This window comes from Podarcis liolepis, assembly GCF_965112155.1.
Source record: "Podarcis liolepis genome assembly, chromosome: 12".
In the NCBI taxonomy this organism is placed as follows: Eukaryota; Metazoa; Chordata; class Lepidosauria; order Squamata; family Lacertidae; genus Podarcis; species Podarcis liolepis.
Genome location: NC_139563.1, coordinates 44,539,810 through 44,642,382, shown reverse-complemented (window position 1 = coordinate 44,642,382; position 102,573 = coordinate 44,539,810). Strand labels below are relative to the sequence as shown.

At 44.3% G+C, this 102,573-nt stretch overlaps 1 protein-coding gene across 5 annotated transcripts; it reads left to right on the top strand.

Annotated features, from left to right (window-relative positions):
* Window positions 1–22,863: 22,863 nt before the first annotated feature.
* Window positions 22,864–97,159, top strand: OSBPL10 (oxysterol binding protein like 10). Of its 5 annotated transcripts, none has more exons than XR_014517661.1 (13): window positions 22,864–23,466; window positions 43,764–43,939; window positions 46,043–46,122; window positions 53,183–53,377; window positions 57,787–57,997; window positions 60,869–61,020; window positions 68,111–68,203; window positions 77,789–77,935; window positions 86,173–86,640; window positions 91,051–91,237; window positions 92,381–92,563; window positions 94,459–94,612; window positions 97,050–97,159. XR_014517661.1 is itself a non-coding variant. In XM_083468101.1 (13 exons), the coding sequence occupies exons 1-13, from the start codon at window positions 23,123–23,125 to the stop codon at window positions 97,092–97,094; spliced, it is 2,406 nt and encodes an 801-aa protein (XP_083324227.1). In that variant the 5' UTR covers window positions 23,108–23,122; the 3' UTR covers window positions 97,095–97,159. The 5 variants fall into 5 exon arrangements, 4 of the variants coding, with proteins under 4 accessions (XP_083324227.1, XP_083324226.1, XP_083324228.1 ...); XM_083468101.1 differs by having other exon boundaries at window positions 23,108–23,466; window positions 68,111–68,164; window positions 86,173–86,650; XM_083468100.1 differs by having other exon boundaries at window positions 23,108–23,466; window positions 86,173–86,650.
* Window positions 97,160–102,573: the final 5,414 nt, after the last annotated feature.

Below are 102,573 nucleotides of genomic sequence, written 5' to 3'. Positions count from 1 at the left end.
TTATTTCCTCTCTAACGCAGGATTAAACAAGGGCATCTTAAGGTTTTTACTGTAGCAGCAACTGTATATATTGTAGCAGAATAAATATAACATCCATACATACATGTGTGTGTGTTTTATCCTGAATAATCTACATACTTTTCCCAATATTTTTTGTGCATTGGAGACAAAGCCTAGCTAGCAGAACACCACTGGGGAACATGTGCAAGAGGCGTCATGTGACGGCAGAAAGTAGAGTTTTCAGAAACACAAATCACGTGCCATCTGATGCAAGGTCTGCATGTGCAGGAGTCATAGACTGATAGAACGGTGGAGACCCCAAGGATTATCTGTTCCAACCCCCTGGAATGCAGGAATATGCAGTTGTCCCATGTGGGGATCAAACCTGCAACCTTGGCATTACCAGCACCATGATGTAACCAACTGAGCCTCAAAATGCCAATGGGGTTTAATCACAAATAAGTATGCAAATGATTGCAGCTGTGCAATGCAGCTCACCCCTAAGTAAGTCCTAAAGGTAAAGGGACCCCTGACCATTAGGTCCAGTTGTGGCCGACTCTGGGGTTGCGGCGCTCATCTCACTTTATTGGCCAAGGGAGCCGGCGTACAGCTTCCGGGTCATGTGGCCAGCATGACTAAGCCGCTTCTGGCGAACCAGAGAAGCACACAGAAACGCTGTTTACCTTCCCGCCGGAGCGGTACTTATTTATCTACTTGCACTTTGACGTGCTTTCGAGCTGCTAGGTTGACAGGAGCAGGGACTGAGCAACGGGAGCTCACCCCGTCGCGGGGATTCAAACCGCCGACCTTCTGATCGGCAAGTCCTAGGCTCTGTGGTTTAACCCACAGCGCCACCCGCATCCTATTGAAGTCAATTGTGCCTTAATTCCTAAGTAAGGGTGCATAGTCTTGCAGAGAGAAGAGGAGAGCAGGCAAGGGCAATGTTGTTTAAGGGATGCTCGATTTAGCCTTTCCCAAACTAGGGGCCTAACTGATCGTTGTCACATTCGTTTCTCTGAGCGACACCGTTATTCTCTTTCACATTTGGATGGTTGACATTAATTCAGGGTGTGGCCTTTAGTAATATGGTGCCTTGAGCGAGAGCAAAATTTGGTGCCCCCGCTAAACATTTCTTATTTTCACAATAATTCCTTTTTTTATTTAGCCAACACACACAAATGTGCCTTTTTATTTATTATTAATTTGTGCAGGGAAACTTCCCATCCCACCTTAAATCCCAGCCCCCCCTTCTCCCTCTTTCCTTTTTTTTGCAAACTGTCATAAGTAAAATCAGATCAGATTGGAACCATCAATTCCTTTGTGAGGACAATGCAACGCTAGAAAAATACAGCCATACATGGAAGGTGGGAGATGCATGGATCATTGAAGGCTTAATGGAGTATGTCAAGAAGAGTAAGATATATTGGCTTGAAGGATTTACTCTCAAAGCATGAGAAAGTGCATTTAGAAGAATACAAGCCTTTTTGACCATAACAAGCTGTGGATGAGACAGGATTTTAAACATTGCAGCTGACAGCTTGACGTCACGTGGGCATAAAAAGGTAAAGGTAAAGGTACCCCTGCCCGTACGGGCCAGTCTTGACAGACTCTAGGGTTGTGCGCCCATCTCACTCAAGAGGCCGGGAGCCAGCGCTGTCCGCAGACACTTCCGGGTCACGTGGCCAGCGTGACGAAGCTGCTCTGGCGAGCCAGCGCAGCACACGGAAACGCTGTTTACCTTCCCGCCAGTAAGCGGTACCTATTTATCTACTTGCACTTTGACGTGCTTTCGAACTGCTAGGTTGGCAGGCGCTGGGACCGAACAACGGGAGCGCACCCTGCCGTGGGGATTCGAACCGCTGACCTTTCGATCGGCAAGTCCTAGGCGCTAAGGCTTTTACCCACAGCGCCACCCACGTCCGGCATGTGGGCATACTGATATTTTAATTTCTGTAATGGGGGTGGGAAAGCATTTCATTTGTCAGAGTCCTCCCTTGCTAGTTAATGTGTGGCATTAAGGTTGGTGCCTTAAAACCTTTGTCCGAAAGTTGCACTGGTGCGGTAGCAATGGGGCAATATTATTGCTCCACTCGCAGCCGGTGTCCCTCTTGCTGCATTGCCTCACAAAGGCGTCCTGAGAGATAGAAACAGGCAGAGAAAGGGATGTGGTTAATCCTTGGGTAAAACTCAAGGCCTCTTGGACAGAGCCAGTTAAATTGGCGGAAAAGGGGAAATTACATGTGTACGGCACACACAGACTTCTAGCCATGTGGAAGACTAGCCTCGTACAGCTATATAAAGCTGGAATAAGAGATTATGAAGCCCCAAACCATGCCCCTATTACAGTAGTAAGCTAAAGGTAAAGGTGACTCCTGACCATTAGGTCTAGTCGTGACTGACTCGGGGGTTGCGGCGCTCATCTCGCTTTGTTGGCCGAGGGAGCCGGTGTATAGCTTCCGGGTCATGTGGCCAGCATGACTAAGCCGCTTCTGGCGAACCAGAGCAGTGCACAGAAACGTGTTTACCTTCCTGCCGGAGTGGTACCTATTTATCTACTTGCACTTTGACGCGCTTTCAAACTGCTAGGTTGGCAGGAGCAGGGACCGAGCAATGGGAGCTCACCCCGTCGTGGGGATTCGAACTGCTGACCTTCTGATCGGCAAGTCCTAGGCTCTGTGGTTTAACCCAGAGTGCCACCCGCGTCCCTCATTACAGTGGTACTTCGGGTTAAGAACTTAATTCATTCCGGAGGTCCGTTCTTAACCTGAAACTGTTCTTAACCTGAGGTACCACTTTAGCTAATGGGGCCTCCTCCTCCTGCTGCGCCAACGGAGCACGATTTCTGTTCTCATCCTGAAGCAAAGTTCTTAACCCGAGGTACTGCTTCCGGGTTAGCGGAGTCTGTAACCTGAAGCGTCTGTAACCTGAAGCATCTGTAACCCGAGGAACCACTGTATTCCAACAGAAAGGACAATGAAAACATAAATGGTTTGACGCTACGGTGTGAACAGTTAGGGTGGGGAAGAGTTGTGAAACACACTGGGCGGGGGGGGGGGGAATACACAACTTTACTGACACTAAGGCGGTAATGTGAACACCCAGAGTGTGTTGCAAGGCCAGAAGAAATACCCCATTTCCACCATCAAATCTACTATGTTATCCTGCCTCTGCTCATAAAGCCGTGCAGCTCTGAAAAGCTTCTATGGGCTGCTGTCAGAGACTCGTCAGAGAAGGAATGATGGAGACCGTCTCCCCAGCCTGACCCTCCCAGAGAAGAAGATAGTTAAGAATTACAACAGGGATCTGAGGGAGGTCACAGCTCAGAGGCAGATGAGGGGGATGGCTGGGAAATAATGGGAGAGGAGGAAGTTAAGTACCAAGAGGGCAACAGCTGATGGACACAGTCTCTTTAGAAAGTATTGCAGACACGCCCCCTTCCCAGAACCCAGCAAGCCTTGAAAGTAGGAGAGCAAATACCACCAGGTAAATGATATACTGAATGAGGACAAGAGGAAAGTTGGGTTTGAGGATAAAAAATAAATCAAGATTTCAAATAGAATTGATAGAAGGCAGAGGTAACACACTATCCAGGATGTATGATTTGTTGTTAGAATGGTTTACAAAAGATGAGGAACTGAAAGAAGCGAGAATAAAATGGGCTATAGATTTTGGGCATTACATTGAATTGGATGCATGGATAAAATTATGGAATGAAAGTATGAAATTTACGACATGTACGGCTCTGAAAGAAGATTTATAGGTGGCATTTAACACCGACAAAATTGGCAAAAAATGTATAGGATGAGGGATAAAAAATGTTGGAAGTGCAAAGAGGTGGGTGGTGAATATTATCACATGTGGTGGACTTGTGATAAAGTAAAGACATTTTGGGAGTCGATTTACAACGAACTTAAGAAAATCAGTCAGTCAGTTTAACAATATAGTATGAACTAATGTTTTTTATGTGGTCTATTTGTGTTTATGTACTTTGCTCCTTTTTTCTTTTTTTCTTTTTCTTTTTTCTTTTCCTTTCTGGAATGTCTGTGGTTTTTGGTGTATTTTATGCTGGAAATAAAATTTAAAAAAAAGAAAAGAAAATATTAAAATATACTTTTCCTAAAAAGCCAGAGGCTTTTTTGCCTGGCCTGAAGGGAAAGGAGATTAAGACAAAAGATCAAAGATTATTCATGTATGCCACAGCTGCCGCAAGGACTTTGTTGGCCCAAAACTGGAAATCACAAGAAGTTTCTACCATTGTGGAGTGGCAAACAAAAATGATGGACTATGTGGAGTTAGCCAAACTGACTGGCAGAATTCAAGATCAGGATGATCAAAGATTCCAGGAAAATTGGAGTGAATTTATTGTGTATTTAAAGGACAACTGTAAAAACTTAAAGACACTAGCAGGATTGAAGTAACTCCTACAATGCAAGCAAGGTGATTTAGGTGTAAAAAGTTAAAATACGCGACAGGATGTGATAAGGGATACCAACTGAAGGGAGGGAAGGAAGACGCAAGCTCGGCAGAGCATAAGGTTTATAGGTTGATTAATGTACGGTAAGAATGAATGTGTAAAGAAAATAATAAAAATTTATTGGGGGGCGGGAGAAAGTAGGAAAGCAAAGGGCCCTCAGCGCTACCTGTAGAGGATGACGAATGAGGAAGTGGGAGAAAAAGCATTGGAGAGTCACTTGGGAAAACACCACTATTCCAAGAGGCTGCTTTCCCAAGCCTCTCTGTGAATAAAAAGCAGGTGGTAATGATTTTTCCCTGTCTTATCCGTTCCTGGCAACCTGCCGTGGGGATTGGTTCCTCTGCTGCCTGACAGCTGCATACACACCATAGATTTCAAGTACAGTGGTACCTCAGGTTACATACGCTTCAGGTGACATACGCTTCAGGTTACAGACTCCGCTCACCCAGAAATAGTACCTCGGGTTAAGAACTTTGCTTCAGGATGAGAACAGAAATCGTGCTCCGGCGGTGTGGCAGCAGCAGGAGGCCCCATTAGCTAAAGTGGTGCTTCAGGTTAAGAACAGTTTCAGGTTAAGAACGGACCTCCGGAACGAATTAAGTACTTAACCCGAGGTACCACTGTACATGCTTTCCCTCAAAGAATCCTGGAAACTGTAGTTTATGCATCGCAGAACTACAGTTCCCAGCACACTTAACAAACTACTATTCCCAGGGGTTTTTTTAGGGGCTGGGAGCCATTTTCTTTAAACATATAGTGTATACACAGCCATCGTCTCTAACCCTGAGGCCCAAATATTTTTAGTCTCAAAGGGCAGCACTCTTAGACAAATCTGCAATATCCAAATCACTAATTTTTTTTTATTTTATTTAAAAGAAGTTCTCTTTCTATTGGGGTAGGAGAGCTTGGGGGGAATCATGTCTGGCAACCAATGCATTGTTTTGGTTTCAGATAGTACATGGGTAGAGGAGTCTAAAAAGCCCAGGACACAAATTTTCACATCCCTCTAGTGGCAATGGTGGCTCATGCAGCAGAAGTAACATATTTAGCATTAACTCTGGAAGTGTATCTGGGACGCGGGTGGCGCTGTGGGTTAAACCACAGAGCCTAGGACTTGCCGATCAGAAGGTCGGCGGTTTGAATCCCCGCAACGGGATGAGGTCCTGTTGCTCGGTCCCTGCTCCTGCCAACCTAGCAGTTCGAAAACACAAAGTGCAAGTAGATAAATAGGTACCACTCCAGCGGGAAGGTAAACTGCATGTGCTGCTCTGGTTCGCCAGATGCGGCTTAGTCATGCTGGCCACATGACCCGGAAGCTGTACACTGGCTCCCTCAGCCAATAAAGCGAGATGAGCGCCGCAACCCCAGAGTTGGCCACGACTGGACCGAATGGTCAGGGGTCCCTTTACCTTACCCATGTACTATCTGAAAACAAAAGGGCACACTGGTTGCCAGGTGTGAAATATATTGGCATTGTTTTCAGCTCTCCTGCCCCACTATTCACTGCTTTACTTCAAACAGTTCCATATTACATGGTCAGCTGTTTCTTCCAGCCAACAAAGGCTGGTGCCTTGGAACAAGATAGACTGGAAGGTTAACTTTGAGGTTCTGCTCAAGCTCTAGGAGCAGAATGCGACCAGTTAAAGGGACCTACAGCCATTGGATTTTTCAAGGCAATTGGTTTTCAGGCTTCTAGCAGTCTTGTTTACTGCCTCCTGCTCCATTGAGCCTAATGAGAGCCACGGAGAGCTATAAACCATTTTCCAGATGGTCCATATTTACTGATCATGTAAGAGGACATCAGTTGCCCCTATTTGCATGCACAACTGACATTAGTGAGACCCAGCAGTCTTTAGACTTCAGCTCTGCACTTTAGAATTTAAAAGATTTAAAGAGTTCGAAATAAAAGGCATTGAAGGCGATATGATGCAAAACTACTCAGAATTCATTACAAGTGATCCAGCATTCTTAGACATACTAAATCACATTTAAGTTGATAACGGGGAATGTAGTAATTAACTCAGCACATGACATTATACTAGCCCTTATAATCTTTTAATGGCTCTGAACTCCTTTGGGATTCTATGCCTAATTGGATTAAATAACCCCAGCATACGTTTAACTTTTCTTTCAGAATTGAAACGCTAATTTATCGTGTCTCCTGGTGTCATGATGTAGTAGACGTTCAGGAAATGGCACCCTGACTTTGAAGCATCTTTTGTTTACATTTACGAAACCCATCTTGATACTGAGATGATTGACAAGAGGGCCCTGCACCCAAATATCGCAGTGGGGGCTGCTGCTGCTCACCCCCTGCCTGCTGCTCCTAACAAAGTCAGTCTGCGTTCTGTGGCCGCTGTACTATAAGACGATAAAACCCACACCAGCTGTTGGTACAAAAGGGATCCCCTTTAGAGCTCCTCACCCTTGGGGGAAAAAAAGTTTGCATTTCTGTAAATCCTGGCATTTCCCTGAGTAGGAGATAGGGAAGGGAACTACAGTGGTACCTCGGGTTACATATGCTTCAGGTTACACACTCCGCTAACCTAGAAATAGTGCTTCAGGTTAAGAACTTTGCTTCAGGATAAGAACAGAAATCGGGCTCTGGCGGCGCGGCGGCAGCAGGAGGCCCCATTAGCTAAAATGGTGCTTCAGGTTAAGAACAGTTTCAGGTTAAGTACGGACCTCCAGAGCGAACTAAGTACTTAACCCGAGGTACCACTGTAGTTGCAATTAGAGAAGATCAAAGGCAGATTGAACAGAAGCCGGTGAAAAACTAGGAGCCCTGTTTAGGGAAGTTTTTAATGTTTAAAGTTTTCTTCTCTTTTTAGTCCTCTGCTGGGAGCCGCCCAGAGTGTCTGGGGAGGCCCAGCCAGTTGGGTGGCATATAAATAATAAAATTATTAGTAGTAAAAGGTAAAGGGACCCCTGACTGTTAGGTCCAGTCGCAGACGACTCTGGGGTTGCGGCGCTCATCTTTGCTTTATTGGCCGAGGGAGCAGCTCCCGGGTCATGTGGCCAGCATGACTAAGCCCCTTCTGGCGAACCAGAGCAGCGCACGGAAACGCCGTTTACCTTCCCGCCGGAGCAGTACCTGTTTATCTACTTGCACTTTGACGTGCTTTCGAACTGCTAGATTGGCAGGAGCAGGAACCGAACAATGGGTTCTCACCCCGTCGTGGGGATTCGAACCGCCAACCTTCTGGTCGGCAAACCCTAGGGTAATAGCAAAATAAAATAGTGCCACCTACAGACCACAATGGCAACAACGCAGTCCAGTTGTGAGTAGCAGGTCCAGTTGTGTTGTTTGCTCAACAAGCTGGCTGGTACTCTTATGTTACCATGGGGCAGGGGCTCTGAATCTCCTGACTTCCCCCCATCCCTTCCATGGGTCCTTTTGATTGTATTTTCAGCTGCGTAGCAATACTTTTCATCTTCCTAAGTTATCTATACATTCTGTTACATTACAGGTGCATTTAAAATCCTGCTAATGTTTTGACCTGTTTGTATATACCGTACATTATAAAGAGCATAAATTGGTACTTGGGCTCCTCCTGACTCCTGATGTCATGCGCACGTTGACGTCATGCGTGACGCCATGCGCGTGACATTGTCCTGTCCCCCCGCGCCAATTGCCCTTACAAGCTGGTGCCTCTAGTGGGGTATTTCAAGTGGTTGCAACAGCATATGCTTGTCCCCAGAGCCGTCGTAAAATAAAATTATTAAAAAGTTTCCTGCTGCGCACTTTATCTTGGGCAGCCGCTAATACCAGTAGCACTTGGAAAAGCAGAAGCTCATTTCATGCGGGGAAGCAGAGATATTATATGAGGCAGAATTAAGTATGCTAGGAGGAACAAACAATAGTTGTGTTGTTAGAGAACAAACAGATTGTGCAGCGCTAACCTGTAACTTCCATAATGCGCTTCCTTGGTTTGCATATCAAGACTGAACGCTTGCTCTGTATGCAGTCTGTGTAGAGCCTTCATGGACGGAGCCTACAAATCTCATTTCTGGATCAGTATGTGACACCATGAAATCATCTTTGTAATATTGCTTTGTTCTCTCATGACGTTTCGCTTGATTAAGCCCCTTCAACAGAACAGCTTTCCCTCCGATCAACGAGGATCCAAAAATATGCAACAGTGTAATAGTGTTGGGTTATCTGGGGTTTTTATCTTTGTGTTTTATATGGTTTTTTTTCTTTTAACAACAACAACAAAAAAGAACCATTTATTTTCTTTGTACAAAGGTGCTCAAATCACAGTACAGTGGTGCCCCACAAGACGAAAAGAATCCGTTCTGTGATTCTCTTCGTCTAGCGGTTTTTTCGTCTTGCGAAGCAAGCCCATTGACGGATTAGCGGATTAGCGCTATTAGCACTATTAGCGGCTTTTATCGGCTTATCAGCTTATCGGCTTATCGGATCAGCTGATAAGCGGCTTAGCGGCTTAGAAAAAGGGGGGGAAAGGGGAAAAAACCCGCAGGAACTCGCAAGACATTTTCGTCTTGCAAAGCAAGCCCATAGGAAATTTGTTTTGCGAAGCACCTCCAAAACAGAAAACTCTTTCGTCTAGCGAGTTTTCCGTCTTGCGAGGCATTCGTCTTGTGGGGCACCACTGTATTTTCCGCCCCATAAGACGCACCAGACCATAAGATGCACCTAGTTTTTGGAGGAGGAAAACAAGAACAAAAATATTCTGAATCCCAGAAGCCAGAACAGCAAGAGGGATCTGGCTTCTGGGATAGCCTCTTGCTGTTCTGGCTTCTGGGATAGCCACCCAAGCCTCTTCAGGGCAGCAGGATGAAGGCTCCCCCTGCCCTGAAGAGGCTGCGCACGGCTAAGCCAGAAGCCAGGACAGCAAGCGGGATTGCTTCTGGGATAGCCACGTGAAGCCTCTTCCGGGCAGCGGGATAAAGGCTCCCCCAAGAGCCGCGCTCCCTTTAAAGAGTGTGCAGAGCGTGTGTACAGAATCTTGGGGGCTTTTCCCCAAGGAGGGAGAAGGGCAGCCCTTCTCTCTCCTCGGGGAAAAGCCCCCAAGAGCCACACACACGCTCCACACGGCTTTTTAAAGGGAGCGCTGAGCAGAGCCTCCCGCCTGCATTCACCCCATAAGACGCATTTTCCCTTACTTTTTAGGAGGGGAAAAGTGCATTTTATAGAGCGAAAAATACGGTAATGTTTCCCACAACATCAGCCTGGAAATCCACCCCAGTGCCAAGCATCCAGTGAGAGTGAATGCTTTTCTTGCCACGTAGTCTCATCAAATCTGCTACTTTTTACCAGATTCCTTAATCCCACCTCCAGTAAGTGGGCCCTTGCTAGCTGCTTTTGCCTTCTATTCACCAAGTTTCTTCTGCTCCTCCTTCTGTTTTTGCTTTAATGCTTTGTCTTCCTTCGCTTGTTTCTTGGGCTGTTTCAAAGGTTTCTTCTTGCCACCATAGGGATGTCCTGTTTAATAAAAATAAAATAATAAAAATAATAAAATATTTATACTCTGCCCATCTGACTGGGCTGCCCCAGCCACTATGGGCAGATTCAAACATATATAAAAACAGATTAAAACATTAAACATTTTTTTAAAACTTCCCTATACCTTCAGATGCCTTCAGATGGCTCAGGGGTCGCATAACTCCATACCCTCCAACATTTCTCTGATGAAAGAAGGGACGTCCTAAGGAAAAGAGGGACATTTCGGGATCAAGTCAGAAACTAGGGACGGCTTCTGTAAATCTGGGACTGTCTCTGGAAAATAGGGACACTCAGAGGGTCTGTAGAAGGTCACAACAGTTTAAAACACAAACAAGCTCCAATCACAATAAGAGGGTGGGTCCTAAATATATACACCTCAAGTGTCAAAGGGCAGGGGGAAGATAGAGGTGTGTATTAGAAATCTAAACAAGCAACCCTAGAGCAAATGCAATTAACATTTATGTAGATTTGGCTCCTTTTCTAGGGGTGGGGTGCAAGAGGAAGATATTTCCTATTTGCATATTTACAGGTATGCCCTGTAAGCTACCACCAAGGCTAAAGCTCTTACAAGACAACCTATATTTTGAGTAGGTTTATAAATGGCCATGTTGTAATCTTATTGCTATATATCCATATTCCTCAACATGGTGCCACCCAGATGTTTTGGCCTGAAACGCCCATCTGCTCGGCCCAGCATGGCCAATGGCCTGGGATGTTGCAAGGTGTAGCCCAGAACATCTGGAGAACATCTGGGCAAGCCTGCTCTATATGAATGTTTCCCATCATTAGTACCCTGAGCATTTGCATATTTGCTCACTGAATGCAATGGGACTTACTCTCAAGTAAGTGTGCATTAGAGAGCAAGTTTCATTAGTCTAGTATTGACTCGTTGCTAGACTCAATATGTTCTAAGGATGTGATTCATTCAGCCTGAGTTCAGTGCTGTTTCGTTTATTTTAAAAGTTGTTGTTGTTGTTTAGTGGTTTAGTTGTGTCCGACTCTTCGTGACCCCATGGACCAGAGCACACCAGGCACTCCAGTCTTCCGCTGCCTCCCGGAGTTTGGTCAAACTCATGCTGGTAGCTTCGAGAACACTATCCAACCATCTCGTCCTCTGTCGTCCCCTTCTCCTTGTGCCCTCCATCTTTCCCAACACCAGGGTCTTTTCCAGGGAGTCTTCTCTTCTCATGAGGTGGCCAAAGTATTGGAGCCTTAGCTTCAGGATCTGTCCTTCCAGTGAGCATTTTAAAAGTTAGTCATGTTGTTAAACTACTCTCATGTAAATCAGTGGTACTTAGCTGCACTCTTAAGCACTCACCCGAGAGTAAGTTTCCTTTGTAATAATAAAAAAAACCTGTGTGTTTCCCCCCTGTCATCTTTAACATTTAGACTCATTTGTTCACTCAGCTCTGACAGTACAAATTATCTGGTGGTTGTTATAGAGATGTTATTTACCTTTCTACATTCACCCAGAGTGCAGAGGAAATTAAACAGATGACATGACATGCCTGGGAAAGTGCAAGCAGACACTTTTATGGGCCTGTCTTACAGTTCTCTACTTTATTTTATTTGAGCAGTAGATGCATTTGCCTGGAGAACTGTAGCCCGTGACCTTTTTGGTCTTTAGAGTTTAGAGAGAGAGTTTGGATTTGATATCCCGCTTTATCACTACCCGAAGGAGTCTCAAAGCGGCTAACAATCTCCTTTCCCTTCCTCCCCCACAACAAACACTCTGTGAGGTGAGTGAAGCTGAGAGACTTCAGAGAAGTGTGACTATCCCAAGGTCACCCAGCAGCTGCATGTGGAGGAATAGGGATGCGAACCTGGTTCACCAGATTACGAGTCCACTGCTCTTAACCACTACACCACACACACTTTCTCTCTACTGAAACAAAGAAAGCACTAATGATAAGAGAGAGAGGGAGAAGTGGAATTATTGTTAGGGAGAGATACATGGAAAGAAAGCAGGGACGGTAGCTGACATTGGCCTCCTCCCAGAAGCCAGAAGAAGTCTTGGGAGAGGTTCTTGATGGAAGAAGACTCCTGGGGTGGAGGATGACTGAAACTGCAGAGAGCTTTTGTCAGTCATGAGCTGCCCTAGACCAATGGCCTGATTCAGTGTGAGGCAGTTTCCAACATTCAGCCTTAAAGCACTGGGGACGCTCTGCGTCACACTCTCATCTCAGTTCACTCAGGTTGATACTCAGGTATCATGAGCTAAATGTGCCCTGTAGCACATGCCTCTGAGCTCAGATCTCCAGTCGGAGCAGAAGGAGGGCTGAGTCTCTGAAAGAAGTCACTGAAGAAGGACTTAAAATGTGAGAAAGGACTTGCCTGGGCAAAATATCTGATGTTAACCTGAAAAGATGTTCCAACCCTAAGCCGTGAACATAAAAAGTGAGGAATACAGTGGCAGATCCCAAGGGAAATGTCTCTTTGACCTCCTCTTGACCTTGTAGTCTAGGCTGTATGTTTGCCGTTATTCATTGGGATGGGGATTTATACAATATAGAGGATCCTTTCAAGACCTTCTTCCCCTCTCACACTACTGCTTTTTCAAAGGGTGGAGGAAGTTGAGGTCAGGGGCTACCCCTTCATTCACCCCATATCAAAGAGGACTTGTTAGCAGTGGTGTAGCGTGGGGGGTGCAGGGGGGCCGGCTGCAACATCTGGGGGGGGCACGCTTGCACTCGCAGCTCTCTGCCCCTACCTGGCTCACTCACTCTAGGGGGTGCAAATTACTTGCCTTGCCCCGGGTGCTGACAACCCACGCTACGCCTCTGCTTGTTAGGAGCTTCTGTATTTTTCCACAATCAGAAATAGTTTAACAAACCAAATACACACCCTGACGCACACTTTGTGTAGTCCGACCCTAATGCACACCAGTGTAATCTGTCCCAAATGACGTAATCACATAGCTGCTGCCACTCTGCTGGAGTGGAGGCCACACCCTGGAGGAAATCTTTTATGAGAATCCCATCCCCAGCCTTCAAACAATGACAACCCAGTTCTGCAGAAAATCAGAAAGAGCTCTGCCCCCACTCCCAGCGTCAGGATAGAACTGCCTGAAGGGGAAGGAGATTCTGCAAGAAGACTCTGTATATCAAATGCTTGTACATTACATTTCCAAGTTTCCTAGTACGTTAGTGTGTTGGACTCAACATTAACTATGGTGGGCAAATGTTGAAAGGAAATGGACCAGAAACATATGGGTTGGAAAATAAACTTATTTGCAATGCTTCTTTAGGGTGGAGTTTCCTGAATTGTGGACAGCTATGTTCTTGTGAAAAGTATGACTCAAATTTTTTTTTTAAAAAAAGGGAAACGTAACAAGGAAAATGAGTAGGAAGAATTCCCTGCTCTGTGTAATGCATTTCTCTATAAACAGAAAACAAGTCACAGGTGTGTTTTGTACGCATTTGAAATGCAGGTATAGCTGGTTAAGAGCAGTTCCAGATTTACGTATAAGCTAACCAAGCTATTGCTTAGGGCCCCACTCTCTTGGGGGCCCCCAAAAAATTTAAAGGAAAAAAAACCTGGATGTACATTTCCAAAATATAAGATAAAAAACAAATAAAAATAAAACCTACATACATACAGCAACAGTGTTTTGTGTTGTTTAGGCTCCTATGATGTAAGTAATGCTAGCCTGCTCCCTCAAATATCACTGGTTTACTCATTTCAATATATAGGGTGCCTACATTCTGCATGTGCAAATGGCTTTAGATACCTATTAGGTCCATAAATTACCATATAGCATATATTCAACACAAAAAAGTGACAGTTTGTTGTTGACAAAGGACAGCTGGACATATAAAGGGCCCCATTACCTTCAGTAGCCGAGGGCCTCTCAAACCTAAATCCAGCCCTGTTAAGAGTCAGAGAATGGGTGGCATGCAGAGCACCAAGAGAAGATTCATTCTCTCAGCAGTATCCCTCATGGCAGTGCTTTTCAATCTTGGGTTCCCAGATATTGCTGGACTAGAGCTTCTGTGCTCCTTGAGCTGTCTAGTGCTGATGGGAGGTTGTAGTCTTGGGAAGACAGGCGAACTAATGCCAGTGTACTGGAAGAAGCAAAGATCACCAGTGTTGAAGCAATGATTCTACAACAACAACTTTGTTGGACTCGTCATGTTGTCCGGATGCCTGATGATCGTCTTCCAAAGCAACTACTCTACTCCGAACTGAAAAATGGAAAGCGTAATGCTGGTGGTCAACAAAAGAGGTTTAAAGACTGTCTCATGACATATCTAAAAAAATGTAGTATAAACACTGACAACTGGGAAAAACTGGGCTGTGAGCGCTCCATTTGGAGAACAGCCTTTACCAAAGGTGTCATGAGCTTTGAAGACACTCGAACTCAGGACGCAAGGGAGAAACGTGCTAAGAGGAAGGCACGCTTGGCAAATCCACACCGTGATCAACTCCTCCCCGGAAACCAATGCCCCCGCTGTGGAAGGACGTGTGGGTCCATAACTGGCCTCCACAGTCACTTACAGACTCATTGTTAAAACCATGTTTATGGAAGACAATCTTACTCGGCTACGAGTGATCAACAAAGAAGAAGAAGTCTGGCAACATAGCAAGCCTTAAGGCTGGAGAACAAAGCAGGAGTGTTTCAAATGGCTGGAGTTTTTCAAACGTTCAACCCACAGGAAACCTTCCCTACATCAGGATATCTGCCACAGAAGCTCTGTATGGTTCCCGGGATTACTAGTATTCAGAAGGATGCTGCCTCAGAACTGTGGAAGCAGAGCAGAGCCATCATGGCTGGCAGCCATTGATACCCTGCTCCTCTGTGAATTTGTCCACTCCTCTGTTGAAGTTGGTGGCCATTGCTGCCCCTGTAGGAGCAAGTTCCACACTGGCTGTCACCAGTGTTGAAGTGAGATTCAACTGCCAGTCCTGCTAGCCTCTGTACATGGAATGGAGGACAGAGGGTTGGAGCTTGTCAGCTTTTTATTTGCCTCAGGCAGTAGAACACCTACCTGTCCAAACATCTAGGCTACTTTTGGAAGATCTGTTGCCTCTGCTTTTCCAGGTAAGGCAGGTGATGACTGGGGAAAGAGTATTTTCATTTGTTGTCATACCCCAACTCTGGAACACTCTCCTCTAGAAGGCTTGCCTGGTTTTGTCTACCAGGCAATGTTGTTGTTGTTGTTGTTGTTGTTGTTGTTGTTGTTGTTGTTGTTGTTGTTGTTGTAGTAGTAGTAGTAGTTATGGCACTCATCTGACTGGGTTGCCCCAGCCACTCTGGACAGCTTCCCACAAATTACAGTGGTACCTCAGGTTACATACACTTCAGGTTACATACGCTTCAGGTTACACACTCCGCTAACCCAGAAATAGTGCTTCAGGTTAAGAACTTTGCTTCAGCATGAGAACAGAAATCATGCTCCGGTGGCACAGCGGCAGCAGGAGGCCCCATTAGCTAAAGTGGTGCTTCAGGTTAAGAACAGTTTCAGGTTAAGAACGGACCTCCGGAACGAATTACGTAAGTACTTAACCCAAGGTACCATTGTAAACACATTAAGCACAGTAAAACATCAAACACAAAAACTTCCCTATACAGGGAATTGATATATTTCCAGGTGTTTGTTGTCCCACTTCATACTGCTCTGTTTTATTTTCAGATTTACAGTGTTTTGTTGTTACTTTGTTAGCTTCCTCAAAATGTAGGTTAATGATGGGCAGGGCATAAATATGTTGAAGAAATAAAGAGCACAAAGATGTAGGAAAGAAGAGGATCGTAAAAGTTCTGAAACTTGCAGACAATGTGGCTGTAGATTCCCCCCCCCCCAAGTCTCTGCCTTTGCCACAGTAGCTATAGTGAGGGATAGGACTGAGTTTCCCAGAAACACTTTGTTATGCACACTTAGCGTGGAGTATAGGATTGCACTGGTAAGGTCTCTACGCATATGCTCTTGAAAGTACTTGCTTCCATGTAAACCTGCCTAGGACCGTGGCCAAACAACATTGTAAGCTTGTGTTGGGGGAGAGAGAGAAAATCCAATTGTCACCTTCTGGGTCTTTGTATAGGAGGAAAGAGCAAAGACCAAATCTGTGGTGCTAAGTTTCATTTTATATTGAATTGGACAGAATGGATTCCTCTTGCAAGTTTGAACAGGAATTCACTTGGAAGTGTGCACCAGTTCATCTGAGTTCCAAACTGTTAGGCATGGGCGGCTGGGCTTCTGAACCCAAGTCCACATTTTCTGGCATTGTTTTCTCTGTGTCTGTAATCCTACAATAACAGATACATCAAACGATCCAGCGAACCATTTTGGCTTATTTTCTTGGTGCATTTCAGTATTGTTTTTTTCTTCATCTTTGAAGGCTTTTATCATTGCATTGACTTACATTTTGGACAGCTTCCAATATTTGTATGGCAGCTATTAGCTTTAAGAGGTGAGAAGTTTCTAAATATAAAAAAACGAATCACAAAAGCTGAGTAATCCATTTAACATGTTCCTAAATCATAAAGGAGACGCGGGTGGTGCTGTGGTCTAAACCACAGAGCCTAGGGCTTGCCGATCGGAAGGTTGTCAGTTCGAATCCCTGCGACGGATTGAGCTCCCGTTGTTCAGTCCCTGCTTCTGCCCACCTAGCAGTTCGAAAGCATGTCAAATGCAAGCAGATAAATAGGTACCGCTCTGGTGGGAAGGTAAACGGCGTTTCCTTGTGCCGCTCTGGCTTAGTCATGCTGACCACATGACCCGGAAGCTGTCTGCGGACAAACACCGGCTCCCTCGGCCTTTAGAGCAAGATGAGCACACAACCACAGAGTCGTCTGCGACTGGACCTAACAGTCAGGGGTACCTTTACCTTTACAGGTGGTCTTGGAAAAGAAATAGATAGGTCCTGCATTGTGCTCTTTATGTACCTTGGCAGAATGGCACCTTTATCCTCAGGGCCGTCTTAAACATATCTAACGTCGTGGTGCAAAGATCCTTCCGCCCCCCCCCCCAGCAACTCCAAACCAATGGAGGAGGCAGTGGAAAATGTCCTCTGCCATCCCCACCGCCCCGATCCCTGGCGTGGTGGTGGCGATCAAGCAGGAAAACGTGCTGGCGGACATGCTGTCCGGAGTTGGGGTGCCCGAGAAAGGAGCCCACGAAGGCTGCACGCCGCCTTTTGCCAGGAAGCAGGAGGAGGACAACGAACAGGAACAGGGCAGATGCAGAGGCTTGGGAGGGAAGCTGCGTGCCCGCCAGCCATATAGTTGGCGGGGCGCAGCTGGCGGGCTTGCAGGGAAAGGGGAGGCTGCCGGCAAAGCCGCGCAGCTCCCCCACTCGCTAGGGCGCCCCTGAGAGGCTGGCGCCTTGGCGCAACGAACCACTGACACCAATGGGAAAGATGGCTCTGTTTATCCTAAATATTTGTATTAGCAGATATTGAGTTGCTGTGAAACTGCAAATCTCCCACATCTCATTTGATTGGATCGAGCTACATCATGAGAGATAAGGGGGAGACCAGAACTGCAGACAAAACGAAGGAGAAATCCTGACATGAAGCTCTGTGTGCTTTAATGGGGTCAGGCTTTTACCTCTGCTTCAATTAATACACTTATGGATCGATCCATTAAGTGTTTAAGTGCAATGCAACATCAGTAAGAAGGCACTGCAAGCAGAAACTCTAATACTTGGAACCAGGCTGCCAGCAAGCACATTATAGCAACCTGCATAGCAGGAACATTTATATACTTCGGTATGAACAATACAAGGGTGTTGGTATTTATTTTAGAAAAAAATGCTACAGGGTTCTAACACTTTTTTTTTTTTAATGAGCACTAAAACATTACTAAATACAGACCAATAACTCCTTTACTCACTCTCACGTTTATCTACGTGGTATTGATTCACACATATGACTGTGTGGAGGACAGCACCACGGTTGCAATTATTCTGAAAAACTCTTTTTTTTATTTTATTTTTATAAATTAAATTTTCCATTTTAACAATCCAATCAAATCACATTAAATATTCCAAATTATACAAATACATATCATATAGCCCCAATATTCTGCCAAATTATAAATTGTTGGGACTTCCCATGCGTCAAGTTTGGGGAGGGCTCTGATCATCTTATATCTCCACTGCCTTGGGTTTCCAATAGTTCCTTTAAATCTTCCTGTTGTTAACCTTCCTTCTTTCATGGCCTCTGAGTTGCTTCCACAGGCGAGTTGAAGTAAGCAATGATGTGCTTCTGTGTGAATTTTGTATGCTTGACTCTCCTATTGTTGCAGCTTGTAAGCCTATTGTTGCAGTATCTCCTCACACGCTGGTGTTTATGCCGAATCAATCCAAAATTCATTTCGCTGCTGGTAGGCGCCATCTTCTCTCAGTTCCGATGAAATCAAATCTAGGCATTTGCTCGTTAATAGTTATTCTGAAAAACTCATCGCAGTGGACTATTTGCCTAGCTCATTCCTTGCTGAGGTAGCTTTCTATTTGCAGGGAGTTTTTTTGTGCAAGCCTGCACTCAACAAACGCTGTGTGCTATAGGCAGCCTGAAGACCCGGGCCTGATTGGGATTTACACCAAGTAGACAAGCACAGGAATGGGCTGCACAAATAGTCACAGGGTTGCATTATTCTAACGCTTTCAAAAGCCTACGCTCAAGAAGTGGTTGCGGTTTGGTTTTAATCCATGCCATCGAATGTTATTTATTACCCTCTGTATCCCACCAGACCCATTCAGTTCCCAGTTCAAATTATGTAGGGTGGTGGCAGTGCATTTTGCGATTCATAAACCCAGAGCCCCTGTTCATCTGTTTTAATTCAAGTCATGCCTCCCACCAGCACCGTAGCTTCATGCCCCATGGGGAACACACCCCACACGTCCAGAGCTCATGGTTACTTCGGATTTAGGCCTCCTAGTGGTGCAACATAACTGCTAGCGCATGGGCAAAGCGAAGCAGGGTCCGGTTTCAACTTGAGAGGACCAAGTGTTGAGATTCCTGCATCTCAATGGGTTGAACTAGATGACCCTCAGGGCCCCCTTCCAACTCTTGTATTCTGCGAAATTAGCTCCCAGCAACCGGCCACACCTTTCAGGTGAATGTGGGCTTTGCTTTTGGCAAGGTGAGGAGGAAGGCTGCTTTTAAAGCATCCCCTGAAGCAGGGGTGCCAACCTGAATAAATTATTGGGCAGGGGAGGAGACCCAGGTAAGCCCCGCCCCACATAATCGATCACATGATGGGGTGCACCCACATTATTTGAATGACAATGCCCATTAACTTGGGGGCGGGGAGGGTGATCCATAGGTGTAGGGGGGGACAGCTGCCTCCCAAATCAATACAAATCTGAGGTTCTCCCCCTCCCCCAAAAATCCTGGCTACGGCCTTCCTCACATATTTTATTGGGGGGGGGAGTTGGCTCCTATGCCCTGAAGCAACCCCAGAGTGCTTTTTTTCCTGGGGAGACGCAAGGGGTATGCATACCCCTAAACATTTTGTGAATCTTTGTACTTTTGTCCATTTACTGTATTTATTTTCCCCCAATTTGAACTATAAAGTGGTAGTTTCCTTGAGTGAAAATGAGAGTACCCCTAAACATTTTTATGGGGGAAAAACACACTGGATAGTTGGAGCGCTTTTCCCTGGGGGTACACATACCTGTGGGTTAAACCACAGAGCCTAGGACTTGCCGATCAGAAGGTCGGCGGTTTGAATCCCTGCGACGGGGTGAGCTCCCGTTGTTCAGTCCCAGCTCCTGCCAACCTAGCAGTTCGAAAGCACATCAAAGTGCAAGTAGATAAATAGCAGGAAGGTAAATGGTGTTTCCGTGCGCTGCTCTGGTTCGCCAGAAGCGGCTTAGTCATGCTGGCCACATGACCCGGAAGCTGTACGCCAGCTCCCTCAGCCAATAAAGCAAGATGAGCGCCGCAACCCCAGAGTCGGGCATGACTGGACCTGATGGTCAGGGGTCCCTTTACCTTTACGCATACCCCTAACCATTTTGTGAATCTAAGTTTGGCCTCATTGAGGGCAGTGGCGTAGCGTGGGGGGTGCCAGGGGTGCCAGCCGCACCGGGCGCAACATCTGCGGGGGGCGCGAGTCCAGAGGGAAGGGACAAGTTCCTTCCTCCGCCGGGCTCCCCGCCGCCACCGCCAGCCTTGCGCCCTAGCGCGCGCGCCCCCCGCTGCGGCTGCGCTCCACTCACTGCTCGCAGGAGGAGCAGCCGCTGCAGCAGCGCTGACACCGACGCCGGGCACGGGCAGCCTCCGCACCCTGACGCCATCCCCTTCCCCCTTTTTTTCCAGAGCTGGGGAGGGGGAGGTTTTAAAAGGGGGTCTTGCATTGGCAATCCTGCAGCATTTTGGGCCGCACGACGCGAGCGCGCAGCACGGATCAGCCACGACCCCACCCCGTGCATTTCCCGGGGAAAAGTGCTCCGCGTGGGAGGCGCGTTTCCCCTTCATTCCCTCTCATGCAAATCCTCCTTGGGTTCCCTCCCCCGTCTTTCCTCTCCCTACCTCACAAAAGCCTCACCTCGTCGCCTCCTCGCTGCCTCTCGCCTCCGCAGGAGCGTTTCCCTCCGCGGAAGAAGGAGCAGGGTGCTTCTGCAACTTTGGATTGCAACTTCTTGCTGCTTCCCTGGGAAACAGAGCCCGGCCGGATCAGTTGTCCAGCGGAGGGCCAGTTCCCCCCTCCCTCCTTCCCTCCCTCCCTCTCTCTCTCTCTCTCTCTCTGCAACCCTTGAGCCCCCCCCCCCCACGTACTACTTGCAATGCAACTTCCGAGCTCCATGCTCTTTCATAGAATCTGTCGAGCTGGAAGGGAGCCGAGGGTCATCTAGTCCCACCCGCTGCAATGCAGTAATACGCCGCTGCCCCCCTACAAGGGATCGAACCTGCAACCTTGGCCTTATCAGCGCCGTGCTCTTAAACTGAGCCATCCGGGCTCCCCTTTCCCCCACCTTCTTGCGTGCCTGAACCTGTCCGCGTTTTGCATTCTAACACTTGCAAGCTCCATCCTCCAGCAGTTCCCTGACGCCGGCTGCGCTTCCTTTCAGGCCAATACTTGGCAGCCATAAACTCGCACCGTGTCCAATATCCTATAAAAAGCATTAATCGGAATACCTTGCAACATTTCATCAAAGAAAATTGAGACGCCCTATTCCATAATAATAATAATAATAGTAATAATTTTATTATTTATACCCTTCCCATCTGACTGGGCTGCCCCAGTCACCTTGGATAAAAATATAATAAAACATGAAACATTTAAAAAAAACTTCCCTTCAGATGACTTCTGAAGTTGTAGAGTTACTTATCTCCTTGGCTTGGGGGGTGTCTAATAAAAATAAAAATAAATTATTTATACCCTGCCCATCTGGCTGGGCTTCCCCAGCCACTCTGGGCGGCTTCCAAAAAAATATTAATACGTCAAACATTAAAAGCTTCCCTAAACAGCTGCCTTCGGATGTCTTCTAAAAGTCTGGTAGTTGTTCTTCTCTTTGACATCTGGTGGGAGGGCGTTCCACAGGGCAGGTGCCACTACTGAGAAGGCCCTCTGCCTGCTTCCCTGTAACCTCACTTCTTGCAGGGAGGGAACTGCCAGAAGGCCCTCGGAGCTGGACCTCAGTGTCCGGGCAGAATGATGGGGGTAGAGACGCTCCTTCAGGTATACTGGACCGAGGCCGTTTAGGGCTTTAAAGGTCAACACCAACACTTTGAATTGTGCTCAGAAACGTACAGGGAGCCAATGTAGGTCTTTCAATGTAACGTCATACGTTGTTGTTGTTGTTGTTGTTGTTGTTGTTGTTGTTGTTGTTTAGTCATTTAGTCGTGTCTGACTCTTCATGACCCCCTGGACCAGAGCACGCCAGGCACTCCTGTCTTCCACTGCTTCCCGCAGTTTGGTCAGACTCATGTTTGTGGCTTCCCCTCCCCATCCAGCTTGGTTTCCCTAGCCACTCGGAAACCCGAACCCTATGGAAATAGGGATGTCAAGGTTGCAGGTTCGATCCCCGCACGGGACAGCTGCGTGGCCCTGCATCTTTCCTCAGGGCCTGCAAGACAGAGCTGTTCCACCTGGCCTTTAGTTTGGACTCAGTGGGACCCTTATGTCTTCCCTCCCCTTACAGTTTTGATTTGTGGGCTACTTTTAAAATGAGGCTGCTTTTCAAATTGCATTTTAACCTGTATTTTAAATTGGTCCCTCCCCCCATTATGTTTCTATTGTAATTTTACCGGTGTTAACCGCCCTGAGCCCGGCTCTGGCTGGGGAGGGCGGGGTATAAATAAAATGTATCATCATCATCATCACCACAGGGGGTTGGACTAGATGACCATCGGGTCCCTTCCGACTCTACGATTCTATGATTCTATAAAGTCAAGTGTTACTGGAAAAATCCGAGGGCGTGCTCGCACTCGAGTGCTAAAATCCACGGGTTAGGGGGCGCAAATTACTTGCCTTGCCCCGGGTGCTGACAACCCACGCTACGCCACTGATTGAGGGGCAGTCTTTCAATATGAGTAGGAAAATGAGAGTACCCCTAAACTTTTTTTAAAAAAGATAAAAAGCACTGGTGGTGACGCCTGTAAGCCATTGCCTCGAGAAGGCTCGGACTAGACGGCCCTCGCGGGGTGTGTGTGTGGGGGGGGGATCGCTTCCAACTCGACGCTTCTGAGAGACGCGTCGCCGGCGACCATGCTCCCTTTCCGCACATCCCCGCGCAATTAAGCGCGGCGCTTTCCCCCCCGCGCGCGCACCGGGGCGTAGGAGGGCCGCGACGCGGGGCAGCAGCAGCAGCAGCAGCCCTTTCCTCCTCCCTCGCCCGTCTGGAGGGCGCGAAGGGTGTTTCTCCGTCCCCGCCTCCTCCTCCCCGCATCGCCCATCTGTGGTGGGAGTCTCCTCGCGCTCGCTCCCTGAGCGAGGCAGCGCTTCATGGCCGCGCGCCTGGGCTGAGGGGCCGGGCTTGAAGCGAGAACATCGAGGGACGGGGCGGATCTCTCCGCCGCCGGACACAAAGCGTCGCCGACGCCGACGCTGCTTTTCGCGAGCCCTGGAGAAGAAGGAGGAGGTGGCGGTGAAGGAGACGGCGACGGCTGCCCCTGGGGTCTCTCTCCGGCCCTTCCTCTCTCTCTCTCTCCCTCCTTGCGTATGAGTCAGGTATTTCCCAGCCCGCCGTCGGCAGCCGAGGCCGCCTCTCCGCGCTCTCCCCGCGCGCTCCATGGAGAAGGCAGCGGCGCAGGGCGGAGGCGACTCCGGAGCAGCCCCGTCCAGCGGCGGCAGTAACAGCAGCAGCCGCAGCAGCAGCCGCCCCACCTCGGCGGGCTCCTCGCCGTCCTCCTCCGCCAGCCGGGGAGGGCTCTCCGGCCGCCAAGGAGCAGCGGCGGCGGCTACACCAGCGGGGAGGCCGGAGGGAGGCGGCGGCGGAGGCAGCAGCAGCAGCCCCAGCTCCGCCGCGGCCAGCCCGGGAGGGAGCGGGGGTCTGGCGGCCGGCAGGACGACGGAGGCGGTGCTCGAGGGCTCTCTCAGCAAGTACACCAACCTTATCCAGGGCTGGCAAAGCAGGTAAATGTGGGAATAACCTCCTCTCTCAGTCTCATTATTTTGGGGGGGGGGTCAGTGGGTCGACCTACTTCCTTCCCCCCTGTCTCCCCCCCCCTATTCCTCAGCCCCACAGGATTTGACCCCTCTTCCCGCCCGCCCTTCTTTCGGCGTCGGCCTCTCCCACGCCCGCCCTCTTTGACTCAGAGGTAACTGTGGAAGTTTCCCCCTGTCCTGCGACGGCTTCCCCGTGGGATTCCCCACGGCCGCTTCCCACAGGGCAGCTGTCTATGTCTCCCCCTGCTGGTTGCTCAGGAGATGTCCAGCGCTGTTCCAAGTGTTCCTCAACACCATTTCCCCCACCCCTAATTTACCTGATAGGGACGCGGGTGGCGCTGTGGGTTAAACCACAGAGCCTGGAACTTGCCGATCACAAGGTCGGCGGTTCGAATCCCCGTGACGGGGTGAGCTCCCATTGCTCGGTCCCTGCTCCTGCCAACCTAGCAGTTCGAAAGCACGTCAAAGTACAAGTAGATAAATAGTTACCACTCCGGCGGTAAGGTAAATGGCATTTCCATGCACTGCTCTGGTTTGCCAGAAGCGGCTTAGTCATGCTGGCCACATGATCCGGAAGCTGTACGCCGGCTCATTCGGCCAATAAAGCAAGATGAGCACCGCAACCCCAGAGTCGGACATGACTAGACCTAATGGTCAGGGGTCCCTTTACTTTTAATTTACCTCATTTTTCTTTCTTTTAGAGGTTGCTCTTCCAGCACGTATTCATATGCCAAATTTGCACTCTCTGGACCTGTTCCATATGCAGGGGATAGCTCAGCCGGTAGAGCACGACACCCTTAATCTCATGGGTCGCGGGTTTGAGCCCCATGTTGGGGAAAAGATTTCCCCCTAAGGGGCCCCTTCTGACTCTACAGTTCTGTGATTCCAGTGGCAATGGAATAATAACAAGACAAGAGCTTGAGAAGCCATGTGTTTGGTAGCACCCGGCTCTTGGGAAATTGGCTGTGTAGGCAGCCCAGTGCTGTGTGCCAAAGTTGCAGGTTCGATCCCCGTGTGGGACAGCTGCATATTTCTACATTGCAATGGGTTGAATTAGATCAGGAATAGGCAAACTTGGCCCTCCAGATGTTTTGGGGCTATGACCTCCATCATCCCTAGTTAACAGGACCAGTGGTCAGGAATGATGGGAGTTGTAGTTCCAAAAACATCTGGAGGGCCGAGATTGCCTGTGCCTGAATTCAGTTATTCTCAGGATCCCTTCCAACGCCACAGTTCTATGCTGCTAGTATGCGGGACTCTGCTTTTTGAAGCTTTCTAGTGCATGCTGAGAATTTAATTTTGCATGTGGCAGTGGTGCATGTGAGCAAGCTTTTTCCAAGGCTACCATGTACCTGGAATATCTAAACTGGCCATGTAAATAGTCTGAAGTACCTGGAATGATTAGGAGCATGTCCTGAAGACTTAATATTGATCTGTTTTCCTTCTTGGTATGCTTTATTCACCATGTCATGTTTGTATTTTTGACTGCATGCTTACTAGTGAAATGGAGGTCAGGAAACATTAATTCTGAATTATTCAATGCATCGTTGTGATATTCTTTACTTTTTAGTTAAGATTAGACTGCATTAACTGCTTGTTTCACACTCAGGTTGACTAGGGAAAAGAGTAGTGGGTTCTTAACCCTGTCTATACAAGTTTATAGAAGAAAAGGAACTCTTGTTTTTCACGGTTTCCCCAATTTGCAGTTTGAAAGCAGAGATTGCGCAGTTGTGTATGCAGCAGAAAACATTTCGGGTTTTTGGTTCCTGTGTTTAATTATCCCATCTCTTCTGGGATAATACACTGTCAAAACGTTTGTCCTGTCACTTTTTCTTTAGAGTTGAAAGCTGCAGTCCTAACCCCAGTTTACCTGGAAGTAGGTAATTGCAATCCTAACCCCAATTTACCTGCAATCGGATTTACTTCTTAGTAGACAAGGTTAGGATTGTGCTATCAACTGTATTTTTATTTTTACTCTTCTAGACTTTCGCATGGTCGTGGTTGGATGCTGGCAACTTAAATTTTTTGTTTGAATTTTTTTTTTGGTCATTTTGCCTGACAATAAGCGTTGGACTTGTTCGTATGGTGGTAAGATCAATGGCATTTGTTTAGCGCAAAATGGCGCAATTTCCGCTACAAATGACATATTAGTGGAAAGATGGAAGAAAATATTCAACGTTCCGCAGCACAATCCTATACATACCACTTCTCAGACCTAGTTCAATAGGGCTTACTCCCAGGTAACTGTGTACAGTCTTGCAACACAATATTCTTCTGCCCATTCGCTCCCCACTCCCGGGGGAAAAACCAAAGCTTGTTCCGTTTAATACTCACTGGGTGAAGAGAAAAAAACCTTGTATTTCATGTGCATAAACAGCAAGGGATTGACAATATTGATTCTTTTGGTTTGCATAACTTCCTGGTGCATTATTAAGAGCAATCTTCCCCTTATAAAGTCACTCTGACCTTTGTGGGCATGCGGGTGGAGACAGCCACTGTGAAGGGGGAAAATGTGTGCCATGTTTTTGCAGCCATCTGTAGGAGAATGTAATGCTGATTGCTGCTTTTTTCTTAATTTATCAGAGCTGAGGTTTCTGTTTTCCTAAGATAATCCATATATATATGTGTGTGTGTATGTATGTATATATGTATGTTTCTTCCTTTGTTTCAATAGCAAATAACTTTAATAACTGCTGAAAACAGTAAATTTGCAGAAATGTTTACTCGTTTCAGTACAAAACGTATACCCTTGGCTAGCCACTCATTTTGCTAGAGAGGCAACATGAGAAAAGGGGTTATGGTGGCCAAGACTCTGACCCCTGCTCCCTGTCTGACCTGCTAGCAAGGCTGGCTGTCATGTATACTCCATGTCTCTTTGATTTTTGAAATGGCAACTTGGGAAAGGGAGGCAGGCAACTCCTTCTAGGAGGCTGGATTTGGACCAGGAACTACTGGCTGCTGATCTTTATAGTCATTCTTTTCCTTACTGGGAACTGGGATTTTCTAAGTCAGTGTTTAAATTTCAGATGGGGAACATAGATTCTACACAATGGTCTTAAATATAATTCTTTTGGAAAAGCTTGCGAGAACCAATGGTCTTCGATGCGCCTTTTCTGTTTCTTTGCAATTTCCTTTCTGATACAGACTGGAAGCACTATTTCTAGCACAGTATGGGCATGCTGTTATCTTATGATAACCTGCTCTTCTGCTGTTTGAATCCATTTCCCTGTTAACTTTCATAAATTTACATGGATATCATTCTTTCGGTTTCCTTCCTACCTTGATTCTTTGATCTGTTTGTTTGGTAGATAACAGGTTTGTTTGTTTTTGTAATAGTTAAGTTGTGTCTATCTAAAGTTAAGATAACATCATCCCAGTGTGTATTACTTTAGAGCACTGTTTCCCAATGTTGGGTCTCCACCGGTTTTTTGACTACAGCTCCCATCATCCCTAGCTAGCAAGACCAGTGGTCAGGGATGATGGGGATTGTAGTCCGAAAACAGCTGGAGACTCAAGGTTGGGAAACACTGCTTTAGAGTTATCTGCTGATTTTTTGAGTTTGAAGAAATTAGTGGAGTTGCTCACCCTTGAATATTCACCATCCTGTATAATTGGGTGATATCTACACACCTGGCTGCCTCACTGTCTACTGCTGACTCAACATAAACCCACCTGTTCTGGTTTGAATGTAGATCCTAGCAGTGTGTACTGTTTGTGGACACTGACATTTTGTTCCTACACACACGCTGTTTCTTAAACAGTTAAGGATTTAATGTTGTTGTTATTATTTTTATGACTATTACCGTATTTTTCGCTCTATAAGACGCACCAGACCATAAGACGCACCTAGGTTTTGGAGGAGGAAAACAAGAAAAAAATATTCTGAATCCCAGAAGCCAGAACAGCAAGAGGGATCGCTGCGCAGTGAAAGCAGCGATCCCTCTTGATGTTCTGGCTTCTGAGATAGCTGCGCAGCCTGCATTCGCTCCATAAGACGCACACACATTTCCCCTTACTTTTTAGGAGGGAAAAGGTGAGTCTTATAGAGCAAAAAATATGGTAAGTCCTGTTGGAACCTGTTGTGTTGAGCTGTGTTAAAAGGTCCCCCCCATCCAAAATAAAAAATTCAAGTTGAAAATGTTCCCTATTAAATGCATAGGGACATCCCTGAATAACATGGAACTCTTCTGTTGCTGCTATTCATTAGATTTCTTATCTGCCCTTCATCACAAGGTCCCAGGGAGGGTTACAGCAATCTAAAAATATAATATTAAGAACAGTTGAAACAGATTACAACCAAGAGAACTGAGTAGGTCCTAACCTATATATCTGAGGTGTCAAACCACAGAGTAAATATGTGCATACAATAAAAACTACATTAAGTAGGTGACAGATGCGCACCTCCGGGGATGCCACGAAGAGGCCTCTCCTGGGCTCTCTGCTGTTCTTAACACCGAAGAAGGGAAGGAGGCAAGATTTCAGATATTTGGGTCTGATGTATTGAATACAGTAGTTCAGATTAATGTTTTGTAACCTCCATTTCACTAGTAAGCATGCAGTTAAAACAGCCCAGAATACAAACATAGGGTGATTAAAACATACCAAGAAGGAAAACAGATCAATATTAAGTCTTCAGGATATGCTCCTAATCATTCCAGGTATTTCAGACTATTTACATGGCCATTTTAGATATCCCAAGGTACATGGTGGCCAATTTGAGCACCTTGAACTGGGCCTGGGAATGAACCCAAAACCAGGGCAGCTATTTTAAAATGGGGGTTATACCAGTTCTAAATGGAACCCCCGCCATTGATCTGGCTGCTGCATTTTGGACCCGTTTAAGCTTTCAAGCCAACCTCAAAGGCATCCACAAGTAGAATGTGCTTTAATAACCCAATCTGGAAGTTACCAGAACATGGAGCACAGCGGTCAAATCACTTCTGCCTGAAAGGGACTGTAGCTGGCGAACCAGCCATAGCTGGAAATAGGCCTGTTGGATCCAGGAATTCCACTTTATAATGTAATCCTAACTACATTTGCTTAGAGGTAAGTCCTGATGAATTCAATGGAGCTTACGCTCAGGTCATTGGGATTAGGACTGCAGCCTGAGTTAGACAAGGCTTCCCCTTACAAAAGCCATGCTGGTTCTTTTTGGTAAGGCTTGTTCTACACTCAAGCACATGTTTGTTTCGCCCTTCTATCCCCTTGCTGATCATTCATTGACCAGGTCAGAAGAAGTTGCAGTTTTGCAATTTCTTGGTCTCTTTAACCACTTTCTAATCTCGTTGTATGGTAAAGAGGCTGATTTGAGAGAATACTTTTCTTCTTTTGCCCCACTCGCCAGAGGGGGTATCCAGATTCAGCTGTTCCTGGTCTGAATATCATGTAGATTACTCACAGCTGCATATATCTTTTGTGAGGGCTCCCACATGCTTGTTAGAATTTGGTGTGGGGAGGAGAGAAGTTGCAGTTTGTAGTCCCACGCCCTATTGCATCCTCCCCTGTCCTGTCTGCTGCTGACCTCCAAGCTGGTGACACATGTCCTTCCTCAAGAGTTGTGCTTCTATAACTAGGAAAATTAAAGACCTCCCTTGTATGAATTCTAACCTGTACTAGCTGAACTCCTACAGCTGAGTCTTAAGTATATCCACTTGGGCTGGGTGATATATCAATATATTGTCCAAAACCAGTTTGAAGTCCATATTGTGGATACCGGTTTCATAATGTTTGACCTGGCAATATATCGTGAATCATGATGTGTATTAGAGCTGGGCGATACATCATCCAAAACCAGTTTGAAGTCTATATTGTGATATCTGTTTCATAATTTTTGACCTGGCAATATATTGTGACTCATTGTGTGTGTGTGCACTTATGCAAAAATCACAGTGTAGGAAAAGCTGTGAAGCCAGCCTGTGCTTCTACATGGCGCCATCCTTATTTCAGACATTGTGGTACATTGATGTATCGCGATGCTTAGCTGGTGATATTCAGTGTTAGAAACTGAGATATGAAAGCTGGGAGCTAAATGGCACCTTAAACCTAGGTTATAGGTGCGGTGCAACAATGGAACGTCTAGGTGCACTTTTTTATAACAAGAATACAAAGCTGAAAATGAATGAACTGCAGCTAAAATCTTAACATTCATTTTTCACATGGTCTAGACTCTAGTCCTCCTCTGAAGACTGCAAAAAACAAAGCCATACTTTCCCTGACCACCCCTCTAAGGGGGTCTCTTCTCCAGTCTTCAGAGAGTGGCTGTAAGTGGGGAGGCAGACAAAGGTCATTTCCTTCCACTTTGCTGTTTTAATCTGAAATCTTAGGTGCAGCAATTCTCCCAGACCTCAGAAACTGCTCGCACTAGTGAAATTCCTTGTCGCAAAACACTCCTAGAACAATGGGAGTTTCGAACACTGGTGATATATCTCAATGTTGAAAAACAGATATTGCTCAGCCCTGATATCCACTGAGCCATTGTGTTTCTCAGTTGCTGCACATACATTGGGGTTCCTGACTTTTCCCAATAGGCTTGGCTGAAAAAGCCGCATTTGAAACTTGGGGAAATGTTGAATGTTGGTTATGAGGCAGAGGGGTGGTGGCGGTTGTTAGGTCTCCTGAAGGAGATGTTTAGCTCCATTGGCATACAGCTTGGTGGGAAGTGATGTGTAAAATAGCACCCGCTATAGCCACATTTGCTTCCTTCAAGATCTGTGATATTTTCGAAAACGTGATTCTTCTGCAGTAGAATAGAGCGCATCGTAATCATTTTTTAAAAGTAAACCTGGTAGGTCCACAATTTGTGGCACAATCCACCCTGGGCTTCTTTGGTAGGAAGAGACAGATATAAATTGGATAAACAAAATAATAAATAAATCATCTAGTCAAAGACGGGCACTTTTAGGTCTCGTTAATTTCAGTGTGAGATGTTTGAAGCACGTGACCATTGTTTATTGGCTGTATTCAGTTGTCATCCCCTCAGTTTCTAATGTATTCAGAATTTGCTTCTTGCTACAAGTCTGGTTATAAATTATCAGTTAAGTTTTAAAAATGAGCACTTCCCTAGGGCACATGCTCTATACAAATTAACCACTGTTGTTGTGATGCATTAACTGTTTGCCACACTGCAGGAATTAAAAGGTCTGTGTAGAATATCAGTCCACTTTTTTTGAGTCTGTGAGCCAGCTAAGCAGAAATGGAATGAATGGAATATACCATTTTAAGTAGAACCCTTTCAGAACATGATCAATCAATCAATCAATCAATCAATCAATCTTTATTACGGTCCAGAGACCCAACAAATCATTACAAATCAATACACAATTCATACAGCCTACCTCCAGGTTAATCAAGCATTTTGTTTAGAATATAGGGCTCATTTGTTCTTGCAACCACCGATAAAAACTTTGCCACTGCTAACGTTCTGGCTTTTGTCCGGTCTTCCAGTAGGAACCTGACATAGTGAGCCTCTGATTTTCCCGGGAAAGGTACCAGCAAGGGTAGTATCAGTTCAGCCCTGGCCTGCTCATATTTTGCACAATGCAACAAAATATGATTTATGGAGTCGATGTCTTTAGCACACGAGCAAAGTCTGTCTTGAGCACACGAGCAAAGTCTGTCCTAACATCTTACATCAAAAACCTGACAGTACCTAACTACCGAAGGCTTTTCACCAAAGCCAGACTAAATGTCTTCCCTCTGTAGTGTTGGATGGTAGGTTGAGAGGAGTTCCCTACCAGAACATGATTGCTCTAATCCAGGATTTCCCAACCTTGGGTCTCCAGCTGTTTTTAGACTACAGTTCCCATTGTCCCTGACCACTGGTCCTGCTAGCTAGGGATGATGGGAGTTGTAGTCCAAAAACAGCTGGAGACACAAGTTTGGAAAACCCTGCTTCCGATCCCTAAAACTTCTGTTATGAGAAGCTGTTTTCAATACCACACAAATCGCCATGGTGTGTGTGATACATTCAAATACTAGACAGCTAGTAAAATTATTAGCATTAGCATTTTAATCGCCGCTTTTGATGTTCAGTCGTTTTATTTGTATACCACTTTTCTAAAGTTAAAACCATGCTCAAGGGTGTTTACGACCTATATAAAAGAATTACATAACTACAAACATAACAAAAAGCAGCCATAAACAATAAACAAAGCATCAAAAAGTATGCAACCAAATCAAACAATTTCCACATAAATCATAAGATCCAAAGGCATTCTTAGTTTATGATTTAATCCCCACTCCCAGTCTGTTAATAATGGAACAAAAATAATCAGCAAGAGGTTAAAAAAAAATCTGTTCTGTTTGTATCAATAACGATATGGAACAGCTTGATGTATTCTGGCTTTACACTTTAGGTGAAGGCTGTCAGCTAATTAAAATGCTCTACACCTCCTCATATCTGTGTTGCATAATATGAGCTGGTACAATAGTTCTGTGTCAAATATACTCTTCATGTCCCTGGGTGTTTGTATTCCATAGGCACTGTGGAGATTTAATATATTATCTCACACAGAGCTTGCTTTAATTCAGTTAATGTAGAATGAAGTATATTAATGCTTGTCGTTTTACATTTGTCCTTGACTTAGTAAAATGTCTTGGACTTCTACTATCTCAGATCATTTCTGTCATAGATAAGTTATATTAAAATACGTGTGGAGTAGTAATTCCTGTTTTGTTACTCTTTCAAAGAATCAACTTTTCAAGATTTATATTTCTGATTTATAGTTCTTTGATTACAAAGAACTCATAAATTTTTTTCCTGGTATATAAAGCCAACTGTGAACTGAGAGATTTTGGAACCGGGATTGAAACTGCAGTCCTATATACACTGACCTCAGAGTAAGTAACCATTAAATTCCCTAGGGCTCATTCCTGAACCCAATATGCATAGGATTCACTGTGAATCAATTCAATGAGCAAACTAATATAATGCGAATGTTGCCTGATATTAGAAAGTACATAGTGCTGCGCCTGGCCTGAAACATCTGTGTGCTCCATCTTCAAGCAGAGGTCTTTGCCAGATTGTTTCAGGATTGAAATTCTTCCACCTTTTGCATCTCTCTGTCCATTTCTTAACTGCAGTCTGTGACAACAACAAAAGTAATTCCAGAACAAATCCCTCATTTCTCTTCGAAAAGCGGTTTTAACTTCACAATACCTTGGAAGTCGAACGGAATCTATTCTGCAAGTGTGTTCGACTTCCAAAACGTTCAGAAACAAAAGCACAGCTTCTGATTGGCTGCAGGAAGCTGCCGCAGCCAATCGGAAGCCCCGTTGGATGTTCGGGTTCCAAAGAACATTCGCAAACCGGAACAGTCACTTCTGAGTTTGCGGCGTTCGGGAGCCAAAGCGTCCAGGTACCAAGACGTTTGGGATCCAAGGTGCGACTGTATGTGCAGGAAGCTCCTGCAGCCAATCAGAAGCCACACCTTGTTTTTCAAACAGTTCCGGGAGTCAAACGGACTCCCAGAACGGATTAAGTTCAACAACCAAGGTACCACTGTATGTCGGGACGCGGGTGGCGCTGTGGGTTAAACCACAGAGCCTAGGACTTGCCGATCAGAACGTCGGCGGTTCAAATCCCTGCGATGGGGTGAGCTCCCGTTGCTTGGTCCCTGCTCCTGCCAACCTAGCAGTTCGAAAGCACGTCAAAGTGCAACTAGATAAATAAGGTACCGCTCCGGCGGGAAGGTAAACGGCGTTTCTGTGTGCTGCTCTGGTTTGCCAGAACCGGCTTAGTCATGCTGGCCACATGACTCGGAAGCTGTACAGGGCCAATAAAGCGAGATGAGCGCCGCAACCCAGAGTCGGCCACAACTGGACCTAATGGTCAGGGGTCCCTTTACATTTACCTTTACCACTGTATATCGCCCAGGCCTGGTAGGTAGGCAATCTTAAGTGGCCTGATGGTCTCAAAGAAAGCCGAAAAATGAGAGTAATTTAACAATCTGATTTCAGATGTCTCCTCCCTAGTTCCTGGTTGCTTGGATGTGATCCTTTCTTGCTGCAGGAGACCACATAAATGGTAGTTTGCAAGCCTCCTTGAGGAGTAACCAGATTTGAAGTAACTGCATCAAATTGGATGATCCTGTATCTACAGTGAGGCTGGAGATATTTTTTTGGGTAGGCAAATGAAAGCTTAGCAAACGGATGAAGAAATATGTACATTTTTATTCTTAATATAAGAGTTTCCCACATATCAGCGAGAGGCTGAGGAATTGGTTTAGAAACCTATCAGCTCCTTTTCTCTCTCTGTGTTTTATTCCAGAGGCTGTTGATGCGCAGCCTCAGCTCTTTGCAGCTTGTTTCCCATTCTCTAAAGAGAACAATGGCACATGTTATGAGATTAAACCCAACAGATATGAGGTGCTTGGATATTAAAAGATGTTGAATCTTGTCACTAATGCTAACTTGAACCAAGCTCATCCGCTCTGCCTGCTACAGGTCAAAGAAGCAGCACTTAGCCTTTGTCAGCAAAACGGTAACAGTGGTTTTTTTTGGAAGGTGAATGAATAATTAAACGAAATAAGGATTCCTGAATTTAAGGCGGATTCATTTTTATCAAACGGGAGTGGTACAAAGAGGCAGCAGTGCTGATTTGAAAGATATGAGCTCTAGAGTTCTCTATGCCTTATAGTCCCTTATTTATTCAGTTGCATATGCACAACCGCATTGGTGTGCATGGTCTGATAGATGAGCTTGCCCAATGAGCTTGCCATCTAAGATGGACAATGGGAAAACCGACAGGGGAAGGAGTTCTAAAACTTGGGTAACTTGCTGTTAATTATCTCTACAAGTTGCACCCCCCCGATCAACAGTCTCCCTACCTGAGCTAGCAAAGGGGGTCCCAGGGATGGTTTTAGTGTCCCCCCCGGCTTAGTTGTTCAGGGGGACTTCAGCATCCATTCCAAGGCCCCCTTGTCTGCCGTGGCTCAGGATTTCATAACCCATATGACAACTGTTGTCTTGTCTCTGTTAATATCTGCTTCCGTCCATGTGGCAGGATGTACTCTGGGTTTATTTTTCTGCAAAGGATGATGGTGATTGGGATGTTGGGGGGCGGGGTTTGAAATATCTGTTACCTTGGACAGTTAGTTTCCTGAAAGGATTTAGGACATTTATTAATGTACATGGTTGGAGGACCAGTTAGGTGCAGTGGTTAAGAGTGGTGGACTCGTAATCTGGTGAACCAGGTTTGATTCCCCGCTCCTCCACATGCAGCTGCTGGGTGACCTTGGGCTAGTCACACTTCTCTGAAGTCTCTTAGCCTCACTCACCTCACAGAGTGTTTGTTGTAGGGGAGGAAGGGAAAGGAGAATGTTAGCCGCTTTGAGACTCCTTTGGGTAGTGATAAAGCGGGATATCAAATCCAAACTCCTCCTCCTCCTCCTCTTCTTCTTTTGATAGACTTAACCACAGTGTCCTTCTGTAACTAACTAACTGGGGCCTCTTATCAGGAATGGGACTTGGAGGTACTGTTCTGTGGCAGTTCTGGACTTACCTGGTGGGCAGGTATCAGAGGGTATTGCTGGGGGATTGTTGCTCAACACACCATGGCCCTTCTGCTTTTGGGATTTTACACCTCACCCAGGGATGCTTAACACATCCACATGAAAGTGCTGAGGGAGGTATCTTGTGGATTTGGAGTTGAGTGTCAACAATATTCAGATTCAGTTGTTGTATGCCTTTTCATGCTGCTGCTTTAGTTTTTTAATTGATTTGTTATGCTTTGCGGATTCAACTTGGAATTTGCCTTGGGGACCTGAATTTTTGTAAAATAAATATTTTGTAAAAAAGACAAAAAAAAAAAAAAAGAAAGACTTTTTGCATAGCACTTTTTAAGGGCTGCTTTCCAATAACTGTTGCAGAAGAAATAAGGAAAGTTGTTAATCTAAAACCAAGATAACCACAACACCCGCAATAAACTCTTCCCATTAAGGAAGGTTGGTATTCTTTGTACGGCATGATCCTGCTACTTGCCATATTGGATCTCCTTCCTTGATCTGTCTTCATTTAGCATCTTAATATATGGACCTGCTGGTTTTCTTGAGCACTTCCATACATGGCAGCAATGACTTGGACCAATTATGGCAATGTGGTCAACTCTACTGTCACACAGTTCAGCAACTGGTGTTAGAAAGAGCTCAGGGACTCATTAGTTTTTTTATGGTACGGTTTTATAGCAAGATAATATGGGTCTGAGTTGGCATTGGCTTTTAATTTTCCAGTTAGAAGCTGTGACTAAATCAGGCTATGACATTAGGCAAGTGTGGGAGGTGCCACAGATGGTTTCCTGCTTAAATATAAAACACTGAGCCTGGGACTGGTCCCAACTGTGTCTCGGGAGGGTGCCTTCAAAGTGAGCAGCAAAACCAGTTGGCTGAGGCTAAATATAAAGCCAGCACTGTGAAAAGCTGGTTGGGGAAGAATGCAGTTGCATTGCAGACAATGGCTTTGTTGTGCAATAGATTGGCAGTCAGGTGGTTTTTATTTAATGGGCTCCAGATCTCTCTTACCCAGAAAAATTGTCTCTTGTAGAGAGATCTCACTTTCCCAGCACAGAAATAACCATGAGTTGTTGATACTAGGGGAAAAAGTGCCACTACGGTGGATGCGCTGGTTGTGAATGTGATCCATGCGGGATGCGCACGCACGGGTTGTGATTCGGCACTTCTGCGCATGCGCAAAGTGCGATTTAGCACTTCCGTGCATGTGCGACCTCCAAAACCTGGAAGTAACCCGTTCCGGTACTTCCGGGTTTCGGAGCGTCCATAACCTGAAAAAATGCAACCTGAAGCATCTGTAACCCGAGGTATGACTGTATTCCCTTAGCTCAGGGGTTGGCAACCTAAGGCCCATGGGCCACAAGCAGCCCACGGCGGTTGTTTAACTGGCCCATGAGCTGCCCCTGAACCAAGCTGCCTGCTTGGCGAGTCCCCGTGCCCTGTGCTAAACCAGTGCGGCGCGGGGACTCGCTACTGCGGTGCCGGTGCCAAAAATAGAATCTGTGCAGACGTAGATGCCGGAAATGGCGGGCGCCTGCACTCACACACACCTGCGATCTGGCCCACGGAGGGAACTCCACTGGAGTGAACCAGCCCAGGCGAGGTCAACCTTGCCGAGCCCTGCCTTGGCTAATTCTTCCTCTCTGTTTGGGAGGCAAATGCTGCATGAAATACGGCTGAACAAAAAAATATGAGTACCCATTGGCCAGTACCTGTGTAGTCACCAATGACAAGCTGCTTTCCCACCTATATCATTAAAAAAGAAATCCACCAGTGAACACCTTATCTGCAATATATAATGCACAGGCAGTTCATTTCCACTGCAGTGTTAGAAATTAGCCAGATGCCAGTCACATTTTGCACCTGGCTTAAGACCACTTTTGACCAAGTGAAGCTTCCTGGGTGCTGGGATGGCCCCTGACATCTCCACCATCTGGAAGTGCATGCCTAGAGATCATTGGATCTGGACTGCTTTCACACACTAATGCCACATCCTGTAGAATTATATCAGTTATATTTTATCTGTAAAATTGGAATGGATTTCTGGAACCAAATTGCTTTTTCTGTGCAGCCTGATCAGGAGCAGTCACCATTAAGAAAAAGAGCTTGGAATCGGCCAATATATATGTGGACTGTCCCTGGATCAAGTGACTTTTCTTCAAGTTCTCAAAGCTCTTAACCTAGCTCAAGGTTGTCATCCGAACAAAGACAGATGTCTAATCAATCAGTTTGACATTTGAAAAACAAGACTTTAGAGCCGTCTTGTCCCCAAAATGTCAACCAGACATTCCGTTTTGGTGATTGTAACTTTGGTTTTGAGAGGGTGGCACTGTGGACTAAACTACTGAGCCTAGGGCTTGCTGATCGGAAGGTCGGCGGTTCAAATCCCTGTGATGGGGTGAGCTCCCTTTGCTCGGTCCCAGTTCCTGCCAACCTAGCAGTTCAAAAGCATGCCAGTGCAAGTAGATAAATAGGTATCACTGTGGCAGGAAGGTAAATGGTATTTCCGTGCACTGCTCTGGTTTCACCAGAAGCGGCTTAGTCATGCTGGCCGCATGACCCAGAAAAACTGTCTGCGGACAAATGTTGGCTCCCTCGGCCAGTAAAGCAAGATGAGCGCCGCAACCCCAGAGTCGTTAATGACTGGACTGTCAGGGGTCCTTTACCTTTACCTTTTAACTTGGTTTAAGGAGCCATTTGGCGCCTAGCTGATATATATGAGTTTCAGACACTGCTATAACACAATAGTAAAACTTTCCTTTTCTTTCTCCAGCTGCAGGAAATGTGAGGAATCAAATCTTTTGATGTAATCAACTGACTGGGTGTGGGTTGGCCAGCTGAAACTAATAAACCCAGTGAATTGTGAAATAATTGGTTGGTCAGGTTGAGGATTATGATTCCGTGTCAGCTTTGAAGCCGCAGGGTGCTTCTAGGTCTAAGAATGCCTTTTCAGTTTGCAGCGGTGGTTCTGAAACTACATATTTCTCACCAGCTCTACCAGATGCTAATGGCCTCGTCTATCAGGTCTTGGTTGCAACGGTCTGGCAAGAGTGTTGGTGACTCTCCAAGGTCTCATGCTTGGAGGTCTTCCCCGTCATCTTCTACCTTTATCCTTTTAATCGAACATGCCGGGGTTTAAACATGGGACCTTCTAACTACAAAGGATGCGCTCTAGCCTTCAGTAGAGCTATGATGCCTCAAACTGCAACAAATTACCCTGGGGCTGGTTTTTGAAAGAATTGAAGATCAGTGATTCCTTGCAGGATTGGGACACTGGGAACACATTATTCCCATGCACTTGGTGCCAAGTTGGCTGCACTTGGGAGATTCTGATCAGGTGTTGCCAAGTTCATTCCTGAATGAAGCAGATCCCAGTGGCACTTGCATTCAGTTCTAAATTTAAAAGACTTCAGTGAACAACTGGCAGTCCTCCTTAAGGATCCTGGCTTCTTCTTCTTTTTTGAAACTGTTTCTTTACCTGTCACACACACCTGATGTCATATGATGTCATCTGTTTGGGACAGGTGGGTGTGGCTTGTGGGAAATGGCTGGGCCTCATGTGGCCCAGAGGGTGGAGCTTTCCCACTACACCATGTTGGCTTCTCAGTGGTTTTGTTTCTGTGTTTATTGTTTGCTCAGCTGCTTTATAAAATGTTTATATGCATTTTATTGCGACACACAGCACTCTGACTTTAGCTTCTTTAAATTCAGTGGATGCGCATAAGCCTGTTCATGTATTTATTTATTGCAAATAGCCTTGGGGACCATGTGTCTATGGATATGAATGCTTTTCCTTCGTAACATTGCAGATTTGCTGGTGTCTGGCAGTGATTCTTGCTGAGGGCTGAGGGTTGCTAAAGTGAAGGGTGAACCATGAAGGTCTGGGGAGGAGGGGGGAAACCAACATGACTTTAGTATACAACTCTGCTGACTGAGGATAGTTTAAGTTAATCTATATCATATTCACAATGACAGTTGACTGTCACTGCCAATGCAAGTGCCAAAAGTTTCAGTAGTTCACTTTCCTAGCAGTTTGTGTATTAAAATCAAATTAATGGGTCTTAAGCTGTATGTGTATTTAATATGCAGTAAATCAGTTAAGGTGGTGTTTTCCGACGCGAGGCAAACTTTATATGAAGTCATCAGCACAAAGTTTTCTGCAAGCTGCTGTATTAATAAAGATTAAAGGGATAGCTCATTGAACAGCATGGGTCCTGTGGACTTCTGTCCTGGAGTATGTCTCTGTTTATGCATATCTAAAGACCAAAGTTCAGTAAGAAGGAATGTACACAGGTTGGTAGTCTGTGGTGGTTAGTAGAGAGTGCAATCTTCTGCTTCTCCTATACTGTGGATCATATGTACATGACAATGTTTGCAAACTGGTTCTGTTTGCACTAAGGGCAACTCCCTATTTATGTGGGGGTTGCATTCACGTGAGTGGGATGTGCATAAGACCATCCTGCTCCACGCTGCCCCCTTGCAGGACCGGAAACAGTGTTCGCGTGCTGATCGCATGCAAATGAGGAGTTTTATATGGGAGAACTAACCTATTTTATAGGCCCGGTTCCTTTGCAATGCTAAACTGTGGTTTAGTGCTGTACATGGACAAGCCTCAAACAGTCCAAAGAAAGTTGTTGGGCTTGCGTACTCGCTTCAACTCTTATTGCTGAATTGAATTAAACTTTAAAACAATCTCTGCCTAGCATTGTACATGAATTGGGCATCTTGCTTTAAAACAAGCTCTGGTGAGTTTCGTGCCAAGCCACACCATGCGCTATGAAGCAGGTTTATCAAACTACCCAGAGTTTGTCTTAAGCCAGGATCCCTGGTTCGTGTGGTGCACAAAGCACTTCAGCAGAAGTCCTTCTTCCGACCCCAGAGAGGAGAGGGTCATGGTGCTTTCCTCCAGCTAATTGAGGGTCATCCTCATGGTGCTAAGCATCACTTGCCAACATGATCCTTGTGCCCATAGCAGAGGCGTGTGAACTTGGCCCTGTCAGATCCAGAGCCAAATCTGTCTCCCATATACTGAGTCACACTGCCCAGGCTTATCAAATTAATGGTACTGTTCTGTTGATCTTGGAGAGTATGTTGTCTGTCTGTTTTAGGTGTGTATGGGGCCTAGTGGCTGGAGGGTACATAATCCCCATGTGGGGTTGTTTTATGGGGATTACATGCCCACCACCAACAATAATACTACTCAACTTGGTTCCTATCAGGTTTTCTAAACTAAGGGCTACCGGACTTCATTTTGCTCTCTGACTTATCAAGGGACCCATGAACTCTGATCAGAGCTACAAATCAATCCTAATGCAGTGGTACCTTGGGTTACATATGCTTCAGGTTACATACGCTTCAGGTTACAGACTCCACTAACCCAGAAATATTACCTCAGGTTAAGAACTTTGCTTCAGGATGAGAACAGAAATCGTGCTCTGGTGGCACGGCAGCAGCAGGAGGCCCCATTAGCTAAAGTGGTGCTTCAGGTTAAGAACAGTTTCAGGTTAAGAACGGACCTCCGGAACGAATTAAGTACTTAACCCAAGGTAACACTGTAGCTGTTGGTTCCTTATATTTTCACAGGGAGAACGGCAGTTTCTTCTGGGTTCCCCCTTCTACTTAACATCTATCTCGAAGAGGATTTTCAGGGAACCTGAAAACTTGCTCACTACTGTGAGTAGTGCTGAGCACTTTGCTTATTGCTGATAAAGGTGCTATATCTCCTGTTAACTTCTGTAAGCAGATACAGTCAGCTATCAATCTGTTTGGGCCAGCTGATATTCTCATAATGCCAAACATTATGATCAGTAAGTTCCAGCAAGCTTTGGACTCCCCCAAAGGAGGAGATAGAAAGCTTCCATTTTCCATTTGGTCCTATCAGGAAACTGCAGTTTATTCCAAACTTTAAAGGTGATTGCTTTCAACAGACTTGGATCAAATGCATGCTTCCAGATCCTGGTTTGTTAACTAAACCTCAGTTGGAATAAACCAAGTTTCGATGTAAGGACTGCAATTTATTAAGAACAAAAATAGGGAGCTTTGAATTTTGTGTGTGTAGGAGAATGAGAAGGAGGAGAATGCCTGAGCTCAGTGCTCATAGCGGCTCATTCTTGCAAAGCCGAGCTACGCTGCTGCGACATGCCCATTTCTTAGCAATAAGCTGCTGAAGGATTTTATTATTAAAATAAGCTCTAGGAGAGTTTTACATTACTAAGGCAGCCAGAACCAAATGCCCCATTTATTAATTTATTTACGCATTTCTGTAAACCAAGTTTATCTCTCTGGGACCGATTGCAGTATGCATGTTTCTCCACACCCCCAGCAAAGTCTGGTTTGCAAGATAATGCGCAAGCATGGAAAATGTATTTGGGCCTGCTATTTGAACTGCAATGAAGAAAGGGCACGAACCTTCTATGATAATAGTGTTCAAAATTCATGCTGGCCGCGTTTGGGGTTGGTTTGCTCTCCGGATTAAGAAGCTTAATTGAAGGGGATATGGACACTACGCGAAGATGACAGCAGTTGAATCCAGATGTGAAAATGTGGCAGAAGTGCGTGGGAAAGAGGCTGAGGAACGTTCTAATTCGGGTTGCAGTAGCTGTTTTGCTCAGCTTGGCACCTCCAGCTGACATCAAGCTAATGGGCCCCTGATCATTGTGACCATCTGCTTCTCCCTTTCGTTTGTACTCAGATTTCTCACTCAAATTGGTGATGGAGGGACCTGGGCTTGCAGTGGTGTAGCCCCACTTCATGGTTTAGAAGCCACTGTTTATTGTTTCAGTGAGTTTTGCGCTGGCTAGCCTAATTACTGAGACTTCTATAGGAATAACCTTTGAGGTTCCTGAGCGAAGATTCAAGCTGCCTCAGTAACTTCCCAGTCGAAAGGCAATCGCGTGGAGTTGTAAGCCAGCTAACTAATTCTGGGAAACTATGAAACAGCTGGTGCCACCACTAGGAAGGAGCCGTAGCCAGGGCAGCATGTTCCATTTCCACTGCCTGAGGTTTAATTTCATTGCTTATATATTTGCCACCTTTTGGGAAGAAGGGCAGGAAAGAGATTTAATAAATAAAATAATAATTGCTTTAGCTGGAATGCCAAGAGATTAAAATACCTTTAGAAGCAAGATTTCCTTAATGAGTAAGCCCATTTATGGTATCAGGATTTTCATTACAGGTCTGTATTTTTAAACTGTCAAGAAAAAGGCTGACTTGGTTTTATTTGCCAATTAATTTTGAATTTCTAACATTGAGTTCCTGGCATTTTGCCTTAGTCTACAAATGTTTGTGTACAAGCAGCCTCCTTGAAATCTGCGCTGCTTTTGGAGTTTTGGTTTGAATTGCCTGCTTCTTCACAGTTTCAAGAATAAATGACTACATTGTGTTTTCCATGGGGCTGTCTTTACTCAGGGTTTGGAAATTGAGGGGATACATAAGACCTGTTATCCACCAGTTGCACTGTCTTCTAAGTTTAACTCACCATTTTGGTTCTTTCATAGAAAGAAAGCTCTTTTATAGCCTGGCCTCAGCAAACCTTGCCCTTCTCTGTCTGAACTCATCCATCCTTCAATATCTGCCTCAGTCACATTAAGTTCTAAAGTGAAAGGCATAAAGTAACTTGAGAAGGATTTGGCTATTATTGGGGACAATATAGGGGGATAACGTAATACTTTTCAGCTGGAATACTGTGTCCAATTCTGGGCACCACAATTTAAGAAGGACGTTGACAAGCTGGAATGAGTGCATAGGAGGGCAACAAAGATATCGCATTTTTCGCTCTATAGGACGCACTTTCCCCACTCCAAAAATGAAGGGGAAATGTGTGTGCGTCCTATGGAGCGAATGCAGGCTTTCGCTGAAGCCTGGAGAGTGAGAGGAGTTCCCGCTGGGCTCCCAAGGCTTGCGGACAGCAGCCTGCAGCCCGAAACCCGGGGAGCACAGCGGAGCGCACCCCGGGCTTCGGGCAGATGTTCGCAAGCCTTGGGAGCCCGGCAGGAGTTCCCGGGCTCCCAAGGCTTGCGGATAGCAGCCTGTTCTGGGGGCTGGGGAAGCTCGGGCTTCCCCGCCTCAGCCCCGCGTCTGGGAAAAAATAATAATTTCCCCCCCTTTATTTCCCCCAAAAAACTAGGTGCGCCCTGTGGGCTGGTGTGCCCTATAGGGCGAAAAATACGGTAATCAGGGGTCTGGAAACCAAGCCTTATGAGGAGCGGTTGAAGGAGCTGGATCTGTTTAGCCTAGAACAGAAGAGACCGAGAGGAGATATGATAGCCACCTTCAAATATCTCATGGGCTGCCACATGGTAGAGGGAACAAGCTTGTTTTCTCCTGCTCTGGAGGGGAGGACTTGAACCAATGGCTTCATGTTACAAGAAAGGAGATTCTGGCGAAACACATGGAAAAACTTTTTGACAGTAAGAACTGTTTGACAGTGGAACAGTCTTCCTTGGGAGGTTGTGAACTCTCCTTCTTTGGAGGTTTTTAAGCAGAGGTTGGATGACCATCTGTCATGGAGATTCCTGCATTCCTCATGGTCTCTTCAAACCCTGTGATTCTCTGTATTGCTTGCATTCTTTTGAAAAGCCATATTCTTAGTCCACTTCTAAGTGTTACAGCAAAAATGGTAAATGCGGAACAAATGTGTACAGTAGTCCACTTCTATCTTTATATGCAGTACATAGTTGCATATTAAAAATGAAAACTTTTTCGGGCGCTGCATAGGAAATTAGATTACATGCATCTGTTTACTTCCCTCTCTGTTAACAGGTATTTCATGCTGGATTTTGAGACTGGAATCCTACAATATTTTGTGAACGAACAAAGTAAAAACCAGAAGCCACGAGGGCTGTTATCCTTAGCTGGAGCAGTAGTTTCCCTCAGCGATGAAGCCCCTCACATGTTGGTGGTATACTCTGCTAATGGAGAAATGTATAAACTCAGAGGTATGGTTATTTGTCACCACTGCTCTTTTTGGTGTGTGTGTGTGTGTGTGTGTGTGTGTGCCCAGTAAGTCCGCAGCTCACACTGGGTTTACATTCCGGGGATTTCTCTTAAAGCCAAAATCGCATATAGTCAAAGCACATTGGGTTCAGTGTTGGGTGGGATTGCCAACGTCTTTTTTCCCTGGACATCCAACCCCTTCCTAATGAAAGAAAAAACCCCTTTTGCCAATTGCGTAAAGCTGAATGCACACAAGTAAAATGTGTGTTAGTTGCGGGCTTATTCTGCTCTTTGAACTTGCCTTTCCTACAGCTGTTGCATTTCCCCAGCTTCTCTTTGTTTAATAGTGACAAGCTTTTAATTGGTTTGGAGAAGGTAATGCTTTTGTGTTCGAAACGTTGAAATGACTACCTTAAGGCAGTAGACTCAGCCAGGCAATGTGGTTCACCGAAGAGCCAGTTTATAAAAAGTGAAGCTTACTCTCTGAAATAAATAGTCTACTGATGGTTGCCTTGTTTCCCAAGGCCAAACTGAAGAAGTCCTGAATATAGCTGGGATGGAAGAATCCTCCCTCTTCTTCCTCCCCCTGCCCCCAGCATAGGAGGGTGAGCATAAAATGAGCTGTGATGGATTAGACCAAAGGCCTAGCTAATCCAACATCCTGTTTTCCACAACAAGGGTCAGCAAGATGTCTCTGGGAAACCCACAAGGAAGACCTAAGCTCTTTCCACTGTTATCCATACCCCTCTTCTTAGGAAAGAATTTCTAATTGATATTCAGTAATGGAATGTTTCAGTGCTGAAATAAAACAAGATCTGAATTCCTTTAGGATTATCTTAATGGGAACTTGCCCATATTTCTCCTTCTGTAAAAAGAGGTCCTAAGGTCAGTACAAGGTGATATGTGCTGGTTGTATGTGTGGCCGCTTTGAATGGTGCTTTGCAGAACCAAGGCAAAACTGAAAGATGTTGGTTTTATTTTCCACTTGAAACAGAATGTCCCAAAATCTCAAAAGTGCAAAGTGCGCATTTCCTTATCCAACTAAAATTTTAATAGGCACTGCATAATACCTGTTCTATGAAAAGATTGTGCTGACTTACGTTGCCTTGATTCTGAATTGGAATGCTGGCATTCAATAGATTAATCTTAGATTGCCTTATTTAAAGTGCAATTCTAAGCACCTTTACTCAGAATGTAATCCCATTGTATTCGGTTGAGCTTACCCCTTAGCAAAGTCTGTAAAGAATTGCAGGCCCCTATTAGAATAACGCAGGTGGCGCTGTGGTCTAAACCACTGAGCCTAGGGCTTGCCGATCGGAAGGTCAGCGGTTTGAATCCCTGCGACGGGGTGAGCTCCCATTGCTCAGCCCCAGCTCCTGCCCACCTAGCAGTTCAAAAGCATGTCAAAGTGCAAGTGGATAAATAGGTACCACTCCGGCGGGAAGGTAAATAGCATTTCTGTGCACAGCTCTTGTTTCGCCAGGAGCGGCTTAGTGATGCTGGCCACATGACCCGGAAAAACTGTCTGCGGACAAACGTCGGCTCCCTCGGCCAGTAAAGCAAGATGAGCGCTGCAGCCCCAGAATCGTTCGTAACTGGACTTAACTGTCAGGGGTCCTTTACCTTTACCTTTATTAGAATAAAGTCTTTCAGGACTGAGAAAAAGGGTACACCCCCCAAAAGTCTGTTGATTTTAACAAAGGGACCAGTTCAGGCGATTATCAAAATCGTGTGACATTGGTTTCCCTGAACAGCACCATTTCATTTCTCCATGGGGAACCCCCCCCCCCCACTATTCCCAGTGTATATTGGTTGATAAGTAATAGTTTAAGTCGTGGTTCATGGGAAAGTAACAAACAAACCTTAAAATATTGTGTCAGGTGTAAAATGCATCAAACCTTAAAATATTGTGTCAGGTGCTAAAATGCATCAAGTTAAAAATGAAGATAGAAAAGCCAGTTACTGTATCAATCTCAATAACTAGGTTGTTTCTATAGGGAGAGTTTGAGATGAAAGGGACCGTACATAGCAGGAAAATTGGTTGGTTTTAAAATGAGAATAAACTACACATTTATTTATTTTTCTGTATGTGTTTTCTTTTCCAGCCGGGGATGCAAAGGAGAGGCAGTACTGGGTGACTCAGCTCCGATCCTGTGCCAAGTATCACACGGAAAATAATTTGAAGGTAAATAATTATAGGGCAGGAAATTGCATTCTTGCATGTCATTTGGAGTAAGTGAAGGTCGTGCCTGGAAATATTAAACTAGTAAAAAAACCCCAGAACAGTTGGTAGAGCCCTTCCGTTATTCTCCCACTTTCAAAATCTCTATAGTTGTATCTATACAACCTGCTTGCCAGATTTTTAGCCAACAGCAAAATGTTTAGGACTGCTTACTGTTAAAACAGAAAGAAAGTGGTAGGTAGAAAGCAATTGGATGTCTCTGTGTGTTATTTTGAAGGGAATGTGTGTGTTATTTTGAGGAATACTGCTTGGGAAGTACGTATTGATTAGAATCATGATAATTGTTATTTTGAAAAGTCTGCTAAATGGATGGACAAGAAAGTTACGTTGCATCTAAAATTTACTGAAGGATGAAACCCCCCCCCCCCATGTTTTGTTTTGTTTTTGCTGCTTGTAGCTGCACTTTGATTATCAGATGTTTGAAGAAATGCTGGTCCAACAGAACATATCTGATATCTCTTTAAGTCAGAATGGAATGTGGGGAAGAGCTGTGTGGCTTAGGGAGTGGCTCAGGTGAAGATTGGTTAGGGGGAGTATAGGAGAATGATTTACTTGCCTTCCCAGCTGAAGCAGGGGGATCAAGCTATGTGAGGAAGGCTACAGGTGAGTTGGCAGTGGCTGGCAACTTTTCTGACGGTTGCTGCTGTGACTGGAGAGCGCGTGGCTAGGATTTCAGAAAGGTGCGAGAAAAGTTCCATAAGGAGTGCCGGTCATCACAATGACATGACTATTTGCAAGGAAGGAAGAGGTGTGGGTTGACTTGAGCTCCTCTAGGTGGCAAGGAAAAACACACAATAGGGAGTTAATAGAAAGCAATATTTGAAATGCAAGAGGGTGAACCCAAGAGAGAGAGAGAGATGAATAACTGAGGAGGGAGTTTACTGTTGATTTTCTGCGAGTATTAAAAAGAACTTGTTTCCTTTTCACTACATGTAAGATTATAGGAATTCTATAAACTACCTTGAGACACTGAGAGCTCAAATACCTCCGGTAGCACTTTGCCACTGGACGGGCAAGGCAGTGAGGGGTTTGGGATAGCGCTCTGATAGCCAAGCCAAAAAATGTGTTGCATCCTGAAAGAAGGACTTTGTTCCTCTAGTGACATCGTGATTTCACCCGTATGCTTGGAATCTCAAGCCATAGGTTCTGAAATAAAAGGAAGGGCACAGATGGTTCAGTGTGATGTTTGAGTGAACTCTTTATGACCGTAACCAACTGCCAATAGCTGTTTCCAAGGTCTTCTAATTGCAGGTGGTAGAAAAAGAAATGGCTTTTCTAAACCACACAAAATAACCACTGTAAAAAAATTATTGGGCTGTAAAGAAAATGCCCTAGTCTTTAGACTAGGTAGCAATTTTGCCCAGTCTCATAGCCACGGCATTCCTCGTCTTTATAGAAAACGTACTAAGTAAAGGGGTGCTAGGTCAGCGGTTATGTTTAATGTCTTATCTAACATGCAAAAAGACTATTATTAATAGAAGTGAAGTCAGTACAAACCATTTATTCAAAAGCTGCTACAGTCAGCCTGTCATTTTGACCATGAGTCAGAGTAATCACCTACTACAACTTTAATAATTCTGAGGCATGTCTGAGGCAATGTCCAAGAAATCCTTGCTTTACTCCTTGTACAAAAATAAAAACAAAAAATGGCAGTATTCCCCTCCCTCTCTTTCTATATATTTTAAGTGAAACGCTTTGTGTTCTGAACAATAGCGAGTGAATTCCACCAGGTTTTCTATCAGATTTTGTAGCTTATCCCTTTCTCGTCCAGAAAATGTTTGGACACCAGGCTTGATTATTAAGGAGCTGTATAAATGGGACGTGGGTGGCGCTGTGGGTTAAACCACAGAGCCTAGGACTTGCCGATCAGAAGGTCGGCGGTTCGAATCCCCGCGACAGGGTGAGCTCCCGTTGCTCGGTCTCTGCTCCTGCCCACCTAGCAGTTCGAAAGCACGTCAAAGTGCAAGTAGATAAATAGGTACCACGCCGGCGGGAAGGTAAACGACGTTTCCGTGTGCTGCTCTGGTTTGCCAGAAGCGGCTTAGTCATGCTGGTAACATGACCCGGAAGCTGTACGCCAGCTCCCTCGGCCACTAAAGCGAGATGAGCGCCGCAACCCCAGAGTCGGTCACAACTGGACCTAATGGTCAGGGGTCCCTTTACTTTTACCTTTATAAATGGAGGAGAAATTTTACATGTCTTAAACTCATTGTTAATATTCGCTTACCGTATTTTTCGCCCTATAGGACGCACTTTTTCCCCTCCAAAAATGAAGGGGAAATGTGTGTGCGTCCTATGGGGCGAATGCAGCCTTTCCCTGAAGCCTGGAGAGCGAGAGGGGTCGGTGCGCACCGACCCCTCTCGCTCTCCAGGCTTCAGGAAGCTATCCGCAAGCCTTGCAAGCCCAGCGGGAGGTCCCGCCAGCTCGCGAAGCTTGCGGGCAGCAGCCTGCAGCCCGCAAGCTCGGGGGATAGGGGGGAGGCAGAGCACCGCCACCCCGCTATTCCCCGACCTGATCTGAAGGCTGGCGGCGGGGGGGGGGAGAAGCAAGCTTGCTTCTCCCCATCGCCAGCCCCATAACCTCGGGGGATAGTGGGGAGGCAGAGCGCCATCACCCCACTATTCCCCGACCTGATCTGGAGGCTGGCGGGGGGGGGGGGGAGAAGCAAGCTTGCTTCTCCCCATCGCCAGCCCCATAAGCTCGGGGGACAGCGGGGCAAGCCGCTGCCCCACGGAGGCTAGAGAGGCTGTCCCTGAAGGCAGAAGAGGGAGATGGAGCGCTCCGTCTCCCTCTTCTAGCTTGGGGATGGCTGCGCAAACCTGGGGGGGAAATAAATTTTTTTCCCTTGATTTCCCCCCAAAAAAGCTAGGTGCGTCCTATGGGCCAGTGCGTCTTATAGGGCGAAAAATACGGTGCCTTTATTCCCCCGTGATTTAAAATGTAACTTATAGATGTGTGACCTTCTTTATCTTGTATGACTCCAGCATCAATCAGCTACAGTCAATATGGCCAGTGATGAGGGCTGATGGAAGTTGGAGTCAGACATCTGGAAGGCCATGAATCCCCCTCTCGGTTCTTCGTATTCTCATGTAAATGCTAAGACAATTAATATTATTTTCTTTTTGACCTCTTTCTTTCTTTCTTTCTTTCTTTCTTTCTTTCTTTTTCCCCACTGTTTTCTCATGGCTGTGTGTCTCACTGTTTTGAAGTCTTTCCCCCGGACTGAAATATACTTCCTTTTTTTGACTTTGGGTTCTTGTCTTCCCATTCTTTTTTAAACTGTTTATGCAATCACATATTCTCATCAAAGCAGAGATCTTTCTTTTTATCTTCCCAGACAGCAGCTACATATTGTCGTTTTCAGTTGTCAAGTATTGCTTACATTTCATTATTTTCTTCGTGTCTTTTATCTTGTCCCAGTGGGTTATTCTCATACTCTTTTTAGTTTGTCTTCTATATTTCCACGGTAAGCCTCTTTGGTCTATTTTGCTTCCTGCGTCTTACCTCCTCTTTGTTTGCAGATATGATAGGTTTTTTCTCCTCATGCTTATGATTTCTCTGAGCTGGTTGCCTTTTCCTCTTTCACATTCAATTTAAGGCTCTGTTTCTTCATTCTCTAGCTCCTGCTGATCTTTCATTGAAAAATATTTTCATTGAAAGATATTTTATTCATTCTCGATATTCTCCGTCTCTGCCTTTTTCTAGTTCTTTGCTGCTTGTTAAACCACATATTTCTTCCCCTCATTGTATCTTTGCACACTTTTCTCTAAATGGGCCTTTTTGTGTGAAATTCTTTTTGCAGCTGGCTGAGTTTGATTCTTTGTAAAGAAACACCTAAATCCAGCTCCAGAAAAATAATTTATTTCTCTTTAGTCTCTCTCCCACAGTTCTCCCCCCCCCCCGTTTTCCTTTTCCCTTTTGCTATTCTGTTGTTTTTGTTGAATTGGGCAGGACTTGTAGTATTTAGTGTGTGTTTTTAGGTGCTTCATACATATCATGCACATGGCCCAGAGGCTCAGTGTTCATTACAGAGTCCTTGTGTTTAGAATTGCTTATCTCTAAGGCTGCTATAGGAGTGATATGCCAGAGAGCCCACCAGTTGGATTTGCAAAGATAGATGGGCCTGGTTTATAGCCAGAGTTATCCCTGGATGGGTTCCACCTAATCTGTCTGGCCCTTATGGTGAAACAAATATATTCCCATTCTGGGTTTCCCTTCGTTGGAGGAAACCAACCCACAATTGGCTAATTGAAGTCTTGGTTATATAGTGATTATATGATTCTATTTCTGGACAGCCTTCATCTGACAATTGTAGGGTGGCGTACTGTTGGAAGTTGGGGTACAACTCAGCTTGCAGGGTTAAGACCAGGCACCCCCAACCTTCGGCCCTCCAGATGTTTTGGACTACCATTCCCATCATCCCTGACCACTGGTCCTGTTAGCTAGGGATCATGGGAGTTGTAGGCCGAAACATCTGGAGGACCGCAGGTTGGGGATGCCTGGTTAAGACTGATAAAGTAAGCTCCCTGCCCCTATTTATCTCTATGCTGACTTCTGTCTGTTTGATGTTTAGAGTGGTAAGTCTTAGGTAGCATTATGCGTACAACTACCAGCTCCTCACACACAGTCTCCAGACCTTGAGGCAAGAGGTGCTGATGCTTCTATCTTCTGAGAACAAAAGTGCTCGTGTGGCTTCTAGGTTTCTCCAGCTAGATGGGGGGGGGGGGGAAGGAGTTCTAAAGTCCTGGTTTACTGTCAACAAGATTCCTGTATTTGCAGGGGGTTAGACTAGGTCAGGGTTCCCCAAATTTGGGTCTCCAGCAGTTTTTGAGCTACAGTTCCCATCAGCCCTGACCACTGATCTTGCTAGCTAGGGATGATGGGAGTTGTAGTCCGAAAGCAGCTGGGGACCCAAGTTTGAGAAAGCCTGGACTAGGTAACTCTCACAGTCCCTTCCAACTCTATGATTCTGAGAATGTGCTTCTTTTAGTAAACATAAGCTTTTTAAAATTTTCTACCAAGTCTCAGTCTGAATACCTTTCAGCTAAAGGCGTGCTCCGAGCAAGGATTCATTTAACTAAAATTAACATCTGTTGCAGCGTACAAACCCTGTATGCCAACACACACACAATAGTATATAATATATTTAAAAGCTGTGAGGTGTGAAAGTGTGGTTTTCGGGAGGCTTGGGCAGCCCTTTTTGGGAGCCCCCAACCACAGCCAAATAAAGTGTGAGGAATGGCTTGGCCCCTTGGCCTCAACTTGCTCTAGGGATGAGATGAGGGGATGAGACCTCTTTACTGCATTTGTCTCTTCTCTTTTTCCCACCCTGTGTTTGGCTTTCTCCTTCTTGTGCACAATCCCTGCTTCCCTAGCAAACAAAGGGCATATCAAGTGTTTCCTCCATATTTCACTGTCCAGAGCCTGGTTAAATAAGTGAAATTTCTTGCACAAAATAGGTGATAGATTTGTTTGTGCTCCTGAGTTTGGCCTCGGGGTAGATGTATCTGTCCTGAATATTTCAGGTCATTCACCACTCTCCTCAGTATTTAGAAGGTCCTTTTGACAGCTGAAGGGGGGGGGAGCCTTGTTTGCTGTCACTGCTACAGGGCTGCTTACAAAGGCAATCTGTATTGCATTCAGGCTCTGTGATTTAAGTACTGCTTGAACACTAATAATCTCTCCTCCAGCTTCAGTTGTGAGAGTTCCTCATGAACAAAAGATGTGTGCTGCCAAAGTCTGTAGGAGAAAGCAAATGAGAGCATCAATATTAATAGACAAATAGCTGCACATGGTATATTTTAGTGTAGCAGCTAACCTTTGGAGTTGTGCACTGTGAGGATAAAAATCATTTGCACCAACTGCAACTTGGATGCTACTAATCGGTCTATGGATGCGGCCAGAGCCCTGTCTAGTCTATTGTTCATGGGTGAATTTTGCTTGTTGGAAGACTCAAGATGCAGGCAGTGTATTTGGGCAAGTCCGACATTATAATTTGTGTGCTCAACCTTCACCTATGAAGCAGAGAGGGTTTGACCTCCTCTGTCTAGGGTAAGGTGAACATCTCCTTGTAAAAGGGGGTAGTTCTAGCTGCCTTGCTGTTTAACATTTACATGAAAACTCTGAGTGAGAGATCATTCACAGGTATAGGGTGAGGACCAGCAATATGCAGCTGACACACAGTTCTTCTTTTCTCATACTCCTCTCCTTCATCTAATGAAGGCAAGGCAAGGGAAGTTCTGAATTGGTTCTTGGGTGTAGGCATGGTCAGGATTAGGGTCAATAAACTGAAACTGAAGGTAGGCAAGGTGGAGGTTCACTTTGGTGGGAAGTTCATCTGCTTAGGTGAGTGGTGTTCACCTTTCTCTGAATGGGGTTGCTGTCCCTTGAAGGATTGGGTTTCCAGACTGGGGCTGCTTCTTGATCCAGTTTCATCACTGAAGATGCAGGTTGCCTTGGTGTTGTGGACTGCCTTCTACCAGCTGTGTCAGCTGCAACCCAGTTTACACAGCCATAGCCTAGCATTGACTGTCCGTGCACAGGCAATCTCCAGATTATAATCTGCTGAACATCTGTTGAACAGCAGTGTTTGCACTGTCTACAAACATCTTGTCTAGTCTGGTAAAAAGGAGGCTGAGAGGAGATATGATAGGCATCTGCAAATATCTAAATGGCTGTCACATGGAAGATGAAGCAAGCTTGTTTTCTCCTGCTCAGGAGGCTAGAACCCAAACCAGTGAAATCAAGTTTCAAGAAAGGAGATTCCCAACTAAACTTTCTGACAGTAAGAGCTGTTCAACTGTGGAATGGATTCCCTTGGAAGGTGGTGGATTTTCCTTCCTTGGAAGTTTTAAAGCAGAGGTTGGATGGCCAGCTGTGATGTATGATTTAGCTGAGATTTCCTCAGGATCGCTTCTGACTCTACAATTCTATGATCTCCTCACTAATTGAGAGAGTTCCTTATGCTGCCATGTTATGCTTTTAACTTCTTGATTCTTCCAGAGTACTCCAACCTCACGAATGAAAAGCTTGTCTTTGTTGCCTCCTGGAACATCCAACTCCACATCATCTTCGAGTTCTCAGAAAAGCCTGAATCAAGTTGGGCCACCAGTTGTTACCATCACACATCACAAATCACCTGCAGCAGCCCGAAGAGCCAAGAACCAGTGTCCTGGCCAGCTCAATGAAGTCAGAGAGGTAGGGGACAGATGGAGCTTTCTTGTTGATGCAAAGCATGACACAAGTGGGGTTTCCAGTTCTAAAAATTCAGATATTTAACTTGAATAAGTTCTTGTGGTTTAAGATAAATGCTAATTTTACCTTTTATCAGTGCAACATTGTGTGTGTGTGTGTGTGTGTGTGTGTGTGTGTTTGTGTGAATAAAATAAATGGATGATTAGCCGACTCAAAATAATGTACTTTAGTTCTGCTTGGAGAATTGGCTTAAATGAATCTTAGCAGGAAACCTGTACATTCTGTCTCTTTCTCTTGTCTTCACAGAAGCAAGTCCTCTTCATTCTGTGATTAGCATGCTACCTATTTTGCAGAGAAAGTTTTCTGTACTTAGTTCAGGTTTGGAGAGCTGCTGTTGTGAATTCAGAGTTTGAGGGGAAGCTTGTGTGTGTGTGGACCAGCCAGTTCCTGGATGAAAATGGACCTGTACAGCTAGAGACTCCCTTCTCCTAGTTGGTGCAAAAATGCCTTTCTTTTGTAAAAGCATCAAGAGAAGAGGATGAAACGGGGCGTTCTCGTTTGGGTGCAGTTAGCTGCTCATACATACATTGCATGGACTCTCCCTGTCTTTGCAGTGTAAAGAGTTCACTTCAGCCATAGGAAGCTGAAGTGGTACCGTCCAAATGTTTTGGATTGCAACTCGTATCAGCCTCAACCAATATGGCTAATGGTTGGGGATGGTGGAAGTTGGAAGTCCATCAGTATCTGGAAAGCAACTGCATTGGCTTCTCTTGGCAAGCCATCTCCTGCTGCATGAAGTTCTAAGAAAAATGACTCTACTGCTTAATAGTCTTGGTCCACAAGTGGGCCACAATCCATCTTTTCAAACTGCTTCTTTGCTGCAGGTAGAAGCTGCGATATCCATGCAATCCTAAGGGTGCAACTCTACCAGGGCTTGTCTCTTGTGTGCAATCTTTCTGGATAAGAGCGCTTGCCAGGAATTGAGTTGCACAAGCAGGAGGCCATGATAACAGGGGTACAGGTGGTGTCTCCTTGCTTGCAGCAGTGGGAAGATGAAAGGACTGTGTTGGGGAGGAGGCTTCTAAGGGGTTATTTATGAGCCTGTGCATTTACAATCAAGATATTCTAGGAGGTCAAGCTTTGTGGGCAAAAGGAGCTTTCCCCTTAACGAACCTGCTGCAATCGAACTTCTACTCTTCTCGTGGCTGAAAGCTGCCGCTATCTGCTGATGGCTCTGCACTAGGGGTTTTAACAGCTTTGATCAAGACGGAGTACATAAGGAAAGTGGGAGCTTTAATAAAAGCTGTCTTCTAAATGAGGGAGATGCTAGTGCCGTAGCTTCAGATGAATAGAGATCTCTGAAAGCTTTAGTGCTTTTTACTTGGCACAGGTGCGCTACTAAGACGGAACCACTCTGTGTGTGCCCTGTTTTCTGTGATGGATTTTGTTCCATTCGCACTGATGGATAATACGAGGAGTAAGTAACAGTGGTACTACGGGGATGTGTGGAGAGAGGAATTGTATGCCAGATCTGCTTCCTCTGAGAGATAAATCTAGCAGGGTAAAATAACTAGTAATACTTGCTAATAATTTCCTGTCGTGCATGGTGGTTATTTGAATTTTATTACATGCAGTGGACATATGCTCCAGAGTTGGTTTTACGCAGGGATAAAATGTCACTAAGCTTATGGCATAGCTTTTTAAGGGGTCTTGATGAAACAATGAAAATGTTACTGCCTTTTTTTATGCTGCATAGCCAATGTGGTATCATTCAGATGTTATGGACAACAGTTCCCATAATTCCAGACCAACACCAACCAGGGGACTTCCCCTTAGCTATCACTGTTTCATAGGGATGCCAGTAAGAGAATTTAGCACCTGCTGGTATCAGTGATAATCATTTTTATGTATGTAGAGCGGGTGGTGCTGTTGTCTAAACCACTGAGCCTCTTGGATTTGCTGATTGGAAAGTTGGTGGTTTGAATCTGCACGATGGGGTGAGCTCCTGTTGCTCTGTCCTAGCTTCTGCCAACCTAGCAGTTCGAAAGCACACCAGTGCAAGTAGATAAATAGGTACCACTGTGGTGGGAAGATAAACAGCATTTCCATGCACTCTGGTTTCCGTCACGGTGTCCCGTTGTGCCAGAAGCAGTTTGGTCTTGCTGGCCACATGACCTGGAAAGCTGTCTGTGGACAAACTCTGGCTCCCTTGGCCTGAAAGCAAGATGAGTGCCGCAACCCCATAGTTGCTTTGACTGGACTTAACTGTCCAGGGGTCATTTACCTTTACCTTACCTAATAGCTTCAGATTTTCAATTTTGCACCCAGCATTTATTGGTTGTTGATTACAAAAAGATTAGGGATTTAACACCAAAATTATTAAATACATGAGGGTAGGCATGATCAGAGAAAGCTCTGAATGAATCCTTTCTGGTGGCATGTAGGGTTGAGTTATATAGGATTGGATACTTCCCAAGGTTGTGTGAGTGTGTTTGTGTGTGTGAGAGAGCGCGCTACACAATCTTTAAACTTTACATTTCAGAAGATGAATCTTTGCCCTTCTTTGCTACATGCTAAGAGAGTAAGCTTCAATATTGGGCGAAGGGCTGAACTGGAGGAACATGTAGCTCAGCCATATGCTTGCCTGTGGCAGAAAAATGTGTACATTTTAACCAAGCTGCTTCACTGACTTCTCAAACTTGTATTGGGGGAACATTGGAAGCTGGCTGCGTCAGTCCAATTCTAATCTTGTCAAGCATTTTGCCATATTCATGCTAAATGCGATCTATTTTCTGAAGGAGGGTGTGGGAGAGAACCAAAAGCTTTTTGCTAATGGAATTGTGGTAAAGAAAGTCGGAGGATTGCTATAAGAGACAGAACACTTGTGAGGTTATTGATCAATAACTTAAAATATCTTTAGAAGAGCATAAATAGAGCTTTTGAGACAAATCTGGAACAATAATGTAGCGCATTGTAGATTCAGGGTTGGTACAAAACGTACTAAAGATCAGACATTGTGGGTCTCATTTCCATAGATCCTGGCTCCTATTGTTGTTCTACCAAACAATTATTCCAACCAAAGTAATAATAACCTGCAATTGTGGAAAATATTCTAGTAAGAAGTAACTCACTTTGAACTCCCTAGGCCACAACCCTAAGTTCCCTTTAAGTGTGGAAAAACCTCAATTTGAACTGGAAAGCTTTCAGAGAAGCAAAGGGCACAATTGGCACTTGATTACATAAAGAGCTGGTCCCTGCTGTATTGAAAGAGGCAATGCTGTATCCATTCCTAAAGGAACCATCTCTAGATCTGGTGTTTTTGAACTAGATATCAACCAGTCACAAATACCGTATTCTTAGGGTGTGGAGAGGGTCAAGGTAGGGCAACTGCAAACTTTATTGAATGGTACTGATTATTTTTTAAACCCATTCCAATCTTGGTTCGGGCCTGTGATTTCCTACTTCACTGGCTCCGTGGGGTAGGTTTTGGGGCACTGTGTTACATCTGAAGATGTACAGTCAGTGTACAGTTCATTGGGGTTTTCTGTTATTTAGACTCGCTATCATATTAATAAGGGATGTGGGTGGTGCTGTGGGTTAAACCACAGAGCCTAGGGCTTGCCGATCGGAAGGTCGGCAGTTCAAATACCCGTGACGGGGTGAGCTCCCGTTGTTCGGTCCCAGCTCCTGCCCACCCAGCAGTTCGAAAGCGCATCATAGTGCAAGTAGATAAATAGGTACTGCTCTGGCGGGAAGGTAAACGGCGTTTCCGTGCGCTGCTCTGGTTCGCCAGAAGCGGCTTAGTCATGCTGGCCACATGACCCGGAAGCTGTATGCCGGCTCCCTCGGCCTGTAAAGTGAGATGAGCGCCGCAACTCCAGAGTCGTCCGCGACTGGACCTAACGGTCAGAGGTCCCTTTACCTTTACCTATCATATTAATGGCATTTGCCATTAATATGTGAACTGCCCTGAGATTTACAGGTAGAAGGTGGTATGCAAATTTTAATAATAATAATGTGATTTCTGTATTAACAGACTAGCTTTAAGCTACTGACAGACTTACTGAAAATAAAGTTTTAATTGGTGAGTGAAGATAGTGTATAGAATGATACACCCTTACGAGATACCTGAATAACATTTGGTATGCACATTCAGGACAGAATTCTACATTTCAGGTTAGAATGCTAGTTTTTGAGGGGAAAAGAAAAGGTGCTAAATATATTGTAATGCCACGTCCCTTTGGTATTCATTTGGTAGAATGAAAGTTGGTATTACATTATGGCTTGGAGCAGGACAGGATCTTTTTTCCAGCTGTACTGTGCAACAGAGAAGTCAGCAAGCAGTGATAATAGTAACCTGTTGACAAATTGGCTGCACATATGAATGTTTAAATATGTACATATACTTGCAGATCATGAGCCAGGTGGAGGGACAGCAGAAAAGCCTTGTGCAAGCCATTGAATCCCTCCCAGGGTCTGGTCCTCTTTCTGCCTTGGATCAAGACCTGCTGCTTTTAAAAGCTACCTCTGCTGCCACCCTCAGCTGCCTTGGAGAATGCCTGCATATGCTACAACACAGCATACAGCAAGCGAGCCAACACAGTAACAGGACATTGTCTTCAGGTGAGCAATGCTAACCTTCTCGACTCCTCTCTGGGAGTTACCAATAGTATCGTAATGCCCCCTTTCTTAAAAAGAAGACTTACCTCTCAACAGAACACACGAGTCATTTACCCAAAGTGTAAAATAAAGGGAGCACCTGTGAAATTTCTTCACAGTTCTGGGTTCTTACATTACTCCTAAGTCAAACCATGGCTTTGCACAAATGTGAACTCCCAGAGAGAAGATTCTAGCTGCTTCGCTTCTCCCCAACTTTGCTGAGCTAACCCATGGTTTGGTTTTTACCATGTTGACCAAATCTGGACTTGTGGTTTAGCTCTCCCGGTCAACGCATGAGTGGCAAACCATGGGGCAGGCCTTAGTTACAGCTGATGGTTAGTCTGGAGAGAGCTAAATCACGAACCCAGGTTTGGCTGTGCTGCTAAGCCAAATTATGGCACAGCGTCAAAAAGACTGGGGAGCTGCAAAGCAGCTGGGATCTCATTTCCAGAAACTTGCATGCTTGTGTGTTCTTGAAATGAGCCATTTGAGCTTTGATGTTGGGTTTCAAACTGGAATGTTTGTGGATAAGACTTGCAACACAGGCCAGTAAGCAGCCAGGAAAGTCATGCTAGTTTCTTTGCCAGTGCTTTGTGAAAGCATAGCCTTAATCTTGCATTCCAAGTACAGATACTGAAGATTAGGTTGCCACACTGCCAAATTGTCATAATCCATTGGCTGATGCAAATTTAGCTTAGCTTGTTTTGTTTATGCACTGTGACAATATAATAATGCAAACTGTAGTCACATTTTGTTTCTGTTTTTTAAAATAGGAATGCCCTTTGGTCCTATTAAGCCCATGCAGGTCATACAGAGGCATTTTAAGTTCTGAAACTGTTAGCAGTTAATTTCTAGACAGTCTTTTATTTGACCTACAGTTTCAGAACATCCTCAAAATCCACTAAATTCCACAAACTTAGCACTGCAAGTGCAAATATATAAAACAGCTAACACTTTGCATTCTTAACACTCTCGTCGTTATCATTGAATGTTGTTCAGTACCTAACCTTTTGGATCTATAAATAGCCATAAATTATCAAGTGTCAAATCTACTTGGGTGAATTCCCCCTAGGTTAAGTTAATTATGAACATCTTCTTAAGATCGACAATTATTCAGGCAAAAGTATACCAGTTTAGGCTTGATATGGCCCAGTAATAGGCTTTTGCTTGCCAGCCGTTGGTCATTTTCAAAGTGGCACATGCCTCGAACATGCTGACCCAGAGGCTTCTTTGCACCTTAGAGGATGATTTGACATCTGTAAGATAACCTGGGATTTTTGCCTTTGAGCCAAGCCCATTGGTTTTGTGGGCCATTTGCAATAAAGCAGTGGTGACCAGGAAATGATGGCTACTGAGTTATGATGCTGCCCTGGTTCCGATTTGAGTTGAAGTAAGTGTTTGCAGCTAACAAAAATCAGAACCTTTTTAAAATTACAAGCATCTTCTATATGCTGTTCTTGTGAGGAATTGCTGCCATCCGTGATTGCATGGGACAGTCTGGTCCACGGTGCCTTCAATTTATTGGCGGTGTTGCCGAGTTTTCAATGAAATATGCCTGTGGAGAGGCTGTTTGCCCAACAAGTATACCACGAACACCTTAGCTGAAGATATCACTGGGTCACAGAGTGCGCAAATTCTGGAATTCTGTCTTTGTTCCATCACAAACACCTGATGTGAGCAAAACAGGGTTGGTAGAATTCTGTGTTGTCACACAAGCCTGTCCTCCCTTTGATCATGGAGTGGAAACTGCTTCAAGTCTTAATCTTTTAAGCTAACGTCAACTTGCCTATCAATGCCTATGCACCTTTACTTCAAGCAGGTCTTGGACTGCTTCTGCCACTGCTGCTGCTGCTGTTGTCCAAAGTCTGGGGCCAGTTGCTCAAGTACATGTTTATGCTAGAGCTTTCTTCTAGCCTTGAATAACTTGAATATGGGTATTAAGATAATCTTTGGAGTAAACCTGATGTTAAGCAGCATTCACAGCTAGAGAGCTAAATACCGTATTTTTCGCCCTATAGGATGCACCAGCCCATAGGACGCACCTAGTTTTTTTTGGGGGGGGGAAATAAAGAATTTTTTTTATTCCCCCCCCCCCCCCAGCCACGGGGGAAGCCCGAGCCCCGCGCTCTGGGCAACAGGCTGCTATCCGCAGCCTAGGGAGCCCTGCGGAAACTGATAGCTTCCTGAAGCCTGGAGAGCGAGAGGGGTCGGTGCGCTCTCCAAGCTTCAGCAAAAGCCTGCATTCGCCCCATAGGACGCACACACATTTCCCCTTCATTTTTGGAGGGGAAAAAGTGTGTCCTATAGGGCGAAAAATACGGTAACACTTGAATAAAAGGGATGATATACTGCTGCCTGCCCTTGGGTGTCTATGTGCCATGGTGTCTTTGGGCATATATATAATATATGCAGTCACTGGGGAAAATGTCAGTGACTCTCACTCAGCTGTTAATATTTGACACCTAAGTACTGTCTAAAAGGTAGAAGTGAAATTGCCTGTACTTATTTCAGAGCTGAGCGAATCAAGTCAAACTCCCATTCTGTTTCGAGAGCGGTGCTCTTATTATGCTGGTGCTTGCTCAACAATGGAACCGCACTTGCTACAAATAATAATAAGACTGGTGCTGTGATAGGAGGATCTTACGAGTAGCAAGAAGGGACTCAAACAAGGTTGAAATACAAGTGACCTAATGGGAGGCGGAGGTACAAGCGGCCGAGAGAGATGTTATTTATTGAGACCTCCCTCAGGCGTTGAGAGAGATTCCCATTCCCTGAAAATGAGTATGCACTGCAGGAATGACATTGCTGGTAACTTTGGCTCTGTTTCTGTTTCAGAAAGCTTTCTGGGATGGCATGGGCCAAAGTCACATTCCACAGAGCAGCTGAAAAATGGTGCCCTTAGTTCTTTGACAGTTGCTAGTGCCAATCTCACGTGGCCAGGAGTCCCATCTAAGCCGCAGGAGGCACAAACCATATCGTCTTTGTTGGTGAGTGTGGTGCAATTAAAACACTTGGGCCAAGTATTTCTGTGTTCTAGGCGTATTGTGTATATGTGCTGTAGCTGAACAGATCACCTTTGAAAGGTCCTTTTCACTAATGCTCGTGTTTCCTCCCTAGTCTAGGAGTTCTGGTTTATATGAACTCACTTGAACGCAAGTTGCTGTGCAGGACTAGAACTTAACCTCCTTAAGATTTATTTCATACTGTGCATTTAGACCTCCCCATTAGAGCAGATATATAGGAAGCTGTTTTATACTGATACCTCCCTCTCGTGCGTGGATGCAGACATGTTTGGCTGCATATGGATCACCACATGGGCAAACATTATTAGTACATAGGTTGGGAGTTATTGGTTCTTGTAACCAGAGAGGTTTAAATAGCCCTTTTAGATATTTGGTGAAGAAAAAGGCTGGAGAATACAAAGACTGTGGGTAAATGAGTTAAGTGCTTCTGCTCAAGTGCTGTGGATGCTGTTCTTTCAGTCTTATTAGATTGTGGAGCCCTTCGATTAACAGGTTAACTGTGTGTGTGTGTGTGTGTGTGTGTGTGTGTGTGTGTGTGTGTTAAGTATATGTGTTGTGAGAGACCTCATTCCTTCCCCTTTATTTTTTCAGTTCACTGTGCAGTGAAGCAAATGCCTGCAGAAAATACCTAGCATAAGCAGAATGCTCTCTCCCTTTTGTGCTGAATTGTTTCCAAAGGCCCCCTTGAATTATGAACTGAGAATGAAATGTTGTGGCATATTTGAAGTGGCTCCTGGGTAGCTGCTGTAGTGGGAATTGGCTGCATAAATTCTGTCTGTGTTGCCTGTGGATGTGACACCTGAAGTTGGGAGCTTTTTGCTCCGTCTTCACTCTGCCAAAATAAAAACAAAAACCTTCAGAAAGCGATGAATGGCGTTTTCAACCCAGGGAGCGCATAATCCACAGGTAACCTCGCTGACAAAGGAATTGCTTTAATAAACACCGTAGCTTCCCTCCTCATAAACCTGTTAATGATTTTCATTTTCACAAGTCTCATTATCTTCATCCAAGTCAGCAGTATTGCTTTCTATGCCCTTTGCTTCATAATGTCTAGTCATTCAGACAAGATGAATATGTTTACTGCCTCCTTGGGAGCCAATCAGAGCTCATGCAGCCAGCCCTGCTCCCCATCTCCCCTTAACTCACATGGTCCACTTTATTGAGATTCCCTTTGGATGTGTGCCACTTACATCCCAGTTTATTTTCTTCCCTCTTAGGCTGCACTAAGAGATTACTTGACAAGCAGTGTAGTGTTGCCATAGATCACCACCTAGTGGTCAAATGCTGTTTCAGTGGTTACGCTTTGAAACCTTTTACTGTATAGAAAAGTCTATGGTAGAAGATTGAAGTTTTTTTCTTCAAGAATTAGAACATATTACAGGCAGATTCTAACAATACCTGGGATCACTCAAGTCATATGTGTAGTTGGTCCAAAGCTCAAGAGACAAGGATGTTCATACTTATTCATGTAAAAATATTAAAAGTAAAAATATTAATACAGTCATACCTCGAGTTGAATGTGCTTCGGGTTGAGCGCATTCGAGTTGCGCTCCGCGGCAACCCGGAAGTAACAGAGCGCGTTACTTCCGGGTTTTGCTGCTCGTGCACGCGCAGACGCTCAAAATGGCGTCACGCACATGCGCAGAAGCGGCGAAATGCGACCCGCACAGATATGCCATTGTGTCTTGCGATCCGTTCGGGATGCAAACGGGCCTCCGGAACGGATCCCGTTCGCATCCCAAGGTACCATTGTACACAATTGTACCCTGTTTTGTATAAATTGAAGTAAAAACTAATTTAATAGTTCTTGCTTGCTTTTATGTTGATTAAAAATCCTTCTGCAGGATTTTGTTTTCATAACGAAGCATTTGTAAAACTCATGTTTTCTTAATTTTAAACCAACAACAACAGGTTCAGGCTTGTATAAAGAAACAAATATAGCATGAACAAAGTAGACTTCTCTCTCTTTGTTCAAAGACATTAATATTCTTTTTTTTCTTTTTTGTAAATCTTAAGTTTCTCATTTGAAAGTAAATTTTTGAATTGCAATATCTATCTTTTTTTTTAAAAAAAGATATTTATTAAAGTTTTTAAAATATAACAATGAAAATGAAAAATAAAAAGAAACAAAATACAACATAAAAAGTTAAAAAACAAAAAAAATTTCCAGAACATATCTTCCTTACACTTATTTCCCCAGACCTCCTCATACCTCCCTTCTTTGTATTCCACTTCAATTTGTTAGTTCAGCAAATCCTTACCATTAAGCTTTTACCCATTTGTAAACTTTTCCCCCCCGTATCTCCTAACACATTACAGCTGGAAACCCCTTAGTATCTATCTATCTATCTATCTATCTATCTATCTATCTATCTATCTATCATGGTGATTTTTGCCTAACAGTGAGTAAAGCTAGAGTATATAACCATATAGATGTACCTGATTGCGGAGATTTCTGGCCAGATTTTGCCTATGAAACTTTCTTCTGTTGTGGATCATCCTTCTTCCATCATAGCACCCCAATTTATGAAACATCGAGGGCTGTATCTGGGGGTTGGGGAACCCCCAAAGCAGGTGGGATGACTTCATTGGATACAACCCAAAGATATGAAAGTTGAAAATTTGTAATGAGTAAGACATTTTAAAATTGCTCAACTTTTGTCTACTTTATACTTTGAAATGGCCATGGTTCATGGAGTATAATTTGCACTTTCAAAACAACAACAACAACAACAATAAACCTGATAAATGGAAAAATGGATAAAGGGGAAAATACAGCCAAGTGTCATTTGTGAAGCTATACACGGGAACATCAAATCGGCTCATAACGCCCTCGTTCTCACATAACACACTAAGCCATTAAATTAGTATTATCTGCACCTCTGCTCATCCTTTTGCTGTCCAAGACACACCACAAGCTGCAAAGCCATAGGACAAATCTCAGTTGCAGCTCATGGTTTGTCTGAAGAAAGCTTAACCCACAAGCCTGGGTTTGGACAGTACATGAAGCCAGATCATGGCTTGGCTCAGCTCAGCAGCAAAACAACAGAGGAGGAGGTCAGCTGCTGCCCTCTCCTCTCCTGCAGTTATTTGTTCTTGCCAAGCCATAGCTTGGCTTAGTGTTATGTGCCAGTCTTGCAGCATCACTTTTGTAGTTAATGCCTGGCTTCCAGTATCTGAATACCTGCAAGGTGCTTTGAACCACTTCAGAAAAGCAGTAACTTAGTCACCCTTAAAATAACCCTTTAAGATAGGCATCACTAGATATCTCTCTCTTGAGACAGACATCGGATACCAACAACAACTAGATATTCCAAAGAGGCAATTCCTTTCTTTTTCAAAGGACTCTGACTTTCTCTCTCTCTTCCCCCTCCATGCGCCAAAACCTGGTGAATTTCCTTTCTAGTTGTTCTTTTCGCCACCAACCCAGGCTGCTTTTAAAACTTCACTTAGGGAGTGCATTGATTTTCCTCTCCTAGGGTGGGTAAGCTAGGCTTTTCCCTGCCTTTGCTGTGAAAAGAGCAGATGTACATTCCATTGATTTTTGAGCATTGATTCACCCCTCAGGCTTGGCCCTCCTCCCGGGCTTGAAGCAGGCTCCCTGCCTCCCCCCCCCCTTTTAAAAACCCACACACACAATTTAAGGTTTGGCCTAGATATTTATAGAATTAAATGCACATTTGCCCTTCAACCCCCTCTCCCCTTTTTAAAAGAGAGACTCAGTTTTAAAATTGTGTAGTAGAACTTTTTATATCCCACCTTTTACGCTTTAGATATGCAGCCTATTGAAAATAGTTTTGATTCCTCAAAGCGCTGCCGACCGCTCAATTTTACGGCCCATGTAATTTGAAGGAGTTGAACTGGGAGAGTATTGGTGATGGTGGAGAGTATTGTTTTATATCAGGAATGCCAGCTCTGCAGAGAGAAGAGGATCAGTTGCTGGTCAGTGTCTGAAAGCAGACTGAATGAGGCAATGTTTGTTGTGTAACTGGGGTAAGGAATATCTGACTTGTGGACCAACTTTGGCCCACCAGCGGGGGACCAGTTTTGCTTGCCAGGTGTGACATCACTGATGACATCAGCTGATGGGTGGGAGGGCAGGGTTTAATCCTGTATTGGCTGTGCTACCCTGTTCCCAGCTGATGAATGGAGAGTAAAAAAAAAAAAAACCTTTGCCTTCTCCTTTAAGCAGGTGGGGAACTGGTCCTGCTGCCGCCCAAGTGCCCTCTTACAGCTGCTGAAGGAGGGAGAGGCTGTTTCAAAAGGCACTTTGCTCTTTAAGACAATCTTTCAGTGCTTTCAGTGGAGGTGTAGAGCAGGGGTTGGCAAGGTTTTCCTCGCCTGGGCTGGTTCACTCCAGCGGATGTCCCTCCATGGGCCAGATCGTGCCCACGACCGCGATTTCCAGCATCTGTGCAGACAAAATTTTTGGCGTCTGCGCAGACGCAATTTTTGGCACCACGGAAGCGAGTCCCCACGCCACGCTGTGCCGGTTTAGTGGGTTTTGCCACCTGCGCATGCGCAGAAGCGATCTACGCGCCGTGCACATGCGCAGAACAGGCACCTCCGGTTGCGGATTCCTCGGGATCCTGTGTGCAAACGGAGGTACTGCTTTATATAAATCCATTTCATTCAATCATCCCTTATGGCCACCATTTCTTCTGTCTCATAGACTAAACACTGGCGTCTCAACAGGGTTGCAGCTTGTCCTTTACGTTGTTTAATATCTACAGGAAGCTGCTCAGGGAGGGTGTCTGGATATCCTGAGTGACACATCATCAGTACGTGGTTGCACCCATCTCTCCTTCCCTTCCCCTCTTAGCCTAGTGAGACTTGAGTCGCTCATCTGGTACTTGCCATCATCAAGTTCCTTCACCTTTTCCCAATGTTCTGGTGGTTGTCATGTCTTATCCTCCACGAATAATGGCTTCTGCAGCCTGGAATAGGTAGGGAGTGGCATACCTAAAGAGCTTTAAAAACCAGTTTAGCACGTAAGCTGCTGAATGAAGTGTATAGAAATGGATAGCTCAGTTGGTTAGAGTGTGGTGCTGATGATGTCAGGGTTTCAGGTTCAGTCCCCGTATGGGACAGCAGCATATTCCTTCATTGCAGGGGGTTGGACTCTGCAGTTCTCTGATTATAAATGCCACCCCAGTCTCTGAACAGTGAGAGTCTCCAAGGTTTTCCCAGGGTTTGGTTTCCACGGAATGAAGGTCAGCGGAGACTGCGGTGTCTTTAGGATATATGGTTTTATTTGCACATGTACACAACCCGAGCATGAGATCTCAGCTTTAACACCACAACAAATTTTGCTTCCCTATCTGGTTGCAAGGGGAGCCCCAAAGTCCAGCACAGAGCTAAAAAATCCATGCCTCTCTGCTTCCTGCCCGCTTCCAGCTCAGCTGTCTCTCTCACACACTCTTTAGCCCAGCCCTCCCCACTTTGGACCTATTATTCCCCTTTCGCTTAGCTGCAGCTATTGCAACTTAGCTCATTCGTTTAGATGCTGATCAGGGCAGTCAAGTTGCCAGCTTAGGTCATTGTCTTACTAAGGAACTTGCCTGACTGGTTTGGCAACCTTCTCTACTAGAGTCTAACATTCATGGAATACAAGATCCCAAGAATTAGAAGGGATTTAGGGCATCGTCGAGACTGAACCCCCCCAACATTATATTTAAAACTGCTTCACTTTCCATACACATGTGCCACCTTGTTAGATTCTCATTGTATTTTTTCAAAGAGATAGTAGACTGTTTGAGAGGCTTTGTGGCTTCTGTCCCAAGTGCAGAATATAGCATTGATTGCAACGTTTGTTGCTTCGTGTTATCAGCATGCTTTTGACTTTGCAATATCTGGCAAGTGAGATTACATAGATCCTGAAAAGGAGGATCTCTATGGCTGGATGCTGCTTCTTCCTGGAGTGTTGGCACGGCGCTTGAGTATTTACAGGCAGATTTCGTCTAGTAATTGGCTTTCCTCTGACTTCTGTTGGGGTGTGTTGCTGTAAATTGCATCTCTCTTAATTAGAGTTCATGAACTGACTGGGAGGGGCGGGGGGGAGTTTTGGCTGACATCCAAAATATACATTGCAAGTAACTAAATAAAATGACTCGTCTCTTGAAACAGAACGAACCATTTAATGCTACCCCTGAGGAAACAGACTGACAGAGCTAGATATTACCAATAGTAAATAATAATGCTCCTTTTTGCCCCCTCATACCAGTAGTTTGGGGGACACGGGTGGCACTGTGGGTTAAACCACAGAGCCTAGGACTTGCTGATCAGAAGGTTGGCGGTTCAAATCCCCGCGACGGGGTGAGCTCCCGTTGCTCGGCCCCTGCTCCTGCCCACCTAGCAGTTTGAAAGCACGTCAAAGTGCAAGTAGATAAATAGGTACTGTTCTGGCGGGAAGGTAAACGGCGTTTCCGTGCTCTGCTCTAGTTCGCCAGAAGCGGCTTAGTCATGCTGGCCACATGACCCGGAAGCTGTACGCCAGCTCCCTCGGCCAATAAAGCAAGATGAGCGCCGCAACCCCAGAGTCGGTCACGACTGAACTGAATGGTCAGGGGTCCCTTTACACTTTACCTTACCAGTAGCTTAGGGTTTCCCAAACTTGGGTCTCCAGCTGTTTTTGGACTACAACGCCCATCATCCCTAGCTAGCAAGACCAGTAGTCAAAGATGATGGAAATGGTAGTCCGGAAACAACTGGAGACCCAGATTTGGGAAACACTGCTGTGGCTGGTAGAATCTGGGTTCTTGATGTCAAATGGGATTTCTTTTTTAAAATACTCAGTTGAGGGCTTTGATATCTATTACTTTTGTTTCATTCAGCATCTATTCTGAATTTGGGGTGTGCTAACATTCCCCACCCCTGTTTTGTGTGTATTCATACCAGAGGGAGATAGTGGGCCTGTGTGTGTGTGTGTGTGTGTGTGTGTGTGTGTGTGTATAACCAAACAAATTATATGGGTTAGCAAATTCCTAGTCTGGAATGAGATACAAGGTGGCCCACAGTTCTGCTTGCTAGGAGTGTGTGTCTTTTGCTCCTCTAGGAAGAAGGAACTCCCAGAAATCGCAGCCAGGTTCTCGCTTCCACTGCAGTTTTGGTAAGAGAAGAAATAGCAAGTGTCCAAGCCTTCACACAAGTAATGCAAGACCCCACCTCTCCCCAAGGCCTCTATGCTTGCTGGAGGGGACAAAACATTGATATGAAGGACAGAAGAAGCTTGATTAATGGAGCAATTGGACATTTGTTGCCCTGTTCTTCCAGGGGAGTGTCTGTCAGCAGAATGCATCTTTACTGAATACATTCTACTTATTCCACAGTTCTCACTCAACTCCACAACTTTCCCCCTTCCCCCTCATAAAACTGTTTAATGAATGGGTTGTTATAGGTGTAGCCCAAGGTGCAAAGCTAAGGCAGCTTGGGCAGGTGTTAGCTGAGTGGCTAACTTGTTGACTCGAGATGATACCATGTGCAGGAGTTTATTCTGAATCTAGGCAAAACTTTGCAAGGTGTGTGTGGGGAGTTCTTTTTCAGATGAGAGCCATTGGAGACTCTCTGATTCTGCTGAACGTGCTCCTTTTATTTGCTTTTAAGGTCGAAATGGGGGGGGGGGGAAATCTGTTCCACAATAACCCACACACTCCCATTTTTTATCATTGGCTTCTCAGCTGCCTATTTCGGTTGCGACTTTTGACATCCCTTTGCTTTCATTACTGCACACCTGATCAAGCCACATCCAGCCCTTGTTTCAATGCAGGGGTTGCACCAGTGCCCAGACAGCTTCCCCATGTGTGCTGCCAAATATTGCTGCTTGTCAGGGTGGGGAGTGTGATTGTGATGAAGAGGAAGGGTGCATTAGGGAGTGTTCATCCCTGTGTACCTTCCCTCCATGGAAATCACTGTTTGGAAGGATGGGGGGGGGGGAAACAAAACTCTGATGGGAGGAAGGCGTGTGGGGAGAGTCACCTCTGTACATCTCCTCTCCATGTAAATCTCCCTTGTGTGTGCATGTGTGAATGGCCTAGCTCACTTCAGGCCCCTGGTATGCAGCCTCTTGCCACCAAATGTGGTGCTAAGATGGTGGTGAGTAGATCACCCATCCCTGCATTGGTGCCCATAATTTGAATGTTAATCGAGGATCCCATTGTAAACAATGCAATATCAACAGCTGAGGGCGGATGGAGCCCATTCAGAGTGTGGGGCAGTGCTTCGTGAATAGGGGAATACTTTCGACCTCTTCAAGCAAAACCTGATAACCGCCAAACGTGCTACTTTCTAAAGGTGCCAGCAGTGGCGTAGCGTGGGTTGTCAGCACCTGGGGCAAGGCAAGTAATTTGCGCCCCCTAACCCGTGGATTTGCGCCCCCTAACCCCCAGGTGTTGCGCCCGGTGCGGCCGGCCCCCCCTGCACCCCCCACGCTACGCCACTGGGTGCCAGGATGTTTGTGAAGAGTGCCAGTCCTTTCATTTCAGACCTCTTTACATAGGCTTGAAAAGAATCTTTTTTTATTTGTGCATTGGAAGTGATGGAATTTAATATACTTCAGGCCGTGAGCGAATTAGCCCTGCGGTTCAGATCCCAAGCACCCCTGTCCTGAGCAATCTGAACTTAGTGGCTTATGACTTGCATACATCATTGAGGATCATTGTGACAGCATAGGTGCAACTTGTCCTGTCAGTATCATGTTTCTTTAAGGGACCAGCTCTTTTCCTACCCCAGGTGGGTAGACCATTCTCCTAGGCCTTATCCTTGATCTTGGCTCCTATTTTAATTTCCTCTTGTTGCTCTGCTTCCCGTTCCAGCATTTGTGCTGACTTATAAAAAAACCAAACATGTTTACAATAACCCTCCCGTTTTCCTACTTACTCCTTTCCTCCTAATTTCCTCCTTCCCTACTCATCTCACTGATTTAGTGGATAATTAGCTCCTCACCCAGTATGGAATTTGTGTCTCTCTCCCCTGCTATGATCCTCACAGACCCCAGTTGTCCCTCTACTGCAGACTCGGGCCCTTTCTTAGCCACTTGCTAGCTCCTTCTGACCATCATCTCCATCCTTCCATCTCCTGTAACTTCCTTGTTTTTTGACCTGCCTGGTAGGAACTGCAGGCGCTGCTTTCTTGTTTTCTAGAGTTTAGAAGTTCTACCAATGCTCCAGAGACTCTAACATCATGTGGTACAGTCTTAGTACACCAGAGAGAAAAGATCTAGCCAAGTTCTGTCCCTGATGGTGCTAGTTTTTTTTATGGCATCTTGCTACTCGGGTGCCAGCCCAGGGACCAGTTCATATGCCTCCCAGGTGAGTAGCAAGGTTGTGTTGTGCCGTACTTGAAGTGCATTGCTGCTCTGGCTAGTCTGCTAAAAAGAGTATATTCTGAATGTTTATATTCAATGCAAGGTGACTTTATATTGGACTTGGATCTTTATGGCATCTTGGTTTGTATGAATGATAAAAAATAGTTGCACAAAATAGACATTCCATGGACTCCTGTTGCTAAGCTTGCAGAAATACGCGGACACACACACAGGAATCACCTGAGATCGGAATGTTTTCGTTTTGCCTTGCAATTGAAATGAAATGCAAGCTTTTAATGATCCCAAATGGACTAAACGATAAGCGTACCTTGTCAGTGTTGCTTGCACTTACCAGAAAGTGAACAGTTTCAGCTTTGACGAGAGCATGTTCAGTATTACATAGCAAGGCACATTCTCTGTGTGGCAGAGACATTAAAGGATTTCTTACTGTGGCCTGTCTTTTTCCATTATGCTTGATTAAATCCTTTTTAGGCTGCATAGTACTGCAAATGCCTTTAGCCTGTAATGATTCGTACGGCTAAATTAATCTGTTGGCAAAATGCTGCTGTTCTAAGCTTATTTGCTATATCGGACCACCCAAATATGACATCTGACATAATCAATTGGAAAGTCCCAGGTAAGGTATGCTTAGCTCAAATGATTAAATGTACAATTACACTAAAAGTAGAATTAAATGACATTAAGCCCACTGCAGCAGCATTGACAGAAATGACTTATTCCAATCTAACTAATCTTGATTTTTATAGCTTGCTGCAACAGACATTGTGCACGCAAGTAAAATCTCCCTGGTAAACCTGTTTGCGTACATATTTTATACTGTAGCAAATGCCTTTTAAGCCAAAGCTTCTGCCTTTATTTTCTCTTGGGAGTGGAACACCCTGGATAAGATGTGTGCTTTGCACAATCTCTCCAATAAAAACAGGAAATGCATATCTCCCTGTAAATATATTATAGTTGCATAAGCTTGGAGCCTAATGTTTTGCTAACTTGTTGAGTTATACTCACCCAACTTCCATGAGGGCTGCTCCCCTTCCATGAGCAGTAACTCCTTCCTTTCACAAAGTTAAGATCCAATCCATAACCCTAATTTTCATCAGATTCTTGGGATTTTTTATGTGGCATATGCATATCAGGGTTTGGCAAAAGGTGGATGTGATCCCTCTCTGACCACTGACCAATTCATAGTGATCTGTTTAATTCTGGATTATTATTATTTTTGCAAAGAACACTGGACTGGGTAGAAATTTAAGGCTGATCTGTTAAGGTTCTGAGTGTTCACTTCTGTTTGCAAATTTCAAAAACCTGCAGTGAACCATGGGGATTCTAGTATTGTCGGGTTTTTTAAACTAGACCCAGCAATATTAGCTGCAGCAATAATTTTAAGTCTTTTTCTTTCTTACTTTTCAATTAAGGACAAACCTATAAGGGCCACTGCTTGCTTTGATTCACATCAACTCCACTTGGTGCTGGCCTGTTTCTTGCTTATTTGATACCAACTCTGATTAAGATGCGTTGTCCTTGAGATTTGCCATGTGTTCAAAACGAACATTGTAATTAGTTTTGATCTTTCTCTCTTTGCCATCCCAGCATTGCCAAATGTTATTGGCCAAGATCCAAAGAGGTACTTTAGGTGCATCCAAGCCTTGAGCATATCCGTGTGGAATACTCGACTTGAACACCAGACACCCATATCAGAAACTGCTTTTGAAAAGTCTCCTTAGTTTTTTAAAAACGAGTTTGCCACGTTTCACAGAAATCTGCTGCTTGAGAAATAGAAGCTATTGGCCCTTACCTCTCCCTGAAAGAGTAGAACAAGGCAGGTTTGCTTTTTGGGGGAGATTCTGGCCATAATAAAGAAACCACGAAATTTTAATTGCAGGTTTACACTGTGTTGTATGTTTATACCCTGGTGGACATTGATACTAAATTTCAAGGAAACGGCCCATTTTAACACATAGTTACATGCAGAATTTAGGGGACTAGACTTGCTTGGCTGAACTGCCTCCCCCTCTGCCCCTTTTTGGCCGCTCTAGAATGTGTTGTTGTCTATTCTTTTCATTTCATAGAATCATAGAATCATAGAGTTGGAAGAGACTACAAGGGCCATTGAGTCCAACCCCCTGCCAAGCAGGAAACACCATCAGAGCACTCCTGACATATAGTGGTCAAGCCTCTGCTTAAAGACCTCCAAAGAAGGAGACTCCACCACACTCCTTGGCAGCAAATTCCACTGTCGAACAGCTCTTACTGTCAGGAAGTTCTTCCTAATGTTTAGGTGGAATCTTATTTCTTGTAGTTTGGATCCATTGCTCCGTGTCCGCTTCTCTGGAGAAGCAGAAAACAACCTTTCTCCCTCCTCTGTATGACATCCTTTTATATATTTGAACATGGCTATCATATCACCCCTTAACCTCCTCTTCTCCAGGCTAAACATGCCCAGCTCCCTTAGCCGTTCCTCATAAGGCATCGTTTCCAGGCCTTTGACCATTTTGGTTGCCCTCCTCTGGACACGTTCCAGTTTGTCAGTGTCCTTCTTGAACTGTGGTGCCCAGAACTGGACACAGTACTCCAGGTGAGGTCTGACCAGAGCAGAATACAGTGGCACTATTACTTCCCTTGATCTAGATGCTATACTCCTATTGATGCAGCCCAGAATTGCATTGGCTTTTTTATTTTCACTTGTTCAAGTTTAATACTGGTGCAAAATGCTGGAAGGAAACTTAAATAGAATTGAGAGCATAATATATCATATATTTGAATTCGGCCACCAGCATTGTTCATTAGAAGAATGCTAAAAAGGGGATCAGAATCCTTTTTGTAAGAGTGCTAAATATACAATCTATTATTATAGTTGTCTAAACGTTTTAGTGTCAACTTACAAAAAGAAGATAAAGGCTAACTGAAGATCTTTACACTTAGAAAACTTTGAATGTGTCCCATTAAATGAAGGATTGGGGAACCTGTGGCCGTTCAGAATTTATTTATTTATTTGATTATATTACTCCCATTATCCCTGGCTATTGGCCATGCTGTTGACCTAGTAATTACATGCAAGTAATTACAATTAGAAGCAAAATCCTCTTTTAAAAAACAAACATTGCCTCAGGTGTGTGTTTTGGGGCTGTGAGTGGTATTTGCTCACTTGGAGGTAAAATTGAACTCTGTAGGGCTTACTTCTGAGGAAACACTTCTAGGGTTGTGCCGTCGCTGTCTGATATGAGTTTAATAGGATCTTAATGAGTTGGTTTCTCTTTGGGAGCGCAACACACAGCCATTGACCATGTGCTTTGACAAATTCAATAGGTCATACTGCCTGATCGTTACTTAGAGCAAGGACAGAGTACATTAAAACTATCAATAATTTCCCTCTCTATAGAACATAATAGTAAATTGATCAGTCACTTACTGGAGTGTCCTCTGGAAAAGGTGACATTTTACTGATAATTATTGTGATGTTTTTCTGTACACACTAATACAGTGTTCAGGATAAACACAGTGAGCTGTGGGTTGGTAGACATCACTGCAAGATAATCTAGCTTAAATTAATGCATCAAACACCATTTAGTGGCTGTGGAAGAAGTTTCTGAAATCTGGTTATATATAACTTGCTTAGTTTTAGGTTTGTATTTTTTTTTTTTTAAAAAAGAGGAATACTAACTTTTATGTAAGAATCATTCCCCATTCAAGGTCACTAATATGCAATTATATAGATTTATTATGTAGTACATAATAAATGCAGGTGGTGCTGTGGTCTAAACCACAGAGACTAGGGCTTGCTGATCAGAAGGTCGGTGGTTCGAATCCCCGTTACGGGGTGAGCTCCTGCTGCTCAGTCCCTGCTCTTGCCCACCTAGCAGTTCGAAAGCACGTCAAAGTGCAAGTAGATAAATAGGTACTGCTCTGGCGCGAAGGTAAATGGCGTTCCCATGCGCTGCTCTGGTTTGCCCGAAGCGAATTAGTCATGCTGGCCACATGACCCAGAAGCTGTCTGCGGACAAACGCCGGCTCCCTCGGCCTATAGAGCGAGATGAATGCGCAACCCCAGAGTCATCCATGACTGGACCTAACGGTCAGGGTACCTTTACCTCTACACTCTCTCTCTCTCTATAATATATATATATATATATATATATATATATATATATATATATATATATATAATTTAATTCATCAGAAGCCTCACAGGTTTGTGCTTAGGTGCATATTTTTCATGATTAATTCGTTGGATACAGACTATGGCTGCACACACAAGTTTGTGGGGACAGTTAATGTATGAAGTGGCTCTCGACTGATGGCTTTATATGCATTTTCCTAAACCAGGCATAGGCCCTGCAATTCCCACCATCCCTAGCTAACAGGACCAGTGGTCAGGGATGATGGGAATTGTAGTCCCAAACACCTGGAGGGCCGGAGTTTGCCTTTGCCTGCCCTAAACTCATCTTCATTGGCAGCAACTTACATTTCATTCATATAAACCAGGCTTCCTCAACCTCGGCCCTCCAGATGTTTTTGGCCTACAACTCCCATGACCCCTAGCTAGCAGGACCAGTGGTCAGGGATGATGGAAATTGTAGTCCCAAAACATCTGGAGGGGTGAGGTTGAGGAAGCCTGATATAAACCTTATCGGGTGAGTGTGTGTGTGGATGATTTTGTAACCCTTTCTCCTTTAATTCTAATAAACGTCTAGCAAAATTGCAAGATGCTTCTTATAATCTGGCATAGGGTAGCTCTTCCGCCTCTGCAGAGGCACTTGGAATCTGACATCTTGTTTAAAAAAAGAAAGAACGAAAGCCCTCTGTAATAGGGATTTTTTTTTAAAAAAAGCAACAACACAAAAACATCTGCTAGCTGAAATCCGTCCCTGTTCTCAGCACTGAACAAGATGCTCTTTTTGTAAGGTTAGCTCCCGTGCCCAGAGGGGAAGAGACCCAGGGCCCCCGCAGAACAGCATCATTTCTCCCGTTGTAAGCGATTTGTAGTTTAAGCTCGCTGATCCCGCGTCACATGACTGGGACGGTAGGCAGCAGATTCGTGCTGAATTGACATCATGCTTTTCAAATTCAGTGGAAATTAAAAAGGAGGTGGGGGCAGAGCAGAGAGGGGAGGCTTCTCCTGACTCTTCCTGGTACTACTAATTCCTAGCTCCAGCTCGCCTGTTATTAAAGGAGCTAGGCAGCAGCCACGGAAAACAGCAGCGCTGTTACGTAGCTCAGGACGCTCAATGAGGTCGAGCTGGATGATAAACAAACCCGCAGTAGAAACATCCTCTGTAAGTTTTGAAGCTCCGTTAATAAGTTTGTTCTGTCTTCTCCTCTCCCCTTTGCAAGTTTAACTCTGGGCAGAATATTAGTTTACACCCAAGTATAAAATTGCAGCGTTAGGTTGTGCGCAGTGCTCACTTTTAAATCCCGTTGAAATTGAAGCCACTCGTTCAAGTTATCAAGTACGGTAAAATAACCGTACGAAAGAATATTGTTCCCTTGGTTTTTAACGTCTTGGCGGGGGGGGGGGGGGAACAGTTGCTGTTTTACTCTTTCAGAGCTACTGCAATCTACAAAGCTTAAATGGATATAGCTAATGTAGTTAATGCAGTGCTGTCTTTGAAGGCAGCGTTACAGCTACTCTTCTAATGGAATTATATTGCCAGATAAAGCTGTATATGTTGCTTGGAGAGCAAGGATATTTTAATGCATTGTTTTGGAAGGTATTGAGGGGTCTGAGCGAATTTTTCCTCTGTAACTTGCTTATATAATGATGCCTAATGTAGATCAGAGAACCCTCTGTGTTTTTGACTACTAGAAAGTTACTGAACTTCAGTAAGTAGCTTTTGGGAGGTAAAAAGAAATGGATTCAGTTTTGTGTGAAGTCACAAAGATTCAGTAAAACATGTTATTTTCTTCTGGACCTTAAATTCTCCGACCTGTTCCTTTTCTTTCAGTTCCCTCCTCATACCAAGAGAGCAACTCCCTTCTCACACTGCTTCTTAGAACTGCTAAAAATCATTTATTGGTTCATTTCGCAGTTACTGCTATGGAACTATTGCTGAGCTTTTATGAAATGAAATATAAATGAGGCAAGATTTCCCATGGTGTCTAGTTTATACCAAAGCAGTAATATAGTCTCAAGAAATACCTGGCCTAACCCAAATGATCCATTTCCTGAAACTCCTTGAGTTGTGGCCAACTAAGTTCTGTTATGGTTGCCATATGTCCGGAATTTCATGGACATAGCTGGGATTTGGTTGTTGGAAACAGTGTCTGGGAGGAAATCGCTGAAGTGTCTGGCAAAATCCAGATGTATGGCAACCCATGTTGGAACTGCAGATTTGGGCGAATTCCATTAAAAATAGCTCAAAAACGTCATTTTTGAAGAAGTTTTGTGTGTTTGTGGGGGGGGGGGAGACTCAACAACTTTGGCCTAAATAAATAAAACAAACATAAAATAAAATAAAATAAAAAGCTCAACAACTTGAAAAGCTCATCAACTTTTGTGTCTGGATTTCCCCTTTTCGAAATATGGTAACCCTAGTTCTGCTCCAGGTTGACCCATTTCAGTTAATGGACCTAAGTTAGCCATGTCTCTTATTTTCAGTGGGTATACTTTTGAGTAGAACTAACTGTGTATGCAGCCTCCTGAAAACAGGAAATGTCTTTATTTTAGTAAATTTGGAATCCTGTTACTTTTAATTAAAAGGGAATGGATTATTGCTTTTTTGACGAGGAATCCTTTAGTAGTTCTTCTTCTTCTTCTTCTTCTTCTTCTTCTTCTTCTTCTTCTTCTTCTTCTTCTTCAATAATAAGTACAGGAGTTGGTATTTGAAACACTCATCAATATGTCTGAAAAATGAACACATTGTGCAATGTTGCCATAACCTTTAACACCAGAAGTTAGAGCATCCTGAACATCACAGCCTTGTTATTGACAGATGCGTAGTCTTAAAATAGTGAATGAACCATTTGTTTTTGTCTATTTCAACCAATCTTGAAATATTTAGCTAGCTGATTCTTTATTTGACCCCTAGCCCTTCAAACGATTATATCCTTCTCTGATATACTAGGTGATAGTAGAACATTTGTCCTGCTGTGTAGCATCCAAAATTTTCAGTGAGTAAGATGTCAATATCTTTTTAAAAAAATGAAAGTGGTGCCTTCATAGTATATGCTCAGATTCATTCTGCAAACTCCTTATGGCTTGTCCAACTCCTCAGCACTGTGGATTTGGTAATTGTTCATAACTTACTGAAGATTATGCTGGTCAGTTAGCAATGTTGACTATTTGGAAATAATCTGGTGTTCTAAGAGATCCCTGTAATTAAGCTCATATGAATTCACTCCATATTGTTCTTTGTTGTGTCCAGCTGGTGATACTGATTATATATTTTTCCTCTCTCCTTTCCACCCTGAAACCAGTGTTCCACTCGTGACTTGATCCTAGTTGAAGATGAGGTGACAGATACTGAAGATAATGAAGAAGAAGATATAGGAGTCTTGGAAGATCAGCGCAGTGTAATTCTTCACCTCATCTCACAACTCAAACTTGGAATGGACCTAACTAGGGTATGCCTCTCCTCTTCCTCCAACCAACAAAGCCTTCTTTAAGAGTCACATGCTATTAAACAGGCAGTCTCATTGGACTTTGCCGCAAACCTCTCCACAAAATCTGCTATGGCAACATTTGTTCCAAGCGTTGCCTCCCTTAATGAGTGTAAGGAATTTGATCTGCTTTACAAAAAGCGGACAGTGTGCTGCCTTTTTGTGGGAGGTTTTGCAGTTCAATCTGACTCATACTATGCACTTTGACACCGTTTCTTACGACTGAAAATACTGAAGCTTCCAGCTTCTTCATGGGCAAAATCAGGAGGAGAAGTAAAAGCAGGGGTGAGGCTAACCCTTTTTTGCGGAGGGGGCAAGGCTTTCACTGATCTATCAGCAGCCCTCTAGGAACCGTATTTAAAGTGACCATGGCTGAAGTAGATGGGGTCAGTTTTAAATTTTGTTAAGAGACACATTTTGAAGGTCATTGAGGCATCATTGAATTGTTTCAGGAACCCATCCCGCAGGAGAATTTTTAAAATATATATATAAATTTTTATTAGGTTTTTTTTTAACATAGCATTTTCAACATTAATTAAACATATTTTTACATCTTATTCAATTTTTTTGACTTCCATCAGTCCTGAAAATTTTCCAATCTAATCTCTTAGTATGCATTTCTTATTTTCCCTGTTACATTTAAAACTCATAACCAATATCTCTACTCTTTATCTACTTTGTAGCACTTCATATATTCCTCCTTACAAAACTTCTTGTAGTCCTACTAGCGTAATTTGCTGGTTACAGTTGCTTTTCAAATAGTTCATATACTTCTTCCAATCTTCTGTAAATCTCTGGTCCCGCAGGTTTCGAATCCTTCCTGTCATTTTGTCCAATTCTGCATAGTCCATTATTTTCGTCTGCCATTCTTCTTTTGTTGGAATTTCTTCTTGTTTCCATTTCTGGGCTAACAACCGCAGGAGAATTATTATTATTTTTTAAATGCACACATTTGAGGGACTTTGGAAAGTCACAAAGCTTACAGTATCATGGCAGGGGGCAGTCAGTCAGTGTTTCTTTTTAAATTGAATTTTAAATAACTGGGATGCAAAAAAAAAAATTGGTACCATGGCATAACAGTGAGGGGTGACTGGGATAGGAGCAGAAGAAGAAGAAGAAGAGTTTGGATTTGATATCCCGCCTTTCACTCCCTTTAAGGAGTCTCAAAGCGGCTAACATTCTCCTTTCCCTTCCTCCCCCACAACAAACACTCTGTGAGGTGAGTGGGGCTGAGAGACTTCAGAGAAGTGTGACTGGCCCAAGGTCACCCAGCAGCTGCATGTGGAGGAGCGGAGACGCGAACCCGGTTCCCCAGATTACGAGACTACCGCTCTTAACCACTACACCACACTGGCTCTCCAGCAGCCAGTTGTTGTTGTTGTTTTTAACGACAAGCCTAAAGGGACCTCACATGTTAACCACACCTGAAGTATGCAGGTGATACCTAACTCTATTACATCTGGAACCATGTGTGCCCATGTAGGTATTGGTGTTTGGTCGTTGGTGGTAGTCTGGCAGAGAGCCATTACGTTGATTCTTTGTAAGATGGGAGTTGGCAGGTGGTTCTGCGAATGGGGGCCTGTTTGTTTGTTTGTCTGTTCCAGATAGGCCGCACTCCTTCTGAAGAACAGGCGCATAATCTTGGGGGGGGGGGCAGCGATGTTTCTGAAAGCCAAGTTGCTGAAATGGCTGTGAGCATCTCCTGGCAGCTTGGGATGGTGTGCTGGCTTCTGTGGTTCGTGGACAGGGATCACTTGGTCATCAAACCTGAATTACTGCAAAGTGAAGACCTTCTCCTTCCCCATGAGTAGTCTGTAAAGACCAGAACAGTCTTTCATGTTTGTGTTGGGGACCCCATGCCTTGGAGGCGGAAGCAATTGAGGCACCGGTGACCAATCTTAATTACTGACTACCATATCCAACCAAAATCTGTTGACCATGCAAGGCTAAATTATTTAATTTTAATCATTCTTTTTATAACATGTTAGAAAACAAAATTGCCTCTAATAGTTGTCAAACACAGTACACCGGTGACATGGCTAATATACAAGTGTCCACACTTTTTAGGAAATGTTCCCTATATGTAAATAATGAAGAGTATTTAGCCTGTGAAATATAGCAGGAGTACTGCAAAAAGCTCTCATTATATTGGGTTGTCGTCTTGAGTGTATGTCGTTTTTCTGAACATGGGAAGGTCAAAAAACCACTGACTTTGATTGGTGTCGTAACCTAATACACTGAGAGAGTACTTTCCTGAATAATACATGAAAAGAAAATGGTTTCTCAGTTTGACCTCGTAGACCAAATGAAAGTATAAAGGGCAGCTGAAGCAGAGGCATTAGTGAAATATGTGTTTTCCCTGCGAATTAAATGTATTGGCAATCATGGGACAGAATATTATTAAATATTCATTTGCATGTTTGAGGACATTGTGGAGAACTTTTCAGTCAGAATGGTTATCTAAGGATGATGCCAGAATGAATAAATATGGCTAAGTGAAATTGTTTTAGAATTCTCTTCCTTGGTAACAATGGAAGGATCTGTGTTGTATTTTAGAAAAATATTTATTGGGTTTCAGCATTTTGGGTACATAGCCGAAATAAAAAGAGAAGAGACAATATTGGACAGATAATGGAGTTAGAGAGGGAAACCTCCAGCATCTATATTCTCATCTGTTCAAAAGCACTGAAACTAAATTTCACTTTCTTTACACATCAGAAATCAGGTCCATTTGGGTTCATTCTGCACCCTAATTGATCTTTGGAGATTATTATTTTTTTTGGACCCTAATCATTTAGTAAATATAGCAGAGTTCAGAGCGTTAAAGCTCATCGTGTGATATCTGTGTTGATTTTAGTCCCTGCGCTGTTGAATTCTAGGCTTTGCACAGTTTTGTCTAAGCATATCCACTTCGTATCAAATTGTGCAATGACTGCTGTAATCTTGGCCAAGGGAAGGAAGTCTGCAGTTTTGAAATGCAGCCTTCCATCTCCCAGTGGCAGTGGGGGACTGGAAGCGAGGTGTACTTCGCGTCTTCCCGTCAGCAGTGGCGACAACTGCGATGAGACAGGAAGCATGGGAAGCCTTGTCTAGGTCACCCATCTGCTCATTTGCTTTGTCTTCTCTCTCGCGTGGGGCTTTCCACTTGAATGTGTCTCCTAGTTCTTTAACAATCCAAAACAAAAATTAAACGCAATGCAGAAATGCTGCCCGGTTGGTGGTGGTACAATTCTCAGTTGCAGGTGAGTTATGGAAAGGTATCTACCATGAGCTAGTCAATGAGGAGGGGTTTTTATTGGGACAGGTAAAAGGAGTCCATTCTCCTTTGGTTGCTAGGTGTGCCCTGCATCTGTTTACCAAACAAGTTCCTTGTTTATCAAGATCCTTGAGCTCTTATGACTAAGGGCAGTACAGTGGTACCTCGGGTTACAGATGCTTCAGGTTACAGACTCCGCTAACCCAGAAATAGTACCTTGGGTTAAGAACTTTGCTTCAGGATAAGAACAGAAATCACACGGTGGCAGCGGGAGGCCCCATTAGCTAAAGTGGTACCTCAGGTTAAGAACCCAGAATGAATTAAGTTCTTAACCAGAGGTACCACTGTATATAAATATAATAAATCATCACCACCACCACCACCTTACAGTTTTGGTAGAGTCCACCTGCATTGGGTCTGGCCCTTCTTTATTTGCTACGCCACTTATATTTTGGGGAGGGAAGCTCTTAACACATTCACCTTGCATTCCTGCCCGTGCTTACTCAAATGTAAATCCTATTGTGTATAGTGGTGTTTAGGACTGCAGTCTTGGCATCAGATAATAGCCTGCTTTATATTCTGGGATTTTCTAATAGCTAAACTCAACTATGGGATTTGTTCCCGCAAGTTGTTGTGATGACCACCAACTTGAATGGTTTGAAAGGAGATTTGGAGAAGCTGATGGAAGATAAGGCTGTCTTCTACCTTTCACAAGCAGCATGCCCTTTAATATCATTGGGTGACGATCACAAGTGGGGAGGGAGCTGTTGCGCCCGTGACCCGTGGTTTCTCACAAGCAACTGGTTGGCCACTGTGGGAGCAGAACCAAATGGAACCGGGCTGCTCTTGCTATCATTCATCCTTCTTTACCTTGCTTGTACAGTGGTACCTCGGGTTAAGTACTTAATTCGTTCCGGAGGTCTGTTCTTAACCTGAAACTGTTCTTAACCTGAAGCACCACTTTAGCTAATGGGGCCTCCTGCTGCTGCCGCGCCACCGAAGCGCGATTTCTGTTCTCATCCTGAAGCAAAGTTCTTAACCCGAGGTACTATTTCTGGGTTAGCGGAGTCTGTAACCTGAAGCGTCTATAACCTGAAGCATATGTAACCCGAGGTCCCACTGTATTATGAAAAAGTGGTTATATTTTAAAGATCAAAAGCTGTGTTTGTGTCAGGCCTTACTTTCCCCCTTAAATGCATCACCTCTGGGTATCCTGATAGTAACAGGAGCATGCCAGGTCAGTCATCACACAGTTCAAAGATGGAACGAACTCTTGATTAGCAAAAACACGACCCCTACAGTCTTGGTTGGGTGTCAGGCCTAATGAGCAGAACAGCTCATTCCCGATGGTCTTCCCCCACGAAAATCAGTTGCCGAGACTGAACGTCCTCGCCTCCTCAACCAGACGTTTCCCAAGTAATCGGAGACTGCGCTTTTCATAGCAGGAGGGTGAAACACCTGTGCCTCTGACTCTTGGCCTCCCTCCTCCCTCTCACTTGCTTCAGCTTCTGCCTCTGATTTTGGACTTCTCTCTGTCACAGACTCTCCCAGCTCACTAAGCCCTGTTAGCTCTTCAGCTTCTGACACTTCCTCTCCCCAGGCTTCTCCCTCTTCTCCTCTGACCGCTCGCTGTTGTCCTACCACCACTCTCCGGGCTCTGAGTCTTCTTCCCTTGGGGGTTCCCCAGCTGCTTCCTCCCACCATTCTTCTGCGTCCAACCAGCCCGTAACACTGATGCTGATGTGAGATTAATAGCTTTTAGTTATTACAGAAGAGGTGCCACTTTTTAAATAAAAAAACTTGCTGTTTTACTTGTATAAACCACCTTTTATGTAACCTAAATGCTGGTACCTGCAATCTCAGGATCTTTTCCTTATTAAACTTGAAATTGCAACGTGGGTGCAGACTTGGCCAGAGAGCTCCTCTGCAGAAAACTTAATGGCATTTTGCTCCTGACGGACTTGCTCATTATGTAAGCTCGTATGCTCTTCCAAAAGTAGGATCACTTTGCATGCACCCCCCCCAAGTAAATAAAGATTGTTGGTAGTGGCCCCTAGACACATGCAATTTTGACTCCGTTCTCTCTGTAAGTCAATATTAGCCCTGAGTGTTGCACAGGTGGTAAAGAGGAATGTAGCCGAGTTTCCTTTTGAAAGGGCTTTATTATGCTGGCAGCCTTCCCAAATTCAAGCATCGCTGGTGGGGTGGGGAGGGCCAGTTCTGTATTGGATTTGCAGTTGACTTTTCTGTCTGTCTAAATCGGCCTGCAGCAAACTTTTTGAAGCTTCCTTGTTCCTTAGCCTTTTCAGTGCAACAAATATTGCATCTATTGTTGTTGAAAATAAAAATACACAGCTATTCTTGCAGCATGCTTACAGCTGCTATTTCTGTCCATTAATAGACAGAACAGTTTGGCAAACAGTATCATCAATCACACACATGGCCGTTGGGTAGTCAGATCAGTCCGGCAATGCTGGGCATTATTCCAGAGCTGATGCTTATGCTCCTTTCTCTCCCCAGCTATTACTATTCCATTTTCACGGGCAGCCCTGCCAAATCCCAGGCGTCTGCTTACCAGAAATTGATATTGTAGATGTGCAGATTCTCTCCCTCCCGCCCCGGCCACATGCTGCTGCTTGTCTCCATGTTGCATCTGGCCTGGAAGTCTACAAAATAGCATTGTTATACACTGTGTGTGTGTGTGTGAATAGGGAATTATTTGGGTAGATTTTACTTCTTAAAGGTAAAGGGACCCCTGACCATTAGGTCCAGTCGTGGCCGACTCTGGGGTTGCAGCACTCACCTTGCTTTACTGGCCGAGGGAGTCAGCGTACAGCTTCCAGGTCATGTGGCCAGCATGACTAAGCCGCTTCTGGCGAACCAGAGCAGCGCACGGAAATGCCGTTTACCTTCCCGCCACAGTGGTACCTATTTATCTACTTGCACTTTGACGTGCTTTCAAACTGCTAGGTTAGCAGGAGCAGGGACCGAGCAATGGGAGCTCACCCCATCACGGGGATTCGAACCGCCGACCTTCTGATCAGCAAGCCCTAGGCTCTGTGGTTTAGACCACAGTGCCACCCACCACTTCTTAGGTTGTGCTAATACTCACTGATCGAATGACACATGTTGGCTTCAATAGTGCTTCAGTAACCTTCTAAACCTATTTATCCAGAGACAACAGCAGAGTGAGCAGGAAAAATGGGTGGCACTATGAGTAATGACAGCACTATATCAGCAGGTCTCTGAAAAGGAGATTATTTGTAAAGACGAATATTTGTATGCATGCTTAGACCAGGTGCAGCTGTGACGCATAACTGCGGTTTAGGTATACAGATCAAGCTGCTGGGTTGCATGCTTTTTCCCTTCTGTCCCTTCTCTCTTGCACATAAATCCCTTCTCTTCTCTTTTGTACCATTGCTTTGGATTAGAAATTGCTAATTATAATTAGTGCCATTCTTAAAACTCCAGAATCACGCTGTAAATCCTGAAGCTTGGCTGAGGATGGGGGTAGAGTAACTTGGTTCCCATGTTCCTACAGACTGCTCCATATGTCTCAACCCTGATTTAGTGTCTTTATGGCTAGTGCAGATGTCAGAATGGCAAATCATGATAACGTGTTTTGAGAAGGCAGAAGCAAACATCTAGTTATTTTCACCATTGTTGGCTTTGGCCCCGTGGAGACGTAGGTTCAGATTAATGCTGAACCATAAAGACGCAGAGAGAGTAACCGAGAACTCTGTGTTTCCATCTGTGCAGTTGAAATATTAATGTGGACAGGTTTGTTGTAAGGTCCGGATCAATCAAATATGGTGCCCTGCGCTGCATATTAAAGTGCAGTGGAAGTTGTACTACTGGCAATGTGGACTGAATGAAAATCTTCTCCATCTCTACTTTTGTAACATCCCTAAGGGAGAATATTGCACGCTTCCACTAGCAGTCCCTGTATATGATGATGTGGCCATACCACGCTTTAAAGACCCAGTTGTTTAAAACATTGCTTTTACCTAGGACTGGTTGTGCCATTGCTAGCTTTGGTGCTTTTTAAAGCGTTTGATTTAAATTTAGTGTTGTCTGGGCTTAATGTTTTTTTAATGGTTCATTCTGGTTCCTTGGCATAGAATTGCTCATCGTTACGGCGATTTGCATGTTGTAAGCCACCTAGAGAGGGTCTGACCTGGAAAGACAGCCTATAAATACTCTCAAAAAGAAATAACGCCAATCCTCAACTGGCAGAGACAAAATTAAGGTGGGATCAGAAACTTTCTGCTGGATGAAGCCCCGTGTCACTTTTGGAGAGGCATTAAGAGCGCCATCATTACAAAACACCTGCTCTTTGGCACAGCTGAAGCATTACATGCCAAGACTAGAGAGCGGTGGAAAATTAATGTGAAACAGTGTGTGCTTATAATCAGGTTTGTTTTTCTTACGAGTGGAATCCTGGGCAACGCTTTTGCCTCGCTCTGATTTGAAATGTGTCAGAACTACCGGTGTCCAGATACAGATTTCTTTGTGCCACCCACATCCAGCCTGCCAGCTGCCAAAGTTGGCACGTTGCTAGTAGAACTCAATTAACTTGAACCAAACTGATGTACCACTTTCTGTAAACAAGGAACTCTGTCAGGGAACAATTGGCTCACTTATTAGCTAAGCAGAGCAAGACAACGAAAGAGTCCAGGCAGTTTGAATAGTGTGACCTTGTGAGGCCACCGAGGACTCTGGCGAAATAGATAGTGACTTGTAGAATTGACCAAAGCAATGAGTGTTGCCTTCATTCATTATTTGCACTTCTCAGTCCTCAGAGCGAGCTCTCTGGCAGTACGAGGAAAAAAGCACGTTTATTTTGGCACAGGAAGTTTTGCAGCTGCCTTAACTGTTTATTCCTCCCTGCTGCAGTCATGGAAAATATATATGATTATTTGCTTTCCCCCTGCACTCGATACAGGTAGTTCTTCCAACCTTTATTTTGGAGAAGAGGTCGCTGCTGGAGATGTACGCAAACTTCCTGGCCCACCCCGACCTGTTCTTGACAGTTTCATCCGGAAGCACCCCTGAGGAAAGAATAATTTACTTTGTGGAGTATTACTTAACAGCCTTTCATGAAGGCCGGAAAGGAGCCGTTGCCAAGAAGCCCTACAACCCAATTATTGGAGAAACTTTCCATTGTTCTTGGGATGTGCCTAAAGACAAAGTGAAGGAGACGAGAACTAACTCTCCCTCTCCAAGCCCCAAGGGCAAGGCGCCGTCGCCGCCACCACCAGAAAACTACAAGCTGCGGTTTGTAGCTGAACAGGTATCCCATCACCCACCAGTCTCCTGCTTTTACTGCGAGTGCAAGGAGAAGAAGATGTGTGCAAATGTTCATGTATGGACCAAAAGCAAGTTCATGGGGATGTCTATAGGTGTTTCTATGGTAGGTGAAGGTAAGACATACCACAAAGATACAATATATATTACAGCAGGCTTGCTTATCGCACAGGATTTTAGGAAGCATTGAAGAGAAGTCCCTCACCCCTCAAAACAAACAAAAAACCCCTGAAATCTACCATCCTCCATTAAGAAACATAGGTAAAGGGACCCCTGACCATTGGGTCCAGTCGTGGCCGACTTTGGGGTTGCGGCACTTATCTTGCTTTATTGGCCGAGGGAGACGGCGTACAGCTTCCGGGTCATGTGGCCAGCATGACTAAGCCGCTTCTGGCGAACCAGAGCAGCGCACAGAAATGCTGTTTACCTTCCCGCCAGAGCAGTACCTATTTATCTACTTGCACTTTGACATGCTTTCGAACTGCTAGGTTGGCAGGAGCAGGGACCGAGCAACAGGAGCTCACCCCGTCACAGGGATTCGAACCGCCGACCTTCTGATCAGCAAGTCCTAGGCTCTGTGGTTTAACCCACAGCCCCACCTGCGCCCCCTTTAAGAATACTTCTGAGTAATAGTAGCAAAGCACTTTATGTACTTTTCAGCCTCTGGACACTAAAATAAAACTAGTGGAAATGTCCCTTATATAAGCTTTTCACGAGTCCCAACAATTTAGCATGTGGTCATAGAATTGTATAGCTGAAAGGGACCACGAGGGTCATCTAGTCCAACCCCCTGCAATTCAGGAATCTTTTGCCCCATGTGGGGCTCAAACCCACAACCTTGAGATTAAGAGTCTCATGCTCCAGCAACAGAGCTATATCTCTGGATCTTCATATTCTTCCCCAACTGACTTACCGTATTGGCCCGAATATAAGCCGCACTCCCCCCCCCCCAATTCCGACCATGAAAAGTTAAAGTGTGGCTTAATTCTCCACCTTACAAAAATGGGCTTTTACGATAGCGCTGCTGAAACAGACATGCGGTAAAACGGAACAAAAAATGTTTTATTGCCAATTTGCGAGCTTGAGACTGTTGTGCAATTAATTCTAATGCCATTCATTGCTTTCCCCGTATTTTACAGTGCAGTATTGATTTTTTTGTTTGCATTTATGGTGCTACGAACAGGTGTTTAACCCACTTACAGGTCCTCTATAGTACCTGTACGATTTTCTTCTACATTTTCCGTTTACATGTATGAGTTCCTGCAGAATTGTAGCAATTGAGTAGCAATTTGCGATTTTAGCGGATGTATGGTAACTTTTGCCGGCTTGCCAGATCAAAGGCTTAAATTGTCTCAGAGTTACAATTCTACCAACCGCAGCAATTTTCAGCCTGTAACCTAATTTTAAGGGAGCGGCTTATATTCGGGTATTGTCCTTTTTCCTCCCTGCCACTCTTGAATTTTAAAGGTGCAGCTTATTTGCTATTGCGGCTTATATTCAGGCCAATACGGTACGTACCCTAGGCTTTGCAACACACCTTGGCTGTGATAAAATGCCACATTCCTGGCTTTGATTTTTCATATATTTCTTTCAAATACATATTAAACATATTACAATATTAGTAAATATGGCATACTCCGACTTACCTGTTAAAAGCACATAGCGCAAATATACTAATGGAACGATAACACAAGTTGTAAATCACTGCTTCTCATTTTTGGTTCCTGGCAGACATAATAGCCTAGGAATACGTCCCGAGCTTTGGGTCGTAACATGGTCTTGAACATTTGTTCTTGCTCACTGTGTATTACTTCTTACTGTACAGTTGTCTTTGCTCAGTCTCGTCTTAAGAATTGTGGGCCTTTTCTCGCCTCTCCTATCTGATGTCATTCAGATATTAAAGGGACCCCTGACCATTAGGTCCAGTCGTGACCGACTGGGGTTGCGGCGCTCATCTCGCTTTATTGGCCAAGGGAGCCAGCGTACAGCTTCCGGGTTGTGTGGCCAGCATGACTAAGCCGCTTCTGGCAAAACAGAGCAGCGCACGGAAACGCCGTTTACCTTTCTGCCGGAGCGGTACCTATTTATCTACTTGCACTTTGACGTGCTTTTGAACTGCTAGGTTGGCAGGAGCAGGGACCGAGCAACGGTATTAGAACCGCTGACCTTCTGATCGGCAAGTCCTAGGCTCTGTGGTTTAACCAACAGCGCCACCCGCGTCCCAATTCAGATGTTGCTGAACCACAGTTACCGTAATTCCTGACCCTTAATGGTGTTGGCTGGGGTTGATGGGAGCTGGAGTTCAATATTTGGAGAGAAATACACTGGAGAAGACTGATATAAAGAATGTTGGAATAATGGGTTGATCTGCAACTGCTTCCAGGCCAAGACTACTTCGTGGTCTGCCAAAAAGGAAAAAACACACACAAAACATGCTGATTGGAAGTTAGTATACGAGAGATTCTTTATGGCAAGCCTCCCCAAGTTGAGAAATTAATTTCACGCTGGGAAGTATGAATTTTCTCATCTTTTCTCTCCTTGGGAACGTGTGAAAGAAGCCTTCATTTTGAATTCAGAGGGAAAGCCCTCATGTGTCCAATCCTTATTTGCTAGGATAGCAGTGTATACAAAAAGACTGTCAGAATCTTAAGCTCATTGGAAACAGTTTGGAATAAATTATTAGTGTCTTCCCAGGTGGTATCAGTCTCTCTGCTTGCTTATAGGTGGGGAGTGATCATGTTTCTATTCTGCACAACTTTTAACGGTTTTTAATATGTGAAAGTTTGATTCCGTTCCTCCTGGTTGTAAGAAGCTTCCTGCTTTGTTCTTAATCTGGGTTTGTTGAATTTTGGTTTTAATGTTTGCATGCAGCTTTGGGGGGGGGGGCGTTCCTGTTAGGATTGAAGGGAAATACTCATGTGATGATGGCGTTCCATCATATGACTATGTGCATCATTCACTGTGCTGCTCACAGTTATTTTCGTTCTGCAAATCAGTGTAGCTGCTGGTTGTCGTAAGTGACTGAAGTTGTGGCCTAAGCGAGTACCATGTGATTGAAAAATAAGAGATGTGCGTGAGGACCCTTCTCTTGTAGGAAACCACTTAAGACTGCTGACGTCTTCCACAACCATTCATTGCATGAATCTGAACAGAATCGAAAGGGAATGTTGATTCTGACTCCTTATGACTTTGTTACCAGCTCTTTAATTGGTTTCCCAAACTTAGGTCTCCAGCGGTTTTGGGGACTACAGTTCCCATCATCCCTGACCACTGGTCCTGCTAGCTAGGGATGATGGGAGTTGTAGTCTAAAAACAACTGCAGACCCATGGTTTTTGACCTACAGCATCACCTTGTGTATTTTATCGATGTGACCTGCAGAAAACATGTTGCTCAAAAGTATGGGGTCAAAGGGGGGCGGAAATAATACGTTTAGCAGTATATATAATGGATGCTTGTAGAGAGCTTTCCTTGTCTCACATAAGCAATGACAATAACTTGGACCTGCTTCAGATTTTCTGCTAGGGAATTTGGAAGAATTTGTTCACATTAAATGCCCAAATCAAGGATCCTGAGACTATATCCCAGAATACATGTCCAGCTCAAATCTGTGTTTTCATTTTTCTGTGTGTGCTGAATGTATTTATCAATTCATACTGTTAGCTCTAGTTAATGGTAACTGATGGTGGATACAGTATAAGGGTCTCTTGGTTTGACTACTCAAGACTTGAGTCTTGCTTGCAGGTTTCTCCAGAAGGCAGGCATCTGTTTGGACACCATGATGATGATGAGCTAGATGGGTCTTTGGTGAGATCCAGCAGGCTCCTATTGGGTTTTAAAATATTGTTTTAGGAGAGCCTTGTTAGATGCGCTGCCAGGCTACCTGCAGTTGGTATCACTTTGCCATATTAGGCACCTCATATTCAAGACAAAGTAGCACCTGACATTTGGGCTGAATCTAAGCAAATAGGTCATTCTCATGGTGGGACTTCCACTGCATGTAGGCTGCTTCTTCCAAGCTGGCAGGAAGTGGGATAGATATGTTATTTTATCAAATTTTCAGGAGAGCGACTTTAGAAGGTAGGCACTTTTCTCTTTGGCGGGTGGAATATAACACAACTCTTTTTTTTTTTAAGCTTGCAGCTATGTTGAGACATAGATTGGATATGTGGAGACCAGATTGGATTGCTTGAATGGCTTCACCGGTCATGTCTGGTTTTCGTTTTAAATTTTGTAGCCTTTTAAAACCAAATTACCCCAAGAAAAGGAGGATTTTACAAAAGGGCAGTTGCGAAAAGCATCTTATTCTTGGTGGAGATCGTTCCTATTATATCAGTCTTGGTGTTTCTCCTCCCCTTCAAGGAAAATAAAAATAAATAACATTTACTATAAACTATGTTGCTTCTTTTCAGTACCAGGTAAACAGTGATCATCCTTCTGGGAAGAATATTGTCAAATTTTCAGTGCTGAAAAGTATTTCTCTCCGTCCCCACCCCCCATTTCTGCCCCCATTCATAGGTATTCTTTATCTGCTGGAACATGGGGAGGAATATGTGTTCACGCTGCCTTGTGCCTATGCTCGCTCCATTCTTACCGTTCCTTGGGTGGAGCTGGGAGGTAAAGTGAGCATTCTCTGTGCCAAGAGTGGCTATTCGGCTACAGTCACATTCCACACCAAGCCTTTCTATGGGGGGAAAGTACACAGGTACTGAAACTGCTCTTTCGCATACTTTTATTTTTCTTTTCTAAAGATTGCTCTGTGGGGAAAAAATAAAATACTAAGACAAGCAATATTAACTGCCAAACTGCTTACTGTTTATAATGCTGCAGTTGCTAGTGATTTTATACTACTTTAGAAATGTGCTTTGCAAGCAATGTTCTGTATGCTTTCATAAGAAGAACAACAACATGTGCTCGTATTTGAGGCTGTTCCATTTCCTGCAGCTTTAGGGAACTGAAGGAGACTCCCAGGCACTCAGTGGCTGAAACTTCACAGGGTCTTGAATCCATATCACCATCAGGACTGGGAGATACCTGGTTTTCAACATCGCGATCTATCACTAGCTAAACATCATGATATACCGATATATATCAGTTTCTGAAATAAGGATGTGGAACTGTGTAGAAGTGAACAGCAGGGCTGGGTGATATCTGGTTTTTCCAGCATCGTGATATAATCAAGTAAATATCGCAACATATCGCTATATCACAATGTTTGAAATAAGGGAGGAGAGCGTTGGCTGGCTGCACAGTTTTTCCTGCATCGTGATTTTTGCATAGCGCATGCACACACACATACATCATGATTTACATTATATTACCAGGTTGAAAATTGTGAGACTGGTATCACGATATGGACTTCAAATTGGTTTTGATATATTGTCCAACCCTAATCACCATATTTTAACTCTGGGTGCTGTGTGAAATGTGAAGCACCAACCACAGGGAAGTAATTCAGGTGAAAAGAAAGGACACTGTGCAAGAACAGGATAGTTCTTTAGTGTGCCCCCTCTTTTTTTTTTTTAAAAAAAAATCCAGACTAAGCTAAGAGCCGCAAAATTGGCAATACATCTGCATAGAGCAATGGTCCCTGGTATTTTGTTTGTAATGGAGACATCAAGTTTATGAGAATGTGGTCAATACATAATGAATGTAGCTTCTTGAGTGCTCTCCAGCTCAGAAATGTCTCTGAATTGTTCTTGTTGTGGTTTTTCTAAAAAACAAAATGATTATTCTTGGCCTCCTTTTCTGAGTTTGAGTCCAGTGGAAATATTTGCTGTGCATGCAAGTGATTTCCTTTCTGGACTCACCTGTGTCTTAATCTCCATGTTTTATCGTTTTGATGTAGGGTTACAGCTGAGGTGAAGCATAACCCCACCAACACTATAGTGTGTAAAGCACAAGGGGAGTGGAACGGCACGCTGGAGTTCACGTACAGCAACGGAGAAACCAAAATAATCGACACCACCAAGCTACCCATCATCCGCAAGAAGATCAGACCGATAGCAAAACAAGGTCCATTTGAATCAAGGTGAGGATGCTTTTGCAAAACCATCATGACTAGTTGCGCTTAAGAGAAGCAGGAAAAGAAAGGATATATTGAAGCACTTGTCCCTGTTTGTACAGCAGTGTGGAAAGAGCAACATAACTATCTTGCTTCCCTAAGGATGTTTCCAAGTTTTCGGGTTTTTTCCAATGACTTGTATGCTGAATCAGCATGCTGACATTCTGCCTGCATGGGGATTCTTCCACCCACTGTGCTAATTGCTGCTGCACAAAGGCTCTTTGGAAACTGCTTTCCTGTAGATGTTATTTTTATTTGTTGAATGTTTATCCCTCTAATATGGAGGGCCCAGAACAAGCAAGAAGAAAAGTCACGTAATACATTGATATCATTGGGAGAAGGGCTGTAGTTTAGGGAAGAGCCATCATAGCTCATTGGCAGAGCATCTCTCTTGTATGCAATGGTCCCAAATTAAAGTCCCGGGATCTTCAGGTAGGGCTGGAAGAAACTCCTTGTCTGAAATTCTTGAGAGCTGCTGCCAAGTCAGTGCAGACAAAACAAGAGTTATAGGTAAGCTCAATGACATTCGCACACTCCACCCATGAAAATTTAACAGAGATTTTGTTCCCAAATGTTACCGCCCTGCAGTAATTTTCAGATACAATTCCTTTTCTCACTAACTGATGGAGAATGATGGGTAGCCCAGAGAAAAGGGGGGGGATCGTTCCTGAAGTCTTTTTGACTTCCAAAATGTTCGGAAACCAAAGCGCAGCTTCTGATTGGCTACAGGAAGCTCCTGCAGCCAATCGGAAGCCGCAGAAGCCCTGTTGGACGTTCGGCTTCCAAAAAAAGTTTGAAAACCGGAACATTTGCTTCCGCTTATCGTTCGGGAGCCAAAAGGTTCGGCAACTAAGCCGTTCAATATCCAAGGTACGACTGTACTTAACACCACGAAAGCTGGTGCTGATATGCCCCAAATGTTGTAGAGGCTGCACCTTCTCAGGCACATACCTCCACATGCCCCAAAATCCAACCTTTCTGGACAGCAGTCCGACAAGAGATAACAAACAAGATTAAGAAGATATGCAAGAGATTAACTAAACAGGTATTAGAACTAACCCCAGAACTGGCCCTACTGAACATCTTTCCAAGATCATAATGACCACTCACATTATACAGAGCTTATAACCCACCTACTCTTAGCGGGCAGAAGCCTCATAGCCAGACAGTGGAGAGACCTGACAGGAGTAAACATGGGCCACTGGTACCAAATTGTATGGGAAACTAGAAAAGCTAACCAACAAACAGAAACTGACACAGGGACAAATAGAAGAGGACACCTCTCCCCAAGTATGGCTTCCCTTTATCACATGCACAGCCCAACAAGACAATGACAAGAACCCACTGACAACATATGAATCAATCTGGCTTTCTTGAGCCTACAAATGTAAACAAACCCAAACTGCAACCAGCCACAGACAACCAACCACACCCCGGACCCCCAATCCCTCTCATGACCAAGGAAATGTAATAAGTGAATAGAAATAGAACCTATTCGGTTGACGCCGACACAAAACCCCACATGTACACTATAAAAAAATAATATAGGTTTCACCACCACCCCTCCTCTTCCCCGACTCAACACTAATGTCTCATAACAAATTTAACTGATCTGTAAGAAAGACCGTACAACCCGAAAAAGAGACAAGGCATGTACTTTTGTAAACCAAGAAAATCTTTAACAAAAATTATTAAAGTAAAAACAAGAAGCTGGTTCTAGAGTTGCATGCTATTCCCTCCTGCTAGGCTTCAATTGTTTTCCACCTGTGGCTAGGAGGTTCCTTTCCATTCCAAAAAGCGGACTGGCAATTTTCTTCATTCTCTCCAATTCCCTTTATGTCCTGGTCTGATCTACTCGACAGGCATCTTTGGCAACACGTTACGAACGCCCTGAGAGAAGGCAACATCAGCGCAGCAACAGACCACAAACAGCTTCTTGAGGAGCGGCAGCGAGTAGAGGAAAGGCAGCGAGCAATTAGCAATACGGTCTGGAAACCAAAATATTTCATCAAAGAGGTAACGAGACTGCTACTTGAGTGGCAGTCAGCTTTTTATTTTTCCTTTTACAATGTTGTTTAGTTGTTTAGTCGTGTCCAACTCTTCGTGACCCCATGGACCAGAGCACGCCAGGCACTCCTGTCTTCCACTGCCTCCCACAGTTTGGTCAGACTCATGTTGGTAGCTTCAAGAACACTGTCCAACCATCTCGTCCTCTGTCGTCCCCTTCTCCTTGGGCCACCATCTTTCCCAGCATCAGGGTCTTTTTCCAGGGATTCTTCTCTTCTCATGAGGTGGCCAAAGTATTGGAGCCTCAGCTTCACGATCTGTCCTTCCAGTGAGCACTCAGGGCTGATTTCCTTAAGAATGGATATGTTTGATCTTCTTGCAGTCCATGGGACTCTCAAGAGTCTCCTCCAGCACCATAATTCAAAAGCATAATTCAAAAGCATCAATTCTTCGGCGATCAGCCTTCTTTATGGTCCAGCTCTCACTTCCATACATCACTACTGGGAAAACCATAGCTTTAACTATACGGACCTTTGTTGGCAAGGTGATGTCTCTGCTTTTTAAGATGCTGTCTAGGTTTGCCATCGCCTTTCTCCCAAGGAGCAGGCGTCTTTTAATTTCGTGACTGCTGTCACCATCTGCAGTGATCATGGAGCCCAAGAAAGTAAAGCCTCTCACTGCCTCCATTTCTTCCCCTTCTATTTGCCAGGAGGTGATGGGACCAGTGGTCCCACACCACTGGTCCCATCACCTCCTTTTACAATGGCAATGCATTAAACAACTGTGTTCAGACATCATGCTCAACTAGGGTTAGCAAGACGTGAATGAACCTTGCATCCTCCTGTGTGCTCATGCGTCTCCTTCCCCTCCTCTCTTGTCCTCTCCTCAAAGAGGACTTTATGCCTTTTGGTAACCACAGATTGCTGTGTTGCCTGTACCTGAACTGAGATTATCGTTAACTTTGGCTAGTTCAAGCAAACCCACTTCAAAAACCATGGGTTGAAACCATGGCTTGCTGGACCTAACCATGGTTAACATGAAGCGTGTATGATATTTACTAAAATAGGGAGTAACTGCCTCTGAATTCCATCAAATCTCTGGCCCCGTGTGGAAGGAGAGGAGGAGCGCATTCAAGCCCTGGAGGCAGTTAGCTTCCTTCACTAAAGGAAGATATCCTTCAGCATGATATCTGAACACTGCCAGCATTGTTAGGATCACGAGGACCTTTGATTTTTAAGATTTGTCTTAGCCATAGAACATGCCTTGTTGGAAAGTTCTCTGATGTTGACTCACGCAATATAGATAAAGATGGAGGAAAGACAAATGCCCCATTTAGCAACACTGGAGCGAATTTTGACAAACTATTTTTGGATGCCATTTAAAGTTACTTTTCAGGCTATTCTGCTTAATCTTAGTAACCATTAATTCTTATTAAATGCAGGAAGCCGGGAGATGAATAGAATGGGCGAGATAGAACCTATTAGATGCCTTTTACCACAATAAATATTTTATTCAGTTATTTATAGGGAGACTTTTATGGAGTTCTGCACAACTCTATGAAATGTCACGAGCCACTACAAGCTTAAAGCAATAAGCCCAGGGCCAAATGTGTGCATCTTTCTGTCTCTTTTTCCTTTTCCTTTCATTGATTTCCCCCTCAGTTTGATATTTTTCTGTGGTTTGTGGAAGAGCTAATATCTAGAAACAGGATTACTGTTGTCCCCCAATAAGAAGACGGTTTTATTGCAAACCATTTTTCTGGAAGCCAAACAGATTGTCTATTATCTTTTCGTTCAGACAGAATGTTTAGGGCGGGGTAGGAATCTGTGCCCCTGCCGATGTTTTTGAACTCCAATCCCCAGCCAGCTTGCTCAGGGATGCAGGGAGTTTTTTAACCCAGCACCTGAAGGTCTACTTTCCTCCATCCCTGGTTTAAAGTAAGGTTAATAAATGAGTAGCTTTGGCCACGAGGTGCAATTAGCCTTGCAGACAGAAAACAAGAGGAGCCGAGATAACATTCTCTGGTGAATATATTCCCTGTTAGAGACACCCCAGTAGGAAAATGGCCCTGCCACTGAGATAAAACAAGGCAGACTGCTGTATTAAGCAGCAGTTACAAGTTTGTAAGTGCACCTTATCCACAGGGGAATCTTTCTTTAAATCTTTCTCTGTTGTAGATCCAACTTCACAGAGGCAAGCTCCCTTAGTCTGCGAAGTGGCTTGCTTCCTCAGGAGTGGAGCTATATTGCAGAGAGGCTATCAGAGGAAATGTTTTCTGTGTGGATGGCGCTCTTATTGCCAGATTCATTGTGACTTTGGGATCACGACTCAGAAAATGCAAGCTTTGCAGAAGCTATGCTGGACTTTGCAGAGTATTTAACTTTTTGAAAATTTGTTGCACGGCACTAAAGTGAGACTGACTTGCAATTTCTGTGATTCTTTACAGGGTGAAGGGTGGATATACTTTGATCCCCTCTGGAAGACTCATTGATAATCAACTCACCTGGACTCGAAAGGAGCCCATTTTCTAAGGCATTAAAAGATGCACTTTTTAAATTTCAGGTGTGATCTTAGTCTTGCTATAAAAGCTGCATACTGTGAATTATGCAGCTCAAAACAGCTAAAAGCTCAAGTTTATTGAAGAGCCATTTCCTGTTCATATTAGATATATGCACTTACAGTGTATTGATATATAGACGTCTATTATAGAACCCCCCCCCCAAAAAAAAATACACGGACGATGATTAAAACACAGTTCTTTTGCACTCAAGTCACAATGTCCATCACACTGCTTGCAGGATCAGCCTTCGTATTGGTAATTAACACTTTTAGTATTATTATTATTAGCTGAGATTTTCAATTTTTCACATTGCCAAAAAAGAAAGAAAAGAAGAATAAAAAAGGTTTTGCACTTAAGGCCACTTGACACTGACAGCAGTTTCATGGTCAAGCCTGTGGCTGAAACAACTCGCTTTGTCTGACACAAGAAAATTTCCTTTGTGCATCCATACAATAGAATGCTTCTGTCGGTGATTCACTCTCAAGCACTCACTTCTTGGCATCTTGTAGGAAGACAGGAATACCTAAGCAGCCTTGTTCATCTGTTGCCCTCATCTTTTCAACTGTATGCTATGCGCGCCCATTGTCATTCTTTTGAAGACCCAGATCTCCTTGGTGAGTCCCTTGCCAGCTGATGCAGCAGAGACTTCTGTTATACCGTGCTTTATAGAGCAGGCTTCCTCCACCTCGGCCCTCCAGATGTTTTTGGCCTACAACTCCCATGATCCCTAGCTAGCAGGACCAGCGGTCAGGGATGATGGCAATTGTTGTCTCAAAACATCTGGAGGGCCGAGGTTGAGGAAGCCTGTTTTAGAGACTATTCATTGTTCCTTCAAGTTGTAAGCAAATTCACCTCGTTTCTGTATACCATACTTTTGTGATACTAATTGCTTTGATACTCTTCCATATAGGGGGAGCGTATGTGTAGCCCCTGAAGAAAATATCAGCTCTACAATAGAGATTTAATTTAGATGCTGAGACTATACTACTTGGCATAAGTTAAGGGCTTTAGGAAGGGGGGAGGGAAATCCTGCACCATAGTTTTTGTAGTGTAAGAGAGATGCCCTAAAGTGTTAAGTGACGCCAGAGGTTGTCAGAGTACTATCTTGTCTACTATTAAGATTTTTGGTTTTTTTGTAGGAAATTTATGGTCCAAACTGGTTGCTCGGAATACTGTTTATCAGCTGCTAAGAAGGTAGAACAGGGGAGTAAAAACCCAGCCCACCCCCTGGCCCTATATTTCTCATTTCCTGGTTGATGGCATTTGGAATAACCCAAGAAGCACTGGGCAGTAGAATTGTCTGCACATCAGTCCTTTGGACACATGTTACAGATGCTTGACTAAGCATAGCCATGTTGAGGTGATTGGGGGTGCTTATGTATCACTCTGAATGGTTCAATGGGTAATTGCTCTGTTAGAGCCAGCAGCCATTCTCTCCCTTTTTTGTACATACATTTGAACCATCCATAGATGCGATCGGGATGCATGAAGAAAACCTGTTGGGAAGGAATTGCAGAATCCATTTCAGAGTAGGAAAAGAGTCACGTGAATTTACCGTGAGATCGTTAGAGGAAGGAATTCTAGTTGTGCTTCAGTTGTAGCTGCACAGTTTCGTGTATATCCTAATGGTTAAATAGGCTTGATTTAAAATAATGGATCAGTGTAGAAGGTTCTCTGCGTAGTCCATCAAATCATCTTTACAGTCCCCCTAAATCATTCTACGTATCGGTTAGGAATGCTGATTTTTTCTTTGTATTATTTTTGTGCCTTTTCTGCTCTGATTCACTACTCACAGATTGTATATTTAAAAAAGGAAAGATACATTAGTTAGCTTTTTAATGATTTTCTCAGCAGAAATGTAAGGTGGCAGTCCAAACTATACACATATATCTATATATAAAGGAATGTATTACAACTTTGCATTATCCTTGCTTTTAGCTCTTGCCTTTGAAGAGCATCAAACATTTTACCTGAATACCTATGAATCAAGCTCTACCTTTGTCCCTATTTGTTGTATACTTGTATCAGCATATGAAAGCCATTGTATTTATAAAAGCAAATTTTTCTTAAACGTGTTTAAACCATATTTTAAAGGGGGGAAATGTACATCCTCAGCGTAATACAAATCTTGTTTTAAAAGGAAAGTTTTATAGATACTGATTTTCTGTTTTCAAATTCTAAGTCTGAGTGGTCTCTAGTTGCAGCAGAACCTGATTTGCACGGCTTGTATAAACTCTTGTTTTAAAGAGGTCAGCCTGTTAAGTCTCTGGTAAACCACAAGTAGTAAACAAATGGTCTCAGTGTCACCTGAAATCCGAAAGTATCACCTCTCAGTATTTCGCTCATTCGCCAAAGAAATTGTTACATCCTCAGATTACATTATTAATGTTAATTTGAATATCTAGGTTGTATTTTCCTTTTCTGATTTGAAAACGGTTACCAGTACTGCAGGATAAAGCTACATTTGAATGAACACTTTACAATTCCTGGTGTGTTAAAGAGTCTTTTCTACTTAGCACCGCATGGTTTTAAAAAACACCGTTTAACGTTCTAGTAAATACCTTTCTTTCCTCATGTCGGTTAAACACCTGCTTCCTCTATTGAAATCAGCCAGAATTTTATTTTCCAACACTAAGAGGTGCAGGCTCGTATTTGGATAAAGTTAATCAACAAGAGATTCCAAACAGGAAGCCAGGTGGACTTTCCCCTTGCGTTCCAACTTTATGTACCGCTCCTTGTATTTCACAATTATGACAGATTATTTTGGAATATGAAGAAGCAACATGCCTTATTTGTAAGTTATTTCATGTTTGTCTTGCACCTGCAACTGAAGGATTCTTTTCAGTGTAGATGCTGTACACTTTGAATGGTAATGTAAATTTTGATGTTCTTGCAGTTAACCTTTGTGCACAGCTGTAGGACCTATGCAAATTTTTTCTTAAACACAACTGTTCGTAAACGAATTTATACTTATTTGTTTAAGATCCAATTCTCTGGCAGTCACTTCTGATTAGCCTTCCTTTCATAATTTTGTGAACTGAACTCACAAACGAAACACTCAATAAATTTTATTTGAATTTATTGATTCTGATGCGCTGTCTGTTCAGCTCGTACATAACCGTGTGGGTTGGAAACCAGTGTCCACAATGGAGCCAGCATGTAGCTAGTATTAATTGCTAAAACATCCACTCACTCCTGCAGGCATTGCATTAACAAGATTTGGGAGACTTGTGTATAATGAACAGGCAAGTTGTGCTTTTCTTAGAAGTTAAACATTGGTCATGGGTCAAGACCAGACCCAAGGTGGGTCCTGCCCGCAGCATTTACCACTATATGAATGAGGCTAAAGGTGGATCTGAGCTCTGGAAAGATGGACCTTGCCATTCAGTTCTGATTCAGTTTATGAACAACGTTGCGGAACTGTTCACCTTGGATAATAAGGTAAGGAAGCAAGTAAGACTGGCCATACTTGGTTTTTCGCTTTTCCAGTCTAAAGGGCATTTTGGTTAACTTCACATAAGCATAACTGGGATTTCTTCTTGGATCTCAGTGTCAGTCTCACGAATGCTTTTGTTAAAACCAGAATTGCTACTTGCCTCGAAAGAGATGGAAAATGCTCTCCACTGGCATCATATTTTCCTCCATTTCCTTGCTGGTCTCTTCATTGATTGTATTACGGGGTGCTTTCTTTTGTTGCTATAGCCTGTCAGGACCTTAAGGTGAGCAAATCAAAGCTGAGTAGCAGGAAGATGTGGCTACTGGACTTCGTTTTGCAGCGAACCCAGCAAGCTGCCTTCTTGGGTGCTCCGGTGCCCGGGTGGGGTCCCAGCCAGAGATTAATGGGGGGGGGGGTTAGAGGCATGTCTCCCCTGAACTTTCAAGGGTATTGAAAGGGCACTATGTGCGGTCGTCCGTTAATGCCTTTTTCTGCCTGTGAGTGGGGGTGGAAATCCTTGTCTCCTGGATGAAAAGGCGAGGTGGAATGTTTTGGAAAGAATGAAAGACACTAATTTCTGCTTTGTTTGAGCAGTGGAGGGGAGGGGAGGCAATATTTTAAGTCATGTTTTTTCTTTGGGATCTGCATTATCTACCTTCCCCTTAAGCAATGGAATGTAAAGTTTTGGGGAAGAGAGGACTTTAAAGATACCTCTTTACAGTGGATTTATTTTATAACTAAGGACTTTGCCTGAAAGATAATGGAGAATAACAACCTTGAGGGATTTTGAACCACCGCTTGGAACTTTGTATTGTGAAATAAAAATAGAAAAATATTGTTAATAACTGGATTGTTTGTCCGTTAAGCACTCGGAAGAGAATAAACTGTGGAGTTGGATGTAATGGAACTGAGGACCGGCAGGATGGACTGCAGAAAAATTTATTAGTTTAGGGGGCAGGATGGAGAGAAAATACGGATTTTGTTGAGATTAAATCAGCCTACCCCCTTCAAGCTTGAAGTTGGAAATAAGAAGAGTGAAAGGGACAGTATTGACCAGTGTATACCATATTGAAGGCTTCTGAGACTTTCAGACAGAATAAGAAAGAGGGATTGTTTATTGAGCTGGGCTGGCTGTATGTAAAATTGAGGATTAAATTTGGCGAAATGTGAGTGGTGGGTGACAATGGGAGATTGGCAGTGGGGGGGGGATGTATATTATATATTTATATAAAAACTAATAATCTAGGGGTTTCATTTTCGCCCTCTGCATGCAGCACCAGCAAAGCTGAGTTGTTTATTATTGGGGCCAGATGTCAGTCAGCAATGTTCAAGGCCATGTTAGGGAGGAATGTGTGCATGTTGTCTGTTTTTCTCAGGCAAAGTTACTCCAGAGGTATCGGAAGGAAATATTTCAGAATTGATGAATGGCCATTATATATAGAGGAAAGAGGATTTACTTGGCTGTTTTGAGGACAGGTTATAACAATGTATATAAGCCACAGCAGAAATTGGCAATTGAACAGGAAAGGAAAGGCACTCTGCATATTCTTAAGGAGGGCTTGCAGTAAAGTTTTTCAGTGTGGCAGGTTTGTGTTCAGGGTACTTAACCGGCGACATCCTTTGTCAGGATACTCATTTGCCCCCTGCCTCAACACTGTGTTCGATGATCATTGACTGTACAGAGGAATCTTGCATCAGGCTGTTTATAAGTATGAGACCTTGAGGCTCCCTCCCTGCTTGTGGATGGAAGATGCTGTTGTGACTACATAAGGGTTGACGGGAGAGTGAGTTCAGTATTAGTCTGGATGGTTTTTGCACATGTTGCTGCTTGTTGCATACATGGCTATGAGACCCAGAAATGCTTCTCAAAAGTGCTGTTTCCGGTCAAGATTTGAGCCTTCTGTGCGAGAGCATTTTGTGTCTCCTGTTTTTTCTTGATCAGAGTTTTAGCTCAAATGCAGTAGGTGCAGCAAC

Bases quoted from the DNA above. Each gene is read 5' to 3' on its own strand.
- OSBPL10 (XM_083468100.1), top strand. From the start codon at position 23,123: ATGGAGAAGGCAGCGGCGCAGGGCGGAGGCGACTCCGGAGCAGCCCCG. The intron at 57,998-60,868 runs GTGAGCAATGCT...TTTCTGTTTCAG, and splicing joins TAACAGGACATTGTCTTCAG to AAAGCTTTCTGGGATGGCAT. The intron at 92,564-94,458 runs GTGAGGATGCTT...TCTACTCGACAG, and splicing joins CAAGGTCCATTTGAATCAAG to GCATCTTTGGCAACACGTTA.